The 144,179-nt window shown below is 39.6% G+C and overlaps 2 protein-coding genes across 5 annotated transcripts; one reads left to right on the forward strand and one right to left on the reverse strand.

Annotated features, from left to right (window-relative positions):
- Window positions 1-10,367: 10,367 nt before the first annotated feature.
- On the forward strand, window positions 10,368-23,385 carry CCNH (cyclin H). Of its 4 annotated transcripts, XR_015184075.1 has the most exons (10): window positions 10,368-10,484; window positions 10,682-10,804; window positions 12,103-12,176; window positions 12,447-12,657; window positions 12,966-13,129; window positions 15,156-15,226; window positions 19,523-19,634; window positions 20,205-20,265; window positions 21,988-22,217; window positions 23,302-23,329. XR_015184075.1 is itself a non-coding variant. In XM_086480577.1 (9 exons), the coding sequence occupies exons 1-9, from the start codon at window positions 10,368-10,370 to the stop codon at window positions 23,338-23,340; spliced, it is 972 nt and encodes a 323-aa protein (XP_086336703.1). In that variant the 3' UTR covers window positions 23,341-23,385. The 4 variants fall into 4 exon arrangements, 3 of the variants coding, with proteins under 3 accessions (XP_086336703.1, XP_086336704.1, XP_086336701.1); XM_086480577.1 differs by lacking the exon at window positions 21,988-22,217 and having other exon boundaries at window positions 23,302-23,385; XM_086480578.1 differs by lacking the exon at window positions 21,988-22,217 and having other exon boundaries at window positions 10,691-10,804; window positions 23,302-23,385.
- Window positions 23,386-25,591: 2,206 nt separating this feature from the next.
- Window positions 25,592-88,813, reverse strand: RASA1 (RAS p21 protein activator 1). Its single transcript, XM_086478968.1, has 25 exons — window positions 88,368-88,813; window positions 73,256-73,405; window positions 69,536-69,671; window positions 68,602-68,672; window positions 65,914-66,031; window positions 64,876-64,907; window positions 63,198-63,250; window positions 62,336-62,486; window positions 55,897-55,975; window positions 52,836-52,956; window positions 50,467-50,623; window positions 48,247-48,334; window positions 45,465-45,542; window positions 44,028-44,185; window positions 43,654-43,730; window positions 38,713-38,885; window positions 38,343-38,502; window positions 38,014-38,156; window positions 37,149-37,264; window positions 35,859-35,945; window positions 32,918-32,985; window positions 29,993-30,081; window positions 28,295-28,372; window positions 26,919-27,053; window positions 25,592-26,203 (listed from the first exon to the last, which is right to left on the reverse strand). Exons 1-25 carry the CDS (start codon window positions 88,811-88,813, stop codon window positions 26,120-26,122), a joined length of 3,048 nt encoding a protein of 1,015 aa, XP_086335094.1. The 3' UTR covers window positions 25,592-26,119.
- Window positions 88,814-144,179: the final 55,366 nt, after the last annotated feature.

The following is a 144,179-nucleotide window of genomic DNA, read 5'->3' on the forward strand; positions in this document are numbered from 1 at the left end:
TTCCCACCTACTCTGAAATTTAGTAGCTGAATCACAATTTTTGTGTCCGATCGACAAAAATTACGGCAAACAACAAAACAATACCCAATGTTGAGTAATCAAAAGTAAATTTCAGATGGAAAATAGTTACCCTTCCTGCCACTGCTTTCAGATCTTCTCTTCCCCCTCCCCCCCCCCCTCCGTGCCAAACTAGCTGGGCAGATGAACTTGGGGTTATAACGGAAACTGTTAAACATCCTTGTCTACGAAATCACTCTCATGGCTCCAGAATACGATACTAAGCCTTGGCTTTACCAGTCTGCATGCACCAGCAGCAGACGCATTTATAGCTAGTGCACCCTGCACAGAGTAGAAACCTCACACCAACAAGCACTGATAGCCTTCTAAGTCCTTACAAAAACTACTTCTCAGAAGACAGGGTGTGACAACTTCGAAATCCCATTTAGCTTCCATTTACTCTCAACAGATTACACTTACATGTCCTTACAGATACAGAAAGCTTCTTTCCAGAAGAAACACCTCGGAAGATTTTGCTAAGAAAACTTAATGTCAAAGAAAGTTATTTTAAAGCATTCCACTTTATGCTTTTTCTCTTACCTTTCTTTGTACTGCCAATATTGCTGTACCTTGAATGAAATTTTCCAGAGATTACAACTTGCAGAACGAGGTTCCTAAGACATGAGTAATGAGTGCCACCTATCTACACACAGCACCATCACCTTTCTTTCAATTCAAAGGCAAACACCACTAGATGTTGCTTTTACTTTTTTTCCTGCCTGCTGAGTTGTAGACTGTACAATAGTGAGTAGTTGTAGGACATTCAATAAAATGAAAAGGAAAAAAAATACCTGTGGAAGTTCCAAGGTTGTAGAGAGTTTTATATTAGATATTGGTATTAACCTCTGTACAGTAAAACTGTGTCCTAGGCTTTCAAGGGGAAAATATTCTTATTTGTGAAATACTCTTTTATTTGTGAAATCTGCACAGAGGTCATAACAATCCATCTTTCAAATATTCATTTGTAAACAATAGGCAAAGAGAAATACATTAAACAGCAGAAGGTTATGCTACAATTATTCTTGCAATTGGTGTCTTAATGTGCGTGCATTAAACTAGAAAATGTGATTTACTTCCTTGACCATCCAGTGGCTCCTGCATTGACTGCACCTGAGGAGTACAGTGTCACGTTCCTGAACAGCAGAAGCATAAAGCATAATCCAGTGCTGGGAACAGTTCGGTAGCTGTGCTTTGGCATGGTTCGCATGTGCTCTGGTTAGCCTAAGTACAGTTACATGATTCCTAAAACTACATGAAGGGAAATAAACCCACCTGAATGAAACGCAAAAATTCAGCGGCCAAAAAGCAGCAGAAAGCACAAGAATGAAATTGCAACTTGAAATCTATCTGTCTGCTCAGCTGCCAGGCTTGGCTTGTGGAGAGATCCTAATGTTGCAATTCTACCGTGACTCCCTGGGTAGGATTTGTGCTCAAGGCAACAAGAAATGTGCAAGCAGAGGCACACTAATTGTTCACTGCTATCTAATACTAAAGAAGTGTAAGTGGCCTTAAGAAAATATGTGAAAATGGTACATGATGGGATTTGTAGAACTTTGATGATGGAGACAGATAGCAAGGGGCCTTGCACATACCATGAGATAAGGAGTGAAGCACTGCCCTTGGTGTGCATGCCACCCCTCCTCTCTGCTTGCACTGGCTGTGCCCCGTGGGAGATATATCTGTGCCCTTGGAGTAGATGGCAAAAACATCTCCAAACTGGCTATAAAAAAAAAAAAAAAGCACTGCTATGAATTCTCAGGAAAATAAGAATACAGCAGTACCACTAAAGCTTTTCCTTTGTCCCAATGAATAGCTTTTTCTCACTAGAATTTTACTACCCATTTACAGAAACTTTTTTTGTATCCTTAAAAAGCATTTTTTCACTCAGTAATTGTTCTTTCCTTCCAACACCCTTGTTAATGAAGATTATTACCAACAAAACCATAACCACAGAAAAAAATTAACCCTATCACAGTGCATATACCTACAGAGTGGTCACGATACCTGCTGTGCCCAAGATGTTCTCAGTGTCTAAGGGGTCAGCCATGAGGATCAGCTAGTTGCCTGTTTGAAAGACAGAATTGGTGCAATTGGAGGTTCTATATGCAAAGTACATAAAGAAATCAGAAGAGTAAGACCCAAATTCTATTTTTCACGACTTAAGTTTTCTTAGTTATGTGTATTTATTATCTCCACTGGATTGTATATAGTTGTTGCATGTTATGGGACACCAAAGTGGGAAAGGCATGCTATTTTTTGAAGATGGAAATAAAGGGTTTTGAAATAATTAGAGAGCACAGTGTGTTGAGTAATCCATTCTTTTACACACCATTTTTTCTAGCTATACAATGTCTCTCAAGATCAGATGCTATCTTTACCTAAATTATGGGGTTATGCATCTGCATTTCCACACGATGGGACTTGACAGGATCAGCCTTTCCTTCCTCACCCAACTATCCTACCCCCACAATAAAGGCACACTTCATCAACTAGTCTGTAAAACTGCTGAGACAGAAACCCCTACTTTCCTACTTTTTTTCCTGTTGTATTGTCCCTGTACAGTTGCCCCATCCTAGTTTTATGCCCCTTATGTACACACTTGGCCTTCAGAAGGGAATAACTATCAGACACAAAGCTGGATCTCAAAATGAGGTATTTACAGCCCTACGTTTTAGCAACAGGAGTCCGTTGATGTAGTGATGCAAACCTTTTCACAATGCGAGTTCTTCTGGGCAGGGATTGCCTTCAGTCTATGTGCCCACTACCAAGCGCAACTATGGCCTTTACTAAAAATTACTAATAACTGTTATTAAACATAGTTCAGAGAAATAATGAATAGCTCATCGCCGCTCATTGCTTTTATAGTTTGCTCCACTTGAATTGTCATAGTTCAGTGCACCGTGTATGGCTGCATTACTCTACTGAAATGTGTATTACTACAGAATAGTAATACATGACTTACAAACATTATAATACACACTTTTAGTTGCTTGGTCCTAATTTTAAGCGGCAATTCAAAACTAGCCCCGACAAACAGACAAAACAAAACATGTAAGAAAAACAAGGTTATTCATTATCTCTGTTGTCATATACATCAAAAAAGATATATCTGTTAATAATAGTTTATTGTTAAGCTCTCTGCCATGAGATGCCAAGTCTCATTTAGCTCTGTCTGCTAAGAAAATACTGTAGAATCTCACTCATGGTAAACCTCAAGTCGACTACATCAGCCAGAAAGTGATCAAACTCAGTCAGAGAAATTCTAATGCCTCCCGTTGCCTTGGTCAGTAGTTTTAAACAGCACATATTTTGCAGTCACTGACTACCTAATGAAAAACTTTAGATCCATTTGTGTAAGCTAGAAAAATACCATGGAATATCTTATATTATTATACTTAATCATTCTTCTCAGACTATTTTTTATCTGGTGCCACCTTGTAGGAACAATAAAGAATAAGAATTTTCCTTTTCCATACCTCCCCTCACCAAAGGATATCTACCCCAAAATATTTATAAAGACAATCAGGGTAGAATTAATCAGGGTAGAATTGCATTTTACCATTTCTAAACTTAATCTAGCTATAGAAATGCCATCATTGGTTAGTTTTTAGACGTTTACACTGGTTTTTTGCTCCGTATCTATAGTATTCACCTTAATTTCCCTATCATTTATGTCATTTTTTTTTGGTTTTTTTTTTTTTTTTAAGCAAACACTGAATTGTCTATATCACTTCTTTTTGTTCAATTTGTTTACTTAGGTTATGGAGTAAGTATTATCTATTGGTTAAAGCACTAGACTGAGTTTAAAGCCAATTCTTGAAACTTCTACAAATTTTTACATGACCTTGGATAAGCCACTCAATGACCATTTCCTAGTGCTTTAGTTCCTATCTGTAATACAGAAAGATGTAACAGATCCCAGTTTTATTGCAATGTTCTGAGAATAAATTCATAAATACTTATGAGTTTCTCAACTGTTGTTTGACTTGGGCATCCACAGGTACAGTCACTGCAAATACCAAATGCAATTGCAAATGAAATAGCAAATGACCCGGCAATTACCTGCTTGACATTATCATTGTTAGTGATGTCATGCACTTCTAAAAAAGAAAATTTGTAGGATTATAGTTAAGCTTGTGGCAGTGTCTCGTCTAAGTAACTGCTAAACCTGTACTACAACACAGTTTTACTCCACAGGAAGTTTTCTCTTAGCAGGGAAGTAAACCAGATCTCGACAACCTAGATCTCATGACTGACATGCTCTCATGCAGATGCGTATCCACCATTTTTCCCGTCCACTGAAATTTCTTAAGATTTCCTAATTCTACATGAAGGCAAATACAAGTTTGAGATGGGAAAGAAACTGAAGGCAGTTCAAGTATGGCCCCAAATCTTAACAAGTCTTGAGTTTTCAGTAAGACTGATGAGGTCCAGCACAAGAACAAATACAGCAAAGTAGCACTATGTATAGGGTAGATGTAAAACTAAGATATCCTTACATGTTGAAATATGCATATTTCTCTTTCTCAAATGAACTGGTATCTAAAACACAAAGTTCAGTTGCAAGGACTTTTTTGAGTTAATCTATTGATTCAAGGACACAAATCTGAGACTTTCTCACGAGAGGACAGAAGGCTAGCAGAAATATGATAAAAATACATGTGCATTTATTATACTCTCAGGAAGGTAAGCAGGACACAGGATAAAATGCAACATAAGATTATCTAATATATATTATGGTGAACTATCCTCTTTCCTTAATAATTGATTACCCAGACAAAGGAATTGCAGCGTATCTCATTTCAGTATGGATCCCAGTGAGGCATCTCTTTCTCAGTAAAGCATTTGTTATGATATCAAACAGGAGCTTAAAGTGGAAAGGAGGATTAACTCAAGATAGTTAATGAACAATAGATTAGTAACAAAAGGGTGTTAGAAATGAATTTATTAGTGGAATTCCTTACGACTAATCTTTTCTAATATTTCCATTAGTGACCTTGTCACAAAAAATCAGCGTGTGTCAAGCGTACTTGCTAAGGACACAGGTTTAGAGTGTGAAGAGGGATATCCGTATCACTCAGCATAAGAATCACAATGTTTTAACATCCCTTCACAGACAATGGAGGGAATCAGAGACAATTTTTAAAAAGATGATCCAGAGTGGGATTCCACCATAACGTGTTCTTTAGCATGTCTTGGAGAACATGATTTGTCTAAGAAGATGAAGCTTCTTAGCCTAGCACCTACGCTGGATGATATTGCATCACTGAGGCTGAAGAGGGTAACAATATCATATGGGAATAACCAGGTGACCCTGGAGGAGAGAATGAGAGAGAAACAATGGCATTTAATAGCATGTGTTTAACTGTTAACCAGAATTTGTGCCAGGAATTTTGACTCTACACTGAAAATGACAAGAGGCAAAGGCAAAGATCAAAAAACAACACTTGAGGCCTTTGTTAGTCATTGTATGACTGTGATATAACAAAGCGATGACTAAAAAAAACAAATAAAAACCAACCAACCACCCAAAAAGACCAAACCCAACCAAAATCTAAATACATATGAGGAAAATTTCTAGCACAGACAGGGTAGTGTTTATGCCATTGCCCAGAGCAATGATAAGATGTTTACCAGGACATACAGTTGTGATTAAAGAAAATTTGAACTGGACTCAGTGAGGAGAAAGTATATTTGCGTGACCTGAGAAATAGAAAGTCCGTCTTACAGGGCATTAAAAACGTTGAGCTTGACAAACTGTGGGCTAAGGGTGAGGGAGAAGATACGCTTAAGCTACTGAACTGTGCTGCTACAAAACCCTATGTACTTAACGTGGCCATGGATAGATGTAGACTGAAAAGTATGTTAATAATTTCTAGGACGATACATTCTACAACAACCTTCTACTCGGAATACAGGGTCCAAACAATCTACCAAGTTTAAGATGGAGAAACTTATGAATGAGCTTTATGAATGGCAACCACAAAGCTCCCAGGATATGGCTCAGGGCTGGAATGGAACCATAAATAATTTTTTGAGAGGCATTCTGAAATGATCAGATAAACGGTGTTGCAAAAAGTGTAAAATACGCTTTAAATATGTCTATTATTTCTTTACTAAAATAAAAGCCAAACAAACCTTAGAGCTTTGTATATCACTGTAATAATCAGAATTGCTGCATGGATGGATACGTATGGGTAGTAGAAGTCAATTAGTTGAAGATTTTAGGTAGTCTCTACAAGGATATTCCATAAGATCTACATTACAGAAGTCTTATTTCTCTAACCTCTATAACAGCACAGGAAGATGCCCATTAGACATTTTGTCACTGGGTGTTTTCAGTATGCAGTGCACACAAACTGTAGAGTACTTTGCTAATAAATTAATTGTTCTTAATGGGATGTTGTAAACATTAAATGACAGCTGTGCACAGAGAAGGTGTTCCTGGCACTCAAAGACTAAGTATTTTTGTGGCATAATTTTATAGTCACCCCTGACAAAAAGTACTGGTCCTGTTCTGCTTTCTAATGCTGTTTTACTTATGTGCAATGGGAGAGCAGAATTTAAAGAGAAGAGTTAGGATGCACTGGTTAGGGTTCCTGCCTCTCTGTTTGCTTCTCTTTTATCTATCTAATCCCTCTACACTACAGCCACTTAGAAAATACCTAAGTAACTAAACTACTCTAGCCTGACTGGTTTGTATAGCTATCAGAAAGGTCCACATACGGCAGCCTTGGTCACATTTTTGTCACCATCTTGAATTTACAGATTTAAATCAGGAAGATGGGAGAGAAATAAAATCAGTTGGTTGCCATTTCTCTGCTTTAATTATTGAATTCACTATTTGATGGGAGGAAAAATAAACTGAAATATATCCTGGACATGCCCCACGAGAGCAATGGTTTTTTTTTTTTTTTTCTTAAAAGAAAAAGAACTTCAAGAGGGGTAACTTGGAGACCTGTATTTGCTCTGTGCTTGCAATTTCCAGTAGAGTCAACAACTTACAGCCGGTTTAATTGAAACACAGTACATAATAAGCTTAAAAGTATTTCAGAGAAATGAATCTTGAAGATAACAGCCAAAAGCACTCAAGGAATAATAGGCTCAGAGGGGCTTCTCTGAGCATAAACTGATCTCCAAATCTTTTCTTGTTGAATTTGATGACACTGCTCAACTCTCAGAAGTATTTATTAGTTTAAAAGTAACACAAAAAAGAATAAATTCAATAAGGTTTCATATTTAACTTATCAAAAATAATATAGCTATAAGCAGATTGAAAATTGATGGAATCTTGTGAATGATATGGCTTGTTTTCTTTCAGAGAAAAGAGCGACATACTATTGTGAGAATAAAAAGATCTTCAGCTGTGCAAGTTCTCTGACATCATCCTTTTTGCTTTACTGCTTTGCACGAGTACCACAGTAGTTTACACTGGCGGCATTGAGTCTGCCATGCCACTGTAAATAGCTCTACTAAAAAAATTTCTGCTGTTTCTAGTCTTTGATTCAGCAACATGACTTTTTTTCTAAACAAAAATGAGGACTGGTTCTGAACCATAAATGAGACGAAGAACAACTTGCTTTACCACTTAAGCTGTCTTATACAAAGAAAGGGTCATATTCCCTACAGTTTTGGGGGTGGCTTCGGTGGATACATGTAATATTTTTCCCCCCAAGGATCCTTTTTATGTGAGGTGGGTTGATCCTGGCCAGATGTCAGGTGCCCACCAAAGTCATTCTATCACCCCCCCTCCTCAACTGGACAGGGAAGAGAAAAAAACCCCAAACAATAGGCTTGTGGGGTTGAGATAAGGACAGGGAGATCACTCAGCATTTACCATCATGGGCAAAACAGACTCAACTTCAAGAAAATATAATTTATTACCAATTAACTCAGAGAGGAGTAATAAGAAATAAACACAAATCTTAAACCACCTTCCCCTCCACCCCTCCCTTCTTTCCCGGGCTTAACTTTGATCCGGATTTCTCTTCCTCCTCCCCATCTGAGTGGCGCAGGGGGAGCACAGGCAACGGGGGTTAGGGTCAGTTCATCACCCTGTTGTTCCTGCCGCTCCTTCCTCCTCATGGGGAGGACTCCTCACATGCTTCCCCTGCTCCACCGTGGGGTCATTCTCACAGGAAATAGTCCTCCATGACTTCTCCAGCGTGAGTCCTCCCACGGTCTACAGTTCTTCATGAACTGCTCCAGCGTGGGTCTCCTCCATGGGGTGCAGTCCTTCAGGAACCAACTGCTCCAGCGTGAGTCCCCCTCATGGGGTCACTGACAGCAAACCTGCTCCAGCGTGGGCTTCTCTCTCTCCACGGGCCACAGCTCCTGCCAGGAGCCTGCTCTGGTGCAGGCTTCCCACGAGGTCACAGCCTCCTTCACGTATCCACCTACTCCGGTGTGGGGGCCCTCCATGGGGTGTAGGCAGATATCTGCTCCACTGCCCATGGGCTGCAGGGGGACAGCCTGCCTCACCATGGTCTTCACCACAGGCCGCAGGGCAATTGCGGCTCCGGTGCCTGGAGCACCTCCTTCCCCTCCTTCTTCACTGACCTTGGTGTCTGCAGAAAGTTTCTCTCACATATTCTCACTCCTCTCACTCGCTGCAATTACTGCTGCACAACAACTTTTTCACTCTCTTAAATACGTTATCTCAGAGGCGAAAAACGCTGTCGCTGATGGGCTCGGCCTTGGCCAGCGCGGGTCCGTCTTAAAGCCGGCTGGCATTGGCTATATCTGACATAGGGGAAACTTCTAGCAGCTTCGTACAGAAGCCACCCATGTAACCCCCCCGCCACCAAAACCTTGCTATGCACACATAAACCCGTTACATCACTTATTCCTGGTATGTAGAAGGGGCAGACATTTTCTGGATCCTGGAAACCTATCAGCTAGTTTTATATGAGAGTCCTGTGCCAGAGGCCCATTCCACCCCATCTCCCTTCAGGCAAAAAGTTCATTTGGTATAACATAAAGGGTTCTCTGCCTTTTTTTTTCCTAACAGTATTATTTGGTGTTGATAAATTATATGGTTTCATAGCTACATCGATGGACAGTGAGTTATCCATGCAGCCAGAGATGTGCCCTTGTGGCCAAGAAGGTCAGTCAGCGGTATCCTGGGTTGCATCAAGAAAAGCGTGGCCAGCAGGTTCAAGCAGGCTCTTCTCCCCCTCTACTCTGCCGTCGTGAGGCCACATCTGGAGTGCTGTGTCCAGTTCTGGGCTCCCCAGTTCAAGAGGGACAGGGAACTACTGGAGAGAGTCCAGCGGAGGGCTACAAAGATGATGAGCACCTCTTCTGCAAGGAGAGGCTGAGAGACCTGAGGCTGTTTAGCCTAGAGAAGAGAAGACTGAGAGGGAACCTTATCAACACTTATAAATATCTAAAGGGTGGGTGTCGAGAGGATGGGGCCAGGGTTTTTTCAGTGGTGCCCAGTGACAGGACAAGGGGCAATGGGCACAAACTGGAGCACAGGAATTTCCATCTCAACATGATGAAAAACTTCTTCACGTTAACGGTGACAGAGTGCTGGAACAGGCTGCCCTGGGAGGTTGTGGAATCTCCTTTCCTGGAGATACCCAAAACCCACCTGGATGCAGTCCTGTGTGACCTGCTCTGGGTAAACCTGCTTTAGCAGGGGTGTTGGACTAGATGATCTCCGGAGGTCCCTTCCAACCCCGACCGTTCTGTGATTCTGTGAAACTGAATGGTGAATTTCTTTTTTGATGTCAGCATGCTTCACAATATTTAAAAAAAGCTCGAAAAAATGTGAAGCAGCATTTTATAGCCACGTGTGATTGTAACATGACGTAAGCATGACCACTGCAAGCTAAAACCTCTGTGCCATCCTCAGACGGGTGAGGCCACGGCGCTCCCCAGAAGAGCCTACACTCTAACGTGTTCCACCACGTGCTCCTTCGGGGCTCAATCCCAGTTCCCTTACTCATACCCGCTAGTTTTTTAGTGCATTAAAAGACTCAATGACAGATTAACGGAGGCTTGGGGTGCTTTGCCGCTCAGACCAGTGTCCTAGCTCCAGGAGCAGCATCTCACTCTGGCCTCCCTCGTTCCCTTCCCGCAATGGCGCCCGCCGCCTTTTCCGCTCCCCCCCGCCCCGCCCGACACCTCCAGACTCACCCCCCTCAGCACAGCCGTCGCCTTCCCCTCCGCCGCCCCCGCCCCAGCCCTCAAGCAGCCCCTCACCCACCCCTCCCACCAAACTACCACTCCCGGCACGCCCCGCGCCCGCCGTAAACCGAGCTGCCGTAAAGCGCGGGCGGCCCCAAGTCGCCGCTGCCGGCGCCATGTACCACAGCAGCACGCAGCTGCGGCACTGGACCTTCCGCGATGAGGAGGAGCTGGCGAGGTGCCGGGACGATGCCAACCGCAAGTTCCGCGGCAAAGCGGTGGCGAGCGGGAAGGTGCGGGGCGGGGGGCGGTGAGGAAGGTGGGGGGGGGGGCGGCGGGGAGGGGTGACGAGGGCGTCGCGGCCTGCTCCCGGCCGGCGCTCCCTCCGCCTCCGAGGGAGGAGGTGGGATGGCGTGGGGTGGGGTGGAGTGGAGGCGGCGGCCGTGGCCGTGGCGGAGCGGTCAGGCTCGGCTTTGCTCCCCCCTTCAAGGTCCAGCAGACCGACCCGGTCCTTCTGGAGCCCCACGAGGAGCTGGCGATATGCAAGTACTACGAAAAGCGGTTGCTGGATTTCTGCGCCGTCTTCAAGCCCGCCGTGCCGAGATCCGTGGTGGTAAGGAGCGGTGCCCACTCGGTGTGAGCCTGGTCTGCTAAGGGGCTGCAGGCTTTGTCCCCTCCTTGCGTCGCTCCCTCGCTTGCAGCTTGCTTGTGATCTTGAGAGCACGGATCTCTTGGAGTTTTTTTGTCTTCCAGTGCCGCAGTTTGTGTTTCAAGAGGCTTTTCATCTCTTTTCTGTTTTCTGGGCAGTGCAGCCATTTCCAAAGCAGAGTTATTTCTCAACTTCATGCATTTCTTGCATGGATGACTTTTAACTGTTTTCTTTTTTGTCCCTTAAGCAAAGAGTAGCAACAAACCTGACGATATATGGATTTATGATCCAGTAAAATGATCTCACTGTAGCTAAAGGAGGCAGTCCCAGTGCTGGGCTGTTGTCCAGTTGTCAAGCATTGGTGCTTGTCTGACCACAAAGCAAGCTGGTTCAAGCATCTGTACTGGCAGTAAACTAACCTACACAGGAAAAAAAAAAAAATTGTCTTTTGACAGACTTATCTTGAATGCAGAAGAGTCCATTTCAGAGTGGGGAGTTACAGCTGAAGCAGGGACTGAAATTGTGCTTCTTTTGTCACCTAGCCATTAAGATGTATAACCTGTATGGTCCCCTGTCAGTCCTTCCTTTTTCTGACGGGCGTGGTGAATAACAAAGATGAAGAGTGTCTTGTGTGAAGACATGTTTGAAATGTCACAGTAGACTGCCATTACATGCTCTGTGGAGCCAAACCTTATATTTCAGAGGTGGTCCCTGCAGAATACGTGTACTGGACTCACCAAGTAATCGTTTATGGAAAACATCTGCTTTCATGTGTTCAGAGCAGCTTGGAAATTTGGCTTTGACTGCAGTACTTCTAGACACACAGAGAAGCATAGATGTTAAACACGTTGCCAGATTTACTGATCTAAAAAATCAGATGTCTTCGCTGGGATTACTCACAACTTTCAGGATAATTTTTTCAGTCTTTGTTTTTTTAAATTTCACTTAAATATCATGTTTTTCTCATGAAGATACTGTAGGCTTTTTTGGTATTATCTTCCTAAATATGTCTAAAAATGGAAGAAAAGATAACCAAGGTGCCACTTTATAAGGCTCTTGCAGGCATAAATGTATTAGAATTTGAAATATTTAATGACATGACATTGTGTGCATCTTACTGCCTTAGTGTATCCTGTATGTCTATAGTATGTGTTCAAACTTGCCTGTTCTGTTTTGTGATTTTATTTTTTTGTTTATTTTTTAATCCATTTTTGCTTCTATACTTACTTTTCCCTTTTTTTTTTTTTTTTTTTTTGATTTAGGGAACAGCTTGCGTGTACTTCAAACGCTTTTATCTCAATAACTCAGTGATGGAGTATCATCCTCGGATAATAATGTGAGTTATCAACATATCTTGAATTATTCTATCAAGTGGAACACTGGAGGTATAATTCTTATATCTGTAAAGACCTGAAAAAATAAGAAAGGAAATCTGAGAGCTTAAATATGAGTAAAGACAAAATATTGTCACTTTCAGTTTCCATTTGGAAAAGTTTGCTATCTTCAGAACATAGTGTTTTGAAGACAACAAATTTTCTGAACAGAACTCTTGATAAAAAGATGGATGCTGCACTTGTCAATTGTTTGCTTTTTTCCCCTCCTCAAGGCTAACATGTGCATTCTTGGCCTGTAAAGTAGATGAATTTAATGTGTCCAGTGCACAGTTTGTTGGTAACCTTCGAGAAAGCCCTCTCGGACAGGAAAAAGCTCTTGAACAAATACTGGAATATGAACTACTGCTTATTCAGCAACTGAACTTCCATCTTATCGTCCACAATCCATACAGGCCATTTGAGGGATTTCTAATCGATTTGAAGGTAGTATTGTTTTATGTGCTACGTATTCCATATACTGACGTAATACACATCTGTTGAGGGTTGTGTTAGAAAAATTTATTTCCTTTTGTGTCTGTGATCTTAAAAGATCTCATTTCCAAAGTGATAGACAAATAACTGAATGGAAGTTGGTTTAATTGTGGTCTTTAAGCACTTTAGATTATTTTTGGAATAAGAAGATGGCCTGCTACTTTTTAGCTTTACAAAATGTGGTTGAATTGTGTGTTTTGAGCTCATGCACCAGAAGACAAGGAACAGCTGCTTAACTGTCCTAAATACTTCCTTTTTAGACTCGCTACCCAATGCTGGAGAATCCTGAAGTTTTGAGGAAAACAGCTGATGACTTCCTCAATCGAGTGGCTCTGACAGATGCGTATCTGCTCTTTGCTCCCTCACAGATAGCTCTCACTGCCATATTATCTAGTGGTTCAAGAGCAGGAATTAATATGGAAAGGTAGTCTTTTCTTTTCCGTTATAGGTATAATTTAAACAGTTTATTTGCTTCTTGTATAAATTGTTTTGTTCTAGACATTCTTAACTAGTAGAAGTGTGTATTTACTGATTGTTAACACTCTGGTATGTTCTTTAAATATGTTTCAAAACTGAAGTGGTGCTGTTTTTTGGTTGGTTTTTTTGGTTGTTTTTTTTTTCCATTTTCAAAAAAGTAGGTGATGAATGCAATTATTTGGTGTCTGGTTTTTATATTCCTTTGGAAGAAGGAAAAAAAAAATTCAAACTGATGACTTTGCCCTAATTAGAGCAGTGTAGCATTTTCAGACTCATCTTGAAGGTCAGAGTGAAGTAAGTAGAAATACAGTAGAAACTGAGAGTATGAAACACCTAAAGAATCACTTAAAATTAAAAAGAAAAGAAAAGGAAGATTTTTGAGGTATATGAGGTTACAGAGTCAAATGAAATTACACCGAACTGACAGCTACTAGGCATGTGGAAACTAAGTGCTGTTTTAAATCAGTCCCTTCTGTGGTCTAGCCACTGATGTTAGTTTGCAAAGGCATTATCAAACACTTTTGATGTCGTAGCTGAAATGCATGGTTTGTTTGGTTTGGTTCTAAGGACAAAACATACTCTTTTCTTCAGAAAAACAGCTGAGATGGTTGCCGTAAGTAGCTGTATCTGAAGCGTTTCTATCACCTGCAAGCAAAGGGTCTGATGCAGAATGCAAACAGTTCTTTTTAAAGAAGCTTTCCTTCCACCTGCTGTAAATGAATCTCGGATCTTTTTTGCTCAAAAAGAATTAAGACAGTGTGGGAGTATCCTCTACAGGGTTCCCTGTCACATTAACGATAGTGTAAAAATATTCAGGTGCATAGTATAACTTGAAACTTGTTGATCTCATACCTGAATTTACATTCTGTGCTACTTGTGCCCAAATTCAGAAAAGCATGCTTACAAAAAGAACTAGAACAATTTGTAGACAGTGTGTGAGTCAAGGTGTGTGAACTTTTACCTTTGCATATTCATGAAGAGCTCAAGTCTTTGTCATCTATCTACATCATGCAGTTGCTTTAGCCTTGTCATTTATTATTTTATGTGAGTTTGGACATGAGGGAAGCTAATGCTGCAGCTGGGGTCTTGGGTAGGTGGCTCCAAATGAATCTTCAGTTCTGGTGTCAGCACGAGGTTAAATAATACTCTTAAATTTGAGCTCTACAAGAGCAGTGATGCTAACAGAGCAAGTAGCAGCTTACAGTAATTCATCTTCATGGTGGCTGGTGCTGCAGTCCGGGAGCTGCAGCTGTTACAGAGGTTCACGTCTATGAAGTGAGCTTGAAGTTAACACAGACTGAACAGATTGATACACTTGTGAGCCTTTGGATTTTTGTGAGTTGTAAGTGCAGTCCCCAAGAAGGGATAAAAGTACCTGATTATTGTGGATCTTCGTGAGGATTGTTGCTCATGTGTGTTGGGGTTTTACCTAGGTCGTGTGTGTATGTGTTGATTTTCTTATTAAAGGGAAGTTTGAATCTCTGAGGGAAGAGGAAGGGACTCCCAGACTCTTACAAGACGGCATTTAGGATTTGCTTTTGGCTGCCAAAAGAAGCGCTTCCATCTTGCAAGCTTTGCTGTCTGTAGGTCTGTCTGAGGATGACTTTTCTGTAGTATTTGCTTTTCCAGCAGTCATACTGTGTGGTAGTGTGCTGTTAGTATGACAGTATAGAGTCTTGAACGTAAGTTGACTTAACTCGGTGAGGCTTACTTACAAATTCTGCGGTGTTGGAACTTTGGTTCTTTGCATGGCCAGGGAATGCTTTTGTCACATTGTTACGGAAGAATAATATTCAGAGTGACAGATACGCTTTTTTATCGCTTTATAGCACTTAACCAAGTTCTTACTAAGTCTAATCATAAAGCTTGAGATGTAAATAATAAATAATACATGTTTTATTAACTAATGGCAGCTGCTACAAGTAATTACCAGACTTTATTTTAAGAACTTACTCTTTCATGTCTCTTTGCAGTTATTTATCAGAAAGTCTTATGCTGAAAGAAAACAGAATATCCTTGGCCAAGCTACTAGATGGCATGAAATGTAAGTAAAGATTGGAAAAAATATGATAAACAGTATCTCTAAATGAGGAAAACCAGCTTTTTCCAAACAACAGAAGTTTTGAGCAGAAAAGTGTGCTTCAAGTGGTTTTCTTCACCTCAGGGCATGCATAAGGTGAGTAAGACATGAGGAGTTGAATGCACTACCTAGCACGTGGATACAAGAGGAGGAGACACTGAGACTTTCCTATGGTGTGAATAAATGAAATTAAAAGGCAAAGGTTCTGACGCTTCTCAGCTGCCTAGCTGTGTTGCCTTTCCAGCAAGTATCAGGGTGATTGAAGTCTCCCCTGAGAGCCAGGGTCATTTCATGCTGACTTACAAAAACTACTATCTAGTTCCCAAAATAATTTCTCACTTTTGAGTCAGCTGCTAGCACTTAATTGACTCCAGCTGACTCAAGTACATCAGTAGCATAAAAAAGACCAGGGAAAATGTGGGTCCCCTGATGAAGAAGTGGGTACCCTGGTGACAGAGGATACGCAGAAGGCAGAGTTACTGAATGCCTTCTTTACTCAGTCTTTACCGCTATGGCTGGTCCTCAGGAATCCCAGGCTCTGGAGGTAAGAGAGGAAATCTAGAGAGAGAATTTTCCCTTGTTTGAGGAGGCTTGGGTTAGAGATCATTTAGGCAAACTGGACGCTCACAAATCCAGGGGCCCTGATGGGATGCACCCGTGAGTGCTGAGGGAGCTGGCAGATGTTGTCCCCCTCAGCTTTAGCAAAACGTTTTGACACCGTCTCCCATCACATCCTCATAAGTAAGCTTAGGAAGTGTGGGATGGACAAGTGGACAGTGAGGTGGATCGACAACTGGCTGAAGGACAAAGCTTAGAGGGTTGTGATCAGTGGTGCTGAGTCTAGTTGGAGGCCTGTGACTAGTGATGTTCCCCAGGGGTCGGTACTGGGTCCAGTCTTACTCAACATACTCATCAACAACCTGGATGAAGGGACACAGTGCACCCTCAGCAAGTTTGCTGGTGATACAAAGTTGGGAGGAGTGGCTGACACGCCAGAAGGCTGTGCTGCCATTCAGCGAGGTGTGGGCAGGCTGGAGAGCTGGGTGGAGAGGAACCTAAGTAGGTTCAACAAGGGCCTGCACCTGGGGAGGAATAACCCCAGGCACCAGTACAAGCTGGGGGTCAACCTGCTGGAGAGCAGCGCTGCAGAGAAGGACCTGGGAGTTCTGGTTGAGAGAAAGTTGACCCTGAGCCAGCAACATACCCTTGTGGCCAAGGAGGCCAACGGCATCCTGGGGTGCATGAAGAAGTGTGGCCAGCAGGTTGAGGGAGGTTCTCCTCCCCCTCTACTCTGCCCTGGTGAGGCCACACCTGGAGTGCTGTGTCCAGTTCTGGGCTCCCCAGTTCAAGAGGGACAGGGAACTACTGGAGAGAGTCCAGCGGAGGGCTACAAAGATGATGAGCACCTCTTCTACAAGGAGAGGCTGAGAGACCTGAGGCTGTTTAGCCTAGAGAAGAGAAGACTGAGAGGGGACCTTATCAACACTTATAAATATCTAAAGGGTGGGTGTCAAGAGGATGGGGCCAAGGTCTTTTCAGTGGTGCCCAGTGACAGGACAGGGGGCAATGGGCACAAACGAGCATAGGAAGTTCCATCTCAACATGAGGAAGAACTTTACTCTGAGGGTGACAGAGCGCTGGAACAGGCTGCCCTGGGAGGCTGTGGAGTGTCCTTCCCTGGAGAGATTAAAAGCCCTCCTGGACGCAGTCCTGTGTGACCTCCTCTAGGCTGACGGCTTTAGCAGGGGGTTGGACTAGATGATCTCCAGAGGTCCCTTCCAACCGCTGCCATTCTGTGTGACTTTTCAGTCACTGTGTCTGAAAAATTAGAGCTTCAGGCAGAAGCCTGCACATAACTACTTCTACCACCAGAGGGTACCTCTTCTAAGGTAAATGGTTAATTTTAAGTTATGTGCCAGGATTTGCACTTCTGTTTTGCAGTTATAAATATGTTCTAAAAGATGTTTAGGTTTGCTAGTGTGAGGAAAAAAAATTAATAAATTTATATATATATTTTTTTTTTTTTAAAAAAAGAATCAAGAATGCTAGCATGGTTTAGCTAAAATAATGGGGAATGTAGTACACTGATTATTACCTTTTTTAATTCAATGAAAAGTCTGGAATATGAAATTTCCAGTAAGTATTCAGTTATTTAATGTTTTAAGCTAATGCATACGTTTAAAATGGGAGAGTGGTAGCATTAAAAATGCAGTCCTTTGACTAAGCGGACTTCAGTAGTGAATGCACCATACAAATCACCAGGGCCTACAAATTGAAGTTAAGTTGAATTTGTACAACTTAAGATGCTCTTCCCTTTCTCTTCCTTATGACAAATCCAGTTTTCAGGTTTCCATTGCTGAGATGCAGAGGGAATGCTGGGATCACTTGCATCATTCTGGGTGGTAGCTTTAGTCCAAAGGCAGCTCTTCTGTAAACATACGGTGGCTGGAAGGAAATTTTGAAGCATCTGAAATTACTAGTTTTATGGAGAACTGGTGGTAAAGGAAAAAAATCTTGTTTCTTGCCAGGGTAGCTGTAAATTTAATTTGCATTCTTAACAAGACTGAAACCCATCTTTTTTTGACTGAGGTGCAAGACTGAATGCAAAAAACAACTGTGCATTTTGAAGCTTGTTAGCAGAGTAAGACGAACTTTACATTATTATAATTTACCTTGAGAAAATCCAAAATCTGCGATGCTAATGGTGTGTTTCAGTGTAGTTCTTTGTGCTCAGCTTCTGCTATACCTTGATGTTATTTAGAATTAATCCTGTGATGTAAAGTGATAGTTAAGTCTAATATATATAATAATTTTTGATTCTCTAAAGTTTGAATGCTGTGTGGGATGAGAATTTTTGTAAGCAAGCAGTTTGGGAGGAATTAATACTTTCAATGTCTAATGCTTGCTTTAACAAATACAAGGATTTTACTTGGTAAGCTTTTTGTCTCAACTGTTGGCAATATGTTTGCCTTTTAGTGTCTTTTGAGTCTGTTCAAAAACTAGATTTGATGCTTTCAAAACTTTACAGAGGTGTGGACTTCAAAACTTATTAGATTCTGGTTTTTCTCTGTGTACGATTCTGAATTTTTTTTGGTGTAGGGTTTTTTTATTTTCTTAGTAGAAGCGGCTTGGAAATGTGTACTGTGCTCCTGTTACCATGAGGGAGGGAGGGAGGGTAAGCTGTTGGCTCAAGCGTAACTATGAGGCACAAGCAATAACAGTAGCCATACTACTGATTGATAACCTTGTGTAATTCACAAATCTCATGGGCTGAGCCTGGCTGGACAGGGGAGAGAAAATAAAACAAAAGGCTCATGAGTCAAGATAAGGACAGGGAGATCACTCAGCAATTACTGTCACAGCCAAAACAGAGTGGACTTGAGGAAATTAGTTTAATTTACTACCAGTCGAATCAGAGTAGGATAATGAGAAATAAAACGAAATCTTAAATTAAAACACCTTCCCCACACCCCTCCGTTCTTCCTGGGCTCACCTTCACTCCTGATTTTTCTCTGCCTCCTTCTCCCTGAGTGGTGCAGAGGGACGGGGAATGGACTGCTCCAGCATGGGATCCCTCCCATGGGAGACAGTCCTCCATGAACTTCTCCAACGTGGGTCCCTTCCATGGGGTCACAAGTTCTGCCAGCAAACCTGCTCCAGCATGGGCTCCTCTCTCCACAGGGCCACAGGTCCTGCCAGGAGGCTGGTCCAGCACAGGCTTCCCACGGGTTCACAGCTTCCTTCAGGTATCCACCTGCTGTGGTGTGGGGTCCTCCAGGGGATGCAGGTGGGCATCTGCTCCACTGTTGACTTCCATGGGCTGCAGGGGGACAGCCTGCCTCACCATGGTCTTCACCACAGACCTCAGGGGAATCTCTGCTTCGGTGCCTGGAGCATCTCCTCCCCCTCCTCTGACCTTGGTGTCTGCAGAGCTGTTTCTCTCGCATATTCTCACTCCTCTCTCAGGCTGCTGTTGCACAGCAGGTTTTGTATTGTTTTTTTTTTTTCTTTCCCCCTTCTCAAACATGTTATCACAGAGGCACTGCTGCCATTGCTGATGGGCTCAGCCTTGGCCAGCAGTGGGTCCATCTTGGAGCCAGCTGGTGTTGGCTGTATTGGATGTAGAAGCTTCTGGCAGCTTCTCACAGAAGCCACCCCTATGTCCGCCACTGCTGCCAAAACCTCGCCACACAAATCCAGTACAACAAGGTAGAGCAGAAATTATTTAATGTGCTTAAAGCTGTGTTGTTTTCACTGTAGGCATGAAAAATCTGATAAACAAATACGAGCTGCCAAGGCCTGAAGAGGTTGCTGCTCTAAAACAAAAATTGGAGAAGTGTCACAGCTTGGAGCTTTCACTTAGCACAAACCCGTAAGTAGATACTTACTCTTTGATGTGTTACACTTCTGCCTTTTTTATTGCTGTAGAAACATTTTCTCCCGTCTGTGTGAGCGATTGAAAATGAAAACATTGAAACGTGCACACAAAGATGACTGTTCACATACTGACTATGTGAGGGTCTACTGGAAGCTTTCAGTAATGCATAAATACATTCTTTTGTGCTGATTTCTACTGCAAGCTGTAATACTGATGATTTTGTAACACAGAACTGGAATCCCAGGTGGCTTCTGAGGTCTGGCCACTGGATGTCATATGTAATGAGAATCAAGGGCTTTAAAAATCATGTGATTAAAACATGATTACCCTGTGTAAAGGGTTAATGTTTTCTTAAGCTTTACGTAGATTGCAAAGGACGTCATAATTTTTCTTTTCTGCCCTTTTCACTTCAGTAGCGTACACTGTGAGCTTCCAGCAAGCTGCTAGTGGAGGCTTGAGTAGTTTGTGCCAAGTGTGTCCATAATCTAATCTTATGGCCAAATAAGGAGACTCTGACTTACAAAAATACCTAAACGTTTCACTTCTTTTCTGGATGGGGTTTAGGAAGAAGAGGAAAGGTTATGAAGATGATGACTATGTCACAAAGAAATGTAAAGTGGATGAGGTCAGTAAACCTATTGTACTTGTACCAAGACAAAAGTGACACATCTCCTGAGAAAAAACTTCTGCATCTGTTAACATTCTTTTATGTGTTGCTCAGACAGAATCTTTTTCAACTTTTTTCTTTTTTTTTACGTGAGCCAGAGTTCATCCTAGTGTGCACTTGGGAGTGTTCTTAAATACCCTGGTCTTTTGTGGGGAGGGGGAAGAACATGCAGGCCATCCTTCCTGCTATTTCCTGTGCTTCGAAAGTCTTTTTGACAATCCATAGAACAACCGTAGAACAGTATCAGTCTTACAGTGTGTGAAACTCCATGATGCCAGCGAGGGGACGTAGCTGTGAAACAAACTTGGAATATTGTGATGAAAGGAGGTTTTGGAAGGCCAGGAGCTGAACACCTGAGGAGAAATCCTGCCTCTACAGGTGGAAAGCACTCCTCAGAATGCGTAGGAAGTAAGTGAGCATATGCTGGAATATACTCGAGCAGGGTTTTATCACAGAAGTTTTATGTGTTTTTCTGCTGGCCAGTGTTTCAAGGACTGTTTTGATTTACTTTATTTGGCTTCTCACACAAAGCAGAAGTCAGCTGCTGGACTAAATTTCTGCAATCAGCAAGTTTGCTAGCAAGGCTTGCATAAATTAGAAATAGGTAGCTAGTACCTCAGGTTACAAGACCAAGTATAAATGAGGTGGAGATGGACTGAGAAGGGTGACTCAATGAAAACAGAATTAAGATAATCCTTCAGATCTCATCTGAACACCTTTCAGAGCTTTCACTTGTAACATTGACTGGAGGTTGTAGCAGACATCGTACATCCTGATAGTCTGAGACATCTTGAGTATGGCATTTAGGAAAACTTGCTGAGAGGGTTGTCAAAATCTTAACAGAGAAGGCAGAATGTGTGTTTTTTTATAATTCAAGGAGTCTTGCTGTTATAAATTATCATAGCAGGTTGATGCTGCAATGTCAAACTAGAATCTAAGAAATTATTTGAACAAGATTACAGTGTCAGCATTGGAAGTATGTTCTAACAAAATGTGGAACCTCAGGCATATTTTATGGTAACTATTTAATACTGCAAAAGCTTTGACTAGTGTTTATTGTAAATGCCAGGCTTAAAAAGCATATTGAAACTGGCAGCTCTGTAGAACTAGCACTTCCATAACTTTTCACTTTCTCACGAAATGACTTGGAGAACGGCTCCAACTAAGCTCTGGAGACTCATGTCTTCCCTGCCCCAGTTTAATTTGAAGGGGGTCTTACTTTCATTATGCCACTATGGCTTGAGGCAGTTTTGATTTTTGGGTTTCTTACTGATTTATATTCACAATTCTTTTTCCAAAGGAATAAATTGATTGGATAAATTCACAGGGTATACAGCGTTTCACGATAAGCTCTTGCATAGCTTTAACAGCTCCTGAAACTTGGGTTTTAAAATATTGAGTGTCTGTTTGAACTGCCAAGGGTTTGGACTTGTGTAGTTTAACTTCTGAGTAATTATCACATGTAAGAGCAGATCTGAGCTGGCCAGGACATAAAGGAAAAAGTGTACTTAACTTTCTGAAAGCTTAAGGTTTGAGCAGTATGCATATAGTATGAGACGTCACTAATCCTGCAGCTAGCCGATTTTAACAATAATTGTATCTTTAAGTAATTAGGCTGTAGTATACAAGTGTACCGTCATTTCTGATCTATTTGTAAGATTTTGTTTCTTCATTTAATAGTTTGCCACTGAAGTTAGTATCAGTAGCAAGGCCGTAACTGGTACGGAGAGCTCACCAATTTGAAACGATCGAAGAAACACGCAGGGTGCTGGTTGAGAACAGATGACTCAGCTGCCAGAGCGATGAAGCCATAGAATGCACAAGATACTAGTAACAGATTGCAGTATGAGCTCGTGTGGAAACCTCTACGTAGCTGTCTAATGAAGAAGCATGACCTAAACCTCAACCAGGTGCTGAAATGGGGCTGCTCTAATGACTGTCTCTGTGACTTTAAGAGTAGGCATGGGTAACTAGCGTTAAGGTTAAAAGGGCTTAGTCACCACTAGTTCAAATATTTTATTAGCCTTTCTTCTGTTCGTGGAATGCTTCTGTTCAGTATTAAGTCCTGGCCATAAAGGGCATAGCTTGTTGTGGTGTGGGTTTGGCGGGGAGGGTGGTGGTGTTCTTGGTAAGCATCGTGGCATGCTTGCAGAAGCCAGAATTGGGGCTTAGTCCCAGAAGGCTTTCAATCCTGTGTTGTGGGATTAGCCACTGTTAGCTAAAATAAATATAAAAAATAAAATCTTTCCTTCGATACATGTACTTGACTAAGTTATTTCCATTTTCTTCCCTGCACAAGACGCTGAGCACACTGGGCCGTATTGCTTGGGAGGGGCATGCAAAAAACATCTTAAATGAACCCAGGAACTCAGAACTTAATTGGACTCTCACAGCAGGCTCTGGCGTACCTGAAGAAATTCCTTTAAGTGTGCTCACATTTAGCAGTGGGAGCAAGTCTGAGTAGAAGTGCAGATCATGGGGAGGCCAAGGAAAGGAAATAGTACCCTTGCATGTTGTTCATCAGTTCCTGGCCGTGACCTTAGGTCAGGCACGCCACAAGGACCTGAAGGGAAACTTAACAAACCTGCATTTTGTCAAGTAACTTCTGTGTAGGCCTTGCATGAATTCGTACTTCTAGTTTGAGCTAGGTTTGTAAGTTAGCCAGGACTGACCATTGCTACCTGTTGTCAGAAGTTGAGTGGAGTGTGCAAGTGGGGTCAAGCATCCTGGCAAATGCGCATCTGCGGAGTACTGTGGACAAAGACTGTGTCTAAAGTCAGTTTGAACTTGTTGTTGAAGTGCATTACTGATAGCAGGCACAGTTCAGAGATGAGAAAAGTTCTCTTTAACTGGCTTATGTCGTAGAAGTTACTGTGACAGCGTGTGCAGAAGTACCATGCACCTACAGGGAGGTGCTGCCTGGCCCACCTTACCATAAAACACCCTCAATTCACACATTGCTGCTCAAGGCACTGCTTTTTTCCCTTCCATTAGGAAGAGTGGACTGATGATGATCTTGGGGACTCAGTGTAACCTGGAAGGAAGATGGAATCCTACCACTGCAGAAACTGCTGTTTGGTGTCAAGTGTGAACCTCCAGAGGTCCCTTCTGACCCCTACCATTGTGAGCCTCTGTCATGAGGTATTTATTAGCATCCTTGCAATAAAGCATTTTACTTTCCTGGAATAGTTGCAGTTCAATTAAACCCTCATCTATTCAAGGTCACACATTAGTAAGAAATGTTTGCTTTAAAAACCTGTCACTTGTGGAAGAGTTTTGCTTTAGGAACAGTTTGAGATATCACTTAAGTGGAGGATTACAGCGTGGCAGTAGCCAAAGTCAAACTGGGCCTGTAGTGAACTGGGTGAACCCAAGCAGGAGCCACCTCTGGCAAGAGATGTGTAAGAGCCTTAGAGCAGATGTGCTCCCCTGCTCCCAAGCTTGGCATTGAATCAGCTGAAAGAATCTACCCATGCCCGTTAACACTTGGTGTGTTTGGAAAGCTCTTCTCAAGGGGCTGCGACAGTGTATGGAGGCTGCAGCAACATATTTTACAATATGGAAAGTAATAATCACACCCTTGTGGCTTACTCTGCAGCTGTGATCTCAGAGGAGGCTGCTGTGACTATCTTACCTGGGGGCAACTGAGAAGAGTATTTTTAAAGTCTAAGTAATTAGATGTTTCCAAATCTACAGCAAAGTCTACTTCCGTTTCATACGCTATTTTAGAACATAGGCAGTCCTACAGTACACACACCTAAATGCACTTTGGGAGGTTCCCAGTTTCATTCTCATCACTGCATTCTGGCTGTGATACATAAATAGCCAGGCAGCTCTGTTCCCCAAAGTTTGCGTTTTCACCATGTTATACTGCCTTCATCCAGCCACCGAAATCTACAAAATAACCCACTTTATCCACTCTGTTTTTGAGAAATCTTTCTATACCAGGATCATTGGCTGACTAGTCAGGGAAGAAAAGCAGCTGCTACAATTTCACTCCAGAAAGCCTAACATTGTTTACACAACACCTTCGTCATCAGGTGAAGGGTGACTTAACATAGTTTCTAAGGTTCTGAACTGACTGGAAGCTCTAAGCAGAGCCTTCAGCATAGTGGATTAACAAAAATGTGTTACGAACTGGGACTGTGACTTGTGCGACCTAATGGCACACAGACACAGAACCAAGTCAGGCAGAAAAAGACCCCAGTTCATTACGTTTTCCTCTGAGATGCAGTTTCATACACCCTCGACAGCAATAGGTCAAGCAGTAGCTTTATGGGCAACTCTAAAATTTTAAAGCATTCAGTAGTACCAAGGTCTTGCAAACTGGTGTGCCTTCACTGGGCTGCATCAAGTGTCACCTCTGGCTGCACATGTACTACTTGTGATGCTGGGGAGCTCCACAGCGCCAGGCACCCACCTTCAAGAAAGTTGCCCCAACTGCAGAGACCGGGGCAGCACAGCAGGAGAGACATGCAGTAAAGTTGCAAGAAAGACCCAAAAGTCTACCCCATTTAGCGTGACAGTGAATGGAAAAAGCAGTTCTAATAGACAGGAGACACAGTGTAGTTGCTCTAACAGCGTAACAGCCACGTTTGTATTACACACTTACTTAGGTGATTATCTCATCACTCTTGTCAGTGAATCTCAGCATATTTTTATTCCTTATTAGATCGCTGCCTAGAAAAGTTACAAACGGTGATGCTGAAACACCCTCTGAATCACCTGCATATTTAATTTTTATTTTTTTTTCCAGTTGTAACTTACTTTTTTACCCCATGAGAATATGTAGAAATTAAGGCATATGGACAAGGCAGCGCTGTTCTGAGGATTCTTGCTAAAAAAGTGACACTGTATGAACATTTCAGAGTACAACATGTGTGCAGACACTAAAAAATTTCCACAGCAGCCAGTTAGCCAGTTTCCATAAAGAGTTGATCTGCAGCTTGATTTATTTTAAAAACTTAGTTTTCACTTATAAAAATAATATTTATGCTAGACTTACAGTACACAAAAGACGAACCAATACATATTTTATAAAATGGTTTAATGAATGCATGCATGTCTGATACAATGATCAATAAATTTACTGAATTCAAATTATTTACTGTTGTAAACATTTTACAAAAGCATTGTGATTTATCTGGATATACAGTTCTTGATGGAAGAACTATTCAGACTGAATCAGTGGCACATCAAAAAATAAAGCTGACGAGACCCATTCTGCATACTCTCTTTCAACATGATTCCAGCAAGAGAAACAGCATGGTATAAAAAGTGGTACAGTAAAGATTGTTCCTACCATAACATCAAATTCTGGAAACTGTAAATACAAGGTAAAGTGGTTGAAACAGTCAAAAGTCATCATTATTGTAACCAGTCAGAAATTACAGTAAGAAATGTTATCCAGTTATAGGTGGCTGTCAACACATTTCTTCTCATGTCAGTTGATAATTATTTTCCAACAAGACAGCAAAACTTTGGCAAATCAGAGGTGCTGAAAATAGTTTTCAAAGTTCAAGACACAGTCACAGCATTTTCTTTGCGGAAGGTGAACTGTACACCAAGGCTCAGAGGTTGTGAAAACTGTTTCCAAGTGGAAAAAAAGTGCAAATGTCCTGCACAGATAGCTTAAAAAGCTGCTGGTACAATCATTCACCAACAGAATCTTTGTTTTCTTTTTGCATAGTTCACACATCACTGGGAATGTGACAGGGTGTGCTATTTTTGGCAAGAGCAAGAAGAAAGTGATACTGGTGTGAGTCGCCATGTTGGGCATGCTGGATCCATGCAGAATTCAGGTAGAGGGCTGCTACCTGATGTTATTAGACACTGAATACTGATTTTGTTTTTGTTGAAGCAGTTCAGTAATAGCCAAAAGCTTCTTAAGAACATGCTGTAGAAAAAGAGTCAGAAAACCATACATTAGCTACTGGAAACAGGACGGTCGTGCTTGCGAGGCATTTTCAGCATCAGCCTATCACACCTGCTACTAGGTAGTTTAAAATATACTAAAAAAAAAAAAAAAAAAGGAAACAGTTGATTCCCTAGTCAATAAGGCATTACCTTCAAAAGGGAAGTCTAAAACACTGTTACGAACTTTGCCTCTCCACCACGGATCTTTTGGCTGCTTTGTGAGTTAACATGGAGGCTAAGAAAGTGCCCTGCTAACACACTGTTGGGATTCGCTGGAGACGTCTGCTGTGTGCGTTTACAGATGTACTGGCAAACTAGGAAGCAGAAACGAGCTATCGATGGAAAGCTAACAAAAGTAAATTGAGGTCTCAACTGGAAAAAAAAATGAAGATCCTAAAACCCAACGACCCAGAGAGCCTGTCAGCAGACAGTAATTTTGTGGGTTTAGGCTTCCTCTAGAAGCAAAAGCTTCCTTTGGGAACTTAAAAGAAACCTCTTTGGTTTTGTTGCATGAAGAAACAAAACTAAGGAGGAAGTATCTACCTCTACAGCTAATAACCTCCTGGTGAAAGCTTTTACAATGTTTATCAGTCATACTGCTGGCTGGAAATACTACCGAAGAATCCCGGTATTAAGGAGTAAGTCAAGACGTACTGCCTGGACCTGCGATTTGCTTGTTAACCTTTGTCACTTACCTGCATTACGCCTCGCTCATTACTGAGCGTCCGGAGTTCGTCTGAGTGAGCCACACATATCTCATGCAAGGCCGCCAGATCACGAGATAGGTCAGTTCTAGAGTGCTCTGTAGTGTCTGGAAGCTCAGGAACATTCTTCAACAAAAAAGATGAGAGCAGATGTAGGATGCTGAGCACCCGGGCACACAGGGAGATAAACTACAGCTCTGCTGACGCAGTTATTTTATACCACCAGCAAGTACTCAATGTTAGTCTCTCAGCTGCGTCTCCAGTCCGTCTTTCTATTCCGAATTATGGATTTCCTCCTCTCTGCAAGTGCACGTTCTATGAGTATACTGCAATTTCTACTCCTGCTAGAGGGGTTCTGACTAAAAGATCTGGTATTGCTATGCTACCACTGAGCTGACCAGAAATATAGAGACTATAGAGACTCATGACCTTCCCCTACACAAGGGGGCTGCTTTTTTTTCCAATATAAATGAGAGAATAGCAGCCACAAAAATTCAGCAAATCTGTAATTATCAAGTAAATCATTAAACTCTTCATAAAACAATAACGTTGTAATTAAAACAGCAGATCAATCCAACAGTTACTTTCAAATCAGCAGTTTTCAGAGACCTCATGCAAAATCTGTCATTTAAAGAAAACTGACGCGTCAAAATACACAAAAGTTGCAACTGAACCAGAAAAAAGCAACATACGGCAACCTACCCAAATGCCACACTCATTTTTATATCTTATCGCAATATTCTGAGATGTCTTCTAGGTCACTTTCAAGAGATCAATTCAGGTAGCTTGGCACATTTTTTTCATCTCGGTTTTTAAAACAAATTCTTGGTTTAAAAATACACATCTATAACATAAGGACCTAATTCCTGTCACAGCTGTCATATGCAAAACAGGAACAGTTTAAAAGAATACAGTAACTGCAGTTCTCTTTCAAACTACAGTATCTAAGAAAGTAACGCGTAACTGAAATTCAACCTAGTATCTTTTAAAGCAAAAAAAAATTTCAATCTCTGGTCAAAACCATATGACAAATCTTATGTAAGAATTTTTGTTTTAAAACATATTGTTAAAAGATTTGTGGTCTTGGCCAAAATGTATAATCCTGAACTATAAAAATCTATTTGAGCTTCTCACATCTACAGAGGCACTAAATGAATAAAATCTAAGATGACATTTGACGGGTTTAATTTCCTATGAGAGGCCAGCAATCTGCAGTTTCTAAACATGCTTTAGAAAAATTTATTCAGTTACAAGCATTCAAAACTGTGGGAGCTGATGCCTTTTCAAGCTAGTTAACACGAAGCGTAAGGAATTTTCATTTACAATGTTGCCATGTAACTTCCAGTAAAGATTTTTTAACGGCTTACCCCAAGTTCATCCAAGAACATGATCATGCGATGCTTATTGCTCTTGATGAATGGATTTACTCCTTCCATGTACGGCTCCTAGTAATTTTTAAAAGTATTCATTAGAACTCATCAATGTCAAGGTAATTGCCATACCTAAAGTGAGCATGGTGCATTGCACGATGCCCCATGCTCACACAAATGACACTACAAAACAAGTACGTCATCTGGAGTGATTTTAATTTTTCAAGTGGCTTTCTAATGTCTGGTGTGCAGCCAGTCAAAAGACTACAGAATCCGGTACTTTTTTTTTATATTCAGAAGATCCAGAAATTTTTACACACGCATGCTGACGTGTATTTGCATTACGATGAATGTCTCCTGACTCCTCGCTGCAATGAACAAGTGCTCTACCTGCAAAGGTACGATTAGGAATAAGTGCCCTCCTTCTTTCATTAATGCTTAGGTTCCAAGTTCTGTGAGCCAGAGAAATAACGTCATAATGCCAGCCTGAAGTCACCTTCGTTATGCCCAAATCAACAGATTATTTTTCAACCATGTTCTGGCCTGGGAACTGAGACCAGTTGTTGCTGGCATTCTCTTAGTGTTTATTATTAATAGAGACTTTATTGAAAGCCGGGGCTGTTTAGTGCAATATGTACATTTGATTTGCAGCACTGATTATGTCCGGCAGTCTGAAAGCGAGTACAAATAGAAGGGATGCTTTGACGTGCTCCACCACAGAAAACACCAGTCTAAGGAGTAAGTAAATGCAGGGTGAAAGTGGCAGAGGGGGAATTGGATAATCTATACCAAACTGGGAATTTAGGCCTGATTAGTCTCAATCTGAAAGTTAATTACGATATACAGATAGAACATGGGTGTGGCATGCATTTCAAGGCTGTGTACAGAAGCACACCGATACTACTGAAAGGTGCCTCCCCTTTGACATCGAATAATCAATGGAAATGCAAAAAAAATCTCCCATCATTTGTTTAAGGCAAAGTATTTATATTCCTGATTCATTCTCATCACAGACTCCTGCTCTAGCAATTCTTAGTTGTCTTTTTGATAGGGATATTCCAAAAAGCAAATGTGCCCATTTTACCATCACGGACACTTCTGCTGTGATGGGATGGCTGCCTGCCTTTCCTCTCCCACTTCTCCCCTCTAAAGCAGGAAATGCTGGAGTACAAACGCTACCTTTTCTGCTGCAAATGGAAAAAAGAATGCCTCACATACTTCCACTGCTGTCTCAGGAACAAACACCTGCTCAGTTTATCTGCGTTCTCATAGCACCAATGTATGGTTGCATCGCACTCTGTAATACCCACTGGTACGGTCATTCATTCACCATTACTTTAACATTAGACTATTGCTGATGTTCCTGCTACCAGACTGAAAATCTTCATGAGAAGTACCAAGTCACATTAATGTGAGTTTCTAGATCACTTCCTTTCAAATGTTTATGGCTCCTCTTCACAATTTAACCTGACTTCATGCTACTGCTGTAGTTCAGAACCGCACCCTGTTTAGCTCTAAATGAAGAAGAGAAACTGCAGTAATGAGGCCTCCTTGCCGAGGATGACAAATGGGTCGCATGTTGGGCTCTGTGTGAGGAAACTGCCACAGATTTTTGCAAGTATTACACAGGAACATTGATGTGTACTGGAGACACAGTCCTCCTAGGCTGTTGTCTGTGTGTGAAATTATATTCACCTTGGCTCCAAATTCAACCAGGTTTGCTAAATTCTGCACAGACTTGGCGACCAGCGTCAGCGTTCTTGCAGCAGTGGGGGAAGGAGAATCTGGCAGGAATGCAAAGCAGAGAGTTACTGGCCGTTCCATTTAAAATTAACGGCAGTCACATGGAAGTAGAGCTCTTCTCCAATTCTTATCTTTTCAGGGAATAAAGTATTTTTAATAATGGAACTGCATATGTGGAAGATGGCACTTGATGAAGTAAAACTTATGTTGCTTTAGTAATGTCCACAAAAATACATTAATCTGAACATCCGATTTTCTATAACAGTTGCATACAGAATAAGTACGCAAAATAAAGTGTCCTTAGAGTTAGGTGAAGTAAGAACTGTTTTCACAAAAATGAAACAGTTCTGTTGAAAGGCTTATTTGTTGTTAGAAGAAAAAAAATAATTAACTTTAGAATTTAAAAAACAGGCAAGTTTACCTTATTTGTATACACCCACGTAAGTGGGCTCTGGCAAGTTATACAAATTATACTTCAAGTTACTGGCATCAGGAAAACAGTAAATATTAGATGCAATCATGGCTTGTATTTCCATTAAATTATAGTCACTTGCTGTACCTAACATTACACTTAACACTTTACATTAACCGCTTAGTCAGTCAGAACTTCCTTTTCCAACATGTGATATTACCCAGCAGTATCTTCCAAAATTATTTTTCCTTCCAGTTACAGTAAGTGGCCTGGTTGAAAGCCAGGTCTGAAGTGTTCCAAAATGGACACCTTTATTATACAAACTCTAAATTTTATAATTCTTTGTAAGAATACTATATGCTCTTTGTTGTCTACCTACATCTCGGGTTGTTCTTTCTTCCCCTCCCCCTCCAAAATCCATTGAAAAGTAAGTTCTGTTTTTTTCTGGCACAGATGGAGCTATGCAACTGATGTCAGCTGTTTATCATGTCTAGTGCTTGGTACAGTACAGGCCTTTGAAGCAGCAACACTGGAAAACATTGCTAGCCTTGGAATCTGGAACTTCAGGTTAGAAGAACTGATCTAAGGATGCGAATTACTTTAAAAAAACTCAAAGATGCTTGAAACAACAGTTTTAAGTTTGAAAAAAAAGTATCTTTGTATCAAGTGACAGTTGTCAAGGTGACAGGATTGCTGCTGATACTGAGCTGTAACTATAGACCCAGCCTTCAGAACACTTTTTTCCCTGTGATGGGAAGAAGGCATGTTGGAGGCTTCGCTCCAAAAGAAGGACTGCCTCCTCCCTTTTTTTGAACAGCTCTAAAAGCCCTACATGGAATCTGTAAGCTTATGCTAGCAGTAGTCAAAATATTAGGTGGATATTATCAGGACTTTAACAGACAATCTTAAAAGGGATTACTCAAATTTATAAGCTGTCTTTTATACCTGCAGACACAGTGCAACCCAAGTCAGGAGGTACTTAACTTGCAAATTACCTTGTGATAATAACATCCTAAAGAAAGTATTACTGTGTACCAGGCCATGCCTCTGAAATGCTTTCCTCAAAGCACGCATGGAAATGATTACTGGGTGAAAGGAACTTTCAGTTCAACACAGCCCTTCTCATTTTATAGCTTAAAGGCAGACAATAGAAAACATGATATAAAGTCTTAAAAACTGTCTCTGAATAAAAGAAAAAAAGCTTTTCTGAATCTGATTTCTCATTTCCTCTTATTTCAAATCAGCGTTTTACTGGTAAAAATCAAGAAACTGCTAGGCAGGGAAGCAGGAAGAGGAATGGTTAGTGCCCTCTAGCTTAGGGTGACCTTTGCCAAGAAAAATAAAAAAACTCCGAGAAAACAAAGATGAAGGATAACATATGTAGACATCTAAAGCTATGCAACTCAGATGTCTGAATATTTTAACTTTAGTAATAGAGTTTTCAGTAGTTTATGCCTTTCCTTTTTTGCTCCTACAGAAGTTAAGTTAAAAGCACCCACAAACATTTGTAGGTGCTGAAGGCAACTGCTATGGGATAATCCATGCCCTCACCACTAACGCTTCACAACAGGAAAGCCCCACACCAGCACCATGTCAGATGTGGTTCCCGATGTGCACCACCATCCCAGTCACCCCACGAGCTGTCTGGGAGAGCACTCTCTGGTACCGGCCAGCACCGTGCCACAGGCCCGAACAGCGATTCTGCAATCCTGGTCTCGGCACCGAGAATGTTTCCTGTTGCTGTTTTAGACAACTACCATAGATGTGCTCTACCAAGACAGCATCAAAAAACAGGGGTAAGACTTTACACGGTGAGAATACTCACTTAGGCTAGCCCACAGAAACTCTCCTATATCTGGCTTTTAAGTCAGCCAAGACAACCATCTCAAGCTTGCCCAACCCACCCTTTCTAAATACCACCCCTCTCTCTCATCTTTAAGATTCCGTATTTGAGACTGACTGTACTTAATGAGTCAAAGTAAAGACTTCTCCAATGGATGGAAGCTATGTAAGCAGGATGTTCACACAAGTTATTCAAGCATAATTCTTCTAGGTGCACAATGTATTCCCAGCTCTGCAGAAACATTTTCAATTTTATAAGTCTTGTTCATTTAAGAGATACCACTGAACTTCAGCCATTAACTTTGGCATTTCATTGTATTCCAAGGGACATCTGAAGATCACACACATTTTTCACACTGCTAGAACGTATTCCACATTGCTAGACTAACTCAAAATTGTATTATTAAATACCACAATGCATGTTTTTCTGGACTTTAAAACAACACTGGGGATAACCACACTCTGACCTTTAAGGGTGAAAAACATACATTGGAGAAGTCAGTCAAGTGGCTTGGATAACCCAACTTTGGACACAGCATTCAAAACCACTTTGTATTTCACTGCATTAGACACTACAGTAATTTCATGTGTACTACGGAATTCAATCTGAAGCATATAGTCACCTGAGATGATATTGAACATCCTTGGGTTCAGGATAGCAGGACAAATCAGTCGAAGGAAAACAAAGCCACTGAAATAGGAAGAAAATTGTATTTTAGTCAATAAAATTAAAGAATTAATGTAAAATTCTGTAGTCTTTAAGGAGTCAAGTTAGTGCAAAATCTTTTTGAGACAGACACCAATGAACTAGCCTGCGCTCTGTGAATACTTTAACAAATTAAGAATATCATGCTATGACTTCAGCTATGATAAAAGCTAAAAGAATGGGCATACTGATTTCTCAATGAAGTTGAACTGTTGACACCATGTGGGAAGAACTTCATTGTAAGGTCATAGCAAAGCGAATCTCAGACCACACCAGCTTCAAAAAGGAGGAACGCCTGGTCTCTGACCTCCCAAGAGTTTTCCATTGTCTGCTTCCACAGGGCATCCATCCCGCAGCAACCCACTCCCCCAAGCCAATGTAAAGACAACTGCAGGAGTGCATGGGCAAAGGGAACCTCTTTTAGCAGCACAGCCTTAGGTCAGTTTATGGTGATCCATATCCTGATGACAATATGCTACAGCAGAAAAACAATAAGGGATCTTTCTTCCACGAAGCAACTGCTGCCATCGAGAAAGCTGGAAAAAGCACACTCTGTTTTGACTGCAGAACTAGGAACTCACTCAACAGAAACCCAGAATAGCCTTCAGTAGCATGAGAAAAAAAATCTAACTTTCTGTTAAAAGCAGAAGTAAAAACCAACCACCTCAGGTTAACCTCAATTCTGGCTAATTACTATACAATGAAGTGACATGTGGACCAACTAAAGCAATCTAAATCATCTTTTATTTTGTTCAGAGTGCTTGGACACTACCAGCAGACCAAACCCTGACCACTCATAAAAGAAGGCGGGGCAAGGCGGGGCAAGGCGGGGCAAGGCGGGGCAAGGCGGGGCAAGGCGGGGCAAGGCGGGGCAAGGCGGGGCAAGGCGGGGCAAGGCGGGGCAAGGCACCTTACCCTACCTTGCCTGCTGGTAAGTAAACAGTGATGGTAATGTCCGTGTTACTTGAAAACGACACACACAGTAGTGAGGCTCACACACCTTCCATATGTCCAAGACACCTAATACATACTGTTACACATGTTTCCTCTCCAAGAACCATGAATTATGGGCTGGCAAGACAACAGTCCTTGGCTATATGTGAAGCTAAAACATTTTCCATGGCGTGAATTTAAAGCTGTGAGGAAATTAATTCTGAAGTCACAGCATACACACCAATTCCTCTTTTCAAGTACTCAGCGTTGAAGGCCAATGAGGAATGAATCTAGCATGGACCTTGCTGATACAGATCTGCTGCTTATAACCCTGGTCAACTGCTTAAATCAAGAACGAGTCAATATCTACATGGGGGTTTTACAACCGGAAAGAAACAGCAGCACCTTCTGACTGATACAGTAGGGAAGATACCCGGACACCTAAAAACTGTCCTTCTGCCTCTGAATATTTAATTGTTCTTGGACCAAAATAGCACAATAAAATATAATAATCATCACTGAAGGCTGTGAAACTCTGTACCCTAGAGAGAAATCACTAGCGTCCACTTGTGAAGACATAACGAAAGCAAAGGATCCAATATTTATAGCATCCAGTGAGGACTTCTGGAATACCCTGAACGTGAGCTGCGTCTGCTAAGGAAAGCCACATGGTTCTCTCTGGAGCTGGGGAGGAACGGGAAGAGATATGGTACTCACTGCTGAGCTCTGCAGCCTTCCAGTAGGCTAGCCCCTCAAAGTAAGAGAGGCTCTCACAGCAAGAGCAGCCTCCAATTGAAGGCAATGCCCCTGCACGGTACCCTGGATGACATAAGGCTTCTGGTGTCAGATGATAAACACAAGCCAAAGACAAATCCTCTGAAAGACTCCCTCTGTGGGAGACGAACCTTGGCAGATCACATGACTGCCAGACACTGCAAAAAAGGAAAGATGTGGCTCTGATATCCTTAAAAACCCCAGCAGCGTTTAAGAAAAATAGTGTCAAGACCACACTTTAGTCAGACTTTTGTCTGACCTACACTGGCAATGGACAGCATTAGAGGAAGAACTTGCGTATTGCGTTGGTTTATGAATGTAAATTGGAGTTTTTGTGGCGGGTGCTAGTTCAGAGAAGCCAGGTTCAGCAACCTCCTGCAAAATTTTTAGAGGAGTTCTCCAGTGTTTCAACATGACTGAGCTGGAGCAGAGGAATGAAACAAAACTGGGACCTCACAGAATTACGTGTTTTTTGGAAACTAACACACAGCAATCAGGAGCAGCAGCCCAACACCAAAGACTGGGAGCCTTCTCTGATGCAGAAAACTACATACCCCAACGCATAAAGTACCTCAGAGAAATCTAACACTTGTCTTCATGAGAAGGTGTTAGATTCCCTCCCGCACTGGGTCTGCATTTTAGAGGGCATGGATCTCAAGCCACTCAGATTTCCCCAGCAATTAACACGCTCTATGTACGAGTCTCTGTGTGAGGCACAGCCCTCCCAGATGGCATATGACAGGAACATGATCTTCAGAGGTCACTGCTCTCTACAGGTATCACAAAGGCTAACTATTGCTTTGAGAGAAATTTTTCTGTCCCAGCATGAAAAAGGAAGTTGCTATTTTAGATTAGTTTGTACAAGTTACAAAACACAAGTAAATTCAAAGTTAAAACTACTAAGTAAAGCTATGCTGACCTCTATACTACATCATCTTACTCTGGCAAGGCTCTAAGAACATGATTAAGCAGTTAGCCAGCTCATAATCCTTCATGGGAATATCATGCCTCAGCATCACAAATATCTTACATACTGCTATAACCTATGTAAGTTAGATGGTTTTGTCACTGAAAGAAACACAGACAAGCACACTGAAGTACGCCTTTAACGAGAATTAATTATTTTCAGAATAAAGGCATGAGTAACTTACCTAACAACTCTGGTTCTCATGGTGGTGTTAGCTGGCCACTTGTTTTGAACAGACTTCTGTAGGCACCCATAAATATACCTCAATGTCCTGCAAAAATAATAGCTAATTACACATTCCATTAAACTTATGAGAAAAGATCCTGACCAACCTCCTACTTGATGCAGAACTAGTACCAATTCTACATCTATAATTCACACATAAGCTTTAAACTAAGAGTTAATTTATAAGTTAATAAAACTATAAAAAGTCAATTTCTAAATTTATAAATTTACATTAAAAAGTAAATTTATAAATGGTAAGGAAAAACCTTCATTAGTACACAATTCTATATGCAATTCAGTTGATTATTCAGATGTCCATTAAATGTTTTATAACTGCCCATTTCCTGTTTCTTAAGTAGTATTTCCTTTCAAAAAAGACAATTTTGATGGTTTGACTTTTTTTTTTTCCCCCTCTTCTTCACTAAACAACAACCATTCTTTCCATAAACGAGGGTTAGGTGTTTAAAAGTTAAGCAAATGCAGCAATAGCCCTCTCACATAAAATGATGGGAAAACTGTGGCGTATTTCAGAAGATGTTGAGAGCTGCATCTTATACTTTAAAAAAGTGTAACTTTTAACTGCTAAGCTGCCAGCACGAACACAAAAAAACCCACCTCTGTGCTACTGTGCCATCTCAAAATTGAGGATTTTGTATACTTTAAAAGCTAATGACATCGTGAAAAAAAAACTGTTAGCACTATCTACTCTTTATTAATGGTTCAAATCTAAACTATGAAAAAAAGCTATTTTAGCGATTAATAAGAAGAAAAAACCAGAACCTCTGGATTTCCCTAGCAGACAGAAGCAATCACAACATGGTATCATTTACTACCACCTGCTTGTATTTTTAACACATCTCAGAGAAGGAGGACTGGAAAGAATTTGTAATCAACTTAAATATATGTAATTGTCTGCTAACTACTACCGTCTTCTACCTTTTTGCGGAAATATGAGATTGATTATTTTTATTATTCTTCTTTCCCTGACCTCTTGGGTCTAGGAGCTTCTCCTTTGAAGAAAAGCACGTGTGCTAGCCAGAGGCTTTTGCAAAAAGCACTATTAATTCCTGAAAGTGTTATTTTTTTCCTCATCTATATTCCCCTGTGTGCATACAGCAACCCTAAAGACATTAGTCGTACGACTGACCAGCAGAAGATGACCCAGTAAGAACACAATTTTAAGGTGCAATGTAATTCACACAAACAAGAATCTTCCAATACAAATCTGAACAGAAAAGTTCAAACTTACGGAGGCAGTATCTCTGCAGCCATGAATATTTTCTCCACCAATTCTGAAAGTATACTGAGTAGATGTGCCAAATTAGTGTTAACATCTTCATTTTTTTCTAACTTTGAGGGATTTAACTAAAACAAAAAGAGAAAAAGATGATATTTCTTCTCCTAACTAGAACTACATACTTAGTTTTACAATATTACACACTGAATACTACTTCAAATTAAATATTGTACTGTTGTACAAGTTTCTTACAAAACTCACAAGTCTGTTTCAATGGCTAGTCAGGAAATGCGAAGAAGCAATGGGTTTAACTTCTAACACACTAGGCTTTTAACAGGTCAGATATTCACCACTATATCTGCATGACCTTTTTGTCTCTCTCAATCCAGATTTCTGAGGACTGCCATCCTTTCCACAACTAAGCTAAAGCAGAACACAGGAGGGTCATTTTAAATACAGTTTCAGGATCAGTAATGGTCATTTAATATCATGAAGTTTTAAATTAAAATTAAAGTTCAGAAACTAACTTCTACGATATCTTGAGTCTACTAGAAGTTACTTAGGTTAGGACATTCAGTAACTGCTACAGAACAGCCTGCAATTGCTAAAGAATAAACAGATAATTTGAAGAAATTTTAATTAAAAAACTTAAAATGTTGTACTATGACTATTGTTCAAAGCCAAAATCTAGGAAGGGGGGAGAGGAAATCTCTTCATAAATTCAGTTCCTGTATTTCTCATGTAAATGAATTTTAGTCCTGAGAGATTAGTAAATGTCTCTGAAGCTAATATTTAATATAAACATAAAATATAATAACCAGTAGATAATTACATCAATAAACCAAAATGTTTAAAAAACCATAGCTCAAGGTATCACCTCACAGGACTGCTTGCTCTCCATTATCTTTAATATAGAGTCTTTCAGTGCGTGGTGAACAAAACTTGTTGCTGTGGCTTTCATATACTGCTCCATAAGTGTACTTGCTAAAGTGGTGGCACGAAACAAGGTAGTAGCTTCATCTGAAAAAAGACAGCAAAGTGAAAAGTTGAGAAAGGGAGACAACAAAAAGGAAAAAAATGTGCTGTGTTTATACTTTGATATAAGTTGTAACTAAAGGAGGAGGAAAAAAAAAGGGAGGCGCTGGAGCCCTTCCCTCCCCACCTGCCCAGAACTCCAGAAAACAGTAGTGTAAGTTAGCGCAGTACCTTCCATGCTTATCTCCCTGTCATTTAGTGTTCGTAACAACAAGGACTCAAGCTTTTCATGAAGAAAAATCTTCAATAAAATGCCAGCCAAAAGTGTTCTATCCTGTCCACAAACATGTGATAAGGCATAGACTACGTGAAGTTCTTTCTGGAGTATAAGCTGAAAGAAAAGCAGAATTTTAAAATATTCAGAAGCTTCTCCTAACACGTAACAGCTTTGGAAAAACTGGTATCATACATCCCTAGTGATATATAGATGTCACTATAAATATTCTTTAATGATGTCAACCAATGTTATTGAGATCCATCTCAAACAACCAACAAAATGAGTTTTGACAGATAAACCAAGGAAAGTTAAACAACTTTATACCTCTTTAAACTCATTGTACTCCTCTTCTGGCATGATCTTTTCCATAGAATATCGTGCTCGAACACGCAAAGATCCAGGCTCAATACCCTTTAATGGTACATGGGAACTGAGTTGAAACCACTCATCTGTTGCATGTCCTTTTTGTAACCGGCTTAATTGGCAACGCATAAACACTTAAGGAAAAAAAGCATTGTTCAAGTAAGTTATCTCCAGAAAAACAGTGCTACAATTGAATAAAAACAACAGTTTATTTTCAGCACATCACCTAGTTACAGAAAAAGAATATTAATATGAGTAATCAAGACTTTTTGCCATCAACATATTGACAGATTCTCTCTTCAACAGTTTAACAGACTCCTGTAAACTGAAGCAGCAACACAAAGCGTTCTGTAAGGAATGTATACATATACATTCAAAAATGCCACACAGGTATCAGCAGAGTTTTCCTTGCAACATCCAAGTAGTGACTAAAAAAGCACTACCCTGCAAATCCAGGTTGCAGTCAGAAATTAAAAACAGGTAGTGTTCAGAATTTCATGTCCTCTTTCCAGCCTTGGGCTGATACCTCCATCAGGTCTGCTCCTTGACCACCTGTTACTCTGTACTCTATTGTTATTATAGTGTCAGTACTGCTTTCTCAAACACTGCCACATGTATTTCTTTTATATAAACTCCCAAGTTAACGTCATGCAAATTATGTAAAAAGAAGTGTTGCTGCCTAGATATAACGATCAAAGTCAACTCAAGAATGGCCAAATCATTAATTCACCTTTCAGTGGTGCTGGCACTTTGACATTGCCAAGCAATGACCCGGACCGCAACTGAAGTCTAGCCCAGCAGCCAGCTAGCAAGCTGCAGCAGTGGGAACACAGGCCCATCTGGAGCAGGCACAGATGCTCCTGAACAGTTATTTTGCACAGAAAGGGCCCAGGCCCTTGCAGAGGCAACACCGTGCCTGTGAAACACCCACTATGCTCCAAGAGGGTCCACAGTCAAAGTTTCACATTTAGCTTGTCAATCAAGTTCCTCACATTTAAAAAAAAAAACCAAAAAAACCCCACAACCCACAAAAGCAAGTGTTATAGGTTTTTTTCACATTTCTGCAAAGCCCATACACCACACTGCCTTGCAGAAATTGTCAGCAGTTCCAGCAGACCTCCCGTTGCCCCAGTGCTGCAATACATAGCAGGATTTCATTTGATAATGGCACAGAAAAACATCACATTTATAGTACTCTCTTCAGGCCGTTCTTGTGGCCTATTTTACATTCTTTGGCATTGATAAACCGATATAAGCTAATGCATTCAAATCAGTCAAGTAGTATGAAAAACGATCCATCATCACCTGCTACTTATCACCAGTGTGGATGGGACTAGGTCTTTAGACCAGTTAATCAAGTGACTTCCCCAGTATATTTCTCCCCAGCATCAAAGCTCCTGTACCTGCAACTAAGCGATGTGTTTTTCTTATTTTGCTTGCACATTCAAGGCGCATATATCTCAGTGAGAAGAATGGTGAATGAAATACAGGTTCTAGAATAAACTGATAGTGTTTCCCTGTGGTTATAGGAGCACTTCATAGCTATAATATAAATGCTATAAACTTGCTTTGATTTTAAAAAAAAAAAAGTCAGGAAATAAATATCTGTACAGGGACTGCAGAACAGTTGCTATCATAATTTATGTTCAGCAACTTTAAAGGAGCAAGACTTTTTCCCATTTAGCATGGGATTAGTAGGCTACCTTCAGTAAGAGACTCCTATCAGTTGAAAAATTCAGGATATTTACACTTTGCAACCTAGCACATTTCAAAAGAGAAACAAATATACAGTAAATAATCAAAACAAACAATAGTTGATCTCTTCTCTCCAGACATAGGTAAGAATTCTCTTGACAATGATCTCGATCCAAAAAGAATCACAGTCTTTTACATGATGAACACTAGTACAAAAAAAAAAAAAAAAGGTAAGACTGAAGTTTCTTAGTGGTTTATTTTCTAATGAAACTTTGGACATAATATTTAGTAGCAAAGTTATATTTTGGTTGTTAGTAATTATAAGCTGGGAATCAAAGTGAAAAGTGGTTCAAACCTAGGTTTGTTCCAGTCCTCAGACTGGAAATGAATCTGAATTTACTACGAAGCCTTTGTCTAAATCTGCCACAACAAAACAGAGCCAACAAAAAACCCCTCAAAAAATTCTAATTACTGATTCAGAATAAAAGCCATTTGAGATCTTCAGAAAGAAGAAATCACTCAATACATGGACGTACTAAATCCTGCCTTTTGCAGCTGCAAGTCACTGCCGCATTAGCACAGCCCACCCTCCTATAATCTCAGCTATCAGATTCAAAGACAAGCTTTAGCACTACGTGCTGAAAGACAGACACTGTCTAATACTTTGCTCTATGAACTTGCCTGCATGAGATGATTGCCTCCATTTTACAAATGTTTCTTTTTCAACATGAACTAATTTGAAATTAACCAACTATCACAGTGCAAAACCAAACCAGAACTTCCTTCCACTCCAGTTTAAAACTGTGTTGTATTGTCCTGAGAGATTTACTAATTCAACTGTCTAATCATACCTCAGCATCCCAGTTTGCAGCAGCTGCTAATACATTATAGGGCTTCATTTTTTCCAAGCTATATTTTATATATTTATTTAAATAAATCCTTATGCAATTTACACTTAGGGACATAAGGAGAAATATAAATAGAATGGATACAAATCTGTTTAGTATAATTTCTGACTATTTGAAAAACTTTTTAAAAACAAAAATACTAAAATAATTATTGAATACTCATAATAGGCAAACTTCAAAGTCAAACACTTGAAAACTCAGGAAATAATTTACTGAAAAAATAGCCTTTGTGCTAGTACAATTTTGGTATTTAACTTCTGTGTGTTATGATGAAAAAAATAAAGCAGTGAGACCAGTAACAGAGTTTTGGGCCTTCAATCTGCATTATATGGTGGTAAAAGCAAGCAGAAAAGCTGACTTAACCCATTAACTGGGAAGATGAATAGTACTAGCTTCATGTGACTCCCACTTTCATAGCGGTCCACATTTAACAGCTGCAGCTGAAAAGGAGAATTTCAGGATAGGAACCATTTCTCCTGCTTTTGAAAAGTTCAAGGGTTATTCAGGCAACGTAGCACATAGGTACGTTACATACGGTCTGTTTTAGCTCATTTTTTTCCCCCTGCATGTCACATATTTAACAGTGATGGGGATATAAGCAGAGATACATGTTCATTCAAGTTGACTCAGTTTAATCCTCCTCCCAGAATGAAAGTACTCTTGGGTTATGCTCCAAGAATGTACCTCACTGCAATCAAGAAACTCAGCCAATCCTGCTCCTGACCTAAGTAAGGAAACCTTCTATCACCTCCCATCAGCTAGATAAAAAGCCAACATAACTCCCTTAATCTGGACAGAGAAGAGGGAACTACAAAAAAAACTTTTAAAGAAGTTACTGAAGCATCCCGTTCAAGAATTATCCTTTTAAAGATTCTTCTACTAAACAGAGCTTTGGTGTATATAGTTAATGAGTTTTCCAGCTCAAAATTCATAAAAAAACAGTGTAAGAACACGGTCACAACTGCAATTAGAGCCCTTTTGTCTGTCAGAGGGAATGTATCTTTTTTCATCCTGCTATGCAGAAAGTTTTCTAGTCAGAAGAAGCAGAAAGGTGTTTGAAATTGAAGAGCATTCAAAATGAATAGCAGTTGTTCTACTTTGATCAAGGTTTCCCTACAAATCTTAAAAAAAAAAAAAAAAAAAAAATCTCAAGAAATTAGCACTGAGGCATATGTACCAAGCCAGTAACACAATATATGCAAACTGAAAACAACTGCAATAGATTATAAATACTCTGACAGGCTTTGGAACAGACAGCTCTGAACATAATGGAAAAGAAAAAAATCTTGGAACAAATCTGAAAGGGGTGGGGAGGGCGTCCTGCCCTGCAGGCAGCAAAAAAGAGTCAGGGGGCTGAACGTGTTCCAGAACAAGTATGGTGGGAAACAAGATACCTTGAATAAGCGTAGAAAAAAACCCAACCAACACCTTAAAAACACATTGTATGGGAAGATAACTAGAAAAAAAAAAAAAAGTTTTTTTTCTAAGAGCTCAGTTCCATATTCTTCAAGCCCTTTTTTTTTTTTTTCTCTAAAAAGCTGACAGATCTTACCAGCTTGCTGTTAATTTGCTGGAACAGAAACAAAACCACAGTTGAAGAAGCAGCTGTCTGGGTAACAGAAGGAAAATAAATCCTTGGGAACTTCTGTAAAGGCAGCAGAAAATATGGATCCCTTCCCATTCAAAGTGATACTGAGGTAACTTCAGGTTTAAGGCCAAGAGTACAAGGTAATTAAACAGATAAAGTAAAATAGAAAGAAAATAAGGCAAATTTTGTTCAGAGACCACCAAGCTTTTTTTTTTTTTTTCCTTTTTTTTTTTTTCATGATGAAAGTACTACACCTTTCCTCTCTTTCTCTTTCACACTGGAACCAACAAAAACCCTGAAAAGGAACTCCATACAATCAGACTTAAAACTGTGGAACTTTGCATTTTATGGAGCAGACTAATACTGACAGCTTCTCTTTCCTCTTGCTTTTCGGTAAGCACAGTCATTGTATAACGCAATGGCTACTCTAGAGCAGAGCTAGGAAAGCCATCAGATACACAGAGCTGGACTACTGTGCATTTTATTACTAAAAAACATGCAAGTTCTCATTGTAAAAACATTACTGGAAACCCAGTACCAGACTTCCAAAACACGAACACAGCAGTATGGTGAGCATAAAAATATACTTAATCCTTTTGTGACAAAAATATACTTAATCCTTTTGTGACAATGTTTGACAAGAGCAATGAAAACCACACAAAGTATCTATTGCTGCAATACATATGCATCTTTTACAGAAAAAATACTTACATATATCTGGATCTTTACTTTTCTTTGTTTTGTTACTAAGACTTATCTCAAATCTATTAATATCAGATGAAAGATCACTAGGAGAAAAGACAGAAAGCCTCAATTAATAATATACTTGGCTGGCATTTAAGCTTATTCTAAACTCATTTCAATCCTGAGTTCTTATTATCAGCCAAAAACACTTATATTAACAAAGATATTTAGGTGCTTACAGAAAATTCTGCCCATGCAGAATCTGGCTGAAAGGTTGCTATTGTATAAAGACACACAAAATATTTTTAAAAAGCATACGCAAAATGGTACACAGTGTTAGAATCTTCAATGCACTGCAATTTACAAGTGAAATTCAGTAATCCAAGAAGATTAAGACTTACTCAAAGACAAATTCTTCTGACCACACAGGGTTCTGCCCTTCCCTGATGTGTGTTTTTGCTACCTGGACACTGTTCAGGTAGATGTTACAATATGGATTAGTAAAATGCTTTACTGGGAGCGTATGAGCTTCTTCTACATGCAAAATAAGACTGCTGACCTAAAAAACCAAAACACACAATATTTACTTTTTTTTTCTGCTAAAGTAGAAATACAAAAGACATGAATTATTTTGTATCCTCCCTGCAGAGGCTTAACGTTAATATATGAATACTGAATACAAACTAAAATTTCCTAATCAAAGCAAGGAACAGAATTAACGGAAGAACATTTTAAGAGGCGCCAGTGACAAGAGTAACACAAGTAATTACTGAAAACAAACCCGGAGCCCCGTGTTTTTAAGGCATCTTGTTTTCTTCTTTTAAAATTATCTTTGAGGCATTAGGATTTGCAAATACTAACTTTTCTGCATGCAGAAATTTGTACTGAAGTCAAAGACTGGCACCTCGAATAGGAGCCACAGATGACTCCAAATGCACCGGCCTGTTTGGTGCCATCCTAACAGATTACGTAAAATTCCCTGGCGCAACACATTACATTCTATTTCTTAATGCAGATGAGCATTTTCTTCACTTTTTGAAGTAAAGAATTACTTCAGACTGTCACTCTTTTTGCTTTGATTTTGCAGCTTGGAGACTCAATTTCACCTGCCACTTTGTCTGTGAATTCAGATAATTTAGTTCATTTATTCAGAAGTATCCAAATATCTTTAATGTTTACTACAGAATAGTTGTCTGTCTTGAAAAGCATCCTATTTTATTCCTTTCTCCACTTTCTCTTGAAACAGCTACATTCAATGTTCCTAACATTCAAAAATATCAGGGATTCTTGAAGTATTTTCTTGTTACTCTCCACTCATTTCAGACTTCGCCATTTATAAGTATCTGTCCTCCGCCTCTGAGGGAATTCTGGCAAACAGCACTTTGAAGAGGCCAAAAGAAATTAAGTCACCAGCACGGTTCAGCATGTATTTGTTACTGAAAATTAATAATATTAGTTAAACGAGTATTTTGTTTACATGTCACAGAAGTCTGTCAAATTTTTCAAGTTTCCCATATGCGGTAAATTTTGAAAGTTAACAATACAAATGCTGATTTCTTTACACTTTTACTCAAATGTAGTCAGAAAATAATACCTAGCAAAGCACGGGCAAATTGCTTAAAGCCATTCTGGGTTTTATATATGTAGATATTATAACAACATGTAAGTCATTCTTGTTGGTTTTACAAGGGCACTGCGTAACTCCAAAAAGGAAAGTACGTACATGCAGGATTTACTACTGTTGAAAGAAAAATTCTGAGATTTATCACTATCGTTTTGCAATGAGGAGACAAAACATTACTCCACATGCACCACCAACCCCATAGTATCAGCTTCACCTGACGCAGACGTTTATTTGATGTTCCGGGACTGGTTTTTCTTAAACTGCAAAACATCTGCAGAGCTTTCATCCAGTCCTAGGAGAGAAGAATGTAGAATAGTGTAATAAAACAAAGTCAGATATAGCTTCTTGCAGTGAACAGACATATCTAAAAAGACTATCCAAAGATTCCCCTTTAGCTTGGCAAAATGTAAGTTTTCTGTAATTCCAAAGTATGCAAGTTTGAATATTAAAGAAAAATTCTTATCTTTACTAGGATTGCAAATCTGAACCATTTTCTCTTTCAGAAATATCAAGCGTTACTAATGGATATACAGTGTGACCTTTACCAATTTTTCAGTCTAGTAATATTACATGAAATTACAAGTGGTATATAAAATGAAGCAAAACTCGTTTGCTTCTGAGAAAATTACAGTTAATAAGCCAAACTGTTCTGATTATTCTCTCCAGTACTCCTGTAGGGCAGTCATGATACTGTGTGTACTTCAAACAAAAACTAAAACAACATTAATGGAGAAACACAGAGCATATATCCAACATTCCCGACTTTGCTCACAAATGCATGCAGCAGAGTGGATGGATGCATCCTATTTTGATCAAGGAAATAAACAGCTTGTCTACAAACACCAAACTAACTGTAGAACCTTTTTGTGCAGTTTTTTGAAACAAAAAAGCTGCTAAGAGGCACTGCCAACTCTGAAAAAGCCACTGCAGCATGAGGAAGTTGCTAACAGCGGAGCTTTGCAAGGGGCCACTGGAAGGTGGAAGACAGACAGGTTTTAGCCTCATTCTCTAGTTTTTATCGCCCAAACTCCAAATTTTGTATAGCTCTTGCAAAGCACAAAAAATTAGGTTTTGACCAACTGCCTTCCTAAGTCTGTATCTCAAAGATCTGCCATCTATTCTCAAAGTACAATTTTAAAATGTCATTAAAAAACCAACAACACTGTTCCAGTCTTCCTCTGGAAGGTTTCTTCCACATTTGAAAAATACCGGAACATGTGCTGCAGCTATTCTCAGCTAGACCACTTTGCGAGTCAGGTTTCAGCTTTCAAAACCTTCCACAGAAGGAAAAGCTTTCACCGATGCTTCATGAAGTTTCAGTAGCTTGTTTCCTTTTTCTCAGAAGGAGTAGCAATCAAAGAAAGAAAAGGTTCTACCATCAGTTCTACTCTAGCTTAAACCAGGACAGCCTCCTAAATACTCTTAACACAAGTATTTCCTGGATGCATAGTACACCTCTGTACTCACTCATGGCAGGAAAACTTTTCCCCTTAAATGCCAAAGCTTAGCGCAGCCAGAATGAACAGTGTGTCACAGTAAGCACAGTAAGCCTGCTGGTAAGGCTACTTTTTACCTTCACTTCTGTTTTGTACAAACCATGAAGACAACATGCAGTCCATATGATGTGCACTGCTTTGATACTCATTTACCACTTCATAAGAGCACCTTAATATACAAATAAAACTATTCTTCTATGAAATGTTACAGAGTAAGGAAGATGAACTTTTGAGAAAGAGAAATATCTACACACTTTCCCAGGCCAAAGCCATATTACAAAAATCCCTGTATTTTGCATAAATGCAGTGAACCTCCTGTTAAGTAGATCAAAACTAAAAGCAGATTATACCAAATGTTCAAGGAACAACACAGGATTTTCTGTCTTCTACCATTCTTAATTCTTTTAATTTCTAGAACACAAAAGACATTGCAGCTGTGACGAAAATGGATGTACAGTTATAAGTGTGGAAATTAATGTATATATTCTCAATTACTATACAGCACGCTGCTTCTCAAAGAAAGTACATTAAGAGTTGTGTGACAAATGCCACGACATCATTCTGATATTATCTCAGTGACTTTCATAGCTTTGTATTAATTTAATAGGAAAACTTGTGCTTTCCTTCATATAAAGCACAAGAACAATACTGAATTTATACAGCCTTCATGCTCTGGTGAATAGCAGTCTATTACAAGTGCTCTACATGCTTTAATTCCATTCAAATAAAATCAAATGCAAAGCTTAAGCTTCTGATGCAACAGGTGTACTTCAGAGCAATGGACTTTCAGAGCTGTAAACTTAATAAATAAGGGCATTGTCTCATTTTAGATACGCTGTCCTGCTGGTGAGTGTATTTCAGACAATTAAGCTCCTATCCTACAATTCTTCATGAGCAAACATAACTGCTACAGAGGTAATAACTAAAGGATACCAGCTAGAACCAGAAAACCTTACTTCTTGTGCACGATCAGGGACCAAGACTATGAACAACCACCAATTTAAGGACAGGACAAGTAAGTGCAAAAGGCAGCTGTTCAATATACTTTGGTCATTAGGCACACAGACGTGCATTAGCATTTTAATTCATACTAGGAATATGCCTTTGAATGAAAACTCCCACTTACCATACTCAGTTTTATAACATGGAAAACTCCTGGAGAGCAAATTATTCTTCTGAATAATTATATCAAAAAAAAATCAAACAAAAAACGTTCTCCAAAAACATACAGTGGAAAATACAGCAAGTTCAGTTCACAGGACCCCACTGGAACTTGTCCAAAGTAAAGGCCCCAAGTGCAGTTAACATAGGTGCTGCATTCTCAGCACCAACCAGTCCCCTTACAGATCTGGTACCACTCCATTGTAACACCTGCTAATATAGACATAGCCACTAACTATTTGTGATACACTTGCTTCCTGTTGCAGAAGGGCAACACCATTAAAGACCACAAGACAAAAAATTACTTCTTAAATTATATTTACCAACAAAAGCTCTCACCTGTGCTTGTTCTGGAGTCTCGCCTGCAAAGTAAAAGATGTAATGCTCTTCACTAAAGTGCTGAACTACTATCTGAAAACAGTTTGGCCTTAAAAATAAACAAAACAAAAACATAAGTTTTATTAATCTTCACAATATTAAACGGACACCTTCACTTGTTGATCTGTGCCAAAACAAAGTTTACACTGAACTAATACATTTCTGCTGTTTGTCTGTAAGAAGCATTGAACAGTGCATCAACCTTTGTTTGTATACAGGTAGTATCATCACACATGGTAAAGGAAAGAACTCCAACTAGAAAATTTCTCAGGTCCTTCAAAACTGCATTTTGATTTGAACGTGTCATTTTAACAATGACATGCATTAAGCATTAGTTAGCAACCAATTAATCATACATCAAGGATCTGTTCTTTCAGGGGTTCAGGAAACAACACTAAAATAAGGAATCCCCTATCTGAATGTGTCCCACGGCTCTAGCAACCAATGAAATGTGTATTGGATCACATACTAATTATTGAATGTAACCTCTACAACCTTAAATGCAATTACAGTGTCTTTGCCCTTTTGTGTATCTCCACTCATTTGCCAAGAAGTCAATCAAAAATATTTTGTTCTGTTAAATTAAAAGCTATTTAAAGTGCACACTTCACTCATGACCTTCCACACTGTGTGCAAGGCAACCTGGCTCTCCCAAAACTAGCGTTACACAAAAGATCCTACTTCACTTACAAAGGAGTTTCAGGCTTCAGTTCCCCCATCCATTTCCCTGCCTGGAGAAATGCTGACACTGAAAGGGATAGCAGGAAATTGCCAGGTCTGGGGCTAATTAAGTCACCACCACCAAAGAACCAGGCAAAGCTACAGACTTCACTGTACTTCTGAGAAAAGGGCAAAGGCAGTTTTTACCAGCTACTTAAAATGCAGGAGGAGCTTTGTCTCAGCTACAGCTCCTCAGTAACAGCTTCCTCAGGTAGTGCAATCATGCACCTCCCTCCTATGCACACTTAGTACTGCTTACTGTCCAGCTACATTTTAACCCACAGCACAGTGTTTCTTGAGAGTTGTTTAGGAGACAGTTCCTATTAACGAAAATGTTCCTCATTTACAGTATACACCAAAGCTTCCTGCATAATTGCCAACTTACATAAGGAACATTTCAGTGATGATTTTTGTTATTACTGTTCTGGTAGTCTGTATCCATGCTCCTCATTCCATTAGTCTGACAGGTTTTTTCAAAATCATTAAAAAAATATAAAAAACCCCAACAAAGAGATCAAACAAAAGCACAAGTCTTTGCTGCTTAAGAAATGTCACTAATTTTAAGCATTGGTCTTGAAGGTTTTTCACAAAAATAACTAGAAGTTGACTATGTATCATTTTTTAATAAATATTCAGATCCATGGGACAACCAGAATTTCTATCTAATACTTGCAGGAGTAAGTGTACTTATTTCATCTATATGACATTATAATACAGGATGGTTGAGGTTTCTTTGTAACTACCAAAGAACAAATATGTAACCTCTTTCTTGTTAATTATCAATGATAACTGAAAGATTTCAGATTCTCAGCTTCTTTGCCGATGATCACATTCCTTGCTGTTGGCATATTTTGAGTATCAAAATATTACAGGAAATTAAGATTTTATGTGAAAATTATCTTTGAATATACTAATTGTGCAAAAACAATTTCTGAAGATGTTGACTGTTATGAACTAGTTTACAACTAAGTTGGTCTAATTAACAAAAGTACTGGTTCTTAAATAGAAAAGCACTCAGAGACTCTGTTTAACCGAGCTAGCTTTCAAATACCTAACAAAAAAATGTAGATCTTTTGGAATTGACAAAATTCTTTATCTTGTCAATTCTTGGTTCAAAAGGATTAAAACCCTCAGTTCATGATCTCTAATGTCTGTAAAACGAAACACGGAACAATTAATGTACTTAATATTCAAAAATGAAAACGCAAAAAAGCAGAAATCATCATCCCATCTTATCTCACAATAAAGCTTTAATACTGAATTCTAAAATTTCTAACAATAAGTTGTTTATGTACACAGTTGCTAGCAATTGTGTTGCTGTGGCTAAACAAGTTACTTATGCATCAGCTACATCTGTCTACATATGCTTGCAATCCACACCAACTACAGACTCTCAGTATGAACTAAGGGCCACAATGCAAACCGGGCCTACTTGTTGCCTAGCAAAAACCAGTGTCCTACCTGCCAAACAAACTGTCATGTACTCCGTAGACGGAACACACGCTAAGGTCTATTAGTCCTTTGGGTTTTGTGGCTCGTTTTTCACTTTCAAAATAAATAAGCTGGGCATCATTTCCCTCTAATATAAAGTACAAGTTTTTCCATCTCTTTCCTTTACCTGTAGAAGAGTCAAGCACAAAAAGTTACAACACTGTTTAAAAGTGTAAATTTTGTAAATGAAGAAAAGAAAAGAGGGCAGTAAAGTTTGTCAAATTGCAAACAGAACAACAACGTACAGGTACTCACACAAGTTATAACATCAGTATACATACTCAATTTTATGCCACGTGGCTAAAACTAGACCCTCTTCACAGATGAAGGGAGAGTTGCAAAAGGTTCTCTAAACATATTCACTAATCTCAACAGGATTAAGAAGTGCTTATGAGCTGCCTGGACACTAAGTTCCTGTGGGTGTTAAGACTTTATCTAGACAGCTTGCAAATAACGATGCTGTGGATCCGATTTATTACAATTTTAATTAAGAAAAGGACTCTTGACATGAGAGAGTTACTCCTAAACTTGGACCAGTGTTTAACAGATTGCATTACAGTACCTTTAAGCGGTATGGCTGAAGAACAGAAATGGGAATACGTTATATGCAAACTTAAGTTAGAACCATGCCCCAAATACAACCATATCTAAGAATTTGGCTGGTGCCACTTGTTTCAGAGAAAACATTGTCTGAACTACAATGGATTATGAACTTTCTGCAACGAATTAATGCGTAAGTCATAATACTATTTAGAAAAAACTTTCAGTCTTAATTTTAGACTTTCATCGTCATAAATCCACCATGGGCCTCAATAAATGAGTACTAGCACTGTTTTGAAAAGACAAATCTAACATCCACTTCCTACACTGTCTCCTAGATGGAAGAGCGATTTTATTGAATTTGTTCCATATGCAGCTATGTGCATCTCTATACACCTACTCAGTACTCCGGTTTGCACATTTAAAGTATCTCATAATCTCTTTTAGCTAAAGGTTTTCAGTTCATTCTTATTTGATTCCTCACTCTACGACATCTGTCTATACCTTCTCTCAGAATCAGCATTCTCGATAGAAGAGATGCTTTCCTTGTTCTGTTCAGAGGGTCTACAGTTTCGGGTGGTTTCTTTTTTGGAATGTCTCTTTTACATTTGGCTATATATAAAAATCATACCTTGTTTCTCAGTTTTGGTCACTATCCAAGTCACTACCTGTAACTTATCCTTCTAGTTACGGTCTCTTGTCATTTGCAAAAATTTGCTCATTGACAGTGTTTCTGTTTTCATTAACGTTGATTTTTTTTAAAATGAGAAATGTAACATTTGATAAATGACTAGCTTCCTCAGCACTTCAAAGACTTGCTCAATGGCAATTTTTCAGGGTTATACAGAGATGATACAAGTAGCCAGTTTTTAATGTTTTATTGTGTGTTATGTTGACTGTGTTAGTGTTGGAACCCTAAAAAAGTCACTATGTATCTTGTACAGCAGAATATACATTTTAAATTTAAAACACATGACCTAACTTTGAATAACAAAATTAAGCCAGCTGCGCTCTCCAATGAATGTACAGATTTATGCCCTTCTAGCTCTCTCTAATCTACTCTATCAGCTAGAATTTAATGAGTTTCATATTAAATACAAACACTTTTAATGAAAATATACTTAATTTAAATGAGTCTGAATGAAGGATGATGTCCTTTGACAAGAATGCCTACTTTTTATGCTCCCATTTTTTTCAGTACAACTGCCACTCAGCATTTTTACACTGAATGTAACTTTATGTATCATGTTGTTCTGTTCATGTACTAAAGAAAAGAGATCTTTCATACTCTTCACATACTTTCTAAACCTTTTGTCCACTTCAATTTTGTCCCTTCTAGTACCACTACTACACTAAGTTCACTAAGTATGCATGTTCATCTTGGAGAAGAGAAGGCTGGGGTGTGCCCTCATCACAATCTACACTTTCCTCAAGGTGGGCAGCGGAGGGGGATGTGCTGATCTCCTCTCTCTGGTGACCAGCAACAGGACAGAGAGAAATGCAATGAAGCTGCATTAGAGGAAGTTCAGGTTGGACGTTAGGAAAAGGTTCTTTACTGAGAGGGTCATTGGTAACCGGAATGGATGGCCCACAGGAGTCGTCATGGCTCTAAGCCTGTCAGAGTTCAAGCAGCATCTGGACGATGCTCTTAATCACACAGTTCAATTTTAGGTAGTCCTGTGAGGAACACAGAGTTGGACTCGATGATCCTTATGGGTCTCTTCCAACTTGAGATATTCTATGATTCATATCTGCTTTTTTTAATTAAAAAAATAATCATGGAAATAAACGTAACTCACTTTTTTTCAGAAGATAACCTTTTTTGACGATGTTTTTATAAAAAGCATCCTTTGTTTTCCGACGAATTGTATTGTAGATTTCTTTTCCATCCACTGTATCATTAAGCACTTGCTCTTGGTGCTGGTAAACACATAAGAAAATCATATTTTAAGCTCAGAAATCACCATTAAAAATTGCGTACTATGAAGCTGCAGCCAGGATCATCTTACTGAATGCTACGACTCACTAATATTTTTTTTTTCATGCGTTTTAATAAAGCAATATAATTTTTCATACAATACCTTTGCTGGACTGTACTATAACTATTCCCATATTTCCAGGATTATGACGGAAGAAAAAAAGTTTCCAACACAGACCAACTTCTACAAAGTAACATTGTGGTTTTTTCCTATTCAATAAAAAGCATCTTCTTTCACCATGATTTCTGTTACATTTATGCAAGCCTTTAAAGATTTATCTAACTTCAAACTGTCTTCTACCAAAGCTTTTTGGACTGAGTAATCACGGATAAACTCTGAAGCAACAAGAATGGTGCAGATCACAATTAAAACCGACTCACTCAAAGTTGCACAGTCCCTCATTAATCTCATTAGAACTCACATGTCCTAATTGAGTAGAACGCAAGACAAGAGAAGAAAGCAGAAACAGAAAAAGGATAAATTCACACAGAAAACTGTAGGATCTGGAAACGCAAGTAACAAACGAGAATGGCCAGAAGCCAAGTCAAGTTTGACCTTACCGAGTAAGCTTATCAGCAAAAGTTCTTTATGTGTAAGAAAACATGAAAAGCAAGACTGTCAAGCAATGAGAACAGCACTGAGATGAAAAGCAACATATGAAAAGGCTCTTACCGAATATTCTACTTTTCTTCCTGCCTATATATCTACAAGAATTATGATTTTGAACAACATGACAAAAGCAAGATGAAAAATACTTCAGTAATACTAACAGGAATTACAAGACCTACAATAGAAGCAACATCCAGATGTTTATGAGCTCAAGAAATTCTCCATAACATAACTACACAAGGTACAGTGCACAAAACAACAGATCTAGTGACAAATATTTTGAAGTAAATTTCATATTAGACAGAAAAGTCAATCATAGTGACCCTAAAAGTACGCAAGACTTTTGAAATTCCACCCCTCAAAAACAGAGAGCATGGTAGTATGTGGAAGGGTGATAACGCAAAGCTGAACTTAAATTGCACCACTGACCACTAAATTTTTAAACCAAGAAAGCCATAAATATATCTGAATAGGTTAAAAGATTCTGAGGTAGTGTCACATGGAAAATTAGTTAATGCAGAGATGATTATTAATACAGGAACTGCAAGTGCATATGCAAAAAGCTAAAATGAAGAGAATTACTGCCATGATTTGAGAGGAATGACAGAGCATGAGGAAAGTTACTAGTGAAGCCTTTCAAGGAACAATCTGAGGATTCGTATTTGCTTTTTGTCCCAACCACACTGCCAAGCACAAGTTAACAGCAGCAAACAACTGGAAAGCACTGATGACACAATACAATTAGCAGTATAGGAAAGACTGGACTACCAAGGTGTGAGTCTAATAGTACAACGTAGAAGTTAACACCTGTTGATACTTACCACTAGAAAACAGAAAACGAGAAACTCTAACAGCTGAGTCATTCACAGGGGGACTAAGCTAGTATAACGTGCTATGACAACGTACTGGGTCTGACAGGGATGGAGCTAACTTTTGTCACAGTAGCCCCTACGGTACTGTGTTTTTGTCTTCTGACTAAAATAGCGTTGGTAACAAACCAGTGTTTTGGTTCTTGCCGACCATTGTTTATACAGCCTCAAGACTTTCTCCATTTCCCACTCTGCACCCCCCTTTCTCAGAGAGGTGGCTTGGGTGGGCAAGATGCTGGAATCAGACACCGTTGGGACAGCTGACCCCGACTGACCAAAGGGATATCTCCTGCCATATAACACCATGATCAGCAATAACACACTGTATGTGGGGCTGTCTTCCTGGCTGACCACTACTCAGAGACCAGCTGGGCACCAGTCCACTTCTGGGAGGTGGTGAGGGATTGCCTTTGCATCACCCCCACCACCTCTTCCTCTGCTTAAACTGTGTTTATCTCAACCCAGGATTTTTATTTTTGCTTTTACCCCCATCCTGCAGGAGAGGGGAGTGAGGGAACAAAGGCATGCATCCTTAGCTGCTTGCTCAGATCAACCCACCACAGAAAATGACACCTATTCTAGGACATTTCTGTTTAGTATTTTCCAGAGAGAAAGAGAATTACTCACGACATGCTACTCTAAACTGTTCTAGTCCACCTCATTCAAGAAAAGCAAGCTCGCACCAAAATTTGTGGTAGCAGGGCAGCTGCAAGAACATTACATAGGGACAGGATCAGCTTTGGTATACCTTTAGCCTAGTGAGCTGACTAAGGGAGAATACAAGAAACGTTCTTGTATTGATAATGAAGGCGTATGAATTGACTGTACCTCTATTTAGGGAGGAAATTAAAGGCTAATTTCTAATCACGGAAACATGAAAGTCTGGGAACAGAGAGGGAACACACGTATACTTGATAACTAGCTATAAGCTTTTGAAAAGGTAGATGATGTGGTGTGCTTATTACTAGCGGTCTCTTAGGATGAACTTCTGCTACAGGGTAAGGGTGCTCCAGAACAAGCCCTGCAATCATCCCTGAAGCTTTTCTGTGCACATAGGTTTCCTCTGGCAGAAGAAAAAACACAGACACAGAAGAGAGGAGGGCAGCCTGGTTCTCCCTAACATGGGACTAAGGCACAGCATGGCTAAGCCATGGACCACAGCAGAAGATAAACACCTCAGAGAACAGATAATGCTTACCATAGTTTCTGTTGACTACAAGCTAACCTTTGGTACATAAATGCATTTGAGGATAAAACAAAAGAAACACACAAGCTGAAAACATTAAAATTGGAGACAATGCTTTTTAACTACCATTTGGGTACCTGCTGTAATTCAGTTCATAAAATGATTTGATGATGATGTCTGTGTCTTCAACAACAAACACTCAGAGGTGAAATCTTACCTGCATTGGAACAGGATCTTTAAGGTAATATCCTTCAACAATCTGTTCCTTTCTATAGTGCTCAATGATGTCAGCAATACTGTTCCAGTAAGAAAAAGAGGATTCAAATGTTAAACAGATTAGTTTTTCCTCTGCTTGAGGATAGTTTTCCACGCAATCACAGAAAACTTTCTCATAAGTTTTAGTAAAATCAAGTGTTAAACATCATAATCTCATTTGTAGCAATGAGAATTTACTAATATACTGAAGTCAAGAAAGTTCACAAAACTTTATTCAGAATGTATTAATTCTAAACTCTGCAAAATATTTTAATTAGTTGCTTAAAATGCCAAATGAGGACACTGCTTTTTCCACATTCAAGCACCACATGTGCATTACCAGCTCTCCAACCAGGCTGAAAATTGCTATTTCATTCGCAATAATTTTCAGAGTCCTAGAGTAACTAGGGAAGGGGAATGGTAGATAATGCAAGTGCAGAGCAATTTCTTTCTAGGAGGACAGGAATACAAAACAGAAAAGGTCTGTAGCAAAGCTTATACAGATTATACTTGGAAATCACTGAGCTATCCTGTTAAATGAAATACTCAATCAGCAGCACTCCTCTATAAGGAAGCATTCATTCTATTCAGCAGATTCAGATTGCAATTGTGTTTGGAAGGCTCAGGAGAGAATTAGTGACAGATAAAAGCTGAAATTCAAGGCATTTTAGTTGCTCTAACTTATTTCTGCAGTTACTGAAATTTACCCTGTAATAAAGAACAACAACATGAACATCAATAGAAAATAGTAATTCATATGCAAAATATCAACCTAAAAAAGAACTAAATCATTAAGTAGAAAACAAAAATATACTCAGTATGCCTTCTCACTTCATGCATACTTAGCTGTCTGTGCAAAGACAATCAACAAGGCAGGCAGTAATGAAATTTTTGGCCTGTTACAACTGGATACAGTAGTGTCCAGCACAGGAAAAATATCTGAGATACTGTAAAAATAATCTCAAAAACTTTTAAATAAAGCTATAGCAAGACATCTTTGTTCACTTTTCTTTCATTCTAAATCGATGAACTAGTGCATGTTTGACAAAATAATCTTCCCACAAACATTTTTGTTTTCAAGTACATAGAATGACATGCATTTCTCTTGCAGTATTACTGAAATAAAATAATTTCAATTTTTACTGAGATGCAATTTGCGTATGTCATTTTGTGCATAACAATTTAAACTTTGCTACACTACAGAAAATAACGACTCAGTCATTATATTCTGTGTATTGAATAGCTACTGACAACATCTTGTAATAAGTAAAACAGCATTACATAATTCTCATCAAATCAAAAATACCTTGACTGTCAATGCCTCTGCTTCCTTGTTTTAAAATGCCAGCAGGAGATCCTCAATACAAAAAGCAGGTGACTAATTTCTTCCAATTTCATAAAACAGGCTGAAGAATAAACTTAGTTGTATCTGAAAACTCCTTCTGTAGTTAAGAGTACCAGAGAGACTAAGACTTTACGCCTTGATGGAGTGACTAAGTGCTTGGCTCTGCAGCCCTCTTGTCCCACAAGTGAACTCAATCCAGATGGTCACTTTTATATTGTCTTACCACTACGACAGCTCAAATGCCTGAACAAGCTAAACACTACAAACACAAAGATAGCAAGTACCTCCAGACACTACACTACAGAATGTGAATCTGCAAGTGATCAGAGTTATCTAACACGTAAAACGTCAAGCACAAAATCAGACTGACCACAAAACTTATCTAACGGACAGGAAAATGAATCATAGCCTTCTTCAGTGTCTGACAGCAACAAAAATTCTACTTACACAAAATGCACCGAAGGTTGTATAAATAAGCAAGGATGTAAAAGAAAAAAATTGTTAAACATGGTTTGATACACAGAAATACAGATGGGTTTCAATACTACTTTACAGTTCCTTTAGTAATTTTAAACTGCTAAGCACAGGCCTTGTTAGGTTCCCCAGATCTCAGCTACTTGGATGATTTTGAAAGTATCTTACCATCACAAACAGTATATATTTTTTTTTTATACTTAAAGAGTGAATTGAGAGTTACTACAACAGCTGATATTTGCTGATAATGAAGAATTCAGAAAGCAGAACTAAGCAACACCATTCTATACACTGTTAAATTATAAAGCCAACGAATTAATGGTAAACCCATATTGTTCAGGCCATCATGATACAGATTAATCTACCAGTTGAAACAAAACTATCTTCCAGTTGTCTACTAAATTTTCAAATTGTCCTGTCTCAAATTCAAGATAACTTGAAAGCTTATTCACTCTATAAAGTCTTCGGCCAATGTTTCTTCTCCTTTGACACAGAATCACCAGAAACAAAGAACCACCCCTAACTTCACAGGGTTTTTTGAATGCTACCTGTTATGTAGGTTGAACTTTGGAAAGACGGCAGATAGAGAGAAGGACAGAGAAATGGCCTGGTGTGCTTTTCCTACCACATATTCTAAAATCAGAATTGAAACATTAATAAATCCTACCTTACATAAGAACGCTGTGAAACACATAATGGAAGTTATTCACAGAAATGCTGAGCACAGAAGGCACTTCTGGAGACCACCTAGCCCAATCCCTCAGCTCAAAGAAGGGTCAACGATGGGTGGGCTGCTCTGGCCCTTGTTCAGTCACATCGTGAGCATCTCCAAGGATGGAGACTCCATACGTTTCTGTGTAACTTGTTCCAGCGTTAGATCACCCTCACTGTAAAAGCCATACATCAGTAACTGCACATCTTCAAACCAAGATCTCATGCCAACAGTTACTAAAATCATGGCTGTTACAAGGTCTGCCTGGAATGAAGTTAATTATCTTCATAGCAGCCCACAGAATGCTGTGTTTTAGATGTGCAACTGAAACGCTGTCTTGATAGCACACCACTATTTTGATTATTGCTGAGACATACTTGCAGTTTCGAGGCCTTCCCTTCTCCCCACTCTGCTCCCACGCACCCTGTGAGTAGAACAGGGGTGGGCAAGGAGCTGGGAGCAGACACAGCAGGTCTCCCTGCCACGTAATGTCACGGTCAACAATAAAAGCTCACGAAAAGGAGGAGGAAGCAGGGGAGACATTAAAAGACCTGTGGAGGGGTGTCCCAGGCCAGCAGCTAAACACCCCATAGTGCCTGCTCATTCGCTGCCCTCAGCACAGGGGAGAAAACAGCAATAACAAGTGACAAAACCAGTGGGTTAAAATAAAGACAGTTTAGTAAGTGAAGGTGGGGGGAGGACACCAGTGATACAAAAGTAATCGCTCGCCATGTCCCACAAGCAGACTGATGCTCAGTCTGAGCAACACCCACCTTGGAAGACGAAACATCCTCTCTGGTTTTTATTGCTCAGTGTATCTCTTTGGTCAATTTGGTTCTCTGGGAAATAGAGAAAGCCTCAACACTGAACAAGCACTGCTCAGCAAGAGACAAAACATTGTTGTGTTATCAATGCTCTTTTACCCACAAACCTGAATCATTGCACCACACTGGCTGCTGTAAAGAACATTAACACCACCCCAGCCAGAGTCAGTTCAATGACCAAGAAAAGGCTTTGCTGGTTGTTCCATGAAAAGGTAGAAAGATGATTAATGGAGTAATCTGTTACCCATGGAATAAACAGAAAGATCACAGAAGTTAAATGCTTAACTAAAGTCCATAGGAAAATAATCCTTTGTTACACAGTGAAAATAACTCCCCCAATATGTAAGCAATATAGGTGCTATATATTCAGACCTTCAAACGGGCAAGTAGGCTGCTCTGCAGAGCTGATATGACAGAATGAAATAATGAAAGCAGACCTCTGTATGACAGACTGCAAACAGCCTGTCGGTCACACTCATCAACAGAAATCTTAACCAGTCTACATACAGAATCATGGGAACACATGTAAAAGGAACAGATTGGTAGAAAAAAAATAAGTCTTCCTACGCAGCACAGAATATGAGATTCACGAGATGTACTCAGGACCTCTTTTCCCCATGATCACCCAGAATAACTTCTTCGGGAATACAAACTGACATCCAGTTGCTTATATAGGTTAGCATGATTCCAGTCCCATGTCTGCATATTCAAAATACTCAAGAAATAAACCAAACTTCTTTCATTTTGTGATTCTTTGCTATTCTTCAGCTTCTTACTTTTGTATGGAAAATCTTGGTCTACAGTTATAGTCTCAATAAATTGTAATAAATATTCTGCAAACAAAGAGCAGGTTGCTTTTGTTTTATCTTTTACCCCAAATACAATCACAAAAACTGTAAGACAATATTAAAAATACTGTACTACCAAGGATGATTTTGTAAAGATCTAGTCTAATACTAGTATCATACTTCAAAGGAGATACCTTGAGGGCATTTATGGAAACAGCTTAATATAAAAAAGGTTATCGTTATGCAAATTGTCAAACATGCATTTAAACAAGAAGCAGCACTCCTTAAATCTGAAATTTTCACCTTGAAGACAAACACTACATTTTTAGATAAGCCACAAAGACAGAACTCTCTGCATGAAGAAATGCTTATAAATACTTTCACCACCTTGCACAAATTCATGCTGCGTATATCTCTGTTCTGGATTCAATGCCCTGTTTGGGTTTTTTTCAGCCACTTCTGATACTCCATACAACAAAATCACATTAGTCTTCATGTATTTAAAAACTTCTTTCTTACAGTTTCCCCACTAAATGAACCAATACAAGAATTAAAAGGCCCACAAAGTTATTCCCTCATTCCTGCTCCTTATTTATTGCCCTCTGCAGTAGATCTTACATTGCAGAACTTGGGCAGTTAGCATCTTCATTTTCCGGCCTTATTATCTTGCATTGCATACTTCATTATGTTTGAACTTCCAGGAAGTTCACCAGCCTGCAGCATATTCTAAGTTAGACCGAATGTGAGCCTAGGAGCATAACAGTAATTCTCCAAAGTACAAAATAAAAATGAAGCCTTTTAAAGCTACTCAGACTCTCTTTCACACTGAGGAAGATCTCCGCAAACTTGGTACCAAAATACTAAAGAAAATTCTAAAAGCATTTTGTCATAACTTAGTATCGCTTAACTTTATAATCCTGTTTTCCATTCAACACCATGAAAAGAATCTTCTTCAGATAAGTGTAATTTACATACACACCTCAAGTGAATCCAGCACTGTATTCTAAAATCTAAAGTATAACTTAATGTAGTAACTTTCAGAAGGTATACTATTTAATGCTGCAAAACTATTTGAGACTCTTGTTAAGGAGTTCCACGAATTTTCTAACTAGTTTGCCATCGCTTAGGGTGGGGGCTTCTAGTCTACCATCCTTCTAAATAAGCCATGTAACCAGAGAATGGGCAAAAAGAGCATTTACCTGCATGAAAGGCTGACACTGCAGCTAGCTTGGTTTTCAATGAGGATGTCTGGAGGCCAGACTGATTAATGTAGAAGGTATTCAAGCAGCCTGGGTGTGGGATATACATAGGTTCATAAGGGTCCAACTGTTTAGCCTCACACCACCATCCATTTGATGTCATATGAAAAAGTCCACTGAACTTCTTAGTTAGGACACCTCGACATTTTCTCAGACACACCAGCTGCTGGATCTCTACCCACTCAGAAGCCAAGCTGGAAGTGAGAGAAATTCTCTATTGGGATGAAGAATGCCCTGGTTCTAGGTGAGCAAGTGTGGAAAAGTGCTGCTTTTGTAAGGCAGGCAACAGCCCCCGCTGAAAGAGGGAGGCAGGTTTTCACTACTGAGTAGTCTTGCATCAGTAACTCTAAAAACAAGATTATCAAGGATGGAGCTGTACTGACAACCTCTCCCACAAAAGAGGAAACATATCTCTTGTTATTTCTTTTTCTTTTTGTACAAATTACTATTTTTTTTGTACCAATGGCAAAACAAATGCATCCCAAGTTTGCTCACTCTAAATGATCTGTATTTCTGACCCAACTATCATGCACATCTTAAAATACAATTTTATAACTTTTTCCAACAATTAAGGTATTTTTCCTTGCTCCTGTAAATACCCATCTCTATTATTTGAAAACTCTACCGCATGTCTCAGATCAAATTAACATTTTTATTTTCCCTTTTCCAATAGACAAGAATACAAACAGCAGCTTCCAAGACATCACAGCATTCTCTTAATTACAGATCCACATATGCTCCATACAATCCATAATTTATAGTGTTAAGAAACTGGTTTGCAGAAGGAGGACAATACTTTGAAAGATGCAAGCTACACTTAGCCTTCTGAAAGCTTTAAGAACTTGCTCAGTTACAAGTAACTACTAAGGAAATTAGGTAAAATGGTTAGTATACTATTAAGGAAACTACACTCTTATAACAGTAAATTATCAGAAGCAAGTTATACAAATTCTTTACACAAATATAATGTGCACAATTCCTTTTACCATTAAAACTTACCTATTATAGTATCTGCCTCCCATCATGAACTGATTGTTTGATGTTGGACATATTTTAAAACGCTGAATATTTTCACTGGTCCGAAAATAAAGTGAGTAATCACCAGGTGTATTATCTGAAGGCCTCACAAGAAAACTGCACACCTGACCAACTGAAAAGATATCATACTAGTGTTACTTTTTTTAGTGTTACATTTAAGCCCTTATCAAATCTATTTCCATATAAATTCGCAAGAACTGCACACTTGAAGAAATACAAAGTCTGTAAGGTAAGTTCCACCAGTGAGCTCAAACTAGATGAACTAGTACTAAACTGCCAAAATTAGTGTAAAGTACTAGCTGTGGCTGGCAACCTAGACACATCTTTGCCACCTGTTTACAAAAGCATAAAAAAAAAAGTTTGACAACATGTTTTCAAAAATTGACAATTTCTGTTCTAATATTTAAAGTATACTATTTAACAATATGCGTCAGAAATCTTGATGTTTTCATTTAAAGAAAGATTTTCTCTATGAAAGGGCTAAAAAAGTTTGTAATATATTTTCTTTCAGGTATATAAAAGTATATTCTCCACAGAATTTTGATGAAGACACCAGTTAAGTGAAATAATTTATTGCATATATTTTAATTTAAAAAATTATTTCAATCAAACATTATTAAATTAACTGTACTTGAGAGTATATTCAATACTCATAGCCACAACAGTCTTCTTCCAATGTAGTATTCTACAGAGGTAACAATCACTGGGTCAGAATAAGACACTCACGTATGTTCACACATAAAAGAAGGTTTTGCCACAGTTTGCCATAGAATCACGTTGTGCCATTTCACTACCACTATATGTCAATCAGAAATACACATACCTGTCATCAGCAAATTGTAAGCCTCTTGTTTGGAGATCTTCCCATGGAACCATCTTAACAAAGATGAAGAGAAAAATTAGAAAGCAAGACTACCAGCTCTCTTTTTTGGCTGTGGTGACATCCAAGGCTCTGGCACCTATGAATTGATCTTTATTTAAAAAGACCTAATACATATAGATGAGATAATCAATTATTATGCTACTTAATGATTCTGTTCTACCAACAGCACGAAAAAACTAACATTACCAGGTACATAAATAAATTAATTCCAATAAAAATTTCCACCACTTGGAGTTGATGTTCAAATCCAACTGTGTTTAGAGATGAAAATGAATTGTCTGAACAGTAGGTAACTTGATAGGCATTATTCGAAGCCAGTCTCAAACAGCAATTTACTTGAATCATGAAATCCAAGCTCAAACAAGGGGGTTAAACACCATACAGAAAAACTCAAACTGAATTTTGCCAGAAGCTGTGGAAATAAACCCTAGCTTTGTTAGACTACTGAATACAAACTGCTTTGGTCTCACACTTTGTACCCTCCCGGAGTCCTGTGTCAGAGTTGTGTCCTAAAAATGTTCAGCAGCTTCTGTCCAGTCTCAGGCTGACAGTTAGGGCTATACAGAACAGCCTGACATGCTACTTTTGTCCTTCAAAGGAAAGCTAAAAATATGGCCTTTTCATGTACCAGAAAAGAGCTCCACTTCTAACTTTCTTCTATACTACCTTTAGACAATAACTTGTGGCTACTGGAACGTTCGAAGGAATCGCTGGTCCCCTCCAGGATTCCTCTGAGTAGCAGAACTAACAATGGACAGACAGTATCAAAGCTCCAAGCATCTGCTGCAAATGACTTTGCAAACAAACAAATAAAAAATTCCTACATCTGAAGGCATCCTTACTGCCAAACTGACTAGCAGAACACTATCAAACAATAAACAAACAACAAATACACCAGTGATTTTATTTCTCCTATTAAGATACAAGGAATGCCTTCTTCAGCGATCAGCTTTGTGGAGACCACAAGCTGGGCAACAGAGAAAAAGCAGCAGGTGCAAATATGGCAAGCAAATGGAGGACAGATGAAATAATCAACCCACTAGAAATTTTTTTGAACTTTCTTTTGCCACTCATCTTTACTACTGAAAATAATCTTGACATACCAATATATTGTTGATTCTAGATTGTATTCAAGCTTTAAAAAAAAAAATTAAGTATTTAAACAAATAGAACAAATATTAATAGTACTCAGGCTTTCTCTTTGAAGCTTAGGTGTTACCACACGAAGCTAACAGAGACAAGCTGTAACTATCACACTATCTTTCTTCTAATGGTAACTTGTCTCTCTCCAGCATTTAGAGTTGTGCAGATCTGAAAAAAAGGTTGCCTCCAAGGCAAACACTATGTTCAAGGAATACTTCATTTGCGTATTTTGGCTGAAAGTAATCATACAGGGACTCTTCTAAGATTTTAACACTGCAAAACCCATTAGCAGTAGGCATACCTAAGACAGGACTCTTTCAAGTTAATTATCCACACATCTTCAGCAGCTAGTTTACAAAAGTCTTGAGATGAAAAAATAAATCTCCTTAGTTCACCTTCCTAAAAGTTGGGAAATCTCACAGCTGACATTTATAAACAATTATTTTTGCTTTAATAACAAAACAAAAATCCTTACATTTTGCCTTCATGTGGATCTTCTTCTCTTCCCTAATAAGAAAATTAACATATTAAGTGCATGACAACAGTACAGCTCAGTTTAACAAAAAAATAAACTTCACAGGTTAAGATCTTCTGTAGAAAAAAAAAATAATTAAGAAGTCTCAGACACTTTTGAACTAAAGGGCTTATTCCAGTTCTATGAAAAGAAGTTTTCCTCCTCATTTGTTAAGTGGAAATTCAGCCAGAACATGTTATTTTAGAGGACTGCTTCTGCCATGTTTCAAGTCCTTCTTCAGAGGTGGTAACTTTTTTAAATCTCAGCTTTCCTAAGGTTAACTTAACCACTGATGGTATCAGTCAACAGCTCAATAGTGTCGTACTGCCACTTAATTCATCCATTCACATCCTGACACAGATTTGTGAGAAGCACCTGCAGCTAATACACTATTAGCAAAACACATGTACTGTTCATGAAAACATTATCAAAAATATTTGATAATATTTGACTCCAAAGCAATGCTGAGTTTGGTAAAAGAAAAAAAAAAACCACTTTTTTTTTTTTTTTTTTCCTTTCATTCTGAAGAATCTTAAACCACCTGTTCCCCCACAGTAACTGAATTATCCGTAGGTCACCTGGTTAGCCTCCTGAGTCCACACAAGCCCTTCCAGGTATAATTAACTCATCCATACATTTTTAACTCAGATGTCATCCTTGAAAAAAGAAGACAGAACTACCACAATGCAAAATTACATTCTGTACAGTTTGTGGCTGTTTCATGGCAAATGTAAACTAGAAATGCAATTAAATGAGTAGCAAATTCTTCACCAGGACAGGCAAGTTTAGGAAACTGCCTAGTAAATTCACAGTACCATTCATTTGCACCTCTCTTTGGACAACCACGTGAATAAGCACTTCTTTTGATACTGAATTAGGCTTTCAGGTTTGTTATACTAATTCAAAACTAGCAGATTCAATTACTTTTGGTTTATTTCAATATTATTACACAAAAGGAATATCATTGATTTAAAAAATTAGAATATAAAAACTACTTACCACTTCTTCTACCAGGTCTTCTACAATAAGACCTTGTTCATCTGTCCGTAGGTTTGTAACCCACATCCAGCCATCTTCCAATTCATTATGGACAATAAACATGTCTCCTTTAAGGAAACTGAAGAGCGTTACAGCAAGATTTAAGTCAGAGATACAATACAATCTGAAGTTCAATTAACACAATGAATTCTTGAGTGTAATTTCCACAAAATACCTAAGAAAACCTGTTTGTTAAAAATGCATGAACTGATACCCCAAGCACATCATGTGTATTTGTTCTCACAGTTAAATGGCTACTATATATATATATAAAGCATTTATACTTTGATTTATGTTTAGTATCTAATACATACTTCAGTTCTGTCGACTGCAAAATGTGCTAAGCATGTATAAATCAAAAATAACACCACCACCACATTAAAAGATAATATTACTGTTCTTTTATGAAGAGGGATCAAATACTAAACACAAGTAAAACCCTTAATAGTCTATAAGAAAACACTATTCCCTTCATCAAAAACTAACCTCGTACAACAAAAGCCTGTGGAATATCCTTTACGTTCTCACATAGGAAGACAGGTGCTACAAAAAGGGTACAAAACAGCTACCAGAGAAGCCATGCAATTAGGTACAAGAAAAGTATAAATAAGAAGCATTAACATGTCTAAAGGAGTTTCATTTCTGGAAGGTTAGTGTAAGTTACTCCTTAAGTGTTATCCCAAACTCAGGTCATATGAAAACCTTTCACTGTAGCACAGCAAGACTTTTCAGTCAAGTTTGATGATGTATCAGGGTACAGGAGATAGCAATTAAATACCGAAGCTCATCAACTACTATTTCAGTCCAAAACTACATAGCAAATTTCTATGGCATTTCTCTCATTTGAAGTTGACTAACAGAAAAGGCTAATGCTCAAGTACAAAGCAAACAGCAAAAATGTAAAAAAAACAACCCAAACCCACAACAAAAACCACCGCACTATTGAAAAAACAAGAATAAATTCAGCTGCTAACAAATTTAAATCCTAAGCATAGGGGACAGACAGCTACAGCACCCTCCGTCAGCTCTATTACAAAGAACTATGTATTAAGTTACTGCACTGAACACAGGCTGAAATTAACCCTATAATATTTCAAACTGTCTGAATATTAACTATAATATTAAAATTTTAAGTCAAGATTCTCTGAAATGCACAAAGTCTCCAAGAGCATAGTAACTTGACCTAGAACAAACAGAGAACTTCGGTCCCGGCTATATCATGAATAGAACTATTTCAGCCATGTGGATAAATGCTTTTTGCTTTTAAGTTGGTAGGTGCAGCAAGATGCTTAACGGGCTAAATCAATTTTATTCTTACACTTAGTAGGAAGGCTTACTTGCAATACGCAATTAGACAGTCCCTTCCCTGTCTTTCCACCTTCTCATCTGCTTAGAAAAAACATGATCTCAAAGACAAATACACTTACAGCATGCTTTAAAGAGGCCAGGTAGGACTCAACTGTAAGCCTTGTGATAAATTTCCATCCCAATGAGGTTATAAAGCTCTCATAGACCTTTCTCTATATCTTAGCCTAACAGTCCCCAAAACAAGCTAATTCCCAATTCATTTGGTGTGTTAAATCAACTTATAAAACCAAATCTGTCTCATCAGAGAGATTAGAAATAATTACAAATCTCTTTCAAGTCCTCCTACTTTCCCATCTGAAAAATAAAAAAATAATTCTGGCATCTCAAGAAAGCAGTATCAATTCCACCAGCAACGCTCTTCTATTGAATGTAGGCCTGTTGGGTTTGTTTCCTTTCCACATAGCATCTCATGAAACTGAAAACAAGGTAGGGAGTACAGGCAATCCCTAAGAAATTATTGAGATAGCAATGTTAGAAAAGAAGTGAGAAACTGTTAACAGAAAAGTATGAGAATACAAGAGATAAGCCTGGATGTTCAATATTTTTTTTAAGATCTTAAAATTATGGGAGAATACACATTTTAAAGTATTGTTTGCTCAATATAGACTCTGTCCAAAAGGAGGGAGGGATGAGAAGGAAAGGAGAAACATCCTTGCTTCATTTTATGGACAGAGAAGTAAAGAGAACTTCAAAAAACTGTCACCAAGTTTCTAAGCACCAGTAAGAGACTGAATACTAGAACATCAAAGGGAAAGCTTTTTTAACATTGCTCCTTTTTTCTTATTTCAAAGAAGGCATTAAATACTCGGTTCTTCCATTTGTGAGTAGTCAATGCTCACATTCTCTTTCTAGTGGTCACAATTGCTTTGGCTTGAACTAGCTATCTGCTATTAGTTCTGTGTCAGTTCAGGTAGAAAGCCTAGCTCATTTATTTCACACACTGACATGAGGCACTTCTGCAGAGAATTCTTCCGTATTTCTTTCATTCAATTTACCCTCTTGGAGAAAAATGTAGGGCTTTAGAAAATGTACTTCAAAATTGTAACGTTACTAATTTTACTTCTATAAACCTAATGTAACTTCCCTTACAATTAATACAGAGAATAGAAAATCTTACTGTCATTTCCAACAAAAGAAACCAGAGAGGTATCATCCTCTAACGTAAGTGTGTAAGGTTTAAGATGCAACTGGATAGGACTTGATTATGAACACATACTTAAATCATTAATATTGATAAATACTCTTGAGAATTTCACAGCTGCTACCATTATTAAAACATACCTTATTTCATCAGTTTCTGGCACTTTGGTGTAAGGTAGAATTGCTCGAACTCTCCTTCTGTCCTCCACAGGCTACAATTTAATAGAACAGAGCAAAGATAATACTTGTCCCACTTTCTAGCGCAGAATCCCTCTTCCCAGCTATTCTAAGGCTGTTAATAGTCTGGTAACAGTCACTTATATCCCCCTTGCCAGTTTTAAATTTTCAAAGCTCAAAACCACTGAGAGCTAGAGAAGTGTAAGTCATAGTTAGCTACGAGAGCTCTTATTTTGTTTCATCTTCTAGCATGACAGATAACGTAAGTTTATCGATAATCTTCAAAATAAATTACCAGAAGATACTTCCCATAAAACTATACTTTTAAACTTTCTTCCACTTAGAGTGGAAGTTTGACAACGTTTAACATTCAGAAACACCTTTATTTACGTTTTGAGTTTTGTTTGGGGAGCGCATTATGCAGTGCTTTGTTTAATTTTAACTACTCATACTGTTTTAAGGATGGGAAGTGAAAGAAGCCCCATTTTCAGAAACCTTGGCTATTTCCAGGATGCATATTTTGAAACCATTGTTAGATGTTACATTGCAATGGTACTCTTTACTAGCCAAGAACCGCGCATTTTCTTCTTTATCTCGGTTTACTTACAATGCTACTGCTACATTTGGAGATAACTGCAATACCTGACATCTAGCTCCCACATTACACATTTTCAATAAATAGCGGTTTGTTTCTTTTTTTTTAATCATTACTTCATATCAGTAAGAATGCATTTTTATATTCCTTACACATCAACATATGCTGAGCCCACGTAGAACTACAGGAAACTTTCTACAATGCTTTTTTCAAAGAAAACTTATGAATGGTGATTAAAGTTACTAACATTTAAGTAAAACACACTTAGAGAGAAAATTTTACTGTAAAAATTTTACTACTTGCCTCTGGAGGTGCTACAGGAAATAAGAGCTTTTCCCCTTTCAGCAAACAGGACACATGACTGTAATAACCAATTAGGTCCGAAAGTGAAGCAAAACGACGTCCACCAATGTAATAGTCTCCACACATGGCAATAATTCTGTTAAAAAAAAGAAACTTGACATAAGAAAATTTTTCGCTACCATTTTTTTTTTTTTTTAAGAAAAAGGAAGTTAGGATAATGTTTAATTTTTAAAGCAGTGTCCACATTCAGCAAAACGCAGTATTATAAGCTCTCTATAAACATGTAAGCAAATCTTCGCTAATGAATATTTCATCAAAAATTGCAGATATATATCATATGATAATCAGTATTTTAAGGCTCTAAAGGAAGTGCTGATTCACAAAAAAAGCCAGCACATTTGTCAGAACTAAATGAAACTAAACAGAAAAATGTAATTGTGAGTGTTATGGAAAACTGAAATAATGCACTAGACGACACAACAGCATTATTACTTATTATTATCATGCAGGACATACACTTTTTATGACAGGCTTATATAAATTTAACAAAATAGTAAAATCTCTTAACAGGAAATAACTGCACTTGATTATACAATGCAGAAAACAAACACTTTCAAAAATTTGGCACTTTCTCACCATTAGTTTAGCATCCATATTAAAAGTCAAGAAATTACTTTGGAATAATCAAAATATCTCCTTATTCTCAATTTAAAAATTTGCTAACTAATGGGGAAAAAGCTTACAAAACCATTTCAGTAGTTTAACACCATGAAAAAAACTTACAAAACTGTTCATTGTATTCTTTAAGGGTTGTGTTTTTCTGAAAGTACAGTTTTGTTAACGCACTTTCATATCAAAAACGGGAAGTACCACGTCTGTTCACACTGCTAATCAATACAAGTTCTAAAAGCAGTCAGAAATTGTTTATTTAGGTAAAAAAGCTATTTAAGTAAAAGAGTTAACAGAATTTAAAACATTCCTGTTACTTAAGAGTCATTCGCAAAAGTGAAGAAGTACTTAATCTGAAACAACTTTAGTATTTTTCACCAGATAATTCAAAGAAATTCTCACACTATGTAACTAGATGGCATCAAGCAGACCTGAATTTCTCCAGCAACACAGATCACACAGGAGTCATGTGTAGCAGCTCATTTACATTCTTACAAAAACATAAGAAAGTGAGAAAAATTATTACCAAGCTAAGCAAATTCTGCTGTTTAAAAACCCCTCTAAAATCTAAAAGCTCATGTTAATTATCTCTCCAGCTTCCAGAAGAGATACAGATTATCTTAAGGATATTTCAAAATAAATTACAGCATCAAGAATAAACACATTTGATTCTTCTTAGTGTTCTACTTCATGTCTGACCCCTTCACAAAGCTCGTGAACAACTTAAAAAACCCAAAGGAGGACATGGGTACACCAAACACACCAAACAGTAAATTGCCAATAAACTTATCCTTCATCGCAAATGAATACAATATTTATTGATTTCTTCCATTTTTACTCTTTTTCTTTAGCAGGTCAGTATTCTGATACATTCCTGCCCAAAAAACTTCCCCCTCATTCAGTTCTTTGAACTAAATTATTTCTCCCGAACAGTGCTGTAACATGTATATGAAGATGAATCTCCAGAGATGAAATCTAAAGTTAAGCATATCGCACTGCAAGGGGAGTCAGAAAACAACATAACTTCAAGGACACAGGCCAGATATTTTGGCATATTTTCTGTTAAAAACCCTTGGTAAATTATTCAATAGAGATTAGTTTCTAAATGAAATTTAGTGTTTTAGATTATTATTTCATCAAGCTTAAATGAAACCTTACTTCAGAACACTGAGATACCAAATACAGAAAATTCTGAAGGACAAGATTAAAAGATAAATATTTTCCTTCAAAGTATTTTGTATCACTGACTCACCAAAAAAAAGGTAACACTTTAGTGAAAAAAGGTTTAGTTTCGACACATTCATATGCTATAAATCAATCATACACTGCATGAGCATATATGACTGTATGTAACTTTCAGGAAGCACCAAAAGAATTAGAAGTAACTTTAAACTAAAATGTTGGGATTTGCACAGAAATTTAGAAGTTTAATGTGAAAAATAACACTTTTAGGAAACAAAATATGAGGGACATTTTTTAGCAATGGAAGTTTCAACCATTCCTGGTAGGCATCAATTGGCAAAGACCAAGGTTTGGTGGAAACAGCACTTCTACTCTGTGGGGCACAGGAGATCCATCCCTGTACTTGCTTGACACTACTTTAAGGCTGTCATTCTTGAGGCTGACAACGTACCTGAGTGTAACACTTGCCTATCTAACAACAAACAAAAACATACACTTGGCAGTCAAAGAATAAAACTAAAACCACATCCAATTTCTGAAGAACAGTATTAACTAACAAATTAGTTCCCTTTGGATATTTACCTCTGTGTGTTTTATGGATCTCAGAATGAAAGATTCTTTAAGGTTTGAAAATATTGTAAGGATCCTTTCCTTAGGGAATCATAAATCATTAAGACTATTTTCTACCTGAGATGCCAGAAACACTTTTACGGTGGTCATGAACCAATAGTTAACTGCCTGATACTGTCTTCAAAATAATCCTGGACTCCAAAACAGTGCTAGAAAGCAGGCATTAGCACAGTTTACTTCTCTGCTACTGCTAAGCAGTAACCAATTCCCAAACGAGCATCAGCACAGCTGAGAAGGTGAAACCGATAGCTCAGATGGTAAGATGCAAATGCACACACTATTTGTGTGCTATATCGTCTGCACTTAAGAGAATTATGCCTTCGTGTCAGTGGTAGATGAGGACCTCTGAACCACACTTCATCACACAACAGATGCAACCAAAACCTACCTGCATTTGCAAATGATGCACATAGTGGCTCATATGTTGGTAACCTGGTTAATTCCCACTTTGAAATGTTGAAGAATTTGGTTTGAATTTGTTGCTATCAAGACAACTGACAAAGATTTCTTTTACTGCTGAAGAAACATTTGCTTTCCTACTTTGTAAAGATGAACATTACACTGCAGCACTGTGCTGGCTGACAAACCTTCAAGCTCTTCTCGGAATAGGTCTCATTTACACTAAATAATAAATGGGCTTACTAACATATACAGTTTGGCAATGGTAAAATAATTCTAGTTACAACTTTGGATAAAGAGCTACTTGTACTTAGAACAACACATAGTTCTAACACACAGTGAAAGATGTTTCCAGCAAACCTTCAGAATATTAAATCCATAATCTCTTTGCTTCTTCTTGGGGTTTTTATGGTGTGTTTTTTTTTTTTTCCTTTTTTTTTTTGGGGGTTCCCCTCAAAATTCAGCAAGCAACCAGATGTGCTAGCATGTCAAATATGTCCTGTGAGCAACAATGGCTACTATGGAACAGATTCAAAATAATCTCCTTGACTGATGAATGGAACCTATATGCTTTAAGTCTATTCACAAACGCTTTAGACAGCCTTCTTTATCCAGATGTTGTAGGTTTCCTCACGTTTTTGCTCTTTAGCCTATAAAATAACTTTTAAGCAGCACATTTTAAAATAATTAAACACAAGTAAAAAGCTGTACCATGCAAGAATAAAGAATAAAAAATATTAAATTATAATACAATGAATGTTTTCCATTTGTACACTATCGTGTTCTAAAATCAAAACCAAACAGACTACAGTATTTTAAAATAAAACATTTAATTCTCACCTAAAATGATTGACATTTGTTTTACTAAGGAATGAAAGCACAAATGAACCTGGTCTCCGATCACTCTCTCGAATAAGGTAACTTCCAGGTTTTCCCGCTTGTCGAAGACGTTCTTCTGCAATTGTTCTGTCGAGTTTTCCATGATACCACCTGAAAAAAGAATAACAGTGGCTGTCCTTAGAACTTACGGGTTTTGTTTGTTCTCACAGAATAGACCTATGAAACTGATAAAAGCTTTCAGTCAAAACTAAAACAAAGATTTGGAGTTACATCAAAGTTATCACATCTTCATGTGTTCAACCTCCCAGTTTACTTATTTCCAATAAACAATATTTTTAAGACAGCATCAGTTTTTTGGATAACCTGCTTCTCCCATCAAATCATCCCAAGGTGCAGAGGTTCTACACATATCACCAGCTTTTCTCTCCTTCCTAATTTGCTTATTTTAAATAAACAGAACCAGAGGTGACTGATCTGACTTGGAAGGCTGTTGTACTTTTCAGCCTACACAGGCTTCAGTTCAGGCTGGATTTTCCAAAAGCATAAATTAAGAAGTGAATTGTAACAACCTGTTTCTCACCTGACACAGATACTGCTGTAGCAAAGCCTGCACTGCATTGGAGTGACAGCAGTCACCAGACCACTATACAGCCCCAAAACAGTCCTTCCGAATCAGAATGCATACCTCATCTATTAAAAGCAAGCGCAGATGCATTGCAAATCACAGACCTCAAAATATGACAAAGGAACACTTCAGTCTAAAGTAAAGGTTAGACTGCTAAGATTCAAGCAACATTCATTCATCTTACCTCAGTTTATTTACACAGCTTCTATCAGAACACTCAATTCTACTCCCAATGATCAAGTGTTAGGTTTAAAAAAAACCTCCAAAAACCAGTAATAGAGCGCACCATTCAAATATAAAGCCAAGCATTGTTCTCATCACATTCACAAAGCCACAGCATGTTCCGGAGCTACATACTGTAACAATTTATTAGCTCTGCATCCATCAACTAACTATGCTTAATTCAAAGAAAACATCAGCTTCCATACAGCCACTGTTTTAGACAATTTAGATCCTTACCACTTCAGACCACCACCCTTTTAGGTCTAACAGTTCTCATATATCTTGCAAGAGTCACAAAAATGCATTTTGGAAGACATAAGTAAATGACCTTTTGAACTAATATATGCAAGAATATAAAAAACTGACCAGATTACAGTTCCAAAAAAAGTTAACAGCTGGGCTACTTTAAAAACCTGACAAGAAGCAATTTTTTTTCTACAAAATGGTAACAAAAGTTTTGAGAGCTTTTACCAGAATGAAAGTCAGGTAAGACTAAACCGATAACCATCATGTATGCCAGCAGAAGCAGCACCAGCACTACCCCGTTTACACTGGCAAAGCTGGGTGCTCGCTACTATAACTCTCCTACGCTTTTCTTCCTCATCCTGATCAAAACAAGTTAAACCAGAAAAAGCACTGTTGTGTCTGTACAACATAGAGCACTTAAGGCTGCTGCAGGCTGAGTTATATTAGTGAGATCCTGTCTCATCCCATTCCAGAGCAACGCAGCCTCGTTAACCTGTCGCCTAAAGCATCTGCAAAAAAAGTGGATCACACTACCCCTACCAGGAGGGTCCTTTAGGAAATGGAACAAAATCAAGATCGTCTGTTTTGAAGGATGAAATACTCTGCTTGTCAGCATGCACAGCACAGCTGAAACTAGAGTTTGTTCATTCCCCAGCTGTTCTGGATAGACCAACTTTCACGAACTAGGAACTCCCCAGAGATGCAAGAAACTTTTCTGATCAAGAAATTCTTTGAAACAAACATTCCGTGAAGCCTATTTTAAACTAACAATAAGTTCACTAAGCTTTTATTTGCTCCTATTTATCACCCTCTTGAGAAAAATAATCTTAACTCTATTGAGAGACACACTGTGTTTGGATGCCAAACTTAAAGGCACACTTTTGAAACTGGGAAGGTAGTAGTGTTAAAAAGAATGCAAATTACTGATAAAAAATAGACTAGGAAAACAAAAAGGCAGGATTACTTCCAAACAAAACATTCAACTTTTCTGTAAGGGACTGAGATTTCTTACAATGATAGCACAAGCTTGGGTGCTCCAATTTTAAGACCAAAGCTTTGAACAAAGAGGGAACCCTCCTCGCCAGTGACAATTATATATATATTGAAGGTCACTTCTGCTAATGCTGAACAGGCCATATATATTCTCTCCCATTCAACAGTTTTATATCAAGCCTAACAGAAGACATTTATCACCTGGTAAAGTAGAAGGAAAAATTATTTGCTTTCCCATTTCAGAAGAAGTTTGCTTTCTGAAATAAAAATACCTAATTAACTTCTGAGTACAATTAAATTTAGTGTCATTGAGCACATATCTGAAATAATAACAGCTGACAGAAAATACACTGTATTTTACAGATCGCTGTGCGTTACTGTAATGGACAAATTACTCTATACCACTAGCTATGGAAATAAGTAGTAACAATGAATTTAACTACCAACTAATATGAAGATACAAATGGCAGTAAAGCAGTCAATATTGAGCAATGATAGCAGAAAACAGCTCAAGTGATATCCTCCGGAAGCCTCTGCAGATAGCACACATCTTTAAAAAACAGGATACACACTTAAGTACAAGCTTTTAGGACACCATTACGGTATGCAAAATGTTTTTCAAGAAATAACTGCATTTTTCCAGAAAGCAGAGTTTCATCACTAGACAGAGCCACTTTATTCAAGCAATATACAGAATAAGAGGGTTGAAAGACTTCATTTTTAGAAGTGCAGGTGTTGTATTACATCCAGCTACCTCCTGTTTTCGATATTACATGAAGATGCACTCTGCAACTTCCCATCATTATCTTCAAGTAGTTTGATACCAAATAGTAAAGAATGTTTTACAAAATTGCAGTACTCCATCCAATTTAAGGATATCAAGTGCTCAATTAAGGAGTGGCATTGTCTTTTTTTTTAACACTTCTGTTAAAAGATTGTGGGATGTTTTTTTGCTTTGAAATACATCCACAGATTAATTTTTCTGTGAATATTGGCTAACCTACTGAGCACAAACTCATACTAGTGAAAAATGTTAAGATCACTCACGCTGTATTATCAGTTATAAAGGACGATCCATCCAATACACAATGCTATCCAAAGAAAGTACAATAGAAATGACTACAGAACCTGCCCTACTTGTTGTAATTTCATCAGAGAGTGTAGAACACTCTGAAGGGTATGACCAAGCTATCATAAACTCTGAAATAAAATAAATCTCAGAACCTCTGGCTTTTAACCCTCAATCAGGTATCTCAATGAAGCTTGAGTTCAGGGTTTCTGAAAAATTACATCACAAGAAACAGCCTGTCCCTCTTCAGAGGCTCTGCACCATTTCGAGTTGTATAGGTCAAGATCAACAACTTCAGCACTTTGCAATCATAATAGCTTCAAGTTTAATGTACTCACAGTCAGTAGCAATCCTTAACCAGATCTCTTGATTTACACCAAATACAGCTTCCAAACAGACGTAGTGCACTGTAGGTAGGACTCCCTTTTACAAGTCTCATTAAACAAACTGAGGTTTGGATAAGGTATCAAATAAAAAACCTGCCTAGCTGCTTGAAAACATAAAGTTGCCCCTGTGGCTGTGACTTACCAAATGCATGCACTCAAAACCGTAACTCCCTACCACTTAGATGTATGTCCTCCATCATTTGCAAAGACAAGATCCCTATCATATCCAGTCAGTCACCTCTGCTTGCTCGCCTAGTCCTACCTAGGAACACTTTTGTATTTCTAACATCGACTTTGTAAATTTTTAAATGCTGACGACCCACTGTTTTCACAGTATTTTGAGCAAACATAATTAAATGACATTCTGAATCACAGCTAGTGCCCTAACAATACAATAGCTATTATGAGATGCATTAAAAGACAAAAGGCAAGTAGCCTTGCAACAGAATGTTATGGCGTGATTCAGCTATAAAATGCCTTACTCACAATTTAGGTGGTTGTTTCCATGACCACCTGTTTCACTGCTCTAAAAAACTTGTTACCTAAATTGTGACCTTTATTTTGCCTCTAAGAGAATACGAATAATAGGTTTCCATGTTTCACAAACCAGTTGGAAGCTGTGCAAGAAAATACTCCCATCTGCCAGTTTAAATCAAAAGCAGCATGTTCAAAACTCCAGCCCCATGTATCACAATCTTAATTATAGCAAACAGACAGAACACAGGCACAACATCACAAACAGCCACACAAGCAACACGCAGCTGCCCAGAAAATGGTCCCTACAGTACAGCCAAGCCATGAACCTCATGAAATGAGCTGCACTGCAGTTAGAGCTGTTACTTCTGGCTTGCAAACAAGAGCTCCTTAATTATCTCTGCTCCATGGAAGATGCTGGGTACCAGACACCCAGTCACACCAGCCTCACTAGGCCCAGCCAGCATCTTCTACTCTGAACAGGAATGCATCTACACTGCATCCCTTTAGCAAGCTCGCAGTACAGTAACAGACTTTTGGTCCCCAACATGGACACACCACAAGGTCTGTGCAAGGCACAGGCTGTTCACAAAGAGGTAGCAGATGGTGAATTCACCATCTGGAAGGAGGCAGTTTCTACTGTGTGTGGAAGCATGTCAAATTGTTCAACCAAATCCCTTTATTTACATATTTCCTTTTTACATGTGGGAAAAAAAAAATACTACGAAGCTTCGCTGTTCCACTAAAGCATTCTGCTGTTATAGTATGCTGCAAGTTTTACTTAGGAACACAGCAGGTTATGGAGAAGGGAATGCAGGAGAAAGTGCTAAAGGGGAGTAAAAGTGTTTTTCAGCAACTGCATATAAATGCAGATGTTGGTAATAGTTGCGGACCTCTCTATTTCCATGTAGAAAAAGTTATGGTGCACATGAAAAACAATCATCAAATGCCATATCCACTTAGCCATACCTTGCTGCTTCAACAAAACCCCTAAGAAGAACTGAGAACTTCTAGGAATTGTCAGAGTTCCCCTCCTACCAATTCAGTTACTGCCTTAGTACCTTTCACACATTACAGATCCTTGTTATCACCTCCTGAGACTACCTGAGCTCTCTTCCCATTAGAGGCAAAAGAAAGCAAAGATAATCATCTTTAACTGGGAGAATCCTGTTTCAAATGGCACACAGAAATCTCAAATACAGTTTCATGAAAATAGAGGAGTGAAAAAAAAAAAAAAACAGAACAAAATATCCTGTATTCTTACTTGTTTCTTCTTAGCCTGTTAAGACCGACCATTCCCCCTCAAGCTTTCCATCTGAAGACTTGATATTCCTATTCACTGTTTCAAGTTTCATTTCAGTCTTACAGTCTCTCTCAGCCTAAAATGCATTCTTGGTTTTACCACTTCATACAGACTCTGCTTCATAACACTTTATCCCCCATCTCTGTCAGATATGTAAGGCTGCGATTATTCCTTTATGCACATTATTTGTAGAGATTATAATAAGCTAAGTTTCACTCAGACTTTACTAAATTCACATCCTTCTCCTGTCTTCCTAGTTACTATCCAGTAGTTATCTGATTTTTGACCAGGTCTTTGCAGTTCTCCGTATCACAAAGAACTTCCTGCCAGAAAAAGCTCTGCAAATATGTATCAACTACTACACTGGATGCACCTTTAAGATAATGAAACAACAGGTGAAACTAACTTAGGTAAGTGTTCTTTGTCTAGTATGCACGAAATCGAGTGTTACACACTCTTCCAGGAAAGGGAGGGAGGGAGCAGTTTTTAATCTCTTTTGCCTCCCTGTGCATTTTCCTAAGAGGCAGTACAATGCATGCAAGCATACCCATGTAAGCCTAATGAAGAGTAATTCTGCTTTTCTCATTTGACTGTTTCAAAACCTCTTAGAAATCACATGTGGAAAACTGAACCATGCTGCACTTCAAGACTAGGAACCAGCCAACTAACGTGGCAAGTCACTACCACAGGCATGCCTCGGTACACCAGCTGTGCCAACCTGTTAACCGTGGGACTCGCACACACCTCCAAAAGAAGCTGTCAGAATACTTTCAGCAGAGTTTACATCAACTCTGGGCTAGAACAAAACAGATCAACCAAAAACCTCAGTACATCTTAATAAAAAGACAATGCAAAGATGAAAGAGCAAGATAAGCATACAGTCAAAAAGGAATACATTTAAATAACTTCACTAAGGAAAGGTTCTAAAAGTTCAACTGCTGCAACAAACAACGCCATAAGCTTTAAAAGAGACAGATGTGACAACAGCATAATATCCAACATAGCCAAAAGATTTCTTCCAATTGTACCTGGTATATATAGCTGAAAAGATGATTGATTACCTATCTCATTTTTGCAAGAGCCACCAATAAGCAGCGAAAAATAGCTAAACTGGCTGAAAAACAGCTCTTAAAACAGCTTGCATTTTATTGAACGATCAGCTTCGCAGGAAGTGAATTCTGGAACTCCCTAAGCTTTTAGCAAGAAACTTCCCATTTTTACATGATTCTTACTTGTGCCCTCAGGTCAAAAATATGCCTTTTCCTGTCTGAACTAAGAGATGGCAAGATATAGCCTGGATGGTTGTCTGCCAGATATGTAGGAAATTGGCTCACAGGCCACATGCAGAGGGTGGTGATTGATTATTTGGCTGGCAGCTTGTCACACATGGGGTCCCCCAGGGATCAATACTAGGCCCCATGCTGTTCAACATCTTCCTAAACGAGCTGGATGATGGGACTGAAAGTACCCTCACCAAGCTTGCGATGACACCAAACTGGGTGATGGTGTGGACACGTCAGAAGGGAGAGCTATCTTACAGAGAGACCCAGGCAGGCTGGAAGAGTGGGCTAGCAGGAACGGTATGAAGCTTAAGAAAGTGCAAAGTCCTGCATCTGGGATGACACAACCAGAAAGCCCAGTACAGTCCGAGATCTATGTGTCTGGGGAGCAGCCTTGCTGAGAGGGACCTGAGGAGTCCTGGTGGACAATGAGATAAACCAGCAGAGTCAGCAGTGTGCCACTACATCAACAACGGCAGATCGAATCCTCGGCTGCATTCACAGGGGCACTGCCAGAAGGGGTAGAGACGTGATCATCCCACTCCACCCAGGTGTCAGGCTGCGCCTGGAGTACCGTGTCCAGTTGTGAGTCCTGCAACTCAAGAAAGATGCAGACAGACTGGAGAGGGTCCAAAGGAGGGCCACAAGATGATCAATGGGATGGACAACCCGCCCAATGAAGAGAGACTGAGTTAGGCCTCTTTTCCCTGAAGAAGAGAAGGCTCAGGGCAACCTCATCACAGTATTCCAGTAGACAACATTTTTTCACAGCGAGAACAATCATTCACTGGAACAACCTCCCCAGGGATGGAGGAAAACCTCACTGGAGGTTTTCAAGAGGCAATCATACAGGGTGCTAGATAATCTCAGCTATGCTCCCTTTCCCACAAAAGGCTAAGCCAGATGGTCTTTCAGTCTCTCCCAACCTGGGCTGTTTTATGGTTCTACGATTCTATATAGTCTAACCCTGTTGAAACTGAATGCTTACAAAAAAAAAAAATTAGCACTTGAGGATGAATGACTATTACTATTTCAGTTTAACAAAAAAGGAAACCCTAACAAAAATAATTGATTTTGTATGAAGTCAACCCGAGAAGCAGCTGAAAACAGTGAAATTTGAAGATGATAATAATGTTTTTACGGCCTGACCATCACAAGAATCAGACTGCTAACTTACCAGAACACTGACTGGGTACACTGAGTGTGCTGGAGACCTCGATACTTCGTTCCTGAAATATGACTGGAGCTTTCAAGTTAATTTAGCAATGTTGATTTGTATGTATTAATTTGTGCACATTAATAATTTTAATTAAAACATACCTTAGAAGGAAAAAATAGATATTACAAGCACCTTTATTAAATATTTAAGGAACACTGTTCACTACCATAGACAGGCTTCTTTTTTGTAAAAGGCAAATTCTTGAGCTTTTAAGCAGAAATTATGAGATCTGCCTGCATAGAAAATAATGAAATATTCTGTTTACCTAACTAAGGATCTCTTGTACTTTCCTTTAAAGTCTTGCCCATTAGCTACTACGTCTGACGTTATTCCTGTCTACTTCAAGTAACAATTTTCAGCAAACGGGTCCTGTAACACTGATCCTCAACTATAAACAGTATGTTTATGCATACACAGAATCACTTAAATTGGAAGTGACTGTTGGGGATTGTCTAGTTCAGCCTTCCTCCCCACCATCCTGCTTAAGCAGGGTCTGCTACAACTGCTTGCTCAGGCCCATGTTCAGCTGGGTAATGAATATCTCCCATGATGGAGACTCCACAACATCTCTGGGCAACCTCTGCCACCATCTGACCACCCTCACCATAAAAAAAAAAAAAAAAAAAAAAGGCATTTTTCTTTTGTATTCAGATGGAATTTCAAGTTTTCCAATTTCTTTCCATTGCCTCTTGTGCTGTCACTGGGCACCACCGAGGATAGGCTGGCTCCCTCATCTTCATTCCCTCCCATCAGGTATTTATACACATGGATAAAACCCACCCGAGCCTCCTCTTCTCCAGGCTGAAGAGTTCCAGTTCTCTCTGCCTCTCCTTGTCTGACAGATGATCCAGTCCCTTCATCATCTTGGTGGCCCTGCATAGGGCCCGCTTCAGTAAGTCCATGTCTGTCTCGTAATGGTGAGTCCAGCACTGGACCCAGCACGCCAGACGTGTCTCACCAGCGCTGAGCAGAGGGGAAGGACCACCTCCCTTGAGCTGCTGGCAATGCTCCTCTCAATGCAGCCCAAGATACTGTAAGCCTTCTTTGCCATGCAGGTGCATTGCTGGCTATGTCCACTGGGACACCCACGTCCTTCTCTGCAGAGCAGCTTTCCAGCTGGTCAGCCCCCAGCACGTGCTTGGGTTTATTTCTCCCCAGTGCCAGACCTTTGCTTTTCCTTTGTTGAACTTCATGAGATCCCTCACAGCACAATTCTCCAGCCTGCCCAGGTCACTCTGGATGGCAGCACACCCACCTGGTGTTTCAGCCACTCCTCTCAGTTTTGCATTGTCTGCAAACTGGCTAAGGGTGCACTCTGTCCCAGCATCCAGGTCATTAATCAAAATGTTAAACAGTATTGTCCCCTGGGTACACCTGGGGAACACCACCAGTGACCTGACTGCGCCTGGACTTTGTTCGGCTGATCACCACTCTCTGGGCCCGACCGTTCGGCCAGTTTTCAATCCACCTCACTGCCCATTTATCTAACCTGTACACTGTCTGCTTGTCTATGAGAAGGCTATCGGAGGTGGTGTCAAAAGCCTTAGTAAAGTTGAGGTAAACTCTCCCCCTTTCTCCCCAAGCCAATGACCTCATTGCAGAAGGCTGTTAGGTTGGTTAAGCACGATTTCCCCCTCATAAATCTATGGGGACTACTGCTCAATACCTTCAACACAAAATGTAATTTACAGACTCATGTAAGAACACGAACTTTTTTTCTGCTCCAGAGCGACAGAGTAGATATTTTACCTACAAATGAAAAATACTAAAGACTGCCTGCAGTCTTTCTATAGTATATAGAAGTATATAAAAGAGGACAAGCATATAAAACTTGTCACACACTGGCAACATTTTATTGGTACTGACCATACACTGCACAGACACAGAGGAACGCATAATCATTTCACGGCAATATTTCTATGCAACACAAAGTCAAAAGAAGATGCCTTCTCCTCCCTCCTACTGTGCCTACCAGTGAGACAAATACCAAGATTTGTTTCAGTTTTGTTAAAGGAGAAAGAAAGATATGTGAGGAACTGGAAAACCACTCAAAGGGTCCCGAGAATTTATGGCTGAATCAACAGATAGAGTCCTACACTGAAGAGACCTATGCCATGACTGGTAAAATTTGAGTTCCTCCCCACTTCCCAGTCACAAAACATTAAGACAAGAAAAGCTGACGAAATATGGCAGAATATTACACTTCTCAATAGGGTAGGCCAGCAGATGAAGTGCCTGAGTCCCATAGTGAAGTTCTGCAAGTCAGTACATGACACAAAACAAAAACTAGATAAAGTGCCGGTCAAGAGACTCTATTCCCTGTTTAAACAAAATTACTTCATCTGACGTTAACAAGAAATATTTACTAAACTACCGAAAAATCCTCCTCAAACTTTTTCTGGCATCAAATGCTGTTCTACTTCTGGTTTTCTTCATCTGAAGCTTTCATTTATATATGTACCTAACATACTCATTTTACTTATTGCTTCACGTCCTATATATGGTTAGGTACAAGTTTGCTCTGCTGCTTATAACCATTCATTCAAGACAGCACTTCTAACACCACACATTCAACCAGAACTAAAGCCAGATTTATATTCAGGTCTGTTTTGTAAGCGGCCAAATCAGTACACTACCCATCAACTTTAGAAAAATAAGGCGCTTCCTTCTGCAGAGAAAAGGAATTAACAAAAAAAATTTCATTATTTAAAAAAGGAAAGCTTACCTGCTAACAACATTAACGACAAAACAGAAAAGAAACTTCAAACACTAAACTCAAGTTACATCACATTTCATTTTTTGTTTATACAGTACCTAACTGAATATGCCAATATCATTTCCTCTCAGTTTTCAGTGCAATATGCTAGTTCACCAGTATGGAAATGGGCCTTCAGCCATTATTCAGAAAAAAAACACCTTCTCATGAGTTACTGAAATAAATGCTGCACTTGTCTGCTTTGACACTCATGTGAAGAAAGCAAAACTTCACACTATGTTGAGGTAGGAAAATGTTCTACTTTCATGCAATCTACGCGTTATTTAATATTTCTCTATTGTTCTCTCTATCTTTAGTTCTTTTTCTCACCATTACATTGCCTCAACAGGCACCAAGAGTGACTGTATGAATACATCTACTTTGGGTAAGAGATGTTTTAACCAGACAGCATTTTGACAGCCTATTTCATTTTGCATGGTTGATAGCTTTCAATTTCAATTGATTTCCATTTCAAACTGATAAACGCGGCCCAAAACCCACCTTTTGAAAATGTCAGTTTTGCTGGAATACACTGGAACAGTTTCTGCCACCTTAACGCAACACTAGGATCCAAAATACTTTTGTCAACTAGGATTTTTAATCAAATACGTAAATAACGGAGTTGTTCCACATACCACTGATTTACAACCAAACTAAATAGCCTTAAATCCAAAGGCACTTCCTTACGCTATTTCAACCCATCAGAAAGCTTTGCAAATGGGTAGAAAGCATGGAAATACATGACCAAAACAAACAGTTGCCCACTTTATCTCCTAGCATCCTGTGCCTCCCACCTAGCATTAAGCTACTTTATAAACACACTACTGCTGTGCTCCAGAAAAATGAAAAACCACACACGCACTGAACAGACAAGCCTTAAGTCAGTCTTACACCAGATCAAAGATAAAAATCAACCCTACTTTGGCATTTTCAATGTGTGCATAAAGAGAGTCTGTTACATGCTAACAATCTCCTCCCACTGCTAGAAAAATCAAAGAAAACACACTAAGAGAAGACATATTCTCCTCTTCCTCAGCTTCATGGAAAAGAGAAGAGGAAATTGAGTGTACTAGGTGCTTGCTAGCAAAGACGAACACATCCTGACTACCCTGAACGAACTGTATTTACAGCATCCTGATGGGAAGTGCAGAACTTGCATCTGCTTCATTTCCCACTCTTCAGGTTAGTTACTGTGAAAGCCAGAACATCAACTACACAGTACTTAAAAAATTATTAATGTTTAAAAAGAACATTTGGTCTGCAACACCTTTACGGCCTAACAGTTGCAAACTGGGAACCCACTCAGATTTTGTTTGGTTTGTGTTTGTTTTGGTTGTTGTTTACTTTTAATTTGCAAAACAAATTAGGAGCTGAAAAATTGATAAAATTTGTGTCTAAGTTTATGCAAAAAGCTTAATTTTATACTTAAGAGTCCAATCTAGGATTGGAGTACGAACTTGGAAACAGCAGCAGCAACTTTGACCAGATATTTTTGTTTGGAGTCCATAACCAACCATTCAGCAAATGCTGAAATGCGATTCATGTTCACGGGAAGGCAAAGAAGCCCAACAAGTCATTACTGTTATGAAAGAAATAACGTGTCTTCGTTCTTATACAGAAGAATGATAATTTTATATCACATAAGGCAAGGCCAGGAGTGAAGAGCACTCTCAATTCCTGGTGTACAGATTATACATTGTAAGCAATTAAGACAAAGAAAAAAAACATTTGACAGAATCATGGAGCTACCCATGAAGCCAACCCTGCACGCCTCCTATAAAAACTGAATGAATTAGGAGGAAGTGGGAAAGGGTGGAGCTGGCAGTCATATTTAAACAAATGGAACAGCAGTTTTGTAATCATATTCAACTGAAGAAATTTAATCCAAGTTTAAATTACAAGATCCATTACTGCCCTTAAAGACTTATATTGGACCTTTCCTTATATAAGATGATAGATAACATAAATCTTCGTTTTTGGTAATAAATCAAGAGTTCAACTCCATAGAAGCAGATGGTATGACGACAAAGAAAGGGCACTTCCAAAATAAAGCAGCAGGACTTAAAGGATACAATTTACTATCGACATATGGCCAATTTAAATGACTTAACTGAGAATGGTAAAAACTGCTGCTGTATAAAATAAATAAGAGATGAATGAAAGGGAAAAAGGTTTCTAATTATTTTAATCAGTCAATTTTTTTTTTATGGAAAAGTCACACACCAAGGATAAAATTACAAAGACAAAGATTAAGCCTATGGAGGTATGAACTTCTGAATCAATTTTTAAATGTATTTTATTTCTTGGATGTTTTTGTATTGAAGAATCTTCAATAACTACAGAGCTATGCCCTGGTCCTGCAAAAACTTCAACGCTCCCCTTTGTCTGAAAAAGGTAAGTAGCCTTCTCGATCAAAACAAAATCAGGACCACTGCAGTCTTCCCCTAGCACATACTCCTTGTCAGAAATCTAACATCCTCCTTCATGAAAGTTAACACCATGCTTGCACATGACTTACAAGACAATATTCTGACTGAGAAATCCACTCAGAATTGTAGGTATGGTGACAATTATTTCATATCAAACAGGTGATCATTCATAAATAATTACCCCACTTTCAAAAAATATGTCAAGGCTTGTTTTTTGGCTTTTTCCTCAGTTCTCTGTGGAACTTAGTTGCATCTAAAAGAAGCAGCGGTCTGATCTTCCAGAGAGAAAACGAGAAAAGCAGAATTCTGTATCTCACTGGCTTGGCACAAAATACTGAAGAAGTAACTGTGCTTTCATGTGCTTCTATTTCCCTCCTTATCATTTGTCAAACCTGCATAATCCTATTTCTAGCTCATTAGGGAATTCTACAAGTTTAAGCCTATTCAAACACTGTCTTCACAAAACAAGGCCTTAATGTTTACAAACCTCCACAAGTAGTCCAGAAAATGAAAGAATAAAGGATTACTGGGAAGCCTGTCAAGGTTAGAGAGATTAATCTAGAAGAAATACAACATTACATTTTGTGTCCGCCTTACAAGTCAAACAGCTCCTGAAATCTTGGAAGTATGTGAAACAGTGCAGAACTTAACTCTCTGACAGCGGAGTTATGAGAGAATGAAAAAAAGAACCCAAATTCAGATGGGGTTTCAGATTAACTTTCTGACCTGAATCTTGAATACATCTGCTACTGTGTACCTCAAAACCCTTTACTATCAACTATACCCACTGTAACTTCAGGAACAACATATTTCTAGATACTGACGAAAGCAACTTAAGCCTTCTAAGCGATTTCAGTTTGGGGAGAATATGGTACCGGCTTGAGGGCCATTTTCTATTCTAATACGAGCCTTGCAAGGGCTTTACATAAACCTGCAGACTTTCTACAGTTAACTCCAAAGGTTGTGTTTAGAATACTTACTAATTACACGAACTCTCTATAACATTATCTGATCTTGTATTTCACACAATATAAACACAGAACTGGTATGCCTCTAGTGCAAGATTCCTTCTATTACCAGCAATGCAGAAACCCTAATTAACCTAATGGATAGATAAGTATAATAAAACCTAACTGCAGGTTTACAGTTTCTTTTTTCCAACTGCCCCCTCTCTCCAAACATAACCTAGTTAAAAACTTTATTTTAAACTGGTTGAGCAGCAAAACAGTTAAGGCATTATTTATTAAAAATAGCCTCTCTTCTATCACTTTAAAATACAGAATTAATTTTAATTAATTTAAAATCCATGTTTCAAGACCGCCTTAATTTCACAAAAGACCAAACATGCGCAGATTACTTTAGCTATGCTTGTATATGAAATGGAAAAGCTAAATACTTTTTTTTTTTTTAGTAGAAAACAACGTAATACAAAACGATTTTATAGCATGGATAGCATTTTCATTAGGTTTTACTTTAAAAAAAAAAAAAATGTTTAGAGGTCTTCTGAGAAAGACGATGGTGCTACCGGAGTTTGGAAAAGTCTCCCCAACAGGTAGTTAAACCACAACCGGAATAGCTCACTCTTCCTGGCAGCGTGCAGTATCGCTATGAAAACTTGCAAAAAAAACCTAACCCGACTCGACCAAAACGCCTTTTTTCCAGGACCTGACCCCAGTTACTACCAAGTACCACCTCCAAGCGAAGGGGACCTTCACGTCCCTGCTCCTGCTGCTCACCCATCACCCAGCCACCGCACCGGCTGGTGCAAGAGGGCTGCCCCCCGCCACCCCCCACCCCTCCGCCGAGCAGCCGCCGGGCCGGACCGGGCGCCGGGTCTGCCCGCAGCGGGACTCCTGTCCCCGGGCACTCTCCCGGCGGAGCAGCCTTCCTGCCGGAGCGGAACCCGGGGGAGGGGAAGGGATTGGGGCGGGGGGGGGGGGGGGGGGGGGGGGGGGAGCAAAACTTCTGCGGGACTTCACGGGAGTTTGACACATGCTTTCCACCGGGCAAAGGTGGGGGGCCGGCGCCGCGGCCCCCACTCCACGCAGGCCGGTGGGGGTAGGGGGGAGAGGCCGGGCGTGGCGGGCCCCGGCGGGGCGGTGGCTACTCACTGGTTGGTGGGGGGCGCGTTGAGCGGGATGGCCACCTCCTCCTCTTCGTACTCCGGCCCGTCCAGCGAGTCGCCTTCGTCCACAGTCCCCAGGCCGCCGGCCAAGGGGGGCGGCGGCGGCAGTGGGGGGAAGGCGGCGGCGGTGCCGGGATCGGTCGCCCGGACCGCCTCCGGTCCCTGCCCCGGGCCGGCCGCTGTGGCGGCGCCGCCGGCCGCCGGAGGGGCAGGCCCTGTGCCAAGCCCCAGCATCGAGCACAAAGCCGGGCCACCCGGGGGGCCGGCGCCCGGGCTGCTGCCGCCAGAGCCGGCCGGGAAGGGGCCCTGCGGCCCCGGCCCCTTGCCCCGGCACACGGCGGGATAATGGCCCGGCTCCGCGCCGGTAGCTCCCGCCGTCCCGGCTGAGGTAACCGAGCCGCCCTCCTCAACCCCGGCCTCGGCCGCCATCATGTTGAGCCTCGCCCCCCCACCCCCCCGCCCCTCCGGCCCCCCTCCGCCGGCCGCCGCACGCCGGGGAGGTGGCGACAAAGGGGCCCCGGCTACCACCCCTCGCCCCACCCCACCCCCCCTCCCCGCGTCCCGCTCCGCCCCGGCGGGGACACGGAGCCGGGACGAGGGCAAAACTTCCCCGACGGAGACGGGCTGGGAACAATACCCGGCTGGGCGGGGGCTGGGCCCGCAGGGCAGCTCGGCAGGGCCCCGGCGCGGCTGCCTCGGCCCCGGCGGCCGCCAGGGGAGCGGCTCCCGCGGCCCCGCGCTCTCACCCCGCCTCCCGCCGGCCGGCCCGGGAGCGCGCGGCGGCGAGGCGGGCCGCGCCGTACTGCGCCTGCGCCCCTCGCCCGCCCCACGCTTGCGCGGGTGGGCAGGCGGGAGAGGGCGGTGGCGGACGCGTCGGGGCTGTGAGGGGCGCCGGGGCGAGGCGTGACCGAGCGGAGGCCGGTTGCCCCCGTCACCCTCCGGAGAGGAAGAAAAAAAGGAATAAAAAGGGCCAAGTGGCGCGGATGGGCGGCAGGTGGTGTGCCCCGAGCTGCTGGTGGGGCCTTGCCGGAGGGAGGTGTTCCGTGCGAAGCTCGGCGGCGTTTGGTCGGGGGGGAGCTGTGGGCTAGGCTCGGGTCCTGCCACTGCGGGGCGGTGGAGGAGGCTGCGGTCGTGCTCGGGCCTCGGGGCAGAAACCCGCAGGGTGTGTGTGGGAAGATCTACCATTGATTCACCGCTGTTGGGCCCAGCTGCCCTTACACGGGGTGGCCAAGCTGCTCACTGGGGTTTTATCGAGAAATCGGCATAAAAAAGAGTCTGTTTTGGAAAGACATGGTATTCTAGCAATAAAAAACCGCATCCTAGAGTCTACAAGATGCTGTTTATCTTGGAAGGGTTGAGATTCCTTTGCTACTAAAAGGGTATTTGCTCTTCCCAGAAATTGTACTTTTTTCTTTCTTTTTTTTTTGTTTTCCACCTTACTCAAGCCTGCAAGCTCTCACGCCCCCAAGCCTATCTAACCCACTAACCTAAGTGGGTTTACGTGGCACATCAGCTTCACCTCACACGAGTGCCTTTGCGATCAAGAAGACGTGTGACAAACATTACCAGGCAATAGTAACATGTAGGTACCTTTAGATTTTATACACATCCCCCCCCCCCCCCCCCCCCCCCCACCTCCTCCAGTGTTAAAAGAGCTGACAAATAGCAGCACGTTGACACTTGTATGTCTCTCTCGAGTTCTCAGAAGGCATCTAAACATTCAGGTTTTCAAAGCCTTGCATTACCCAAAAGTATTAAATGAATTTTTCCTGAGGCCACTAAAACAAACTATTACTCCCACTTTCACAGCTTCCCAGCCAACTTCTTTTTATCTGCTGAAATTAAGTCTCATATCTTGCCTTCTAAAGGCAAAATTTCCTTCCAGTTACACCACTAAGATCTGTGGAATTATGCTGGGTTTGTGCCCAGTGTCAGTGAAAGGGGAAGCTGGCTCTCACCCTCCATTTACAGCACTGTAACACATTCATTCCCCGGCGTTTTTCAGTTTACAAAATTACAGTTTCAACGACAATTTCTTATGACTTTGATTTCACATTACCGTGTTTCAGTATTATGAAGATAATTTCAAATAATGTTGTAGCCTACTGTCTCTGTGGGTTTCTGTTTACTGCTATTTACTTTCTCTCACAGATTTCTAAACAAAATGATTTTAACACAGCCTTGATGCTGTTGTAGTAGTGATATGCCTAAATACAGAAATGCAGTGTAAATATTTATAAGATTCCCGTTATGAGGCTGGCTTTTCTAAGTGCCTTCCAGGGTAACAGCATGTGTATGGGTGTGTGGGGACTAGAAGGACAGCTGTGCTAAGAATTCCCTGCAGGAGAAGGTAATGTGGCTGTAGCACTCCTTCAGGAGATTTATGTTGGGGAGAGCAGTTTTAAACTTGGCAAGGATTCTACAAAAAAGAGATCAGCCGAGCTGTTGCATCACTGCCCCTGACACACCATTTCTGTTCACTTTGCAGGCAAAATGGTCTGTCCCAGGTCGCTTGGTGCTGCAGATTAACACACAGAGCCCTGCATTTCCTCTTTCTTAATGCTTGCAAGTTGACTCCCGTTATGCAAGCCTTCACGGGGCTTTATTTACATGAATGTATTTGGATGAAGGAACAAGTGGAACAATATTTTTCTTGATACTTCTTGTGCGTTTGCAAATATATCTTTTCCTGAAATCCCTGGTGTAAATGATGCGAGGATAGTTAGCCCTTCATCTCTGCGGTGTGGATGGTGTCAGGCTCAATTCTCCAAAAAGTATTTGCATGTTCCCTAGAGTCAGTTTGCAGGATGGTGAATCTGGGCCTATACATCATTTCTCTGCTGGCTATTGGGGTTGGTATCCCTTACCCTTGGCCTAGTATTGACATGTCAGAGCACAGGTAGATTATGTTTTTTCTAACCTAATTTAAAGACGGATCTGTAGAAAGGCCAAAACTGAGTCTGACACATGAAAGTACATTGTTGCAAGTTTGTTAATGCTGCCATTAAAACTACCAGTTCCTTTCTTGATTTATGGTAAATAAAATTCTTAGCACAGGATTCTGCCTCTGAAGGACTAACAGTCTGTGCCCGTGCTCGTAAATAAAACTGAGTGTTCCCAGGTGCTTGAATACGATTGTCTGCAGAGCCCGGGGCGTAGCGACCTTTTCTGCCGAGCCACCACCCGGCGGTGGTACAGTGGGCACACTTCCCAGCTGGTGGTCTGCGAACAGCCACCCTGCCGTGGAGACCAAGAATGCTCCCCTGTGGAGTCACATGCCAGTCTGTGCCAGCTAGCTTAATTCGCTAGCGTGGAGTGGATGCAGCCATAATTGCCGTTGGTTTGTTAATAGCAGCAGGTGTCCTTCATAGGTCTAGTTCATAGCGCAAATTCTCTGGGATCCGAAGCTGTGTCTTCCAGTGTAGTGGCAGGTGCATTGCAGTGGCGTTGAGGCCTTTGAACTACATCGCTGAACCACAGACCCTGGTTTATGTGGGATACTTGATGCTGTACCGCTCACACACTGTTGAGACTAATATGATAGTAAGTACCATAGGAGTGGTGACAGTGGTGAGATGTCCCGGGCAGCTGAATACATGATTAAGAACTTGAGTTTTCAGGCTGGGTTCGCCACTGATTTGCATGGCCTTGGGCAAGTCATTTGAATAAGTTTGCGCTTTCTCCATCAGTAAAGAAAGAAGCACAGATGTGTCAGAGGCTTAATTAGCTTTTTTACAACATTTGAAAGCTGGTAAACATTAATGCTTATTAGGATGAAAAGCCACGTGAAGTGAATGACCCAGTATTATAGAGAAGGTGTTGCTTGGATCATGGATACAAACACCATGTAACCTTCACTTTCACTCCTTATTTCGGTAGAAAACCTGCTTCTCTCCTCTGCCTGAGTGCAGTTTATTTCCACTTTTCCAAAGGTGTTATCCTATCTCAGAAATAAATAGCAACAGGGGAATTTTCAAGCTTTCTGTCTCAGGATGAAGTGGTAAGAAAGCAGCTTTCCTATAATGAAGAACCCAGAATGCTCCAGCTGGTTCTTCCCCTTGTACTCCCACAGCTATATAGTAAACAGTTACAGAGCAAGTGCTAATTCTTCCTACCTGCACAGCTGTTACAGCCCATGGGAGGCCACATGCATTGCTGGGGAGGTGGAAAGGTGGGCAGTGCCTGGGAAAGGACTTGAACACTGGTATTTTTATTTCTTGTAACTTTGCTTCTTTGTAATTCTTTGCTTCCATCATGTTTGTATTTTCTTTTATTTTTACTGAATAAAGCTGACTGTGTTCCCAGACTGATTATCGTAAGGTAATCATCAAACTATCATAATCGCTGTCTGCATATTTAATTTTGGGCCTGTGCTGTCAGTTCTCCCATGTTCATTGTACAAAACAGAAACTTTTGTTTGCATTGGGTATTTCATTTGTATTGAATCTCTGAATAGACCATTAATGATAAGCTATTTTAAAATCTTTCCCTTTATTTTAAAAGATCAGCAGTTTCCAAACGTTATTTTCGTTTAATGGCTTCCTGATTATTACTGATTTTCGAGAACATTTTTGTCACATGAGGAATGATCTCTCTCAAACTCCAAACTCTTTCATAACCTTTTGTTCCTACTCAATCTGTTCATGTGTAGCTTGATAACCCTTTCAAATACATGGTTAAGCTGGAGATGAATTAAGTACAAATAAAAGACTATAATCTCCATACTAATAGAAAATGTGTTCAATCTTAGGAGTCAGTATGTATATGACTTTAAAATTCATTAAGAAGTTACTTTATTTTTGTCTTTTAAGCAGACGCAAAAATATATGTGAACAACTACCTTGACGTAATAATTTTTATTGGTATGTGATACTGTTCTTTTGGTGTTGTCTGCCTTCCAAAACGGCTTAAAAACCTTCTCTATAGTTGCCTTTAATTGTTCACTTTCTCTTTTCAATGTTAGAACAGCACGATTCCATAGAGACATAGGTTTTGACTTGTCTGACTTCAGACTGTTTCTGGAAAATAAGTCTTTTTTTTTTTCCCTCTGATTTTGCGTATTTCATGGGTTTACTAGTGTAAATAGATGTGTAGTATTTCAATCTGTTTTCTTGAGCCCTCAGTGCACACAGCAATCTTCTTACTTTCAGAAATAAATTATTACACTCCGATACTCAGCCTCAGCACAACACGTCTTTGGGTCTCAAGCCTTATGTTGGTTGGAACATTGAGGCTCAAAATCTTTTCTTCCTGGCAAATCTCATGCCTTGCTGATCTGAGACTGGCCATACTTCAACCTAGTTGTTCAAGTTGTGAACATTTATGGAAATACTTTTCCTACCTTCCTTAGTTGTACATCCTGACAGATTTGCTCAGAACCTGTTGTGTTGCAGTTTTCTTGAGAATTAGGAAGCATATGGTTTCTATGCTGTGCCACTTAAGTTTTGTGCAGACCTTACTAGTTTAATGAGAGTAATTACTTTACTGTTGACTTTTAAAAAAATCCTTTTTTTTTTTTTTTTAGTGTAGTACACTGATATCAGTATACGTTCTATTCTAATTATTACCACATTACCAATGAATTTTCAGAATACTGTGTATTCTGTATTTTTCAGTTTGATACATTTCTAGTTTTAGGCCATTTGCTGTCTTCCTGAAATTGAACATGGTGTTTTGTGATATGCCGGTGGAAACATACTATATTCATTTGATTGAATATTCATCTTAAGTTATGCAGTGTGTCGGCAAGTGAATTATTCAGAAAGAACCATTTTAAGCAAAAGCAAGACCGTTTAGTAGCACTATGAGGCAATGCACAGCCTCCTGGCCACACCTTGGCCTGTGCTAACAAGAGAGTCAGAAGCTTTGTTTGCCGCTGCCCTTTGCCTGGTAAATCACTGCCCAATTTTTTTTCTTTCAGGCCTACAGCAATGAAGCAGACAATGGTGGGTTTTTTTCCACGAATTCTGACCAAGTGCTTTGAAAATGTGCCTGTGAAGGCTAGTACCATTGAAAGTACATGTAGCATAAGAGAGTGCGAAAAAATGAAATTGTGTACAGCAAAACCAATAAAGCAGTGCATCTGAATACTCAGGTTGTTCTACGTACTGAATTTTCTTGTGGACAAATACTTTTCTGTCATTTGTGTATGTGCCTGAGAAAACTCATGTTCACTGATGTCCCTTGCTACAACTTTTTACGACATTGCAGGATTTTGCTTTTTAGAAAAGCCAGTGCTGTTTGGCTTTCAGATCCATTTTACCTGCTAAGTTTAGACTGAAGTCTAAGTTTTAGACTTCACATAAATGTTCTGCAGTAGATGTTCTAGAAATAAGCACAGATAATGAAAATTTCACTGGTGCTTATATTTAGATTTTCTAGTTGTAATTGTTACTTCTCGATAACTATCAGCTTGTATCTGACAAAATATATTGGCACTGGCAAAAGCAGTCTCTTTCAGAGATCAGGCTTGTTATTTCAGGCAGAGAACGTTCAAATCCAGGTGAACCTGTGCCGGCTTGTTCTCAGAGCATTGTACTGGGCAGTATGGTCTTACACAGCCCTGGGTCAATACTAACTTGGAATTGTCAGTATTGTGTTTTAACATACAGGCAAACCTGAAAATTCAAGAACTAGTCTAGAGACTGGATGAAACTGATCAGCAAGTGGAACCCAAACTGCGGGTCATATATCTGGCATTTCCTAGAAAGGCTGTTGTTAGATAAGTGTGTTGTAGATAAAAAAATGATAAAGAGGTAAGGTTCAGTCACAGAGGTGATGGCACATTATCCTAACATACAGCAGGCAAGTGGGAGCGTGCTTTTCATAAAATACTGTTTGGCAGCTGTAACTGCCACAATACGTGTTCTACCTGAAATAGACCAGCAACTGCAAGGGCATCAGTGGACACAGGGCCCAGAAAATAGACCAGCCCTGCAAATGGTGTGTTTTTCCTGTTTTTCCAAAGGAAATGTTACAAGAGTCAAATCACAATAACAAACTGGGGGGGTGGGGGTGGAGGGCGGCACACCTAAGAGCATTTATTTTACTTGCTTTGAAAAACTATTTGTGGTTTTTCTATATGCGATTTTTCAAATATGTCTTTGTCCTTATCAGTATCCTCTGACAGATTGGCTGTCTTTTTTTACTATATAATAGTTAATTAGCAGCACCAGCATTTTTCCTCTTTTCTGTGAGCTGAAGTTTGTCCCTCAAAGGCCACATCAAAACATCCCTTTAACTTTGGTAGCATAGGAACAAGGCTACATGAATGCTCTGTCAGTCTTGCAAAAGACTGTGATCCTTTAATTTAAATGCTATATTATTGCCCATATTTAAATGTGAGAGAAACCTGTCTATTTATACTTATCTATATTTATAATTTGTGCTTTCACATAAAGCATGTATGGATTCTTTCTTGAGCCTGTAAGTATTGAGTAACTCGACTTATAGGTGTGCTGAACAGTTATGTTGTTTTTATAAGCAACATTAAAAGTATCCTCATTTTTGGAAGCTATTTTCTTAGTTATTAAGTTCCTTTCCAAAAGAAGAGATGAAAAACTGTGCTACGAAGGACAAACAACATTTTTTTCAATTTTTAATTTGAAAATATTTTGCATGTAGTAATTTTCACAGCTTGGTTAATTACAATTAACTTCCATAAAGGTGCCCAGTGATGAATGACCTTAGGTTTATACAGCGTATCTCTGACTGTTGATGCACACAAATTTACATGTTGACAAGCATGTTTGTATTTTTGCAGCTGTTTAGGTATCCTTTGGATGTTTGTGTAGGTGCTTTTACAGGAGCTGGGGAAAGGAAAAAAGTCTGATAAGAATGAATAAACAGGAAAATGAGATTACACTCATAATACCTACAGGACTTCCTCTCAGGTCCATGATGTAACCTATGCAGGATAATCCCAGCCGTTGCAGGGAGGACTGTCTTTCATTTCAAGCTCGGGCAGTTTCATGGACATCAGATCTGCATAAACCCACTAATTTTTTTAAATGACTGCTCACACGGCACCAACAAAATTTGTGTATACACTTACTGACTGTACAGAAACCAGTATTTGCATGTGAGGCATGTAAAATATATTTGCAAAATTGGTAACTGTCTGAGGTCATATTTACACATCTAAAGCATCTATTCTGTATATGAAGATTCCTATTTCCTTATGTATATACTCCCATGGAACAAGTTCCTTCAAGTATTATACTGGGATAGTTCAGGTGACCTATTCTTCTACTTACAGGTTAGTTCCTATGCGTCCTCCATCCTAGGATGAATTTTTTAGTTAAGAAATGGTTCTCAATTAGAAAAAAGAAACAAAATGTTAACATCCAATATGCTAAAACCAATTCTTAGCTATTTTTGTTATAGGATACAATGACTTAATTAAGACACAGTTTATTAATTTAATTGCAAAAATTAATAGGTGAAGTGCTGTGGTTTATATTATGTGATTGCCCAGGCTTCTAAACTTCTTGACTTGATAACGCGTTAATCTAAATGTATGCTTTTCAAATAGTCCACTTACTACTCTTTCCATCACTATTCTATTTATTGATTATGATAGTATTTACTTTTATATAAGCAATTTGTTTTAAGCTAGTTGTATTTCTGTTGTTGACTTTGAAATCAGTTCCACAGTAAGAAACTACTAGGAATAAGAACATAAGCAGTCCATAGATTTAAGGTGTAGTATAACTCATTTCAGAGTAACCTGAATGTATCACACAGTGATTACTTCACTCGATTTTAGCTAACTGTGGATCAAATGCAATTGCACAAGAAATTACTAGCTGTCATCTCACTACTTGTGTTTGATTTTAAGTCAGAGACACCTGAGGACCTAATGGTGATAGTGAAATCACTACTGAACCTAATTACTTTAAAAAGGGTAGAAGTCTGATATATATGCTTCAACATGATGTTCTTGATGAGTGGGAAGATGGGACGTTCTAACGTTGTGTCTGATGTATGGCATTTGCTACATACATGGACAACTATTGTAGCAGCAGTTATCAGTGAATTATAAATAATATTAATTACGCTTGACATTTAAATGATAGCTTATACACACTGCTTATATTTAATCTAAGATTTTCCAAGATGTACTAGTATATAGTTAGTTCATTTGCTGCTTTTGCAGCCACCATGGATATCTTTGCAACCTTCACAGACACAGTGCAGTTTGCAAGGATATCCATTTCCTCAATCAGCAATTACACATTGACTTTTCTTTTTGTATATATGTAGAACAGTGAAAAGTGCAATTGTTTAGAGAAGTATGTCAGTCACAGTATATAATAAGAATAAAGTCAGATTGGCAGATTTCAGGCAAGATTAAGGTTACCTTTCCAACAGAATTAGAGCTGGCAGTGGCAATGGATCTTCACTGGTGCATATCTATGTAGGATATTGAGCCTATTGCTTCCTCATTTAAAATCTGGGGGTTTTTTGCTGTAGAAAGAGATCTGTCTTTAGTGATAGATTAGCTCATGTTATGTCTGCACAAGAAAACAAAGTGTACCTTCTCACTGACAAAGGATGCTTCTGAACATTTATGCTTCTGATTTTTTGTGTATGAGCAGGGGAATTGTGGGCTGACAGATCCTCCTACGGTTACCTCCTACCCTTAATTGTCTTGCCTTTAGGTGTCTGGCAATTCCATGCCTCAAGTTAAAGCAGATGGTAATTGGAAAAGTTACGGGTTTGTGTATGTGAGAGATTTACAGCAGTGCACATGATACTGTTCCAGTCTACAACTTAAGTATAACTAGCATTTCCGTAACTCAAATTTCATCTGGAGAATTTATTCTTGTGGGAATGAAAAGTAATTTGCATTGATCTAAATTTGTTTAGTTACATCTGTGCCAAGCTTTCTAGCAATTCTGCATTTGCCTTCCTGCTCTGCTTTTCTCACCCTCCCAACCACTTTACTGTCCTAACCAGCCAGTCCGCCTGTTGGTATCACCTGTATTTCCCAGGGAACAGAGTACCTGGACAACATGAATGCCTGACATAACCTCCGTGTCTGAGTGCCGGGGTTTGGCCGTATTATGCCTTTTTCTATCACACAGTTTTGATATTAGCATAGCTAGAAAATACGCTGTTTTAGTTAGACCTTTACCATATCTCTTCACCTAAGCTAAGATCATAGACTCATAGAATTGTTTAGGTTGGAAAAGACCCTTAAGATTATCGAGTCCAACTGATAACCCAGCACTGCCAAGCCCACCGCTAAACCATGTCCCTAAGCACCACATCTACACGTCTTTTAAACACTGCAAGGGATGGTGACCCAACCACTTGCCTAGGCATCTGTTCCAGTGCTTTATAACCCTTTTGGTGAAGAATTTTTTCCTAATGTCCAATCTAAACCTTCCTGGTGCAACTTGAGGCCATTTCCTCTTGTCCTATCGCTTATTACTCAGGAGAAGAGACTGACACCGCCTCACTACAACCTCCTTTCAGCGGTAAGGGCTCCCTCCCCTCAGCCTCCTCTTCTCCAGGCTGAACAGCCCCAGTTCCCTCAGCCCCTCCTCATAAGACCTGTTCTCCAGACCCTTCACCATCTTCGTTGCCCTTCTCTGGACACGCTCCAGCACCTCAATGTCTTTCTTGTAGTGAGGGGCCCAAAACGGCATACAGGATTCAAGGTGCGGCCTCACCAGTGCCAAGTACAGGGGCACGATCACCTCCCTACTCCTGCTGGCCACACTATTGCTGATACAATGGATCAGGGATCGTATCAGAATCTAGGAAGAAATCAAAGCAAATCCTACCTATCAGATACAGAAAATCTGGCATATTTGAAAGTAGTGCTGTGACAGTGGAGAAGCAAGGTCTTCGATGAATTGCTATGCAGTGCTATAGTGAAAGCTGGGTGCCGGCAAGAAAGTTAAAAACAACCAAGCATTTCCATAAGCAACAACTTTTTTATGAATCTGTGCTGTACATTTCTATGCATCTGTGCCTCCTGCGTCTTCCCACATCATCACCATCTCTTCCGTTCTTCTCTAAATACTGCCCAAGGAGGAGAAAGTGTAAGATGTGGCTGGTTCTGAGCCACTTGTGGACTATTTGATTGAAAGCCACAGGCAGAAAGAGCCCTTTCTCTTGTGAGGGAGGGAGGAAAGGGGGCTTTTGGGAGTCTTTTCACCTTACCTTAATTTTCCTAAAACTTGTAGAAAAGTAATTACTTCTGAGTCCTGGTAAAGAGTGGGTCAACATTGGGTCACTAGGTTCAAAGACTATTGGAGTTGTCACATTTTCACACACACATTCAGAATGATCATATATTCTTAGAAAGCAAGGCTAAAAAAGGCTGCCTTAGAAATTATGTTTAGCAAATGCTATAGATACTATTATTTGCTTATGTGGTACATGCATGTTTTTAATCATGGAAGGAATTACTTCAGTTAATTGCTGTAACTTATAAAAAAATTATCAGTAAAATCTTAGTAAGTCACTTTTTATTAACATCAAATTTAGGCTATTTTAATCAACAGAAATTCCCATGTGTGTTTCTTCAGCTTACTGAAAAAAAACTGTTGCAGCAATATGAGAACTTCATATTGATGCTGTGTCACATGAAGTATTTTACAAGTTACCAACTGCCTAAGCTCCTAAATTGCTGAAACTCATTGAAAAGCAGCAATCATGGTACCGTAAACTTTAAGCCAGCCACAAGGTGCAAGAAATCATGTTTTAGATGCAAAAAAATGACATATTAGAGCTGTAGGAACAGCCTATCTCCATATCCCTTTCCTAAATATGTGAGAATACTTTCTAGCAACCCAGAATGTGGACATTCATTTGGGTAACAGCAATTCATATGAAAGGCCAAGGTAGACCCACGTCTGGAAGGAGCGTTATAGATTTACAGAATCATAGAATGGTTTGGGTTGGAAGGGACCTTAAAGTTCACCTAGTTCCAACCCCCTTGCCATGGCCAGGAACACCTTCCACTAGACCAGGTTGCTCAAACTCCCATCCAGCCTGGCCTTTGACACTTCCAGGGAGGGTGCAGCCACAGCTTCTCTGGGTGACCTGTGCCAGTGTCTCACCACCGTCACAGGAAATAATTTTTTCCTTACATCTAATCTGAATCTGTCCCCTTTCAGTTTGAAACTATTACCCCTTGTCCTATTTCTACATGCCCCTGTAAAAAATCCCTCTCCAGCTTTCTTCTAGGCTCCCTTTAGGTACTGGAAGGCTGCTATAGTCTTTCCCTAAGTCCTTCTCTTCTCCAGACTGAACAACCCCAACTCTCTCAGCCTGTCCTCACAAGGGAGGTGTTCCAGCCCTCTGAGCATCTTTCTGGCCCTCCTCTGGACCCACTCGAGCAGGTCCATGTCTTTCTTATGCTGGGGGCCCCAGAGCTGGACACAGCACTGCAGGTGGGGTCTCACCAGAGCAGAGCAGAGGAGGAGAATCATCTCCCTTGACCTACAGGCCATGCATCTTGTGATGTAGCCCAGGATATGGTTAGCTTTCTGCGATGCAAGCACATATTGCGAGGTCATGTTGAGCCTCTTGTCAATCAGTGCCCCCAAGTCCTTCTCCACTCATTGCCCAGCCTGTATGGGTGCTTGGGATTGCTGTGACCTAGGTGCAGGACCTTGCACTTGGCCTTTTTGAACTTCATGAGGTTTTCACAGGCCCAACACTGCAGCCTGTCCAGGTCCCTCTGGATGGCCTCCCTTCCCTCCAGCATGTCGACCATACCACACAGCTTGGTGTCATCGGCAAACTTGCTGAGGGTGCCCTCAATCCCACTGTCCATGTCACCAACAAAGATGTTAAACAGTACCGGTCCCAGTACCGACCCCTGAGGAATGCCACTCATCAATGGTCTCCACTCAGACATCGAGCCGTTGACCACGACTCTTTGAGTGCAACCATGTTGGGATGCATCGGTCCTGAGCTTGTGGGAGGTGGTCCTTGAATATTAGCCAGCTTTCCTGGGCCCCTGTTCCCTCCAGGACTTTATCCCATGGTACTCAACCAAGTAGATCCCTGCTCAGCTGTTCCTTAGCTGTCATGAAGAGTTACTTTTTTCCCTTGCTGTTTCATTGCATGGATTAGCAAAATACCTTTCAACATTAAGAATCATGTAGAATGATGAATTAAATCAGCCTCAAAAGAAAACTTACCCTTAACTCTATGCCATGCTCTTATTATTTTTTAATTCAAAGATAGCTCCCAAGACCACCTTGGTATTTTCTTTATTTGAAATGAAGAACAACACATCTGTAATCAAATGTATCCTATATTGCAGACAGGCTGTACCCTGCTAATGCCAATCTCTCTGACATAGGTGGTTCCACAGCATGTTTTTAAAGTATATGGAAAGAGAGGTAGAAAGGGATATACCTCCAATATTTAAAAAACAAACAAACAAACAAAAACCCCAAACAACCTAGAAGAGGTCCTGGGAAGATAGAAGTTGTACTAACATTCTCCTGAGTCTTTATTGTTATGGAAATTTAATATTGCAGACCTAACACGTTAGGGACGTTGATCCTGAAAAGCACTGATGTTAACTGCTACTCAATGTCTTATTTTGTCTTAAAAAGGCAACAGCATAAGAAAAAAGGCTAGTAGAACTACAGAAAACTTATGAGAATGTGGAAAATTGGCTCAGCAACTCAATATATTTTTGAAGTAAGAGAAGGAATAGAGCAAAAGGAGAAAGAAATGGACAGAAAGACAGTGAAGGAAGGCATCTCAGTAGCCACAGTGCTGGCAGGGGTGTCATTTACAGTGAAAAAATGGAGCCTTGTAGCCAAGAAAATCAGACACAGAGGCAGTCGATGGAGGTATTGAGCAGGTGTCATCCAACACTGAGGGGACAGACAGGGGTCCTTGGCAGAATGATGACAGCATGAAATCATAGCAACAATTAAGGCTTTATTTTCTTAGCAGGATATTATGATTAGTATAGCACAGAATTTATTATTAGAATCGCACGGGGTTTTTACAAGCAGAATCAACATAGCACAATCTATAAATAGTGTAATACAGAATTTATAATACAATTTAACTTAGGATTTTTGCCTGGACCCTCTGCAGACTGGGTCAGATCTTAATACATGGTTTGCTGTATCAATATAGCCATCATAATCTAGACTTGAAAAATCACATAACAGCAGACAGGTCACTCCCTCAAGTCCCCAGAGGCAGTGGAGAATGGTGGAGTGTCCCTGGCCATGGGGGTCCTGAGTCTCACTGTATAGCAGTGGTGCAGGTCCAAGTTCCCCCTTGGGACTTGCAGTGGCTTGATTTTACACTGTTACACTTCCCTCCCCTGTGATGGGGCCATCACCGCCACTGGGCTGGCCAGGTGCCTGGGACCTTCAAGGCCAATGAGGACTAACAGGCCTGGTGTCCAGGAACCTTGAGGGAGGGGAAGAAGAAATCCCTTTGGTTTGTCTTCTTGGTGTACAGGACCTTCAGGGCCTGATAATGAGGGGAAGGGAACAAGTACGTGACCCACTCGGTCACAGAGAACGGCTGCTTCCCTCATAAGATGGTGTTAGTTGTGCTAACCACATTACCGGGGTTGGGAGCAGGGGGTACTGGTGACAGCAGGTAAATACTATTGTTGGTGCTTGTGGTCCATATGGTCACTTTCCACCACTTTCCTCACTAGAATCCTGCTTCAATCCCAGCAGTCTTTAAGGCATGCTAACTCAAACGCCCATCACACCATAACTGTGTGAAAACATATGAAAAAACATGCTCATTTTTAAAGCAGGTACACAGACATGGCCCTGGCAGGCCAAGAGAGAACTGTCATACAAAGCATCTTTTCAGCTCTGCAAAATTTTCTTTTACTTCTTAGATGTCATGCAGGACTGAGCATGCACATACTTGCAATTCAAGCCAGGTATTGCTTGCTGCCTCAAGACTCCTGATTACACTTGCTGTTTACCCATCGCTCTCCCAAGAACATATCCCTCTATCATCCTGCATCCCATTCCGTGACAGTTAATTTTTTTCTAATCTGATAAAATGTTTCATCAGCCGTACTGCTAGAGGACAGGCGAAGTCTTCTGGTATATCGGAGGGATGCCAACACCATTCATTTCCAATGCACAACTTCTTGTAACAAAGAATATGTTCTTAATATGTATAAGCTCTTATATAAACTCCTAAAGGAATTCCTAGTATATATGAACTCTGTATAAATGCCCCCTAGTATGAATGAGGATAGATTATAAACAGAGTGTGGGTTCTGTTAATTGTATGAACGTGAGTGGAGGACTCTGTACTTGCACATTATTTTTGACAACTAGAAGTTGTTGAAAGCCTTGCAACAGAAAACTACCTCTTTAGTGGCTGCACACTGCTGTACCACAACAGTCACAGAGGTGAGAACTATCCATTTCTAATCAATTAGTACTGATTAGAAATGGATAGTTCTGTTGGGTAGCAGTGGTGATCAGGGATGGATTGCTAATGTTTTTGAATCAATAAATGACTCGCATTGGCCTCTTCTCTGGGCTAAAATTTATGGAGGTCTTCAGGAAGATGCTTTTTAAACTTGACGTGCAGTTATAAAAAAAACAAGGTGCTGGCTAGATTGTGCTAGATATTCCCACACATGTAGAAGAAGCAATCATCATGAGATATCATGACATTTATATATGTACTTAGGGGAAAAACCCTGCATGTGGAAACAATGACTCTTAGCAGCTGTTTGCTTAGAATGGGCCAGCTAGGATAAAATGCTGACATTGATACTCACATTTTTAAATACTCCTCCAATCATAGTAAGACCATCATTTGAAGAAACAACAGGGAGAAAAGGAAAGAAGGAAAAAAAAATTGAAGTTTTTACTGCATAGAAGTACTGTAAAAGTTTTGCTTCAGTTAATAGTATAATTGACTATAATGACATATCTTATCTATATCCGTAGTCTCTCTCCAATTGTCAGATTAAAAAATAGACAATTAGAGTAATATTACTCTAATGCAGTTGGATGGAGTATTAAGATTTCTTCACCTTGGATTGTCTGGTATAATGCTGCTTCATACAATTGCTTAAAAATCAGTGCAACTCTTCAGGTTTACACACAATGCATTGAATAAAGTTCTTTCAGCATGCAAAGGAACTGATTCAAATAATGCCACCAGCCTCAGCTGTTTCTCCAAGTCCTCAGAAGTACAGAAAGCATGTACAAAAAACTGTCTTCAGTTATCTTCTCAGGTCACATGCAATTCCACATAACTCCTACTGCAACAGGAGAGGCAATTACTGTCAAAGAACTATAGTGCGATTCTTAGAGTTAGATTAATTTGGTTCCTTTAATTTAGAATTTAGTGTATAAATTACTTAATTATCAAAATGTAATTGTTATTATATACTATATATAATATTTATCAGATGCAAATACAGCAAGCTGGAATTTATGATTTTTAAACATGAACTAGTAAAAAAGCTACTTGCACTTTTCAAGTCTTATTTTTCAAATACTGTTTATTTTTTCACTAATATAACCAATACTTCATTTACACATACACAAACCAGTAAAGAGTATGCAGTGTTGCCTTGCTCAGTTCTGTCAGTATTAAATGTCACCACATTTCATATATACGCCATTCTGTGTCAAAGATAGAAAATAAAATTCATGGTAATGTGTATAAGAAACTTACACGGGATATGCCAAATCAGCTATGAGAAAACAGCTCACCTTAATCGTATATTTGATGTGGGATTAAACTATAGATGTTTCCATTTAAACAAGTGTTTAGGCTGTCTCAGCATTTTAAAGACGTAGATTTTGACCTATTCTAAGCAATCTTTTTTGGGATCTCTTTCTAGAACTGTGTGTTTCACTCCACTCCTAGAAGTGGAAGATGAAGGGCAACCATCTAAGAGATACGAGTGGGATGTGTCATTCCTTAACACCTATTTAGATAAGATAAAGAACAAAGTCTGCTAACAGTGTTTCAGTACAGACCCATTAGATTTAAAAGAGTAATTTCAGTGGAGTATCAGAGTTAAGCAAAATGGTCAATACTGAACCATTTTAAAAGCCTCTGGGAGCACTTTCATGTCTTTATGCTATGTAACTGAGGATGGATACTGACTGACCCTGGATTTAACTGCTCAAGATTCTGTTTGTATCCATTTGAAATAGTTTGGTTCTGTTTCTGTTTTCATACTGCATAGCAAACACAATATGTTGTCAGAACAAAAGGGCTTGATCAGTCCCAAGCTTGTTCTCCTTGAGTTTCCTTTCTCAGAATTTGAAAAAGCCGGGTTTTCATTCTGACTCGGAGTCAAGCAAAATGTCAAAGCTTGTGTGTAATTTAGGAAACATTTCCAACGTTTGCCTATTTCCACTCAATATCATTAAAAATGGTATTATAGCCCCTCCCTTTCATAAGCTGGTTTCAAAATTGTGTGTTCAAATGGGGTCTGATCCACTGCATGCTTTTCTATCTGCTGTGGTGAAAACCACATGCAATTTGGCTCATAGTTGCAGAGAATGTGTGTTCACAATTGTTCATGCCCTGCAAATGTGTAATTATGCAGTTGTTTTTTTTGAAAATGCAGATCAGTGTGTCTCTTGTTCAAATACAAACTACTTGGTAATATGCCATGAATATTTCTTCACACATGTCAACTTGGCTGACATTTACATAGAAACAAAAGAAGAGAAGGTTGTGAAAGCAGGGATTGAAATAACCCAAAATACTCTCTGAAAGAAAAATGCTCCATCTGAACTACCATATCACAGTCTTTCCTTCAAAAAACTTAATTATTTGAGTGCAAACACCTATATGTCTGTAGTCACTTATTGGATAGAGGTGTATCTGAACTACAAAAAAATAGCAAAACAGCTTAAGTGAAAGCACTCAAACCTATGCAGTGAAACATGACACTAATATCTATCGAAACGTGCATCTAAGGGCATATTAGATTCCCTAAAATTAGTATGTAAGAAGACTTAAATAACTATGGTTTTAGATGTATCAGAAAAGGAGAGAAACGCAAGTGTCCTGGAGTTTTGGAGAAACTACTTTGAAGAATATTCAGATCCTTTTGACTCTTACTATCCAGTTCAGAAAAAAAAAAAATTAAGCATATACTCATCAGGTATTTCTTGTAACGATGCAGGAATTCTAACAGTAGCCTACAAAAATAAAGTATTCAGTATTTTGGGATTCCAGATTAGCTGAGAGATGTTTGGAAAGAATAAGCAATTAATACATTTTGAGCACAGGGGATGGGAGAGTGCATAAAAAGGAGGTAACTGAGGAGCAGAAAGAGGAGACCAGATTAAGTGCTTTAAATTTGTATGCTACTATTAGCCAAAAAATTTGATTTTATAAATCTTGGCTGATTAATGTCAAAATTGTTTTCTGATTTTGGCAGTTAAAACTCAATTCTGATTTTATAAAACAAACAATGTTTAATCATGTGAAAAGTGGGAATAATTTTTTTAATTAATAAGTGTTGCTGAATTTATTTAATATAACAGACACATGAAGTGTATTTTTAAGCACGGTCACTCAGGGAAAATTGCACTACACCAAAGGAAAAGCAGCATTCTGTATCTGTTTCTCTTCAGATCTTGGCTATACTATCAATAGGTTTCAATATAGCTGCCCCGTTGTCTGCAGAGTATTTGTATTTTTTCTGCAGTGAAACTCTGCTGAGGAAACTAGCTCCCATGCAAAGCAGAGGTGTCACATAGAGAAACCTGTTAGTTCTGAACACTCTGCTTCTGCTTGTGTGGTACAGTGGCTTGTGTGGTACAATGCAACACTGTCTGAAAATGCAAGCTCAAATCCTGCTGCCTACCTCCATCCCAGTATGTATAACCCTACTGAGAGAGAATGAATCAGGAATAAAATGGGTGAGGCATGTGAAGCTCTGTTGTTTAGAAGGTGCGGTGGCTGATAGTAAAAAACGTCAGAGACCCATGTAAAGGTATTTAAGATATTTTTTTTCTGCTGACCTTCTGACATTTGTCTGACAGAACCTTATCCCACACTGTCAATCTATAGCTTTAGAGGAAGCTGTCACTGAAGCTACTGTATTAGCTCATTCCTTTATTTGGGAATGCTCTTAAATCAGCTGTGTCGTTCTCAGTAAAAACTCAAAGCCTCGATGATGTTATACATAGCCTTCATTTATCAGCTATTATGCCATTGAACAAAAGCATTATTTGTCATTGAAAGCCTCAGTAATTTATTTTTTTGTTATGCTTATCTTCCAGAAGAATGCCACTCTGTCTCACTGACGAGGGAATTAGTATTCTTTGTATTCAGGGCATGCTAAATATTTTTTCTCTGAGGGGTGCTCAGATGTTTTCAAGGTAACTGTAATGATTTTACATTTATAGATGGAAGACTGTAGCTTTCACACTTTCGTTTACTTATGCTTCACATACAGTACTGGATTATTGTAATTAATTACTCTTCCATTTGTCCAATAATATCTAGTACTATAGAAAAGGGAGAGGTTTGTTCAGATTGATTGCTAATCAAACAAGATAGTGATTTTTCTTTCCACTTTTTGTGTTTCATGGGTTTGGTTTGGTTTATCTTGCTGCTCTTTCAAGGAGAATCGAAACAGAAGGGGAAAAAATTGTGTCCTCTCTTCCCTCTTTCAGTTCTTTATGATGTGGGCCACATTTATTTTCCTCGAGTATGTGTTTTAACCTTGAGTTTTATTTTACAATATCAGAGTGAAATATTGGTTCCAGAAGAGCAAATTCAGCCATACAGAGAGTGAGATATATCCAGCTTTCAACAAATGCAAGGGAAAACCTAATGCTTCTAGTGGAAACCAGAGAGATCCCACTTCTCTGGCTATCTTAGGAGATAAAGTTGAAATGGAAAAAGCTGACAAGGTAATAAAAAATGAACAAGTGCTGTAGCATTTAAGGAGGTTATGTTTATTTAGTTTACGAGACCAATTCTATAATTCATGTATTCTGAGATATGTGTTTATAATTGTTCATCGAAAATGTTTCCCTGTTCCAAATGTTACCAGCAGATTTTATGATCTGGAGCAAAATACTGCAATGTAATTTTCATATATAAAGTCCCAGAATGGGGAAGAAACTGTATGTTGTATTTAAAAACCAGCCTCATATCATATACACACACAGACACAAAAGTTGGGACCATTAATCTTAATTCTGCCATTTTATGACTCTTGAATGCTTACTTTAAGAACCTTATTGTCCTTTTGCTCTATATTTTCACAGATTTACAAAGAGATGAATAACAGTCATTAATTTTTGGTGTTCTTTTGTCTGCTCCAGTGTGCAAATATCTCATGCATAATCCTTCATTAGCATCTCCAGATTGTTAGAGTCCTTTATCACGTGCATTCACAGAATCACAGAATGACTGAGGTAGGAAGGGACCTCTGGAGGTCATCTTGTCCAACCCCCCCTTCTCAGGCAGGGCCACCCAGACCCAGTTGCCCAGGACCATGTCCAAACGACTTTTGTATATCTCTGAGGGTGGAGACTCCATAACCTCTCTGGGAAACCTGTGCCACTGCTTGGTCACCATGACAGTGAAAAGGTGTTTCCTGATGCCAGTCAGAGCCTCCTGTGTTTCAGTTTGTGCCTATTGCCTCTGGTCCCTTCACTAAGCACTGCTGAAAAGAGCCTGGCTCCATCCTCTTTGCACCCTCCCTGCAGGTATGGATAAGATCTGCCCTGCCCCACCTTCTCTCCTCCAGGCTAAACAGTCCAGGTCTCAGCCTTTCCTCAGGAGAGATGCTCCAGTCCCTTAATCATCTTAGTGGCCCTTTGCTGGACTGTCTTCAGTATGTCCATGTCTTTCTTGTACTGGGGAGCCCAGAACTGGACAAAGGACTCCAGGAATTGCCTCAGTAGTGCTGGGTATAGCAGAGGGATCACAACCCTGACCTCCTAACGCAGCCCAGAATACCGTTCACCTTTGCTGCAAGACCGTGTTGCTGGCTGATATTCAACCTCTAGTTCACCAGGACCCTTAGGTCTTTGACTACAGAGTTGTTTCCAGCCTCCAACATATACTGGTGCCGAGCGATGTTGTTCCCAGGTGCAGGACTTTGCATGATCTTCCCATCAGCCTATTTCTCCAGCCTGTTGAGGTTCTTTCTGGGTAACAGCACAACTTCACTGAGGAGCGTATAAGCCACTCCTCCCTCTTTGGTATCATTAGCAAATTGAGGGTGTACTCTGTCCCACCATCCAGGTCATTTATGAAGACATAACTCCATTCTGGTGCCTTGAGAATGAACAAGCACTCAATTAATGAGTTATTACCTCTTCTTATAAAAAGTCAGGTATAAAAATGCCATCTCACAAGACTACTGATAAACGTCTGATTTGACATTTGACTTTGAGGTCAAAGCAAGATATCTGTAACATACAAAATTCTGTGATAATGTTAGCTTACTATGGTATCGTGGTTTGAGCCTACCCAGCTGGCTCCAAAAGCCCCACGCAGCCTCTTGCTCACCCCTACCCCATCCCCTGAGGGATGGGGAGGACAAAATGCAACCAAAAGAGCTTGAGGGTCAAGACAAAGGACAGGGAGGGCTCACTCACCAGTTATGGTCACGAGCAAAAGACAGACTCAGCTTGGGGCTAACAACATCAATTTAACAGACAACAACCGCCACCATCAAGGAGAATGATAGATACAACCATATCTTAAATACAACACACCTCCCCCCCACCTCCCTCCGGTCTTCCTGGGCTCAGCTCTTCTCCCTCTTACCCCCCTCAGCAGCGCAGGGGGCAGGGAATGGGGGTTACAGTCAGTCTGGCACAAGGTGTCTCCAGTGCTCCTTCATCCTCAGGGAGGGGGGCCCTCACAGTCCTCCCCATCACGGCAGACAGCCCTCCGCCCACTGCCCCAACGCGAGTCCTTCCCGCGGGCCCGCAGCTCCCCAGAACCCCCCGGGGCGGGTCCCTCTCAGGGCTGCCGCCCTCCCACCAACGGGCGGCTCCAGCGCGGGCTGCCTCGGAGCCACGGCTGCTCCGGGCCCGGCCCCTGCTCCTCTGGCCCGGGGCCCTCCGTGGGCTGCAGGGCGACCTCTGGGCCACCGCTGGGCTCCAGGGGCTGCTGCAGGGGCTCAGCCACCGCCCCACCGCGGGCCGCAGGGGAGCCTCTGCTCCGGCACAGCTACCCCTCCCCTTCCTCACTGACCTGGATGTCCACATGGTTGTCTCTCTCCCATCCCCCTTCGCTCACCAACACAAACAGAACAAAATGAGATGCAATCAATGGTTTCTTTCACTCTTAAATAGTTATTCACAGAGGTGCCATTGGTCTGGCCTTGGCCAGAGACGGGTCCAAAATCGAAGCCAGGGGAGCTTCTCGAAGCCTTTTACAGAAGCCACCTCTGTAGCCTCATCCACTACTACCAAAACCGTGCCAAAACCTCGCCAGACACCAAACCACCACATATGGTCTTCCTGTAGAGTCCATTGCATCTCTGAATAATGGAGAATGAATGCATGACTTTTCTTCTATGTGCAAGAGAGGCTTCAGCAAGTCCTCCATCCATATCAAAGTTATGATCTCTAACATTTGAAACCCACAAGGCTGGAGATTCAACTAAAGAAGCTAAACTCTATGCCATTGGTATTTCTGTTGATCCTGTTTCTATTTAAATAAATGTGTAGTTAAAGGGAAGAATGTCATGGTAAGTGCCCGTCTCTTCCCCTTTAAAGTCAGAACTTTCTCACTTTAAGGGCTAATGGCAGACAAACAGGGGAAGACACAACTTGTTATTGTTGGCGAAATAAGATTAGGGTTAAGTTTAGGATTAGGAGGTTTTGTGTAGGAATGAGAAAGACACATCCTCAGTTTGTCAGAGTCCTGATTGATGAAGCTGCTGAGGGTTACCAAAGACACTAAATTCTGGACAACCAAACTGATTACCAGTGTGTCTTTGACTTACGTTGACTACACCAGTTTGTGTCTACTAGTAGTGCACATCTCACTTCCATTCTCATGCTTGGGCAGCTCTGTCTTTTGTCCATCTATACTCTGGAGGTCCCACTGCTGAAAGGAAACACTGAAAACCAGATTCTGCCCATGTGACACAAGGGTAGGGTCTGTTCTACTGCTCCTGTAATGGCAATTTTGAGAAATGTGTAAAGTAGTTTTTGCATTTTTTTTTTGCAATTATAGATGACTTCAGTAGAGCCCTAAGTACAAATATAGTGAATGTCATGTGATGGTTGATATCCTTTCCCCCCATACAGAAATAACCACTTCCTTTTGAAAAGTAATTCAGAATATCTGAGTCATGAAAGGTCTGTCTCAGACTATGTTTTCCATCATGTTTCTGGTTTTGTGGTTTGCTTACCATGTGATTTATCTATAGCAGCCTTTTCTTCTGTTTCAGATTCATGCCCTTACCATCTCTAGGGTAAAAAGAGATAAAAATTTGAAGCAAAATGTGATATTTTATGAATTATTGTAGATTTTTGTTCTCTCTTTTTTTTTTTTTTTTTTCCCTCCAGTATTGTTATATATCAGTGGAGTTAGGTCAGTGACGGAATTGGTGCTTTCTGTCCAGTGGTTTAACAGGGGAGGCTGTTGCCTGTTGCAATAGTAAAAGTAATCTTAAATAAACCAAGAAACCTGTTGAGTAAATCAGGTTGTGTAATTTCAGGTTAAATAGATTTAACTAGCACTACTACTTGAACTTTACTATTAGTACTGCTATTATTAATAATAAAACAGTAGTAAAAGAAACTGAAAATGACAGGACTGATAGTAGTACTGAACTTCAATTACTCCAGTGTCCCTTCTCTCCCTTCTCATGTAGTGTTTTCAGTGTCTTAGCTGTCTTTTTATATCAAAAGCCCAATACAATTAAACAAACAAGTAGTACAGCGTTTGAGTCCTCTCTATGTAACTTCCTGCCCAACCTTCCATTCAGATATATAATTTCCTCTTCTAGGAAATGTTTCACACTTTCTTACCTACCTCAGCTGCTTAATATCTGATCGTTATATTGTCTTTTACTTGCAACATTTGCCCATCTTCCAGTCAAGAAGTGTTAAAGCTGCTTCCCTTCCCTTTGCTATTTCAGAGTTCATGTAAACATAGTTAGATTGCCATAGTTTCTATGCAAGATAACATTAAAAGAGGAGATTTTTGAAAGCATAGAATGGCAGGTAGTTGTAGTACTCTTGCAAATGTTCTAGCCTGTGAGTAAGAGTAGAGACTCAGCTGTCATTGAGGTAGGCATCCTATGAGCATGCACTCAACTTACAGATTTGGGACAGGTATTCTGCAGCTAAACCTAGAAACTTTCTGTCAGAGTAAGGATCTGGAGTGTGGACTGATACAGTTTTTTTCACATGTGAACATGATTTTCTGGGTTTCTGGGGTTTTCAAGCCCATAGTTCTTAATTAGGAATAATTGCTGCAATTTTGTATCTTTTTGCAGAAAGTACTGCAACCTTGTATTTTTTATTTTTATTTTACATATAAAAAAGGTTTTTCTGGCAGATGGAAATCACTATTCTACCTGACCATGCATCTGCTCCTTGAAAACTGAATTGAAAGGAAGGAGAAATAAGGTGGAGGCAACATGCAGTTTCTGGAGTAACTGTCTTTTAGAAGACTCCTGAGGGCAACAGATCCTGTGGTACACTGTATTAAACAGCGACATTATAATTTCACTGTGAAACAAAAGAGTATTAGGTCTCCATTTAGGGGGAAACCTAATCAATAAATGAAAGTGCATTTACTGCTTTTCATCTTGCATTCTCCACAGATGGTACTGTATCCCTTAACACAAGAGGTTAAGCTTAGAGTCTGTGTGTTTTTCCACACTTCGAAATCTGCAGAATTGTGAAAGGGAAGGACTGGATATTTCCTAGTAGCTTTTTTTTTAATTTTTTTTAGTATGCTATTTATTTCACTGTTAATCTCGGTGCTATTTTCTTGCAACTGAATACTGTTTGGATCATTAAAGGAATCGTTAAACCACTTAACAACATGGTCCCTCTGCTGAAAAGCCATGGAAGCTATTTTCAGAGATGCATGTCCCCCAACACAGATTCAGGAACAATCCAGAAGAGTTAAATAGAACAGCTCCTTTTTTTGTAAGTGAGACTCATTATGAACTTTGCACTCTGTTTACATCTTCATTTATGGTTTTACTTACAAGCCTCAAATGTAGAAACAGTAGACCAAAGGATGCTGTGAAAGGACAAACAAAGAGCTAATACAGCTGCTTCACAATGAAAGCATATTTGAGTCTCTACGCATGGCATTCAGGGACAAGGAAAAAACATGAGCTTGCATAGAATTTAATTGTATTGGGTAAAATGAATCTCTGCAGTAACTCCCTGCTTTTTTTTTTTTATTATTTTTTTTTTTTAAGCCAAAGGAACGTTATTTTTACACTTTAGTAAATACAAAATTAGTGATTGGTGCAATGTGAAGTCTGAGATTTTACACAGCATAAGTTAGGGCATCCATATTTAGCTTTCCCTACAAAGGTACTTTATTAGTGGGACTAAACATACCACATAAACAAAAAATAATTATTGTGTAGACTTTTTTCTTTGAATTTATTGCTCCCCTTCTTGCCACTGTCAGGTCAAGATTTGTAACAGTAACATGCACCTGGTTGTATTTGATTTTTTTTTTTTAATTATTGATTGATTTGAGGTTTTTTGTTGCAACTAATGAGTTAGTGCTTAAAGCCTGAAGAACTATATCTCAGTTTTAATTAGTGTTTCTGAACAAAGAAAATAAAAGATAAAGGATGAACAGAGAAAACGAAGTTCTTTCTGCCACTTGTGCCAAAATGAAGTTACAGTTTACCCTTTTCCCTTCTATTAAATAATCTAGAAGTTTTCTCCTTTTGTATTTAGTTATTCCAGGGCTGTATGTAGCGTCACATAGCTCAACATGATCCCTGCTTTTTTCTCACATACTTCCATGATGGTATCTCTTTCTTTGTCCCAGATAAAAGGAAGTTTTGCTGCTTTTACTCGAATCTCAGTGAGCTGGGCAGCCACCTGAGATTCCATCAGATGCCTTTGGCTCTTTACCAGTTATTCTCAGCTCGTTGGAGCTTCAGTTCAGATTTGACATATGGAACAAAAATATTTTACTAATTGAAACATTCAAGCTTTTATAATGTGTGACATCAGTAATCATTAGCATCTCCTGGGCAATAGTTCATGTGTTTTGAGTCCATAGTTGAAAACACTAAAGCAATTAGGTATGTCCCTAGGCTACATAAAAAAGTATGATAGCAGGTGCTTTTAGTATTCTCCTTTTTACAAGCATAATATTTTGCATCACTAGTGCTCTAGAAAGGCTGATATACATTAAAAGGCTGGTAGAGCAGGTTATTATTTAAAAATGTGCTGAGGACATAGAACCTAGTTCATATTAATTGTCCGTTTCGTTTTTAGGTCTTCAAAAAGCCACTGAGAACGAGTACAGCAAAAAAAATAAGTGTACCCATGTGGAAAAAAAAGCGTACTTTCTTATCTAAGCCTGGCAATCAAGGTAATAAATTGAACCTGTCACAGACTATTAGATACATGGCTTAATAATACCTAGTGTTTAATTGCTTTGTAAGGATCAAGGTAGATCTGAGAGACATGGATGTTCATAACTAACAATGTTGGCTGGAAGAGGATAAAGACTGGGACGGTCCTGTACTTAAATGTACTGAGGATATTTGAAGAGATTCCACTAACAGAAGGACCAAGAAGACTTTTTTTTCCCCTGGAATATCAGAGCTGCTGCACTGTATTTTGTTTGCTTGCTTGTTTTTTCACGGGTTTTATAGCATCTGCAATGCATTGTACCTAAAAGTGTATTCCTCCAGTGTCTTCCTTCCCCTCTTGCTGTCTTTAAATAGAAATCAATGTAAAAGGAGTACAATAGAACACTGTCATTTGAAGTCAAATGACGTCATGTGCTTGATAAAAAGGCATTAACTCTGTAGATGGGAAGGAGACCTTAGTGTGTTCTTGCTTATCTGCTTTGTGGCCTTCAGTCACTTCATCTGCTGGGACTCTTTGAACACTGCAAGGCTCTGACTCTCCTTTAATCTCTTGATTATTTGGACTGAATTTATTCTGGGTGAGGCTGCCCCTCTTGTTGTCCTTGTGCAGTATCTCACACAATGCAGATCGGCCTTGGTTCTGTCACAATGCAAGATTAAAATATTGCCACTTTCTCCATCATTTGAAGGTGACTCATCCTTGTGGAGAATTGTCTGCTGCTCAAGCATCCTTCACTGTTTGGTGTGGGTATGGCAACCGCAATCGACTCTGTTTATCATTGTTGATCCTTTTTTACTTTGTAACGATCTTCTCTTATCTCTCATCCAATCACATTCGTATCTGTAGTCTTATGTTTTCCAGATATATATGATGATAATATTTGATCTTTTCTTCAGAGAGCATGCTTCTGTAATTATAAAATTGTAAAAGTAAGGTATATGTGAAAGGTGGGTGTTCTGATGTACCATATGGGATGAACAATACCTGGACACTGCCCATGAGTAGTTTATGAGAATATTACTGTGGCCACTGTGAAGCAAACAGTTATACATGTCTTCTTGCAAGTTTTAAACTGGTATACTTTTTAATCTTACATCATACACTGTACATTTGGGCTTCAGTGACTTAAAATATGTAAATAGAAAGAGCTGTATAAAGGTCATCGGAGAAATATCAACCATGGGAACTTTGCTGTATAAAATTAAGTCTAGTAAGGACACAGATTTTTCTGTTATTAATGGAATTGATTGCTTCAAAAAAACACAAGTAGATGAGTGATAACAAAGTAATGAATTAAATAGTGGCTTAAAAGTCGCATAGCACTGCTGCACATGACACCTTTCCACTAAAGTTTATTCATTTGGGAACTAAATGAGGATGATCCCTATTTTGAAGAGAAGAAATTGTGAATGGTCTAGAAAGGTTACCTCATCCTCGTAATAAAGGGAAGTGACATCATACGCATATTGCTTCAGTTTTCAGGTGTTTTCTTCCCAAAAGAATTTGATCATATTTTCTTGCATTGGTATAATACCACCTGCTTTACTCAGAAATTCTTCTTCTTAACTTATATGTGATAGAGGGGTGGATCATAACAAGCTCATTTCAGATGAATACGTGGTCATGCTTATAACTGATTGCTGTTATTCACAGAAAATCTCTGTGAATGCTAATGCCATAATGAAAAGGAAGAAGCAATAAAAAGAAATTAATGCAGTCTTTTGCTGAAAATGGCACAAATCTAAGCAGTCTGTCAGCATATCTGGTCTTCCAGTGACGCCTTTAAAGGCAGGTGAGGACAGATATCATCCTTCCATTAGGGCTGTCTGAACTGGCTGATGTATGGGAAATAGAGAGCTGAATGGGACATGAGCCTGAAAGCTGCGTGTATCCACAAGAAACTGAAACACGAGCTCTGTCGCAGGGAAAGCTGCATTCCTGAAACTTGATAAAGTAGATTCCTAGATTCAAAAAGAAGGACTTCCCTTCGAGGTCTATTAGATATGGTTTGGCTCAGTGATGTATCATGATATATGTACATATACTTGTATGTATACATCTGTATATGTTGTGTATGTATATATATACACGCATATACAGAACAGGATCATCTTATTTAGCTGTAGCTGTTTATCATGGCTATCCTGCCCACCGCAGTTGCATGAACGCTTTATGATCAAATGAGGCACATCATAAGATAGATGTTAAGAGGGGGTGAATCACCCTTTGAAGGTTATCTGTTGACAATACAGGGTGCCCACCCTAATTGAAATTAAACATTCATTTTCTGGTCAACTAAAACAAGGTGAAGTGGTTATCATCTACTGTTCCCCACAATTCCAGCTAGGCTGTCCTCACTGTTAAAAAAAAAAAAAAAAAAAGAAGTTTTTTTTCCCCTGCAGCTCTACCTTCAATTTCTAGCCACGGAGTCTTGTTATTCCGTTGTGTACTATGCAGAAGATCTCTCACCTACCAAGTTTTGGTTCAGATCAACAGATTATGGTGAAAGTCTAACTTGGGTAAATTAAATGGATTGTAGTCCTGTAATTAGCCAAGTGACTTTTCCTTGAGATCCCTTGCTTTTTTCATACCACACACTCTACAAGTGCCACCGCCACCAAATACAACATTACCATAATCTCCCTGGTTTATATTTTCTTGTTTAAACACCCAGGAATCACAGCATGCTTTTCATTTTATAGCAACACCCTGGAAAGTCCTCTTTGGATTATTTGTTTGTCATGACCAGCAAGTCTGGCTGCTGAAGGCTGGGGTTGGTGGCTGCCAACAGCAGCTGCGGCGCCACTGCCCGCAGCAGTAAAATCTGGCTGTTGAGTCAAGAGGGTGACAGCTGGTAGCCTTTTTTGCCACCCACACAGATATGTGGTAACAACTCAGCACTCTGTGGCAGATACAGGAAGCTGTGTCTGGCTTTTGCTGAAAGTCTGGGGATGCATGCCTGGGTGTTTGCCTGCGTTCATGTGAGGTTTGGGGTGGGCTATTTCTGTATGGGAAGGAAGAAGGTGTTGCCTGACACCTGGATGTGGCCACAGTGATTGCCACACTTGAATCCCCCTCCTGGACATTATCAGAGGAGACAAAATTCAAGGTAAAGAAGCAAAATCCAGTTAAAAGGGGAAAGAAATGCATCTAAAACTTGAGAGTGCATTACAGTTGGATGATACAGTATAGGTTTTTAGTCAAGAGGTGCTAGCTGTTTCTTAGTAAGTTCTAAAAATACCTAGTTTTTCCTGAGATTGTGATACATTTTAATGATAATGGTTTGGGCCTGTACCTACTACTGCGACATTAGAATTGATGTGTTATTTGCATGAGCAAAGTCTCATAAGAGAGTTTGTAGTTATTTTTGATACATTCAGACTCATCATGCTGGTGGAAATCAGATTTTCAGCTGATAGGGCTACATGTTAGAATGGCTCTTTCACTGATGTGGTGACAAATGCCTTTTGTCGCCATACCTGAAGACCTCATGGAAGTGACAATAAAATTAAATCTATAATTTCATGTAAGATGGACTTTATTTCTTTTCTTCCAGAGGCAGTACTGCCTATTGGCATGATGTCTTGATGATGGGAAAAAAGAGAAAGCAACTTTTTTTTTTAATAAAGTATGAATTAGGATTTTATAGCTGCAATGACATGCAGAGCATTAAGCAATAAAAGTGTAAGTGAAACTTAACCAACAAAGTGGTTAGTCTGCACAGAAAGTGGCATCAGTGTTACATTCATCTTCCCATGAAGGACCTGGGTTTCAGATTTTGTTTCAAGGTACATGTTTTCTGCAGTAATCCAAGCTGAATCACTGAATTTAAATCTGGTTTTGACACAACTTATAAATAATGTTTGTCAAAGCAGTATAGGTCATCTCCATACGTCAGCTGTAGCCTTCCAGAACCTGATGCAGCTCTTGTTGAAATAACTGAAAAGCTGTTCATTGACATTTGTAGGCTTTGGATCTTGCCTTCAGATGTTAACAAGAGACAGCTTACCACCTAGATAGATTTATTGCCAGGGTCAATTACTAGCACTCTCTATAGAAGATTTGTGAAAGCTTCGTCTCATAAGATCATTTGTCTTCGAGACTTTATATTTTGGGGATTGTGAGCTTGCTTGAAAATTATATTCCAGCAAATGAGAAAATATTCTGTAGGTGGGGGTGAATCAACTGATGTGCCTGTGTTAGTCACCAGGGAGCTATCTGGGTACAGTACGGTCAGCTTTTTGAATTTAGAAAAGAAACCAGTAATAAATGTAAAGCAGGTCATTCTTCCCAATTTGTTTTGCAAAGATAGCAGAAATACTTATATTTTAAAGAGAGCCAGAGCCAAGAAGCAGAAGCTTACATCCTCATAGGAGTGCAGTCCATTTTCTTCAGATTTTTTTCAGCTTCTAAAATTAAAGTGTTTTTGCTGCTCTAAGAATCACAGGCAACCTTAGGTATCTTTGAGTAATACTATTAGTTTCCATCTCTTGTATTCAGTGTTCTCTATGATGTAGAACTGTGATCTGCTCTTTTTGGGTTTTTTTGTTTTATACTTACTGGAAGTCTAACTTTGTTTCCTTGCACATTTGTAACATCATATTTAACTCTTTTACCCCTTTGCGTCTTCAGCCTAAGTGAACCAGAGACTAGCCTAATACATGTGTTATTTGTCACTCTTCTGACTCATAATTTTCTGAAACTTCTGTAAGCCTAGTGTTATTTTTGTTTTCCGTAAAAGTACCAGGAATATTTTCTAGACTAGCTCTATTAGAAGAGTGGTAATGAAAAAAAACACAATTTCTTTCTTCTTTGTGATGCTATTCTTCTTGTAAAATTATTTTATCAATCATTTATCAGCTACTTGTCAACCAAACTCTGAATTTTGTAAGACACTTACCTGGATCAGGACTGTGGGGTAGTTTGTTTAGATCCTGACCTTTGTTTTGTGGCAGTTAATCAGCTGTTTCTATGGCAAATATTGCCCATTGGGCTTACTATGGCAGTGCTTCTGGAGTTAGCTGGAATTTGCAGCTCTCATTGCTCCTCAGATTTCTGTTGTTTGGGTTCTGTCTTCAAAACAATATATGATGTCTTGAGTTGGAATGTAATGGTCATTCATGTGGCTGCATATTCTTTAGTTCCTCTTAGCTGTGCAGGAAATCTTCATTTATCCACCTTGTTCAATGAAGCAGTAAGAGGAAGACACAGAGAGTAGAGGCAAGACCCTGACAATGATTTACAATACCATTGGTTTTCAAGGACTGACAGCAAGTAACATCTTGGCATTTAAATTCCTGTCTGAGTGCAGCTATACCAAAACAAGTTACAGAATTACCATATCATATGTTTTGCTTTCAAAGACAAGTACCTCTGGAATTATTTGCTGTAATTAGCTAGGGAAAAAATTCCACAAGCTCATCAGATGCTGTTTGACCTTTTGGGCATTTTCTTCACTGTTAAGTGCTATTTAGCAGTTATTGAGATGAAGTGTTCTTTCTTTAGGCACTCTTTGCTTTCCTCAATATTTCAGCTATCATTTTTCTCTCAGGCCTTGGCTTCGACTATTTATTTCTTAACTTCAGGTAATATCTTGTCTCTGATAGTGTTTTCTCTGATGTGACACTTGTCCTCTAGGGATGCCACTGAAAATGTTCCTGAGGCTATCAAACAGCCATCAGCTAAAAATGAATTCTTGCAGCTAACATAGTGTTACTATTCTTAATAGAAGACCTTAACACTTTTTAGTGTGACTGCTCTGTCTTTAGCTTTCTTCCTTTCATATTTCTTCCTTATAGTATAGTCATGAGAATATTTAGAAAAACAAATCAGTGAAATAATTAATTGGTAGTTCCAAAGGTCTGTTAACCCTTTGTCTTCTACAAAATATTTGCTTCAAGGCATTCACTGGGACTAACTGATCATTGGGATCGGTCATTAGTCTTTTCAGAGCTGCAGCTATCGACCTTTGTTTTACAGCAGCTTTTCTAGTGAGGACAGATAGAATTTTGTTGTGCAGGTGAAAAAGAAATGAATTGTCAAAACCAACACAAACTTTTATCTAAGCAAAATGTCAGTGTCATTTATTGCGCTGTAGCCATTACGTTGCTGCTGCTTAGTTGGAAGGTACTCAGACGCACCCATTAGAGGAATCTGCTGTTATAACACGTAGTGATTTCAAACTTTCAATTGGAATAGTCCAGCCCACCTACACTTTTCAATGTCCCCTGCTCAGAATTGAACTAAAAATGTAAGTATCTGTTGCAGTATTTGAGGTCTGCTGCCTGTGCTTATGGTATCAGAAATTAAATTTTTCATTACTTCTAATGAAAATAGTTGATGTCGAGTAGAAAAAACACTTTTTGTGTTAAATCAGATTGGTGGATCAGCAGCTAAGCACCACACAACTGCTTGCTCATTGCACCCCATGAAGGATGGGAAAGAGAATACGAAGAGCAAAAGCAAGAAAACTTGTGAAGTCAAGTAATTTAATAAGTGAAGGAAAGAAGATTACAAAGGCCTGACAAAACAGGTAGTGCAAAGGCAATCACTCACCACCTCCTATGAGTAGGCCGATGCCCAAACAGTGTCCAAGCAATGTCTCCCTCCCCCCAAACCCGCTTTGCTCAGTTTTTAATGCTGTCATGATGCCACATGGCAGGGGGTATCCCTTTGGTCAGTTTGGGTCAGCTGTCCTGACTGTGTCCTCTCCCAGCCTGCTTGCTGTGGGAGCAGAGTGAGAAACAGAGAAAGCTTGGCTGCTGTGCAAGCACTGCTCACAACACTGGTCTGCTGTCAGCGCTGGTTTAGCCACCAGTCCAAAACACAGCACTCTTACAGGCTGCTGTGAAGACAATGATCTCCACTCCAGCCAGACCCAGTCCAATCAGTAATCACTGAAAAATCTCTTACTGTGATGGGAGAAGAGGAAAGCACATGTAGAGCCGTACCATGCCTCTTTTAGTGATGTGCGATTTAAAAATTTCATCTTTTTTTAACAATCAAAACATTTCAATCACATTTGTGTTGGGCAACTGCCAGCAAAGTTTCTTTGCGGAAGACATTCTCAGTAAATCTATATTTCTTCAAATATGAAGTTATTTTCTTAATATTGTTTGAGTGGAAATAAATTGAGTGGAAATAAATTAATGAAGCAAGTTTATTAATTTTGCAAGGGTGTACTTGTATTGAAAAATTACTTGTCTTAGGTAGAGGCCAACAGTATCCTGGGGTGCATGAAGAAGTGTGTGGCCAGCAGGTTAAGGGAGGTTGTCCTCCCCCTCTACTCTGCCCTGGTGTGGCCACATCTGGAGTGCTGTGTCCAGTTCTGGGCTCCCCAGTTCAAGAGGGACAGGGAACTACTGGAGAGAGTCCAGCAGAGACTATGAAGATGATGAGGAGACTAGAACATCTCTTCTACGAGGAAAGGCTGAGAGACCTGGGGCTCTTTAGCTTGTAGAAGAGGAGACTTAGAGGGGACCTTATCAATACTTATAAATATCTGAAGGGTGGGTGTCAAGAGGATGGGGCCAGGGTCTTTTCAGTGGTGCCCAGTGACTGGACAAGGGGCAACGGGCACAAACTGGAGCACAGGAAGTTCCACTTGAACATGAGGAAAAACTTCTTTACACTAAGGGTGAGAGAGCCCTGGAACAGGCTGCCCTGGGAGGTTGTGGGGTCTCCCCTTCCCTGGAGATATTCAAAACCCACCTGGATGCAGTCCTGTGCAACCATCTCTAAGTGAACCTGCTTTAGCAGGGGGTTTGGACTAGGTGATCTCTGGAGGTCCCTTCCAACCCCTACAGTTCTGTGATTCTGTTATTCTGTGATTCTGTGATTCAAGGTGAGCTAGGAGAAATGTATTCTTTTAAAGAGAACAAAAATGTACCCCGAGCAGTATACAACTAGCATATGGGGGAAGAGTTTAGGTTTCAGTCTGATTTATTCATTGTAATGTTAAATCGGAATTTATGATGTAGTAAAATTTAAAATTTGTGCAAGGTCAGTACACGGCTGAAGTGAGAGTCGGAGGATGTTATAGCAACAACATCCTAATTGGTGGCCTAGGGACAATTTATAACTTAAAATCCTAAGCTTTTGTTAAAACCAGTCTGATTCGGCCTTACTAATGTTATATATACTCAAGTTTCTTCCAAATAACAGTATTATGGTTACTCAGTGGAAGGTAAACACGTTTGAGTGCTGAACATAAGAAATTTGAAGAATTGGGTTCAGGCAATAGAAAATACAAAAAATCATAGGTCTGAAAAATCTGAAAGCAACTTCAAACCCCTTGTATACAATGTGGCATTTCATACAACAACAACAGTTTAATATAGATGATCTCATAAGAAAATCATGAAAATATCTGTTTTCTAAAATGGGTTTGCTTTTCCCATTGACACAAATGTTGGAGAAGAAATAAACATATAGGGTAATAATAGGAAAAATCTATGTGAATGCGAGAGTTGATGTTGAACATATTTTCAAGTCAAGAAAAGGAAATACTGATGTGGAATAGTCTGAACAAATTACCACAGAATAGGGCTGCTCAAACAGCAGATACTGTTAGTTATGATTAATTCAATCTATAGATTTTCAAATCTGAACCTACTGTTGAAGGAGTTGGATATTCTAAATTTGTGGTATTTCTTATCCTTTTTTTCCCTCTGGAGCCCTGTGAAAACCTCAGGAAAAAAAATAAGATATTTTGCTGTCCTGTTTTTTTGTCCTACTTTTTGCTGATACTGAGGATGAAGTCAATATGGCCTTTAAGAGAAAGGAAGTTATAACTGCTTTATATTTACTCTGAGAACTAACAAAGCTACCATCATCTATGAAAGATTATTACAGCATTATATAGCCATGTTACCCCAATAAAAGCAAGGCTGCTTGCTCTGCTAGTAAATTGCAAATAAAATGGAATTTTCAAGTTATGTACGTTCATATGTATATGTAAATGTTCATAACCTCGATTTTTGCTGTTACAACAAATTGCAATCATTGAATTGCAATCATTGAGAAATAATTTTTTTTTTTTCATATGTGAGCAGAAAGAGCTTATCTTTTCCATATTTACAAAGCTGTCTTTGAGAGGGATGAAAAACTGAGGTTTGAATTCAGCACAGACAACTGTGAGTCTTTTTGGAAACATTTGAATTCAAATGCCCTCAGAGGATGCAAAAAAAAAAGTTTGCTCTGTTCAGGTCTTTATGTAAGAGGTGGAAATAATGTGGTTTCTGATGCTAGATTGAGTGTTACGATTCAGTTGTGCAGTAGGACTTACTTTCAGAGTTATGTGAACACAGCAATGCTAACATAAGTATTGAATCCACCCATGTGCTAAGAAATGAATTAACAAAGGAATCTGCAAGGAATGCACAAATATCTGCTTAGTTTTTTAAAAAATGGGACGTGAATGTTTTATCTTCTGCACACAGCTTTGAAATGCGTTTCTTTGTTTTCCCTTGTGCTGTTCTGAAACCTCTACCAGTTGGTAGGTAGGATGTGCCTATATTGTTAAAAGTTACTGGTCAAAAAATTTGCGCTGAAGATTTGTGTTCTGTGAACAGAACCTAACAAAATCACTAGAGCCATCCAGAAACATATATTGAGGAGAAAAGCAAAACCTTCAAAGCTGTGCATACAACCTGTCTCAGTAATTTTACAGGCAACAAAAGATGGCAGTTTACTTACATTTAATTTTCAAAGATTTGTATTTCAGTTGATGGAACATCTATGATGGCAGCCATCTTAATGCCCAGGTTTGCATCCAGTGATGACATTTGCGTTGCTAGCAGAACTGTCCTTCCTTCCTCCACCCTGGTAACATGTGCTAAGCCTGCCTTTACTATGCTTCTTGGTGCATACAAGGTAAACTATGGTGTATCAAAGGGCTGGAGAACCTGTCCTATGAGGAAAGAATGAAAAGTCCCCTTCCCTGGAGGTGTTCAAGATGCAATTGCATGGGGTGCTAGATAATCTCATCTAGGCTCCCTTTCCCACAAAAGATTGGTCCAGGTGATCCTTTGAGGTCCCCTGCAACCATGGCTGTCCTGTGATTCTGTGATGCATGTGATAACATGTAGACTGGAGCAGTGTTAAAGCCAGCCTGTAGCCATTTTCCTTCTTTCCAGCAATCTTATTTAAAGGTGGAAATGATTACAGACCAGCCTCTTATGTAGCCTTGATGGTAAAAGTCAATGATGTTGTTCTCTGTTTAAATCTATTAAAAATCACATAATCTCTAGTGGGACATTGCAGTATTTAGGGCTCAGTTGCTTATGTTTCAGAACAGACTGTTGGAGGTTGCTTTGGGAATTTCTGTATTCACAATGCTCAGATTTAGAAGAATAGAAGCCTGATGTGCCTGGCACGGTGCATTCCACCACCAACTGTAATGCACCTGATGTACACATGATAGTTGAGGAGACGGACATCTAGTATACAGATACCAGACGGCAATAACAATTTGCAGGCTTTCATTTCATGAGGCAGATGGTCTTGGACTTACGTAAGGAGTTAGTATGACTGCTGTTGCCTTAAGATTCAAAAACTGTTAGACTTAGTTGTTTTGGTTCATCGCTAGCCATTTTGATGTGGGCATATCAATTGTTAGGATGATTGTGGTGGAGACTTGGGGTGCCCTTAAATGTTTATCTGCAGACTGTGGTTGTTGGAAATGTGCCTGAAACAATAACTTATTTGTTTTCTGTTTTTTGGTTTTTTTTGTTTGTTTGTTTTGCTTTGTTTTGTTTTGTTTTGTTTTGTTTTTTCCCCAAAGAATGTGTATCTAAACTGGATTTGAGCACACATGAAGCCAACAGAAAGTCACAGAATGGTAAATTATAATGCTTATATTAAAAATAGTGTGTAAGTTTGAATGGGCAGCAATTTTACATCAGTGCTACATGGGGTTGAAGGGTTACATACATTACCAACCAAAGCTTTATATCCATCCTTCAGGTTATGTAACTCATTTCAGAAAAAAAAAATCCCTTACAATTCCTGAATGGGAAATTTTTTCCAAGGCTTTGAAGGTGTCTTCTCAGAGTGTATGCTGAGAAGTACACTAAGTAAAGTTCTCATTTAGATTCTTCCCTAAACCTCCCATCCCAGAAGCAAAAGTTCTCTCAGCTTCTCACCTACTAGTATTCAAATTCCCTTTACTTTAAAAATTTTCTATAGACTTAATGGCAATAGTCTGCCCTTTATTTCCTGGAGCTTGGGATCCAAGGCTTCTACCATTACAGGTGACCTTTTCAATACACCTTCAGGATAAACTGTCTTGAAAAGTAGTTCCCACCTCTTCCCCATGGTTTCCTTGTGGAAGTATCATTGTATTTAATGCAGCAACCTGTGTAATGGTGCAGTGACAGATCTTTTTTTGTGTTTGAGCTGCTGCTTGACAAAGTCAAGTGAAGTCGAGTTGAGGACAGTCATTAGTTCACCCCGACTCCTTTCCCAACCATTCACATTTAGCATGGACAGTACCTACTGCTGTCACTTGTTGTTGTGGAGAATGCAGATCACTTAAATTGGAGTGAGTTAATGATTAGCTCAAACTCTGTCATCCTCTACCTTTACAGCAGAACTCTGACCTAAAGGAAGCAGCTAGTAATTAATTTTCTCCAGCTGCATCTCTTTTTCCATGTAAATTTTATCTCATCTTATCTCCAGCTTATCTCCAGTAGAGTCAGAGAAACAGGAGAGCACAAAGTGTTTGCTGAGCTGGAGGTTTTGGTTTGTTGTTTCAAAGGAATTCAGATCCTTACATTAGCACACTGGTTTCTCCAGTCTTCCATATCTCAAGGGCCAGGATTAATTTTTAGTTCTCCAGAAAGTATTTATTCCACCCTTTTTTTAATGGTCTTTGGTAGGATTTGAGTGTATTCTTCTTAAGAGAACCAGCAAATTTTCGTTTTGGATGAGTGTCTGGATTGAAAACTCTACAACCACCTTAGGCTACCTTTGAGATAAACGTTATGTTCTGTTTTTTTTTTTGCCTGAAAGGGAATATAGTTTGAATGGCTCTTCACCTGTGGTCATCAATTATACTTCTAGCATGAAGAGGAAATTCAATGATATGAAAAGAACAAAAAAGATACTGAAGACATTAACACTTAGTATTCCAAGTTAGAATCATGGAATAGTTTGGGTTGAAAGAGACCTTTAGAAGTCATCTAGTCCAATGTCCATGCAGTAAGCAGTGACACCTTTAGCTAGATCAGGTTTCTGAGAGCCTCATCCAACCTGGCCTTGAATGTTTCCTGAGATGGGGCTTCTACCACCTCTCCGGGCAGCCTGTGCCAGTGTTTCACCACCCTCATTGAAAAAAATGTCTTCCTTATGTCTAGACTGAGTCTACCCTCTTTTCATTTAAAACCATTACTCCTTGTGCTATTGGAGCTAAAAGGATTGCCCCCATATTTCTTACAGGCCCCATTTAAGTACCGAAAGGCTGCAAACATCCAAGTTCTAATGCTTTGTTTGGGTGTGATGCTAATACAGAGGGCTTTTTGGACAAATAATTGTTGTAAATGTCTCAGATAAGACAAAGATTTATAGGATTTAGTCCTATTTGGGGGATCTTCTGTTAAAATACTATCTTTCTGCTGAAGTTTGAGTAAGTCTTAAGTGGAAATGAATGCACATCATAAAACCAGTATCATACTGGAGAGAAAAATAAATGATCTGCAATTAATGACAACAGACGTGGGCCATCTTACATACGTATCACGAGCAACTGTCATTCTCCAGTACACAATGTCAAGAAATCCCAGTCCAAGAGTCATCTCTTGTGTCTAATTATTCTGCACTCAGCTCTTGTTTTTGTCTTCTCTGCTAAATGAGTTCCTGCATGGCAGCCAAAGGAAGTGGTGAACCACCCCCACGGAAGACTTTGTATTTGGTTTTAAGAATACATTTATATAAGCGTGCTGTGGTTGCTTCAGCAGCAACTGCTAATATTTTACCTCTTTTTCAAGTGGAAAAAAAAATCTTCAAAGTGACAGGAGATTAGCAGTCTTGCAAGTATCCAAATTATGCATTAGGTTTGATAGAATTTCCATCAAAAAGGAAGTAATATATGCAAGTATTTATTATGCTCCAAGTTACTGATGTGATATTGCTATACAAAACCCAGCAGAAAATCCTCTGTGTTTCCTGTTGAAGTGTATTTCTAGGTGAAAGGTTCTATGTTACTGCACTGTGGAAGTGTGCATTGTATTGTGTCATGACCTTTTCTGGTGTATAATCTCCAATGGCTTTAATTACTGAATTTTTAATTTAACTTGAAAGAGCAACCTACTCTCAGACCTTGGTTACTCACAACTTAATATGTCGGAAAAATAATACTGTCATGTACCAACATGGGATTTTTGTCTTCTTAGTTCAGAAGAGCTGTTGCTTGATGAGAAAACTGTGTTAGTAATTTTTTATTTCTCACTACTGCTCTTCCAGTGCTCAGTACATTTTGCTGTTTCAGGTTGATGGAAAATATTCATAAATTTGCATCAAACTTGCTGAATAGCTTTGGTCACAGTGCATGTTTCCTTTGTTCAAAATTTCCCCAAACCTCAAACCATAGAATGATTCAATACTAGTCACAAGTCAAGTGAGCAACTCTGAGACTAAAAAATATTGAAATCAATGAGTCTCCCTTGAGTAGGTTAGAAGTGTTGCTTTCCTGTATAATGAGACAGTTCTTTTTTTGAAGTCCTGCTCACAATCCCACACTTACTGTGAACAATGTCTCTGAGCTGGGATTGCCCGAAAGAGACGTGCTTTTTAATAGCTAATAAATGAACAATCCAATTATTTAAAGAAACTTTTAATGGCAGGAAAATACAATAAATACCTCAAGTGTATAGCAACTGACAACAACAGAATAGGTAAGAGACTGTCAATTGAGTAGTCCTGCAGCGTCCTTCTCCCACAGCCTGAGGCTTATTCCAGTGGTCTGATTCTGTTGGTTTCACATTTCTGGAAGATCCCATCCTGGAAGCAGACGAATTGTACGAAGACCAGTGTTGAGACCAGCATTAGATAATGGAAAATTCTGCTGTGAGTGAGTCTCCACTGATGCAAACAGACCACGGATGGGTCTGACCTCAAGGCTCCAAATAGCCTGATCCTCCACCACTGAAACTGAGCGACCTTTCCACTGTTGTCAACAACTGCTAATTGGATAATGATTGGAGTCTCTCACAGATGTTTGGAGTTCAATCCTAATAGTAGACTATTTCTTATTTCTTAGCAAAGCCTTTCACACTGGATAGGACTCAGAATTTCTAGTGCCACATTACCTAGACTGCAAAGTGAGTGGTTAAAGTAGCACACCAAGTGTGTTTCAGGAATCTGCTGTGACCTGATGTTCTCAGCCTCGCTCAGGCTGTCCAACTTTCATTACCAAGTCATATTTTTGCCTTTTACATTAGTTTAAATACAAAATATGTTCAGACAGGCTGGAAAGATTCCAATCCAGAATTTAACCAAACATGTTTCTTCAATACCTTTATAAATGTTTGAAGCCAATTTTTCTCCATTCTTTGAAATCCTGAGCCTCGTCATATACCTTGCTTAGCTGTTAATGGTGCCAGCATTAGTCATATGATAGGCAATGTGTGAATCCATCCCATTTGAAGCATAAAGTTTTGGAGATGTGGTAAATAGTAAAAAAACTGTGGTCTCTGTTTTGCAGCTAATGGCTTGAAGTGTATTTCTAAGATATTGATACCTGTGCTGTGTGATCCCTGTCAGCACCCATCCTAAACATACCCTAAAACATCTTCTGACACAAAAGCTGTTCCTAGCTCATGGGCATCTGCTGGAGATGCCAAAACCAGCCATGGCTTTAAAATTCGCCTGGCTACTTTTGCCAGCCCTAGGTGGTCTGCTGACTTAACAAAACTTGCTACCTTGAACCTGAAGCTTTGGCATCACTTTTAAGCTAGTAGTGCCTGCCAGTTTTGCTAAAACCCTTGCCAGTTCCCCAGGGCCACTGCCTGTCCTAATCTTAGCCTATCCACCCTGTCTAGACACCACACTAACCCCAGTCGGTTAGAAGGTCAAGTTAATCCTTGGCAAGTCAAGTTTAATTCTGATTATTAAACACTACCATGGTTTTTCCAAGTTGAATGTGGCCCCATATAGTAGCCTGACCTACCTCTGTCCAGTGAAGACATCAAATAACTGTACTTATTATTTTTTTTGTTTATGGCTACGATTACTCTTAAATTCCATATCACGACCCCACCTCAGCCTTTGCTCAAGGGCTGTCTCATTTTCAGAGTCTGTTTTGTGCGTTACCACATCCGTCTCTTTACTTGACTGATCCGCTGTGTGTTACCACTTTCATAACTAAAGGGACAAAATGTGATGTGTCCTCACTTCCGTTTAGCCCAGTTTGTTAACACTTTTTGATATTTTAAACAAATCTGTCTGAAAAGTAGGATAGCTGTAGTTTGGAAATGCTTTTTGTTCCATTGTCACTATTGCGGGAGAAGTAATATCCAGTAAATGAGCAGGACAGTCACCCCAGTGTAGAAGTGTTGTAAACGTGGCTTTACCCAACAGATCCAGACTCCCAAGAAATGGGCTGGCAGCACTAAGGTTAGGATTAGGACTGGGGTTTGCAAGGTCTATTTATTAGCATCACAGATTTGTCCAGAAGGAGAAATTTGGATAGATAGATGTCAAAACTGACACTGGCAAAATCTGATTTAAGATCATCCAGAGTAGTTTCCAGCAAACCTTATGAAGACAACATTGTGAATCGTAAGGCCTGTTGTACAAATCTGCTCTTGTTAAATGTAACTTTTTGGTGGCAAAAGAATACAATTTTTGGAATCTATATAATTGCCAACATTTGCAAAAAAAAACCCAAAAACATTCTTGGGACAATTCCATTGGGATTTCAACTGTCTTCCAAGAAATACAATAGGCCACCAAGTATACAGTAAAACTGGGGTAGGGAAGCAGGTTTGTGGATTGAATGCCAAGGGTGAGGCTGCTAACTCCGGAGATATCGTCTAGCAAACCTAGATAAGGTGTAGTTATGGCAGGTGCTCTTTGGGAAAGGAGAAATAGTTGCATGTGGTTGGGGATAACAGAGAAGGGGCAGTTTTCTGCTTAATAGTTTGACAGGTAACCTGAAGAAGGTCAAAGGAGCAATTTGTAAAATTTGAATTAATAATTTCTCTTGGAATCATAGAATAGAATCATAGAACAATTTTGGTTGGAAGAGCAACCTTCAAGATCATCGTGTTCAACCTTTGTGCTAGCTCTATCAACACCACTAAACTGTGTTCCTAAGTACAACATCTATCCATCTCTTAAACACCTCCAGGGATGGTGACTCCACCACCTCCCTGGGCAGCCTGTTCCAATGTCTAACTACTCTTTCAGTAAAGAATTTTTTCCTAATATCCAATCTAAATCTCCCCTGGTGCAGCTTAAGGCCATTTCCCCTTGTTACTAGGGAGAGCAGACCAACCCCTGCCTCGCTACAACTTCCTTTCAGGTAGTTGTAGAGAGTGATAAGGTCTCCCTTCAGCCTTCTCTCCTCCTGGCTAAACAGCCCCAGATCCCTCAGCCATTTCTCATATGAGACATGCTCCAAAACCTTTACTAGCTTGGTAGCCTGCCTCTGTACCCTGTCCAGCACCTCAATGTCCTTCTTGTAGAGAGGGGCCCAAAACTGCACACAATACTCGAGGTGCGGCCTCACCAAAGCTGAGTACAGGGGCATGGTCACCTCCCTAGTGCTGCTGACAACACTATTCCTGATACAGGCCAGGATGCCATTGGCTTTCTTGGCCACCCGGGCATACTGCTGGCTCATGTTCAGCTGGCTGTCACTCAACACTCCCAGGTCCCTCTCTGCCTGGCAGCTCTCCAGCCACTCCTCCTCAGGCCTGTAGCACTGCTGGGGGTTGTTGTGGCCAAAGTGCAGGACCTAGCACTTGGCCTTATTGAAAGTCGTGGAATTGGCCTTGGCCCAGCGATCCAGCCTATCTAGATCCCTCTGTAGAACTTCCCTGCCCTCAAGCAGATTGACACTTCCACTCAGCTTCATATCATCTGCAAACTTACTAAGGATGCACTCCATCCCCTCGTCCAAATAATTGATAAAGATGTTAAACAGGAGTGGCCCCACTACTGAGCCCTGAGGGATACCGCTCATGACCAGCCACCAGCTGGATTTAACTCCATTGAATGTAATCCTCTGACTTATCAGTCTGTACACATCTGGTACAGATTGATTTGAGGTTGTCAAGCAAAGTATAAGAAACAATGGTGCTCTAATTTGAATCAATCAGTTTCTCCATTTGAATCAGTTGTTCCCATTTGCTGCACTTTGACTCATTTTGCAGAGCAGTTTGAGTGTACAAAGTGGGTTTATTTTAGTTTAAGCTAAACAAAATATACTACCAGAGATCTTTGCTGTGTTGGTGCTAATAATGGTTTTAAACTAAAAGAGGGTAGACTAGATATAAGAAAGAAGTTTTTTACAATGAGAGTGGTGAAACACTGGCACAGGCTACCCAGAGAGGTGGTAGAAGCCCCGTCCCTGGAAACATTCAAGGTCAGGTTGGACGGGGCTTTGAGCAACCAGATGTAGCTAAAGATGTTCCTGCTTACTGCAGGGGGGTTGGACTAGATGGCCTTTAAAGGTCCCTTCCAACCCAAACTGTTCTATCATTCTATAATAGATGTTACGTTCAGGTCCCTCTCCCCACCAAGTGTGTACAATGCAACCTTAAGCTCCTCCATTCCACCAGTGTTATTCCATAATCTGCTCCTACGGGGCCACGTTCCACTCTAATTTAGACATAGGACAGTGTTATTTTGCCAGAAGACTTGCCTCCTATCCTAAAGTGAAAATCGTTTACACAAAAATAGAATTCTGTTACCTTTTGACTCCAAGTTCACTTAATTTATGATAAAGTGGCCTTTTACAGAAAGGAACTTGTTCTAGGTCAAAAGGAGTGAATATTTAGTCAATCTGGAGTTGACTAAATGTCTCTACATACATTTTAAAATTTCCTGGTTTTCTATATAATTACAAAAGAAGTAGCTTTATAATGCATTTTCAGCATTATCTAAAGTTCCAGTTGACTCTTACATAGAAGCTGGAGCTGCCTTAATATTTCAACAGCTGTTCAGAAATGTGTATTTCCTCTTACTGAAGACTGTGTATTCTTAAGAAAATAAACAACAAATGTGCTTTCCACTATTTTTTACAAACAGTTTTTACTTTGAGAAATATTGTTGTTTAAGAGTCAAATGATAGGTAAATCTTTTAAATCCATTAGCGCCAAACAATATTTTGCTGAGGCAATTTGTGTGTTGGTTGTTGTGAGATTTCAGGGAGAAAAAGAAAGTAGATGCTCTTGTGTTGTATGTTAAAATATTTTAATCTAAGATAAATGCTGAATAACATCACTTGGAAGTATCTTTATGCATTCATTAAGTTATGGAACAAAGCCTACTTTTATATATATACATATATGCTTATATATATTTATATATATGTATATATGTAAAATTTCTCATGAGACAATATGGAAGTGAGAAATAAAAAACATGTAAACTAACACATTTAAGACTGACAAAATTTACTGTCAGAAGATATATGGGACTGAATACGTGATTTTAAAAGTATATTATTTTCCCTGCTGTTTGAAAATATGATTTCTCATTCCCGTCTCTTCCGTTAGGCACTAACAGTATCCGCTGAACCCACTCAATTTTAGACTTGCTCCAACCTTGGCTGGAATACTTTCCCAGGTCTTATCCTGTGTGGATTTCGCTATGCTGCCCGTATGTGAGAGAATCAGTCTTGTACAAGAAATACCTGCTGGGATTTTGTCACTATTTTGTGATTCAGTGATTATTTTTGTATCTTTGCTCAGATGAAGGGTGTGTCCACAGCTTTTCTTACCTGCTTATCTCACTCCAGAGCTCTTTCCTCCAGAGAGTTTTTAACTAAAGCTCTGCTTGGTGAGTAGGACTATTCATGTGGAGCATGTTGGCTCTGGAAGCGCGATTCTTTGACTCCACAAAAATAGTTCTTCTCCCAGAGATATAACTTTTTTTCGCTGGTTTAGAAGAGGGCTCTGCTCTGATGTATCCTGATTACACATATTTAGAGCCTCCCATTCCTTTAGACCACCTATCTTTGATTCTGTCCACTGACCTGGACACATGATGAGATGAACACCTGGATGCTACTTACTGACATCTGTCTAACAGGATGGACTGAAGAAGCTGAAGGAAAATGAGAAGCTTAAACCACAAATTCAGAGGCCCTGTTGATCCCAGAGGTCAGATCAGCCTGTCCTCACAGATCAGCAGATCCTGCCTGCTCTTAGGTCAGCTTGATTCTGGATGAAACCACTTCACCATGACAATAAAGTACCCAAAAATTCACATTTGCACATGTGGGTTTATTTGGGGGACTACTGACACTGAAGAGGTTGCTGGTGATTGAGAGCTGATTAGATATTTCTTGGCAGGATATTTTTTTCGACAGAAAAATAGTAATTACCACATCAAAATGAGTCAATGTTAATAAAGCTCCAACTGTGACTCACTTGGACTCATACTAGTTCAACTTCATGACAGTCCTTTCCACAGGTTGCTGTAGACCCAGAGCAGAGGACAGTCTTCAGAAACATCTGTGGTAGGCTGAAGAGAGCCAGGGAGGTCCCTGGGTAGGACCTTCAGTTGGACCATGCATCAGGCAGAGCATTGTACAAGTTCAGTGCCTCTGGACTCATCTGATAGCACCAAACAACCAGAGGTCCCTGAGTGGGGGACCTCCATTGCTTGGCCTGAGTAGCTTCCTGCTTTGATTTTACAGGGTTTCCAAGGTACTGAGCATGGAGGCATGCTGCCAGCATCATGGGTGAAAAAACCTGACCCTTAGAGATATTACTGAAAGACATATAAAATCCAGGGCCATGTTTTACTCAGTGCTGAAATCCTCTGGCACAGCAGGCCATCATCCCATGGCTTAAAAATTGTGCTAGGGATTTGATAGTTAAAAAAGTGGTGAGCACCATTTTGATTCACTCTTTGTCATACCACGTCTGATTTGCTGCAGCATGTCTTGGCATTAGCATGGAAAAAGACATTGTGTGACTCACTGTGATGCAATGCAATGGAGAGTGGAAAAGAAAAATAACCACACAATTTCAAATGTACAAATCTCAATACAGATGACAATCAATTGAACTGGATTTTTCCAAGTAATTATCTGGGTCAGTTACCCATAAAGACAGAGGGGATGTTCCTCCATTTCCCATGACTAGTCAGCAGGTGCGATTGGTGCATATGTTTTAGTGACTGTCCTGTCTGTTCTCCTTCCATGTATGACTCCCGTCTTGATCATTTGGCTTCATTGTAACAGAAAACAGTGAAGTTTCTTAGTGAAGCTTCCCTTAGCACTAAGAGAATGGTTTTGCACTGTCCTAGGTTACAGTGTAAAATGTACCAAAAGAAAAAAAAAAAAAAGTATTCTATTACCATCTTCAGGAGCTGTTGAGATCAGGTGGGGCGGTGCTCCCTGCCTCCCCCCTCTGGACTATCTCCTGTTAATGGCCCATCAAGGAACTGCCTCACGACTCCCCATCCCATTGTGAGATGCTCCGCGCGGGGGGAAGGAGCCGAGCAGTCCTTGCCAAATAAAAACTGAGATCTCGAACACCCTAGCAGCCTTCTTCCACTGGATTCCCAGAGGAGCTTTTCCCCCCACTGGAGTTCCAGAGGACAAGAGCTACCTACCTACCACTGGACCTTCGGAGGAAGACCAGACTCTTTTACCTGATTGCTGCTTCAACAGAACGACATCCATCACTTCAGGAGGACTGCAGCCACCATCTTATCGGACTGCTACTGCCACCCTAACAGGGGGTCAGGTTGTATTTCTGACTCTGTCAGTGTAAACCAGTGGGTTGTTTGTTTTTCCCTGCCTTGTGTTATATATATATATATATATATATATATATATGTAAAGAACTGGTATTCCTATTCCCCATATCTTTGCCTGAAGGCCCCTTAATTTCAAATTTATAATAATTTGGAGGGAAGGGGGTTGCACTTTCCATTTCAAGGGAGGCTTCTGTCTTCCTCCACAGACACCTGTCTTTCAAACCGAGACATGCACAATTCAGTCCTAGATGCTGTCCTTCATCCTTTGCCTTGGGACTGCTTTTCATTTCTTCTCATATCTCACCTCCTGTGTCCTTGTGCCTTCTCGTGCTGTTTTCTGTATTAGCTGTTAGAGTCCAAGTAACCAACACAAGCTAAAACCTTAACATTGGCTGGTGGAAAGGAAATGTAATCAGTCCTTCAAATCCTACAAATCCTGCAAGTGTTACGAATCCCCCAAATCACAGTCTTCTATATTGTTTTTTTTTCTGTCCATTTTCTCTAATTTTTCTTCTCTTGTCATCTTCACCCATCTTGGCTTTACTTACTCATGTGACTACTTGGTTTTGTTGCTTTTACAGAAACCTGTATCAATTTGAAAGGAGAATGAACTGTCTCTTTTTTTTTTTTTTTTTTTTTCCTTCCTCTGAGGAATTAGGCTGGAAACCTGTCAGTAATACCTTAGCTTTAACTTTAGCCCCCTCCAGCAGTTCAACCTGACCCATAAACACCAGAAAACATCAGGCAGGAGGGTAACTCCACTTCTTCTGAGATACTTATCCCATCTTCTCTCCATTATGTCTCATGCATGCAAGAAGCTGTAGGCATCCAGCCTAAGATGTTGAAGCAGTCCTCCATTTCTCTATTGTTCTGAAAATGTTGTGTAAAAAACAGTCTGCAGGCATTGTGATTATAAGCTATGGTGTATCTAGGGGAGGATAGCTGTTCAGAATGACACCCAAGCCCTGACTTAGAAATCAGCATAGTACACCCTTATTGTGCATTAAGAGCACCTGCCTAGGGAAGATACAAAACAATTATCATTAATTGTTAATTCACTCCTGTGTTTACAGCAGACTAACTTCTGCAGGTAGGCAAGCTGTGGGAGACCAGTCATTGGCAAAAGATATGGTCTTATTCACTGACTTAGTTTTCCAGAAAGGGGAACAAGCACCACGTTGAGGAAATGTGCAGATCTTACTAAGCCAGGAGGAGTTATGAGCTTTTTAAAAAGAAGAATACCACAAAGGAACCTAGAAGAACCTGAAATGAAATGCTGGTGGTTTTGTCTAATGAAAACTAAAAATACTACATTTTAAGAAGAGTCTGAAACACAAGAGAATGAGGAACATAGGAGGAAGTGAAGCTGCAAAACATGACTTCAACTAATTGGCATCAGACGACACATGAGTTTTCAGAGACATAATTGTTTATTTCCAATCATATTTCCTAATACCTATAGCCATAATCGCTTGGCATCTCATACGCATTGAAGAGAAGGCTTCAAAATATCAGTTCAGTGTCGCTGTAATACAGCCAAAATTTACTGCAGAAGGAAAAGGCACAATTAATCTTTAAGGAGATGACATAGATGCAAGCTACAGGCTTGCCTTAAGGCTTGGCTAAACAGTTTTGTAAGAACATTCAATACAATTCTGTGGTCATTGTATCCACAAAATAAAACAGACAACTTGCTATACAAGGGCATATTAGTGGCTGTAGCAGGTCAGACCAATGGTTTGTCTGTCCTAGCAGTCCTTAGGAAAGACTGTGAGTACAAAACAAAACACTGAGAGGTACGTTTTGTCACTTCTATTATGTGGTCTTCCAGCATCTAGCACTTTGCCCTTTACAGAGTTCCAGAAGATGGGCACTAAGGCTTGTGGGATTATATGCACATCTTCTCGTTCAAAAGTTTTACTGAACCTTTTTTTCATGTATTTGTCTAATTACTGAACCATTTTGGACAGCTCATATTCAGAACATCTAGTGGTAATGAGGTCTATGGTAAAAAGATGTATTTTTGGAAAAAGTACTTCCCCCTTCCTTTTTTTTTCGAGCTGCCTTCTTGATAATGACTGGAACCTTCTGCTCAATGTTGATTACTATGGTTTTAGAAATAAACAATAAAAATTGGAGACTTACTTCCAGGAAAAATATAAAGTAATCAGGACATTATAGAGAAAGATTTGTGAAGTAAGAATAAGGGTTAAGCTAGCAAAGCTGGCAAGCTGCTGAGAAACACAATGGGAGTTACCAAAAATATGAAAGTTAGAAATAGCTAACAGCTAATGTGTAATGTGGAAAAAAATAGGGATGGAATCAGTTGAAATTAAGGACTTAGTCTTTTGTGTAGATGTATATCTAAGGTTAATGGAGGAAATGTCAAAAGAAAGCCTCACTGGCAGTATCTCTTTTAGCTGTAGAAAAGGGAAGTGATGTAGATCCTAGTATTTAAAGCTCTGAACACTGTTCGGAAAAAAACATTTCTCCCCTGAATCTCCAGTTAACAGACGTGTCCTGAGAGATGATGGGTTTACTATTTGTAGACCTACTGCTTTGGTTTTACAGTTCCTGACAAACTATATGATAAGTATCCAACATACATTATCCATTATCCACATCTGTGGTTTTGTCTCATGTAACTCTCTTCAGCTCATTTGAAATATCTTTCCTGAAACCTTTAAGACTTGAGTCCGTTTTTTTCTGAAGACTTCTGCTTTGTGTTCAGAGTCAAAAAGCTAAAAGTACGTTTAATCCTTCCTTTTTTGGATGACTTTTCTCAAATAGCTTTAGTTGTGTGCAAGAAGACTCTGCAAGCAAGATGTTTGAACTGCTAGATGAGTAAGGCATGGCTAACCTATGCAAAAAAGAGTTAGAATTTCATAGGTTACCAGGTAAAGCATTAATTCGCTCACCATCCTGATAAAAAACTTGAACAGTGGTAGGGATGTGGCTTCTTTCTATCTGCCTTCTAGCAGTGACTAGAAGATAGAAAAGGCATAAATAATTCTAATTTTATGGTGATGCCTGCCATCTAGAAGCATGTGGCAGTAAACTACACCTCCCATAGCAGCCACTGAAAAGGTAACAAATGAGGCTGTAACCTCAGTCTGAAGAATACTAGACTTGCCCCCTTTATGTTGTATCTGCATTTTTTACCCTTCAAGTACAAGCAGCATTCATCACCAAATCCTGTCCCTGATTTGAGAAATCACAGAATTAGGTGGTCATTCATAAATGGGGCCATCAGTCCTTCTCCTGAGCCTATGTCCTATGCCATGGTGGTGCTTCTCTGCCACTGTGTCACAGCTGGCCGTGGGCCCCACCGATCCATGAACTGACCCAGGAGCTAGCGTTCTCCCAGGCAATGCCTGGGACTGCTCTGGAATCGGGGCAGGCCTGGAACTGGTCCCAGTATGGATGTGGCCATCTTTTGAGGGGAGAAAATAGCCATAAGGAGATGAACTGTGCGATGCGACATGCCTTTGTGGCCAGGAAATGCCTTTGCCTGCATGTGTGTTTGTGCAAAAAATCCAAAGCAAGCTGTGCTTTCCAACCCAGGTTGGACCTGGTGTTCCTCAAGCAGAAGATGTCACGTAGGAAGAAAATGGAGATGAACAGCTGACACTTTGAACAGGCTTTTACTTAGAAATTATTTTAAATAAATCCCTTTATTCCACCATCTGATATCAACTCTGAGTAAGTGTGGCCGATGCTGACTTTATATTTACTGTGAAATTACCCAGTAAGAGTAGAGGATTCCGGGAAATTTTCTGTTTATAGTTTTGCCTTATTTTGTAAATGTAGAGCGGCAAGAACAAGCTGAGGTTTACAAAATCTCATCTATCTGGATGTCAGTTCTTGTTCTAGCTGTGGCTGACCTTCCGGGTACTTTTCATTTTTAATTGTTTCTAACGTTTCTGACGTAGGCAATGCTGTAATGGTTAATTAGTGTTACAAATACCTTACTCTTCTATTTTGAAATGTAGATTTATCATTCTTGAGCATTTCGCGTCAGAAAGGATATTAAAAACTGATTGATGCGTCTGAGTAAACGGAGCCTGTTGAGGAAGAAGAGAAACATGGCCAAATGTTACAAATAAAAGAGGCTTTAGGGTTATCAAATTTGCCTCAGCGTTACGGCAGTATCATACCCTGTCTTGAGGAATGTCATTCCTCTGTGGCCAGATACCAGAATGGTTCTGGCTCACTTGATTTTTAAATTCTCTCACTCTCAAACTGTTTTTCATTTTCATTTTAGTTCCACAACAAATTTCTTTCTGAGACTGAAATGCAGTGTCCCAGTAAATTCCCCTCCTTTATCTTGGGTGACTAATCCTCAATCTCTGTCTGCATTGCAACCCTTTAAAATATTTCTTTGTTGTTAACTGTGTTGGTGGGCAGCTAGAAAACAGCTGAATTGGAATAGAGTAAGTGCCAGTACCAGCAGCTGCAATAGCAGAAAGAACAAACCCGCTACAAGAACTTCTCTTGCACTGCTTAATCCTTGTAATTTCCCATAATAGCACGATGTCTTGTAAGCAGCATTTAAGCAACTCGTAAATATGATCCTATGCCCGCTGTGTAGGTAGCTGTTCAGGTTACTTTTGTGTTAGCTAATAAGGAACATTGGTTCTTAATTTGTCTCTTTGATCAGTCTTTAAAGTACGCCAAAATTGGTGAAATCCCAGCAGTCTACACATTTTGCCTGTATACAGAAAAACAGAATTTTCATAAATATGTGTTATAGACTGAGATACATGAATATCTCTAAGATATTTCATAAATCTTCAAGAGAAGAATGCTAAAAATGTCAGGGACAAAAACATAACTCCAGAGGAAACAGGAGAATGTCAGATGGCAAAGATGACAAGCAGAAGAAGAAACAAGGCCTCTAGAGTAGTGCATCATCTTGCTTTCACAGTTGTGAAGTATAATTTTTCCAAAATACAAATCCCTTTATTTGAGTGGTTTAAAGTTTAAGCATCAAATATTTAATGCTGCCTCCTCTTTTCTGTTTGAAGTGTCTTCTAGGAACTTCTGAAATAGAAGCAATTAATAGTTGGCAAGCCTAATATCTAATTATATTTTAAGAAGAAAGTAAGTACTTCTACCTTTTTACACTGAACCTCAAAAATAGCAGCATCCAAAAAAGAGCATAAGTTTAAAAATAAGATATCAAAGGTAGTTTTTATCTTTAATTTGCAGTTTGTTTTTTGTCAGAAAGCATCATGGGTCATTCCACTATAATTTCTTTGGTTCAACTCCAATACAATGATTTGATTTTAGTAACATTTTGTTCACTGGTAGGTAGTAAATCGCTCAGGATAATTCTGAGGATACACCTACTGACTTCAGGATATTTAATTAACAACGAAGTAGTGGTTTCACCCTCTTCTCCAAAATTTGCGCTTGCAGAAAAAAGAAGAAAGTTAATCCCACTGAAGTGAGAAGCAACAGAAGACAACACACAGGGTTCAATTTTTTGAAATCATGGTCTTTAACTGAATAGAAACTCATGTCCTAGAATTTGAATGTCTGCATAAAACTTCCCTATTTATTTGGTAAAAATAGGTAAGTGCCATAACTTATTTTGAGCCACAGAGAACAAGTGTCTGAAAGAATGTTGACAGATAAGTTTCCTTCAGAAACTGGTCAGCTGGATGGATGGTGGTTCCGCACAGGATAAGATCTGAAAAATATTTCTTGACAAAGAGAGATACAGTTGTGAAAGTGTTAAAGTCTAATGTCATGTTTTAACCAGCAGTGGCCTTGACTTAAAAACAGAAACTGAAAGACTGAACTCAGTTAGAGACATTACTTATAACGAAATGTCAAGGAGTGCAGCTCTATATTCAGCTGTATCTTTTTCCTTGGGAATAGGGAGGTTTCATATTGGGTTTCCATGCAAACAGCATCAGACATGAAACCATGCTTACTTAATAAGTCAGTGAAACAGTGACATGTTTTTTAATCTGGTATACTTAAATAACCTGGCTTTTTCCTCTCTGGTACAAGAAGAAATGTCTGGTCTCCATTGATCTAAGACAGTTAAAAGGGAGGAAGAGGAGCGCATATATGGATTTAGTTTATAAAGACTAAAAAAAATAAAGCCATAAGGAAGTACTACCATCTGGAAGCTTTTTATTAGGCAATATCTTGGACTTGGACAATTCAAAGAAATATAGTTTAACACCTACTTAAATACTACTCATAATTAAGCATTGTCAGAGAATAAGCTATTGAAATTATTGGACTTTCCCCATGTCTTATCTTTTTCATAGTTTTTTTCTTCTAGATAATGGAAAAGAAAACAGGAAAAAAGATAACTCAAAATTTAAACAGGAGAATTAAAATATTCCGTTGTGAAGAAAAAATATATTTCAAAAATGAAAGGCTGCAACAAACTTTCATATAAAGATGTCTGCATATGTTTGGAAGTGGGACTGTTTTATATCTGTAGAGCAAAACATGAACCTCATTGTTTGGATGTAATCCCTTAGACAATAAGTTCTTTATTCTGCTGGGCTTCAAATGCCAAGTGTCTTCCATTCGTCATTGTCCTGAATTGTGTGTCATAGCCTCGAGAGTTGAACCCACTGTGGAAGTTAGAAAATAACCTTTCTCTAATTATTTTTATGGTTTTTGTTTTTATTTTAATTTTTATTTTATTTTTATTTTATTTTTATTTTAATTTTTGTTATTTTTATATTATCACAGTAAAAGACCAAAGTAAGAGTGAATTTAAATTAATTAAATTGGAAGTAATTTTATTTAAATAAGACATACCCATAAAGAAGCACCCCAATTTTTTTTTTCTTATATAAATTACTCATTTCTGGGGACCCCCAAATGACATTCTACACCACAGAAATTCTCATCTTCAAAAGACAAGAAAAGAGACTTAAAAAAGCACAGCCAAAATACTTCAATAAAATATTGATTAGTACAGATTACATATGCTATTTATAGATAAAACAGTGAACTCCTACAAGAAATTCAGCTTGTGTTTGAGTCAGTGATTCATGTTAAATTCAGCAAAGACCGGGAATGACAAGTAGGACTTAACTGTGAAAAATACCAAAAAATTTTGTTTGATTTTGTAGAATGAAGGCTCTACCTATTTTATTAACAGAAGATTTTTTTTTTTTTTTTTGGTCATGAAATCCACTAGGTATTAAAGTATTGATGGGAAGAGTAAGGGAAAAAAAGGCTTACCTTCCTGATGAGCATCTTAGAAACTATGAGAATAATGAGAAAAAAAGGGATGCTTATCCTCTTTTTTACTTCTAATGGGAAAATGAATGGTTTCATTTATTTGTATTGTGCTGCCGTACTTATTTTGGCAGTTTGGGGGGTTAAGTGACACAAAACCATAGGTCCTGAGGCAGAACAGAAAACAAGGCTAAGTGTTAGTGTGCAGTTGTTTTTTTTTCATGAAAAGGGAAGAAAGTATCTTGTGTCAGAAGTCTCTCAAGCTCGTCTTCACACCTGAGCTTTCACGACTTCATTCCTGTTCCTGCTGCCCTTTGTCAGAGGCAGCCTGTGGGAGAAAAGGTACCAGCATGTAGCAGGGGGCAGAAAACGGGGTGTGCAGTGATGTGCGATCTGCTAAAGCAGAAGCAGTTGGATGAATGACTCACCTCACTGCAATCAAAATGATCTGCCAAGCTCGTTTCTCCAATAGAGCCTTCCCACGAAAGATTACTTCCCTTAAGTGCAAACACACACAGTGCTACTTCGGCTAAAGCTCTTACTTCTATCTTTGAAGGAGCAGCGAGAGAGATATGTTTGACCTAGTGCAAAATCTGGAGGTGCTGCCTGGATCACTGCTGGTGTCACAGCTCCCCAAAATCTCCCCCTGCTGGGTAGTCACTTGGGCACACCATGGTCTCATGGGCTCCTGAGCTTCAATTCCAGCTGCTTTGTGAGGACAGAGTGATTTTTATGGCTTTGCAGACAGGGAATTTCATGGGTGAGCTGAAGGAGGCACTCCAGGTCAAACACCGATCCCCCACGAACATCTCAGCAGCCTTTAGTTGGCAATCTCTAGTTGGCAATTCAGGGAAAATGGTTTAGACCAGTGTTTTTCAGAGGATGGGCAAGATACAGGGGTGGGAGGGTTGCAAGGATTTGCCACTAGTTACTGCTGTCTCTGACTTCTTCTCTCTGGAGGGAGTGAGGAGCAGTATCTCCTCTGAGAAGGAGCAGAGGACGTGGTGACACCTGAAGAGTGGGGAGCACAAGGGTGAGCAAATAGTAGTTGAGACAGGGAAGGAATACACAGGCCTAAATAAAACGTATAATTATTTCCGTGCCTT

The sequence above is a fragment of the Leptosomus discolor genome, chromosome Z (genome assembly GCF_034619465.1).
Source record: "Leptosomus discolor isolate bLepDis1 chromosome Z, bLepDis1.hap2, whole genome shotgun sequence".
NCBI lineage: Eukaryota > Metazoa > Chordata > Aves > Leptosomiformes > Leptosomidae > Leptosomus > Leptosomus discolor.

What these genes read in the sequence shown, in the direction of transcription:
- RASA1 (XM_086478968.1), bottom strand. Translation starts at nt 88,813, where the DNA reads ATGATGGCGGCCGAGGCCGGGGTTGAGGAGGGCGGCTCGGTTACCTCA. An exon ending in CATGACAGTTTGTTTGGCAG is followed by an intron (nt 48,335 to 50,466) that starts GTAGGACACTGG and finishes TTTATTTTTAAG; the next exon opens with GCCAAACTGTTTTCAGATAG. An exon ending in TGTTCTTGGATGAACTTGGG is followed by an intron (nt 27,054 to 28,294) that starts GTAAGCCGTTAA and finishes TTTTTGTTGAAG; the next exon opens with AATGTTCCTGAGCTTCCAGA.
- CCNH (XM_086480575.1), top strand. Translation starts at nt 10,368, where the DNA reads ATGTACCACAGCAGCACGCAGCTGCGGCACTGGACCTTCCGCGATGAG. An exon ending in TATCATCCTCGGATAATAAT is followed by an intron (nt 12,177 to 12,446) that starts GTGAGTTATCAA and finishes CCCCTCCTCAAG; the next exon opens with GCTAACATGTGCATTCTTGG. An exon ending in GCAGGAATTAATATGGAAAG is followed by an intron (nt 13,130 to 15,155) that starts GTAGTCTTTTCT and finishes GTCTCTTTGCAG; the next exon opens with TTATTTATCAGAAAGTCTTA.